The sequence below is a fragment of the Neovison vison genome, chromosome 7 (genome assembly GCF_020171115.1).
Source record: "Neovison vison isolate M4711 chromosome 7, ASM_NN_V1, whole genome shotgun sequence".
Classification (NCBI taxonomy): Eukaryota; Metazoa; Chordata; class Mammalia; order Carnivora; family Mustelidae; genus Neogale; species Neogale vison.
The window spans coordinates 182,242,518-182,386,696 of NC_058097.1; positions in this window are offsets into that span (position 1 = coordinate 182,242,518).

The following is a 144,179-nucleotide window of genomic DNA, read 5'->3' on the forward strand; positions in this document are numbered from 1 at the left end:
CTTGTATTCACTCTATCCCTAGTCTTTCCAGTTATATAAACCAAATCAGTCACTTTCTTGCTTAAGCCATATTGGATCTGTTTTTCTGACATTTGTACCAATGAATACAAATACTGAATGTAATTAACATGGATAAAAACTCTCAAGATGTTTGAGCAAAAGGAAGTGGTAGAATGTATTCATAGCATTTGGACCTATTCGGACGGACTTGAACTTTTACATAGTATTAATTACCATCATTATTATCATTACTATTATTAACATGACTATCAATAGAACTGTGGTTATAACAAACGCCCTGAGAAGTAATACACCCTGAGAAGTAATGTTCCTCTGTAACTACAGATTTCCTGTCTGTCAAATAGGCATTAACAGAGAATTAATCCCCAAGGGTTCTTAGGAATATTATTTGAGATTGTATAAATACATATATATGGTTTAATATATAGTCATAAAAACAAGTAATCAATAAATAATGTCTTATATTCTATCTTCTTTTGATAGAAAAGCTAAAGTATTTTACTTTTTTTTCTGCCATTGATACACTCTCTTGTAGTTTTTATGCTCCAAAATGCCTCTATCTGAGAGTTATTTAACTCTCATGGAGGCACATTTAAAGGGACTGTACCAAATAATCATTTATATTACAAGTTTCTGCTGTCCTAAAGCAGCCATGTATGTATAGATATATTAGAGTGGTACTGTCCAATTTGGTCAATGTGAATTTTTATTATTAGGTTAAAATTAAACAATATAAAATTCCAATTCCTTGGTCACATGGGCTACATTTCAAATGCTTAATACCACCTGATACTAGTAGCCATCACATTGGATAACACATTGGTAACATTCTATTGCTATCAGCATAGGAAAGTTCTGTTGGAAAATGCTATGCTTCAGTTAAAAAAAAAATAATAAGTGAAGGAGAAACAGACACATTCCAAAGTCCAAAGCTCAAAATTTAATTGCATTTTAAGAAATGGTTATGTAATGATTGCCAGTATAATAAATCTTCTGTAAGAAATTCCTTGAGGCTAACTTCTTGAGAATTCCCCATTATGTCCAGAGCAGAAATTTATTTCTCTGCAAAGAACACATCTAATCATTAGATTTCATGTGCAATGATGCCACGTTGTGATAATATCTTAGCTCTTAATGTCATACTCTTTGTCCACTAAAGGTCAATATTTCTACCTTAGCCACCTGCAAAGTAATATGCATCAGATACTAATTCAATTTTTGTAGGTGTCCAATATGGACAATTATTTTTTTGGGGGTTTCCCCTTTTCCACAACACTGGAAGAGTTATCTTTCTAAAAGCAGTTTTGATGACATCATTCCCCTGCTTAAAAAGCGTCAGTAATTCTTACTTCCTAGGCAATCTATATACCTTAGCAGCTTTACAAAGCCCTTCTCAATATTTGCTTAACCTATTTGTATAGCTTCATTTGCCATTTCCTTCCTGTCTTCCTCTGTCAACATATTCTTCAATATGTGTTTCCTTTTTTTTTTTTTTTTTTAGCTCCCTAATCTTTTCCTAGAATGTTTTTCCATCTCCTCTCTGCTTAGGGTCTCCTCTGATCTTTTCAGACACAGCTGAGACACCTCATTTGCCATTATATTCCAGGCATCTATTAACCACTTCACTCTAATGGTCCCTAGGATTTACTACACATTTCCATAAGAATACTGTTCCCTTCTACTCAAAGTATTTCTGTGTGCTCCTGTCTCCCCCACGAGACTTTGAACCCTTACCAGACAGACACCATGTTTTATGCCAGAGATCTCACCTGCTATACATCCACCACATACAGGTATTTGGTAACTATTTATTGGCTAAATATCCTTTTGTACTTATACGATCAATTTGTCTAAATTTTATTCAGTTTGGAAGTGGCATATGCAGTCTCACCTGATTATTTTACAGATGAGGAAGCTGACACTGACAGACCATCGTTTTCCTCAAGGTCACATTGCTAACAGAGATGTGCAAGGGGAATTAGATGAGTTTAACGTTGATTAAGCATTTAATATAGATGATACCTCACTAGCTCCAGATAAGGAAATAAAACAGAAGAAGGGAATGATCTCGGGGTTCCTGGGTCGTGTACTCCATTAAGCATCTGACTCTTGGTTTCGGCTCACGTCCTAATCTCAGAGTCACGAGATTGAACCCCACCTCGGTCTCTGCATTTAGTATGGAATCTGCTTGGGATTCTCTCTCCTACTCCCTAAACCCTTTCCACTTAGGTGCTCTCTCTCTCTCTCTCTCTCTCTCTCTCTCTCTCTCTCTCTCTCTGGCTTTCTGCTCCTAGGGAGTCTGCTTCTCCTTCTGCCATCTCCCACTGGTGCTCATGCTCTCTCTCTCTTTCAAATGAATAAATAAAATCTTAAAAAAATAAAATAAGGGAATTTGGGTAAATTGGAAGGGGAGGTGAACCATGAGAGACTATGGACTCTGAAAAACAATCTGAGGGGTTTGAAGTGGCGGGGGGGTGGGAGTTTGGGGTACCAGGTGGTGGGTATTATAGAGGGCACAGCTTACATGGAGCACTGGGTGTGGTGAAAAAATAATGAATAATGTTTTTCTGAAAATAAATAAATTGGGAAAAAAAAAAGCTTAATGTAAAAAAGGAAACAGTCAAAAAAACAAAGAGGCAACCCATGGAATGGGAGAAGATATTTGCAAATGACAGTACAGACAAAAGGTTGATATCCAGGATCTATAATGAACTCCTCAAACTCAACCCACACGAAACAGACAAACACATCAAAAAATGGGCAGAAGATATGAACAGACACTTCTCCAATCAAGACATACAAATGGCTATCAGACACATGAAAAAATGCTCATCATCATTAGCCCTCAGGGAGATTCAAATTAAAACCACATTGAGATATCACCTTACACCAGTTAGAATGGCCAAAATTAACAAAACAGGAAACAGCATGTGTTGGAGAGGATGTGGAGAAAGGGGAACCCTCTTACGCTGTTGGTGGGCATCAGTCCACTGTTCTGCACCAAATACTATGGGGAAAAATATAAAACAAGAAAGTCTTCATTATGATTTATAGAAGAATGTTGAAAATTTATGCATCGTAGAAATAATCACATAAAGTAATTTGCTGTCAGAAAAAATTTAGATAGTATCTTGGAGTGTCCGCCTGTAAGTGCCATTATAATGTACACTGCCCATTAAGAATCCCTGCTACAGACTGTTTCTCCTTCAGTACAAATAAGAGAGATATACAACAGAATGACACATAATATATTTCAATTCACAGGTTAGTATTGTGGTTTTTAATCATTAGGGAAAAGTGTTAATTGATACTTAATTGAGTGAATGTTTGATTTGGCTGACTATAGTAAGGTAATTTGAACTGATTTCTTTTTTTTTTTTTTTTTAAGATTTTATTTTTATTTATTTGACAGAGATCACAAGTAGGCAGAGAGGCAGGCAGAGAGAGAGAGAGGGGGGAAGCAGGCTCTGTGCAGAGCAGAGAGCCCGATGCGGGGCTCGATCCCAGGACCCTGAGATCATGACCTGAGCCGAAGGCAGAGGCTTAACCCACTGAGCCAGCCAGGCGCCCCTTGAACTGATTTCTAATCATGGTTTTGATTCTTGCTTTTTTAAGAATACATTAATCTATTCAATATATACCTGTTGAGTGCAATCTGTATAGGTAGTAAAAAGTAGGAGAAGGTCCATGAAATTTGTAATCTAATAGATCTGAATTTTATAGCTTGTTCTGCAATTTATTAGCTCTGTAACCTTTATAAAGTCATATAAAATTTTCTTTGCTGCAGTTGTTTTGTTTGAAAGAATTTTTTCACAAGATTGTGGTGAGATTTAAATAATATGTTGAGTATAAAGATGTTCAATAATGGTAATTACTCTTATTTGTCACTGAATTTTAAATATGAGCAGGAAGACATTCTAAAAGCTTAGTTGCCAGTGTTGAGAATAAAATAACATAAATCAGAATTCAGTATCAATTCAGTACAGGCATAAGAAGGGAGCCAGCTTCTAAATTACCATTGTGAAAGTTGAAAACTTCTTTCCTTGGGGATTTTCCAGTTTGGGATCTGATCTTCTATCTAGTTACAAACCCCAAAACTGAATCTGCAGCTGGTATGCATTTTAAGACCAAACGGGTTTTATTTGTATTTGTATCTCTGGAGTACACAGATAAATAAAACAAAATTATTACTTAAGACATTGCTTATTTCAAAATTCAGAAGGGATAGACAAATATGTTTAGAAGTATTACTCCCTGGACAAGAAGATAAAGCTAAAAAAAATTATTATGTCTATATTTTACTATAAGAATCCTTGGCTATTTTTTAGTTCTAGGCCAGTGAAATGTTAATTTAAAGTGATATGATATTTTTTTTTTTATGAGTCATGTAGTTTATTTCCACAGCTGGACTCTAACAATGCATTGTGGATAAATATAGCCTAAATAAAAAGGTCCCGTTTTTGGCCATGATGCTTGAGTCAGCACTTGTAAATCCTCAGAAACCTTTGTTCTACATATTAAGGAAAAAACACAATGATTGAGAAATGTTTTATCTGCATTTTAACACAAATATAAACCTCAGACTGCTGATGGGATTAGGGTCCATTTTTATGAACAATAAAGCAACATTTGAAGGAAAATATATACTTGGGTTACCCTGAATAACAAATGACTATAAGTCAAATAGAACACTTCTTTATAAATTTGAACCACACTCAGTTTTCATGTATGTGGGTTTTCCAGGGAAGAATTCAGGCCAAAGACAGAAACAACATCTGATCTCTTTGGAATCTGTAACTCATGTGTGATATTACAAAACACCAAAGTGTGGCTTTTAGTTGAAATGACCAGAAATATGTTTAACATACCAACATATTTTCCTTTAATTTTAAAAGATTTTGTTTATTTGTTTATTTGAGAGGAGGGGGAAGGGCAGAGGGAGAGAGAGAATCTCAAGCAGATTCCATGCTGGGTGTGGAAGCTGCCTGGGTTCTATCTTACAACCCTGAGATTATGACCTGGACAAAAGTCAAGTATCAGATACTTACCCGACTGAGCCAACTAGGGACCCCCATCTTTTTCTTCTTAAACCTTATTAGATGAGGAAACATACATTGCATACGTAGACTGTTGTACACATGATCTATTTCTCTTTATAACTGCAGTATAAGATAGTACTATTTTGTACTCCTTATTTTAAAATAAGGTCAAATAACTTCCCTAAAATCATACAGCTAGTAGATGTCAGATCTGGGATTTGAACTCGGGCAGAGTGGCTGAAGTATCTGTGTTCTGCTCTTAGCCACTATATTTGACCAGTTATAATTGGGGGTAAATCACTTAACTTCTCTACATGTCATTTGCCTCATCAATAAAAATGGGAAATTAATAGTACCTTCTTCATAGGCTTCTGTCTGGAACATAGTAACTATTCAGTCTAGCTGTTAGTTATTACTGTGTTCTGTGTAATAGGAAAGCAAGACCTTTAGCAACTCAGTTATGTGTTTTTAATGCACCTGATTCTACTCTAAATGCATGCGTGTTGGGGGGAAATCTGGCAATAGCCCTCAGTGTCTAGTACTGCCATATCCTATAGGAAATTTCTATGTGTAAGACACAAAGAGAGTATACAGCTGATTCTCCTACCATTAATTATTCGATTAGCCACTCTAAATCAATATAAGGGTAGTCAAAGAGGCTAATAATGAGAACTTTTTGAAGAATTTTCTGTGAACTATGCCTGTATCCCCTGGAATTTGAGACATGCAGGTACTGGTGTCTGACATTTACTGGATATGATGGTTAATTTATTGCATTGTTTTGATTGGCCACTTGGTGTCCAGATTAAACATTGTTTCTGGGGGTGCCTGTGAGGGTGCTTCCAGATACAATGAACATTTGAATTAGCAGACTCAGTAAAGTAGACTCTCCAGTGTGGGTGGGCATCTATCAATCCCTTAAGGGCCTGAATACAACAAAAGTTGGGAAAGGAGGAGGAATTTACACCTTTTCCAGATTGATCTGGAACACCTCATCTCTTACTCTCTCGCTCCTCGACTGGATTTATGCCCTTACCTCCCCTCATTCTGGTATCTTTGGACTTAGACTGAATTACATCACTAGGCTTTCTGGGTCTCTGGTTTATAGCTTCTTGGTCTCCATAGTCCAGTGAGCCAGTTCCTCATGATTCTAGAGGAAAGAATGTTAAGGATGAGTTGTCTGAATTGGTTTTGGGGTTCTTGAAATTGGCTCAATAGCCTGATTAGATTTAAAGACTCCAATAACTCCATTTGTAGTATTAAAGAGAGCACTGATAGTCCATATTGTAATCTGTTCAGAGATACACAAATGTTCTGCCCTGGATATTTCTCATTGATTTCTTATAAGAAGCCAGGAGCTAGGTGACTATTCCTACATGATACTTTCAAACATTTTTGGAAAATTAATGAATATAATGACATTGGTTGGTTGTTCCTATTGTCCTTGGGCAAAGCAATGAAAAAGAAAAAAGGATAAGCTCAAGGATTAGAATTCCCAGCTCTAGGGCAGCCTAATGACCCATGAGCTTCTAAACTTTCCTGAAGAAGAGTGTTACCTCCTTAGCTTCTGGACTGAAAGTGCTGAAAATCAATGCAGAACCTCATCCTGTGGCTAAATGACAATGCAAGTTGAACTCTCAGCCTCACAGGGTGTCTACTGTTCAAGTGGGGACACTGACTGGGAAAGAATGAGATCCTGTATGGGATGAGGAGATGTGGGAAGACAGGGGCTGGGGAATTAGACCTCTAAAGTCTAATGAGTCTTCCTTCTCAGTGGAAGAGGTTTCCCCAACCCTGACAGAAGCATATACTGGAGGAAATAAAAAAAGAGAGAGAGGGAGAGAGAGAGAGAGTGTGTGTGTGTGTGTGTGTGTGTATGTGTGTGTGTGTGTGTGTGTGTAAAAGAGTGACTCTACCTGGCAGAGCCAAAAGAGAAGGAAAAGCGGAGGAAGGAGGCAGGGTGAAGAGAGAGAGAGAGAGAGAAAGAAATAGATTGGGAAAAAAGTCTATATTTTCACAGAAAGTGAAACAAGAGTTTGATTTTTGTCCACAGACCTGGATTTTACAAAAGGAGATCAGCCTGGAGTCATTTTAAAAAGAAATCCATTCCAAAAGATCACTTGTAATGATGTGTTGATAAATCGATTCTTTGAAAAATAAAAAAGGAATATCGATTTGTAGCATTTTCCAATCTCTGTGGTATAAATAGGTGTAAATAGTCCCACCATAGCCAACTTCAAGCTACCCGTATGGCATGGCGGGTGTGGCCTCGAGAAGAGATGCATGAAATCAGCTCTGGAACCAGTATGATTTAGATCCACCATAGCACTGAAGAGTGAGGGGAGATTTGAAAAGCAGCATACCAGTGAAGACTTTGTCTTCATCAGAGGAATTGCCATTAGAGACCTACTCCTGGGAACCTCAGAGGAACTAAGAAAAGGCCAGTTATTTCACATCTGCCCTATCTAGATAGCACCACAACCGTCGTCTGGTCAAGGAACTTCCTTTCTTCCCGACCCCACTTCCTGTTCAACTTGAATTGGATGGATATCACACTGACTGGGGAGTAGGTAGGCAAGTTCCAGAGAGGAATTGAATACTGACCATTACCTCTGTGCACCCCTCCCACTTTGGTTTCTTATCTTGAAGAAAGAACAAAATGTTGGAGATAGAAAACTCCAAGTTGGATAGAGAACCAAGTTTCATTTTCTACTGGGGGTGGACTTTCTAATTACTAAACAACTGAGAAGTGACAAGGAAAGCTATGTGAACTGCCTGGGGTTTCGTCTAAGGAAGTTATAAGAAAAAATAAAGTTTTCTTTTGATTGCACCTGCCAAATCAGTTATATCTCCACGGAATCTTCTGTGTCTGATCAATGCCACATGAGATTATGTTAAGAGTTCTGTGTTGTTTCTGCTCTCATTTGTAGATAATATGACTCCTTTTAATAATGAAGAATCACAGAGAGGTAGGCAAATCAAATTTAAGATAATGATTTATGTAAATGTGTCAAAATGAAGAGAGCTTATTTGTGGGAAAGTTGGGATATCTATATGAACATCTGCAATTATATTTGATCCCAAATTACTCTGTAAAGTTCCTGTCCTGTTTGTATACCTCAATCCCAGTTTTCATGAGAAATTAGAGGTACCTGTTTATAGAATAAAACATTTTCTAAAATATTTCTAAAATATTTTCTAAAAAAGATTGCATATTGGAACATGTGGGTGGCTCAGTGAGTGAAAAGGCTGCCTTCGGCTTGGGTCATGATCCCAGGGTCCTGGGATTGAGCCCTGCATCGGGCTCCCTGCTCAGCAGAGACCCTGTTTCTCCCTCTCCCTCTGCCTGCTGCTCTGCCTACTTAAGCTCACTCTCTTTCTGTCAAATAAATAAATAAAATCTTTTAAAAAAAGATTGCATATGTTATATTTGATGCCACTATATTCAGAAAATGAGAAAAGGATTTGATTGGATGACAGGGGTATCTTGTGAAACACCCTGTATTCATACATAAAATCACATACGCATGAAGATTCTCAGCAGCCCCAGTACTCCTGTAATACTCTCCCTTCAGGGTATAAAAATCCAGGCTTTCTTCCCAGCTGTGCTACATCTGCTGTGTGATTTAGGCAGCTCTTTTGACCACTCTGAGCTTTCTACATAAAATGTTCCCAACTTCAGAGAATTCCAATTTGTATACGAGTATTCCAAAGCCTTCTTTTCAAACGTTGCTATAAACCATTACAGGATTTCTAGTCTGGTCACTAGAACCCATACCAAATGGTCATAAGTTTAATTCTTCAATCAACTGGCTGCCCACCTTCAAACATAATTAGAATACTTGTATTCTTAGGTCTCTGATAATTGACTTGCAGCATTTAATACTTATAATCTTATATAACTGGAAAAGGAATATAATGTGCATGAAAACAATTATTTTTGAGTCTTAAAAATGTAACAATAACTTAGAACATATAAAGGCAATGAGGTGTTTGTTCAATATCACCCAACCAGTTTGATTTTTTTCTTTCTTTATTTCTTTTTTTTGGTCACTGAAATGATTGTTTTCCAAAATTGATCATCAGAATTGACCTGTTGTTTTGATGTTATAAAAGTACAATCTATGTTACTCTGAGGGGGACTGTTTCCTATTAAGGGCCATTGATCCACAGAAAATAAATCAACTGAAAGCTGCACAAGTATACACATAGCTTATAAACAATCCATTTCTCTTTTAAATTAAAAAAAGGCAAATGAAATGGTTATTTATAAACAAACCATATATCATCTCTAAAATATGTTATTTTAATAGCATGTCAGTTAAAAGAAAGAAGGGTAAGAAAAAATACTAGAGACAGAAGAAGAAAAAGAAATTAACACACATGCCGAAGAACCCTACACAAAGGTCAGAGGAGAGAATCAGGTTCCTATCCATAAATGTAAAGGGGAAAAGAGAATTGCAGATACTAACAAGGGCATGCAGTTCAGTGTTTATGTGTGGGGCTGGAGGTGTGTACCCACATACGTATGAGAGAGTCTAAAAAAGGAGAAATAGATTTCTATATAGCAACATTATTTCCTAGAATCATAGCTCCTTACTATGGTTCTTGTTAAAGGTATGTTTTATGCCCATTCTTATAGGAATGGTAATAATAATTTAAAAAATAAGATGATTTCTTAACCCATGTACTATGGACTTTATAAATTAAATTGCAGGCTAACGTCTTCCAGGCACCATCCATACTTGACAAGTAAGCCGAATTTCAGTTCTTTCATCAACTTGAATCCTCATGCCTTTCAATGCCATTCCTGGAACAACCATATAACAATTAATAACATTTCTAAGCATGAACACTTTCACACATATTTTCTTTTAGATAATTGGCTTGTCCCAAAGACCATATTTTAAAAACTCTATGGGCCCATGATCATTACATAGTGACGTTTCCCGTGGACAGGCATTCGAAGTTGCATGTTCACAAGTCAAATTTATTGAGACAGGAAAGAAGTTGGAGTTTGGGTTTAGGTACCCATAGCTTAAAATTCAGGGTCTGTTACTTATTAAACATTTAATTTTACGTAGACCTCTTATGTATTCTGAATCATTTCCCTGTCTTTAAAATGAAGAGAATGGTATCATTTCAAGTGGATCATTGTGAGGATTAGAGCTGATAGATGTGTAATGCCTTCAGTGGAAAGGTGCTCTGTAAAAGGTAGTGGCAACTCTTACCATTGTTATAGTTTGCATAAAATGGAGCACAGGAGCTTTTTTTTTTTCATTTTCTTATTTTGAAAACTATCAATATGAGAGCTTTAGTGTTTAAAACGAGTTTACATTTAATTGTATGTGAATACATCTACATATATACACACACATATACATTCTAATTACAAGTAACTGGAATATGTAATATACTCAGTATATTACTTAGCAACTCCTGATAAGAAATATTTTTAAGTGGGGCGCCTGGGTGATTCAGTGGGTTAAGCCTCTGCCTTCAGCTCAGGTCATGATCTCAGGGTCCTGGGATTGAGCCCCACGTCAGGCTCTCTGCTCAGCAGGGAGCCTGCTTCTCCCTCTCTCTCTGCCTGACTCTGCCTACTTGTGATCTTTCTCTTTCTTTCAAATAAATAAATAAGATCTTAAAAAAAGATTTTTTAAGATATTTTAAGTTTTATGGGGCGCCTGGGTGGCTCAGTGCGTTAAGCCTCTGCCTTCGGCTCAGGTCATGATCCCAGGGTTCTGGGATCGAGCCCCGCATCGGGCTCTCTGCTCCGCGGGGAGCCTGCTTCCTCCTCTCTCTGCCTGCCTCTCTGCCTACTTGTGATCTCTCTCTCTCTCTCTCTCTGTCAAATAAATAAATAAAATATTTAAAAAAAAAGATATTTTAAGTTTTAGTTTACTATTACTTTCTAAGGGTTATATGCAATTAAATAGGGTATTGGATGATTCTTCATGAATTTATGATTGGTCTTTGACTGGAATGTCTCATCAGAACCTTGAGCAAGACAAAGCCACTTATATATATTTTAGTTTTGTTTTTTAAAGATGTGTATGTATTTACTTGAGAGCGAAAGAGAATGTACACAAGAAATCAGAGGGGCAGAGGGAGAAACAGACTCCCTGCTGAGCACTGAGCCGGGTGTGGGACTCGATCCCAGGACCCTGAGATCATGACCTGAGCTGAAGGCAGATCCTTAACTGACAGCCATCCAGGAGCCTCTAGTTTTTTAAAAAATTCTCTTACTCATTTTTTTTATTACTATTTCTTCTTAAGTCTCCAAAGTATATGTTACATATTTTCCTTTATGTAAGTTAAGCAAAATTATAATTTCATGCTTCATTCAATAATATTTATTTTTATTTTGTTTTATATAAATATTTTATGTTTTATTTTTTTAGACAAAATATTTTCGTGTGAAATTTGAATATCGAAATATCTTATCTGGTTTGTCATTGCTTTTCTTTCACCTTATAAGAGAAGACTTGGTTACAACTAAATGCTATCTACACTCTTTTTCAGCTTTACCTTTCTCCTGTTTCAAGTAAAGAAACATCGCGTTATTAGAATGTGACTTAAGGAGAGTATTGTCACTGTGGTATTTGCACTACACGGCAGGACATCTAAGTCCATCATGTGTGTCCAAACTAAGTATGAATATTCAGGCAGATTTGTGCACATACACACATTTATAAATGGTCCACTCTTCAGTTATGGTACCAAGAGTAACTGGGCAGAAGCAAGGGCTTATGAAATCTGAATGTAATTATTCAATTTTACCATCTATTCAATTATCTTTATATTTTAGTTGGGCAAGCTTCCCTGAAATTTTGACTTCGGTTAGAGTTAAAATGTACTTATTCTCCCCAGAGACATACCTGCTAATGGAAGAATTAATTTTCCATTTGTAATTGGGAATCTACTGTGATGATGCATGGCTAATTCTATACATACAGAAATATCCTCGGGAAGAAAAAAATGCCTCTTCTCCTTTTATCTTAAATATTTGGGCAATTTGGCACCATTTATTTTATACTAATGGGGATTTGCAAATTTCATTACAATAACATTGTGAAACTATTATAATATCCATTTTCCCAGCCTCTGGTACCAAATTTTGATTCAATCTGTTTGTTCAAATAAAACAAGCCATAGATCTTTTGAAACAGATGGTGCAAATTCTTATTCTGAAACAAGAAAGCAAAATTGCTGCATTTCAGAAATATTACAGTGTTTTTATGCTAGAAAAAACAAAGATACAAATGTTTCTTAATGGGATGTACTGTTCAGTAAAAAGCTAATCCAGATACCAAGTATTATACTTTGTGTTGTACAGGAAAACTTACAATCAGCTTCAGAAATATCAAAATGGGGACACCTGGATGGCTCAATCAGTTAAGCATCTGCCTTCACCTCAGGTCATGATCCCAGGATCTTGGGATCAAGTCCTGCATCGGGGTTCCCCTTGCCCAGTAAAGAGCCTCTGCCTGCCTTTTCTTCTGTTGTGTTCTCTGTCTGTCTCTGACAAATAAATAAGTAAAATCTTAAAAAAAAAAAAATATATATATATATATATATATATATATAGAGAGAGAGAGAGAGAGAGAGAGATATCAAATAGTTGGTTCTCAATTTGGGATATTAAATTCCTGAACTATTTTTTTGTTCACTAATTAAAACAGTATAGTATTTATTATTTCCATATTACATGTCAGGAATTATGCTACTTGTAAATATACCATCTCCGTTTGCTCAGGTTACCATAACAAAATAGCTTAAGCAACAGAAATGTACTTTCTCACAGTTCTGGAGACTGAAAATTTCAAGAGCAAGGTCCAGCAGGGTTTGGTTTCCAGTAAAGGCACTTTTCTTGGCTTGTAGACAACTGCCTTCTGCTGTGTACTCACTGCACTTCTCATTGTGTTGGAACAGAGAGAGGGGAGGAGGAATAGGGGAGCTAGAGTTTGCTAGGTCTCTGTTGTCTCTTTTTATAAGGTTATCAATCCTCTCTGATTACAGCCTCACCCTTATGACCTCATTTAACCTCAGTTACTTCCTAAAGGCTCTGTCTACCTGTACAGTAAGATTAAAGATTAAAGGTGAAGGCTTCAATATCATTATTTTAGGAGGACATGAACGTTCACTCTAACCATGTGATTTAGAACCATGTAGTATGGCTAAAAGCAAAAGCTTTCAAATCAGAAAGTTCAAATCCTGGCTCTTCTCCCTGTCTATGACTCTGGCCAAAGTATTATCCCTATCTTTTAAGCCATTATCTTCTCTGAATCACTGAATTGTTCTAAATGATTAACAAAACCCAAGCAAACAGAACTCTACCAGGCTACCATTTTCTGATTTCCCCTGTAAGGAGCTTGTACATTTCCACTCTGTCTCAACCTGAAAGAAGATGCAGAGTGTGAAGAATCAACATCTCATCTTAAATTGGTAACAGCAGGAAGGACACGAGGCAAACCACTTCCCGCAAGATTGGAGAGAAAGGCAAACACAGGGAGTCATGGCTTATAGGACCAGAGACTCAAAAGCAAAAAACATTGTGAGAACCAGTGACAGAGTAGGAAAGCCTGATATGTAATAATTCCTGGAGGCTTATTTGGATAACTCTAAGGGTGAAAAACTCCAGAGGGACCCAGTTCAGGGGAGTTTTATCTCCAGGAGTTTGACAAGGTTCTGTCAGTAAATAGTGGAGAAAAATCCCATCCTGCTTCTATTGTGGGACAGGGAAAAGGAATCATTTGAAACACACCAAAGGACTCTATTCTTTTCCATAAGACCGGCCCTCACATGAAACTGCTTAATCAGACTTAACCTGGTGGGATGTAATGAGAGCCTGACTGACTTGGGGGAAAGGCAATGCCAAATTCCAGCCAATTTTAGCCTTCCACAGAGGAGAAGGGAAGAGCCCAACTCCAGCCCACTCTGCCATCCTGTCCCAGAAGAGAACTGAGAAATCCCTGTGAAGTTCATAGCCCAGAGACATAGGCTCCCTAAGAGTGAGATTTAATCATGGAACAGTTAAACCATGGATAGGACCATGGAATGCTTCTACTCCTTCAGCACTTCACCACCATATTACTAAAGGTCCATCTATAGCAGCTTTTTTTATTAAGTGCATCATGTCTGGTTATCAAGAAAAACAAAACGAAACAAAAAACACAAGGCATATCAAAAGGCAGAAAACACAGTTTGAAGCAAAAGAATAAGTATCAGACCCAGACATGGCAAGGATGTTGCAATGATCAGACTGATAATACTAATATCTGAAAATTCTAAAGGATAAGGTTGACAGCATACAAAAACAGGTGGGCAGTTTAAGCAGAGAAGTGGAAATCCAAAAATAGAACAACAAAAATGGTAGAGAGCAAAAACTCTGTAAGAGAAGTGAATGACTTTGAGGGCTTTACAAGCTGAAGACACAGCTGAAGAAAGAATTTCTGAGCTAAAAGATGTTTCAATACAAACCCCCAAAACTGAAAAGCAGAGAGAACACTGAAAAAGGAATACAGAACAGAATATCCAAGGGTTATGAGACAACTCACAGGCAGAAGAAAGGAACAGAAGAAATATTTGAAACCATAATGACTAAGAACTTCCCCAAATTAATGTCACACACCAAATTACAGATCCAGGAAGCTCAAAAAACACCAGCTAGGTAAATGCCAAAAAACCTACATCTATACCACATAATTTTCAAAGTTAAAAACAAAATCAAATATAAAAAAGAAATCTTGAAAGGAGCTAGAGGGAAATACACATTACGCATAGAAGACCTACTAGAATAATTGCATCAGCTTCTCCTCAGGAAACATGCAAGCAAGAAGAAAGTGGAATATTTAAAGTGTTAAGGGAGGGGCACCTGGGTGACTCAGTGGGTTAAAGCCTCTGCCTTCTGCTCAGGTCATGGTCTCAGGGTCCTGGGATCGAGCCCTGCATCAGGCTCTCTGCTTGGCAGGGAGCCTGCTTCTGCCTCTCTCTCTCTGCCTGCCTCTCTGCCTACTGGTGATCTCTGTCTGTCAAATGAATAAATAAAATCTTAAAAATAAATAAATAAAAAATAAAGTGTTAAGAGAAAAAAATACATAAACTCAGAATTCTGTACCTTATGAAACTTTCCTTCAGAAATAAAGGAGAAATAAAGACTTTCCCTGTCAAATAAAAACTGAGGGAATTTGTTGCCAGTAGACCTGCCTTGCAAGAAATGTTAAAAGAAGTTCTTTAGTAAGAAGCAAAAAAGGTATATGTCAGAAATTCAGATCTACATAAGTAAAAGAAGAGCATCAAAGAAGAAATAAGTGAAGGTAAAATAAAAACTTGTGTTTTTCTTATTCTTAACCTAACAGATAACAGTTTGTCCAAATTAATACCAACAATGTATTCAATTATGTATCTGTATTATATGTGCTTGTATGAGCATGTGTATATGTATGTATACATATGTATATGTGTATATGTACAAACACACACACATATACATGTATATATATACACATATATACACATATATATGTATATATGCTTGGTATTCTTACATGTAACTGAAATGAATGATAACAATGATACAAAAGGCAGTAGGGAAGAGTTAGGATAGTTTTGTTATTACAACATACTCACACCAACTGCAAGGTGTTATAGTGTTATTTGCAAGTGAACCTGGATTAGCTGTAAATGTATATTGCAAACTCTGGAGCAATAACTAAAAAAAAAAATTAATAAAAAGAAGTGTAACTAATATGCTAAGAGAAGAGAAAATGGAATCATATAAAATGCTCAATCAAAATCACAAAAGGCAGAAAAAGAGTGGAAGACAAAGATAACAAAGATAAGACATTTTTTGAAAAGTAATGAATATGGAACATAATAATGCAACCAAAATAATGACCATGATTATTATAATGATTTGTTAATGTTATCATCATTAGATTTGCAGATGTTTTAAAAGATAAGTCAATCGACTCTCTCATATCTAGATGGAAGTTAAATGATGAGCTTTTATAATAAGCAGAAAAAAAAAGTATATAGAAAAAAACCCTAAAATATATTAAGTAACAAGTATATGCTTAGAGTACTACTTTATATTTTAAGCATTGCACTTATAGTAAGTGAACTGTAGTTCTCACCTATAAGAAATAGACTTCATTACATTCATTTAATACTTAACCATTGAATTACTCTGCTCAGTCCTCCACTCATTTTATTGATAGGAAATAAAAACCCAATAATGTCTACATATCTCTTCTGCCCCAGATATTCATATAAGATCCCAAGCTTACATGGGGTTGAAGATGCTCTGCTTCCCCCCGGACACAGTGCTCCAGTTCACCTCCTATTGTGGCCATGGGTGTGGTGGACATTATCTGCCATTACAGACTTAGGCTGATAGTATCCCCCATGATACACATGCTGCGTCTCTATTGTGTCTCTATCCAGTTCTCCACCCAGAACCTAGGATTTTCTCCCAGATCTCAGAAGTCCATTTACAATGAGTTATTCAACAGAGAAAGCAGTAAGTTAGTATTACTTAAATACAGATGGTTTCACCATTCATACACACAGACACAGGCACACAGACACATATGCTCTCATGCTTACATGCGTATCTACAAACACATGAAGTCAATTCTTATTTGGGGGCATTGTTATTGTTGTGGATTGAATGTATACCCCAAAATTCATATGTTGAAATCCAAACCCCCAGTGTATTAGGATTTCCTGCCAATGTCTGACTTCCAGCCTCCAGCACTGTGAGAAATAAACCTTAGGTGAGAATGTGTCCACTGTGCCTTTCAATTTGTGTTTTTGGATATGTACATGCACATGTCCACAAATGAACTCAAATGCACCACACGTACTAATTTGGGGATTAAAAATAAATTCTAGCAGGTGAATTTGAAAATGTGGAATTTCCAAAGAGCAATTACTTATATAGTCAAATTGTGATGTATTTTAACCTACAAATATATTAAGTGTGTTTCTCTAAATATCTATAGATACTTACCCATCCCCTAAACATACATGGTCCAGATCAGCTGAAAGAAAAACAAAAATCACTCTCTTTATGTCATAGAAACAAACTGGAAATAGCTTTCTTTGTTCCTTGGGGAATGAAGGATTACATGAAACAGGGAAATTATTTTTCAGCTGCCATGTATTATATATCCAAACAGAGGCTTATTAGAACCCTAGAGGGGCTTTATAGTGATTCACAATAAATGTCATTGCCTTTTATAAAAACTAAATATGGATAGATTTTGTTGCTATACTAGTATCTCCTTTAACACAATCTGATTTAAGATATATGACCTTTTTATTTTTTTATTTTTTTAAGATATATGACCTTTTTAATTTATACTTAATTTAATCACTATTTGAAATCAAAGTTTGTATAACAAGATCTTACTGTTTTTGCTAAAACATCTTCAAAGAATTTTCACATCAGTGTATCTCTTTCTTCCTTTTCACCACTACATTCCTTTGACAATCTACTGTCCACTGAGATTAAAGTCTCTAGACAAGTTTACTTAGAAAAGCAAAAGATGAATAGAAATAGTAACTTCATATGGAGATCATTTGCAGGCTCACTAACTCCATTTCTTCTGCTTTTTTTCTGATGCAGGAATATATTTGAATTGTTAGAATATGAAGACCCTGATTTTTTTAAACTTTAATATGGAAATGAATTTCTGACTCAAGAAAATGCTGTCAATTTTTAGATGTATTTGGCTTCTTCCGTATACATCCGTGTGAATCCTTCATATTCCTGCTCAGTCCCTTGTGGAAATATATTATTTATATTGAACAAGAAGCTGACACTCTACTGCACCTCTTTCTCCAAATCACTTAATTTTAAAAGATAGGGTAAAGGAAAAAGATATGTTTACTTGAAAGACCAGTTTTTTGAGCTAAGCATTTATTTTTTGCCTGTGTATATTTTCTTTGCATTCACCCCTGAAGCAAAGTGAGAAAGGGGAAAAAAAAAAAAAAGTGCTACAGAAAAAACTTATTACTCTATCTGGAATTTTTGCTGTTATTTAGACAAATCATAAAAACTTAAAATTATAAAGCTCAAAATGTCTAAGACCCTATCTGAAGAGGCTCCATGAACCATTTGGTGTAGTGAGGTTAGAGGAAAGGAAGGATTGCTTCATTTTGCATTATGTATTAGAGCATCTCATTGTCCTGTAGAGCAAAATTGCTCCATAGACTGAGATTTTCTTTTGATGTTTATTATCAATATCTCCCTGGGAAGAAATCTGATCAACTATAAAATAAAGGCGGATGATTGGTAAGGTTGGATGGTGTCAGAATAGCCAAGACTCTACCCATTATCTCATTTCCCCAAATCTGCCTGCAAATAATGCCCTATTCATCACACAGTACAGAAAATAATTTCTGAAATCCTTCCATACTTTTGTGTGGTGTAGTAGAAAGGCTGATTTACTAAGAATTGTATTTTATAGCAATATGTTGCACTATTAAATTTTGCACCAAGAACTTAGTAGCTGATGGACTTTGGTCAAGTTGTTTTCCCTCTCTGGCCCCAGTTTCTTAATTGATTTAATGGATGCAGTAATACTTTCTGTTTTACAGCATAGAATTTTGGTATTAAATGAATCATCTTCTGTAAGTTTCAAGCTGCTCAATGGGTATTGTTCTTTGGAATATTTAGGTAATATAATTAGAGTGATTCACACCTGAGAAATTAAAAAAAAATGTGTAACCAAATATCAAATATCAAATTTAATTTTGAACAAATTTCTAAAATAGAAAAAAAAATCCCCCCTCAAAATCACCATATGTAAAATTTACAGAGGAAGTCAGTCAGAAATGGTGTCATGACTTTTGAACCCTTGGACAAAACAAGGCAATAAAAATGGTTTGGAGCTGAAGATAGCCTTCTAGAAAGAGTGACAGACTAAGTCCTCCTCTCGCTTCATGTGGGAAGGAAAGGAGGAGGCTGCCTCTTGCTTCTATGCAAGATAGTTGACCAACATATCTGCCTACCATTTTTCCCACCCCAAGGTTAGATTTATGAACACTGAGAATTTGGTTACCCTTCAGAGCTGAAATTATTGTTTATTACAATATTACTTATTATTTCTGATCGTATATTGTGTCCATGTGATTTTGGCTGAGTGCTGCCAAGCTTTGAAGCTTCACTCACAGCTTGCTGGCAGAGAGCCCATGAATATAGTTCTTCCATTTGGAGCACAAAGAACAATTTTCCCTGGGTCACTGGATTATAGTATTGAATTCAGAATATGAATTCTGGTCACTGTCTGCCTTGTCAAATACTTGTTGTATTCCTATAGATAAATGTCAGATTTTATGGATTTGGGTCAAAACTGACCTTTATGGCAGTCATTATAAACTTTCACAAGCTGGCTGTGTCCTTTGCCTCATCTCTCCTTCTGTGATTCTAAGGCATAGTCTAACCATAATTCAGAATCATTTTATTTGGATCCTAGGTCATGAAGTTCCTCCAGATTCTCAAGTTTTTCTATTATTGGTTCCTATGCCAGAGGTTCCAAAGTTTGCTTTCTTCATAGGTCCATTAACATTGTGCTTGTACCCCTGGCAGTAGTATTTACAATAACAGAACCCAGCCTTGGCCTTGAATTCACTTTAAGAAACCTGGGATCACATCTCAATAGTTACACAAAGAGACTTTAATTTGTTAATGAAGAGGCAGCGAAAATTATTTTTCAGTCTACTTCTTTTCAATGTATTTTCCCTAAATTTGGCAAGCTTTTGCATCTCTGAATAAATTATCTGTATGGAATGTAGAGTTTCAAATAACACATAGCTCATGATTTGCAAATTTGAATTCTTCGTTCTTTCCAAAATACTACTAAGATGTTGCACTATTCCAGCAATCGTAGGGCCTCATAATTGAAGATCCATTTCCATATCCCCTAGTTCCATAATTTGACTTAGGATAGTGTAGAGGAGAGTGTTAACCTGGTGTGCACTTATTACTTGTCTCAGAGAAGCCTCCTGGACTCCTCAAATTCCTTAATTTTTTTTTTTTTTTTTGGCTTACTCAAATTCTGAACCTGTTGAAGCTAGCCCAATATAAATTGATCTCTAAATGTTACTTGATCTCCCCAAAACCTTTTCTTTTTTGCAGATTTTTTTTGACACACACACACACACATGCACACACACACACACACACACAGAAAACAAGAGAACAGGGGGAGGAAAGAGAGAGAGGGAGAGAGAATCTTAAGCAGGCTCCAGACCCAGTGCAAAGCATGTCCTGGGGCTCCTTCTCGTGACCCTGAGATCATGACCTGAGCCGAAACCAAGAATTGGACACTTGACTGACTGAGCCACCCAGGTGCCCCACAAAACACTTTTCAAAAACAAGAAACTATTCTAAAAAGACTTCTATCATTTGTGTTTATGCTTTAAACAACATCACAGGGAGGATCCTATAAGTAAATCTGCAAATACTTTTTCTTTTCTCAGTTTCTTCAAGCCTTTTATTTTCTAGAGATTGTCATTTGTTCGCCTCTACTACCCCTTTCCTGCATCTCTTTTACATTTCCTGGGCAGTGTAGTGCCTTCTCTGGGTTCCTCCTTTGCTAATTATCCAAGCCCTTTGCTATGTAGATTGATTTAGTACCTCTTACTAAATTGTTCTAGTTCTCTTCCTCCTCTCAGATTATTCTTCGATTCTGCACCACAAAAGGCAGGAATGAAAACAGTTACTTTTTATAGTCTTTTCTTCCAAGAGCACTGAAAATATTTTTGCTTTTAGTGTTTTCTTGTCACAAAAACTATACCAATCAAGAGATAGAGATTATGTGAGGGTGTGACATGGCATTTTCATAGGATTGATTAAAATATATATGAAAATGGTCATTTCACCAGCTCTCTTTTGGGGAGTCCAAATATTTATGGAATTAAAGTGATTCTAGTTAGCTTGATAACTAGATTTATCAAGTTAAATCTAAACAGCAGTGTCATAGTGAGAGTGCCTTTCCAATACTTTTCCATTCTGATAACATTTCCAAAATGAAATACTTCTGTTTAGTTCATGGGTTACTCTATTAGTATACAAAGTTAGTTACATTGGTATTTAGGGAAATATTATATCTGTAAGTTCTCTTTTGGTCCACTGGAGGATATTCCCAAGCACCTCTCTGCAAATGTATCTAGAATTGTCCAGGAGGGTTTATATATTTTTATATTTTCAGTCCTGGTTAATTTTTTTTTTTCCCTATAGGTGGAGAAAGAATACAGATGTGTACTGTAAGCCTTAACTTTTCAACTCCTGGTCTCAAAGATAGTTGGACCAAAGACGTAAAATAGCCATGTCTTTCTTAGTCTGTATCACAGTTCCCACCACTGCCTTTTTAGATGTGAGAGCTGTAAATTGTTTGTGTTGTATTATTTGAGAACATTTGCATTTGTTTGGAGAACAAGAAAATCAAATAAATAGAACAATAGGAAAAAAACTTTTGTGTTCAGTAAGGATAGTAATTAAATAAATATTTTGTGAGAAACAAAATTCATAATGTATAAAGTACACATAGTAACTTAGTAAAGCTGGGGGAATATGATTATAAACAAAGTCATCTCCCAACCTAGAAATCATCTCCACGAAGTCGTGGAGAAAGAAAACAACTGTGTTATTAAATAAGCATTAAGCCAGAATGTGATGCATATCTCAGGTGATCCACTAAGAGATTACACAGACGGAAACCAATCACATTCTTTTTTATGCTTAAGCATAAAATCCAGTAGACACATATATACATGTTTTCAAGATAAACAAAAACTAGTTCTGAAGACAGAGGACCTGAGAGCACCATCCTAAATGCACTCGGTGATTGGGGTGACCACTGTGTTAGCTAATTGGCTTTATTCAGAGAAGAAACAATTACACTAACTAAAAAAGTGATATACATACAACATTTCCATCCTTCATTTTCTATATAGAGTAAAATCAACATTTTCCTTTTAGTATGCAAACTCCTGGATACAGGGGTTACATCTTCTGAACTTATAATGAGGGATGATTAACAAATGTCATATTCCTGGCCAGAGCTGAATACCCTCTTTAGTTCAGTTTCAATGCATCATATAATTCTTCCACACATGAATTTTATATCTGCCCTTTACAAATACATACACTTACTCAAATGATGATGGTGATTGTCTTGATATTAAGGAGAGAATATTTTTAAAAATGACTCAGCAAAGTATGTAGGCTGTTCTATAGTACACTTTATTTCCGGAATGCTTGCCATGAAGTAGATTGCCATAAGATTTGTTAATTTTCTTTCTTTTTCTTTTTTTTTTTTTGAAGATTTTATTTATTTGATAGACAGAGATCACAAGTGGGCAGAGGCAGGTAGAGAGAGAGGAAGGGAAGTAGGCTCCCTGCTGAGCAGAGAGCCCAGTGCAAGGCTCGATCCCAGGACCCTGGGATCATAACCTGAGCCAAAGACAGAGGCTTTAATCCACTGAGCCACCCAGACACCCCTATTTTCACAAATACATTGCGGGTTTGTGTCTCTGATCAAGATGAAGAAATAATTAAACCAAAGATATAACTAACCATAATATATATATATGAACCATTATATATATATGAAACCATCATATATATGAAAAAATATATATGATTTTAATAATGTTTAATAATATCACAGTATATATCTTACATAGGTTTGAGTATATACATAAATATAATACAAATGTATGTTATATTCATATTATACATATATTATAATTTTGTCCTCATTGAAATAGTCAGTTACTCCAGATTTGGATTTGTTCTCCCTTCCCATTATTCTTACCAATGACTATTTAATTACGCATTGTCTTTGATAATTTTGACAGTAAGTCCCTTTTCTCGTATGCCAGGTTTGAGAGTAAGTTCAGGAAGCTTTTGTACTGTTTTCCTCCCCACCCCTAGCTTTATTAAAATATGATTTACAAGTAAAAATTCTATACACTTAAAGTGTAAAATGTGCTGATGTGATTTGTATTATAAAATGATTATCGCAGTCAAGCTAATTAACATATTCATCACCTGTGTGTGTGTATGTGTGTGTGTGTGTGTGTGTGTGTGTAGAACATTTAAGATCTACTCTCTTAGCAAATTACAAATATACAATACATTGCTATTGACTATAGTCATCATGCTGTATATTAGGTCTTCAGAGTGTTCATCTTTAACTGGAAAGTTATACCCTTTGACCAAAATCTCCCCTTTTTCCCACCCTTGACCCCTGGTAACCACTTTTCTACTCTGTTTCTATGAGCTTTGACTCCTTAAGATTCCATTTTTAAGTGAGATCATGAAGTACTTGTCTTTCTCTGACTTATTTCACTTACTGTAATGACCTTCAGTTTCATCTGTTGTAACAAATGGCAGGATATTCTTTTTTCAGGCTGAATCCATTCATCCATCAATGGGCACTTAGGTTATTTCCATACTGAACTTTTGTGAACAACGCTTTAATGGACAAGGAGATGCAGATATCTCTTTAAGATAGTGATTTTGTTTTCTTTGGATATAAACCCAGAAATGAGATTACTAGATCCTATGATAGTTCTATTTTTAGTTTTTTGAGAAACCTTTGCATTGTTTTCTGTAACGGCTGTACCATTTCCTGCCAACAGTGTGTAAAGATTCCCTTTTCTCCACATCTCACCAATAATTCTTATCTTTTGACATTTTAATAGTAGCTATTCTAACAATTGTTAGGATATATTGTTGTGGTCTTGATTTTCATTTCCCTGATGATTAGTGATGTTGAGCACTTTTCATATACCTATTAGCCATTGGTATGACTTCTTTTGAAGAAATATCTATTCATGTCTTTTGCCCATTTTAATCAGGTTATTTATTTCTCTGTTTGTTTGTTTTGCAATTTAGTTATATACGTTCCTTATGTAGTTTGAGTATTGACCCATCATCTGATATATGGTTTGCAGATATTTTCTGTCATTCTGTGTTTTGCCTTTTCATTTTCTTGATGTTTTATTTTTGTTTGTTTTTGCTATAGAGAAGGACTTTAAACTGATGTAGTCCCACTTGTTCTGCTCTTGTTGACTGAGCTTTGGGGGTCATATGCATAAAACCATGGCCGAAACCAATGCTAGGGAGTTTTTTTTTACCTGTGTTTTCTTGTAGGAGTTTTATGGTTTCAGATCTTACATGAGAATATGACTCTTTTACATTGATTCAATGTTCACTATACCAGGAGGATTTCTGATTACACTCATTATCTTAGGTGTTAACAGACTAACAAAGCTTAGCTCCAGGGAACTCAAGATGAATTAACTTTAGCCAAGGATTACTACTGTTGATCATCTTCTAATGCCTAGCTCTGCTGAATATGATGATAAATGTTTGGATTTTGCCACAGTCCTTCCAAACCCTCTAAAGTTAGGAAAGCCATTTCAAGCATCAAAGTCTCTCACTAATAATATCCATGATTTGTAGCGAAAAACTACTCTAGCACTTTTTAAAGTATATGTTGTTCCACTCATCAGCAAATTTTTTAAGACCTTTATGAAAAGAGTGTGTCTTCTAGCAAATTACAAAGGAAAGACAACATCTGCATTCATAGCCTCCAAAACTTGTACATTCTCACCTGTACCTCTTATTAAAGAATTTCTGGCATTTGAAATCTTTATTCCATGGCCTACTGGTGAGTTGAGGTCTCAGAAACATGTAGGCAGAAATTGGAAAGGTTAAAACTGAAATACCGAATCCAAACTGTCTGGTGATTACATCTATATTAATAAATATCATATGACCTGAAAATGATAGTTTTCATTTGGGTTGGACTATCTCAGAATCCATTTCCATAAATATTCTTCAGATTTACAGCATCAAGAAATGTCCAACCTCCTCTTCTTGTTGTTCAGGTCCTGTCATATATTCAGTATAAAATACTCCAAGCTATACTTGTGATTGTCAAATGCCTTAATTTTTATATTAGAGATCTGGTGATATTAAATTCAACTTTTGTTGTAATCTGGCAACTCCAGAATTAAGTGGCACATCTTCTTTCTGTGTCCTTCAACTCTGTGCCTTTAAGTGATAAAAATGTTTTTACTATGTTCATGGAATCTCCTTGGGCTTCAGTGTATGATTTGACCTGAATATTTAAGGAATCAAGATGACAGTACTCTTTTCTTAAGCCATCCAGTGCTATTAGAAGTAGTTATTGCATATACTAATTACTGAATTCCTCATGTCCTTCGTACTGTTTTGTAAGCAGCTCTGTAATATGATTAGGGATGTAATTTTCACTGTCTTCTAAATTCTTCCTAACTGTTGTGGACTCTGTTACTACTCCCAGTACACGGTGTCATAAGAGTTCTTGGTTTCAGACAACAGACATTCACTCTGATTAATTCAAGAAGACTATGTCTTTGTCAAAATAATAGAGATGCCCACAAAATTAATCGGACATTTGATAAATGTTGATTAGAAAATAAGGATGTTAGGGAACTAGACTAAAGTCTAGAACAAAACCACATTGCCCTATAGAATCAGTCTTGTTACAATGTGTTTTCTGAAATAACTGTTACCAAAGAAGTATCCACCACCATGTCCACAGAATGCATGCTCTGCTACAATCAATTCAACATTCAGAATTAATGCTAGTACTACTATAGGTAAGGTGAATTTCAAATGTTGTTGTTCCTCTTAGTCACTTTTTCAAGATATAACATTCCTTGTAGTTACACCTCTTTGGCTGAGATTAGATTAAATGTGTTATGTAGATGTATATGTAGAAATATCCAAGTATGTGTGCATAAATACAGAGATCCAGATAGAGCTGAGAGATGATGGAGAGATAGATAAATAAGAAAGTGTGTGTGTATATGTGTATAATATATTATATATAACATTTTTATAAATACCAGAAAGTGTAGGCATAAAAATTGGGTTCAAAAACATTAACTATTATTTATTCAAAAGGGACAAATAAAAATAAACACTTACTGTGTTCTTTCCTTAGATGCATTTATAATTTACTTCTTAACTGTTACTTATTCTCTACTATAGAGATGTGTTACTTATTCTCTTCTTCCCAGCTAAGGGAACTGGATACAAAGAAAAGAAAGGAAATAATTCTTACCATAAATATGGTCTACTTAGGTCATATCATTGTTATATATTACATCTATGAAAGTTGTTAAATAAGCATATAAAAGTATAAATAGAAAAATGTATTTGAATGCAATAGACATGCATTATTTATATTTTCATTGACATATAATATTTAGGTGGCCTTGAAATAAATTTTAGGTCAATGATATGTAGTGATATGCAATGATATGCTTTGAATTAATCACAAAGAATGTGTTTTGGGGCTTATAACAGAAATAAATAGGATTCTAGGAATCCTAGAATCTTAGAGGTAAAATTAAGCTGCTTTCTGGTACTTAATTTTTTTCTTGTTCTGTTTCTTTTTGATATGATACTATGACATAAATACAACTTAATACAATGAAATACTAGAAGAGTAAATTCCATGTGTTATTGCTCATTGTTATGTATTTTTACTTTCCAATCATTCAAAATAATGACAATTCAAATGTGAAAATATCTATACTATAAAGAATTTAGCAATCATATTATAGAACAGTGTTTTAAATGAATGTTTGAGAAAACAAGCCATACCACTCTGAGTGCTCTTGGTTAAGGATAATATCCAACATGAATGGCGGTAACACTACATACTACATCCCCTCTCTGACTCAATATTATTACAATCCTATCTTAGCTTACTTGTTAAATAGCTATCATCATGGGAGATGCCCTGTATAGTGGTTTATTAATGACTGTCAGATGAATAATGCAGAAACGCCTATTTCAAAAATGCAATTTATTAGCTAATTAATATTCTTGTCTTCAGAAGATGTCTTTCCTTTTGTGTCTGTAGAGTTTAACTTTCAAATTCAGTGAGCTGTTATTATAGGTGTCAGAGTTTTAGAATTATTCCATGCCTTTATATTTTTAGACACTGAACTGGTTAGATTATTTTAATGGAATTAATCACATAAATCAATCAGTATGATAACTCAGCCCAATCTTTTCATCTGACCTAATTCCACTGTCAAGACAGACAAAGTGGCCCCAAACTATTGACAAAGAGACTGAGAATAACTAACTTATGCTTTGGGATTTGACATATCTTTGACCTATCTTCAGGCAATTCAGGTTACTCTACCAAAAACAAAAAAACAAAACAAAACAAACAACAACAACAACAACAACAAAAACCCAAAACAAAACAAAACAAAAACAACCAAAAAACCACACACAATAAAGCTTGCTTCTATCTGAAAGTTAAAAAAAATAAATAAAACCCGGTGTGGGGGGTGGAAAACTAAATTGGAAGGGGAGGTGAATCATGAGAGACTATGGACTCTGAAAAACAATCTGAGGGGTTTGAAGTGGTGGGGGAGGTGGGAGGTTGGGGTACCAGGTGGTGGGTATTATAGAGGGCACGGTTTGCATGGAGCACTGGGTGTGGTGAAAAAATAATGAATACTGTTATGCTGAAAAGAAATAAATTTAATTTAAAAAAAAAAAGGAAAATTTAGCAACCTGAGTTTCTTGGCTCTGAACATTGCCATAAATTCATTTTTGGTAGAGGCCACAGAAAGCAATACTTGATTTCTCCCTTGAGTTTCATAAAATCAGTGAAAATGAGACAGATGTCTGTGAAATTCTCTTGGAGGTTAGGTGGTATAGAAAGCAAAGATTCCAGGTGATGAAGACAGGAGCTGAAATGTGGTTGTTGCTGAAGAATTATTTGTTACATTTAAAGATTTGGACCCTAGGAGATTTATCAGTCTGGTGTTAGAGCCAGTGTCTTTCCCTGAATAAAAATAATAATAAATGCAGTGAAATGAGTTATTCTGGAGGCAAAAATAAATTATACATGGAGTGTTGGAATAATGTTTAAACACTAACACTGAATGAGGAAGAAAAACCTCCCAAATGAACAAGGTCTATTTTACAATGTTTTCTATAAATTGGTAGGAAGCACTCCGTCTAATATGAGTTTGGGTACTTTTCATTTTCTTGGTACAGCTTCCACCTCCTTGGAATTTCAGTGTATTAATGAGAAAAATCAATAAGCAATGCTGTAATTCACAGCTATAAAGCACGAAGGAAACAATCCTATTGGAAAGTGAACCAGGTGGGGAAAATATTAACATAGATTTGAAAAATGGTAATGAATTTTCTTTTTAAGGAAGAAAAACACCAAAAAAGGAAACATTACCTGTGAATTTTGTACTCTACAGAGAAACGTGCCCCTTCTTAAAAAACACAGACGATAGAAAACATAATATTTTCAAAGAAATTTCACATTATGTTAATGAGTGTAAGATATCTGAAAACTTTTAGTTTGGCAATTTAATAATTATAGTCATTATACAGTGTCTTCTTTTGACAAAAATCCCTTTATTTGTTTAATGTACTCCTGAGCTATCTTTGCTTCTCTTAGAGAACTTTTCTGAAGGACCTTCTTCTTAATTACAAAGCTTTCTTTGGGGAAGAACTTTTGTTTTCTTTTATTCTTTTTTTTTTTTAAGATTTTATTCATTTATTTGGCAGACAGAGATCACAAGTAGGCAGAAAGGCAGGCAGAGAGAGGAAGAAGCGGGCCCCGCACTGAGCAGAGAGCAAGATGCGGGGGCTCGATCCCAGGATCCTGAGCTCATGACCTGAACCAAAGGTAGAGGCTTTAACCCACTGAGCCACCCAGGCGCCCGGAACTTTATTTTTCTTATTTGGCTTCTACCATTGAATGCTGCCACAATGTTTGGAATGAAAATGAAAGTTTCTGACAAGCAGAAAATAAATGTCTATCAGAAGACATGATGCTGAACATTCCACATCACCTACATACTGTTGTGTGTCCATATAATTATTGTTATATATTGGAAATGTAGGAATGTAAAAAAGTATTGTAGTTACGAAAACCCTTTTTGATGCTGAAAGAGTCTACCAGTGGAAATAGATCTGAATTTCATGCAGCATAAAGGTAAATGTCGATAACTCAAAAAATTATTTAAATAGTAACTAAGGCAATAATACCAAGATACCTTTGAAAATACTGGGAATGAATATTACCACACATGTTCTACCATGTAATTATAGAGTATGAGGATAGCAACAGCTTTTCAGAGATTAGAAGATGCATCTACTTGTTACCATCTTTGAAGGAAAGTTGACAACTTACTTGTCCCTACCATATATGGATAGATGTTTGGTAGATAAATAGGTAGATAGGTAGGTAGAGAGAAGATAGATAGATAGATGATAGATAGATAAAGGTATACAGATAAAGAGACCTACCTATGACAAGAAAACCAATAAAATGGAACTTCCTGGATAAGCCGATGAAAATGGTTCAGTTTTCTGATTTGCATACTCACCTTACTAAAAATTCTACACATCTCATTGTATTTGGGAAACTAATAGCATGCCTTTATCAATTAAAATACATTCTTATATAGTAAGTTTAGATGTACCCATTTTTTAAAAAGATGTTATTTATTTATTTGACAGGGAGAGAGAGGTCACAAGTAGGCAAAAAGGCAGGTAGAGAGAGAGGAAGGGAAGCAGGCTCCCCACTCAGCAGAGAGCCCGATACAGGGCTCGATCCCAGGACCCTGAGATCATGGCCTGAGCTAAAGGCAGAGGCTTGAACCCACTGACCCACCCAGGTGACCAGATGTACCCATTTTCACCTGGCATTGTTCCAGTCTGTTATCATGGGATTCAGAATAAGGAACAGGAGCTGGTGCTGTGAGTTTTATTACATGGTTCTGGAGTCATCCTGAGAGCATGGAAGGGTTCTGTTCTGAGTTCTTTGCTATATTTTTTATGTGACTTAGACAAATGTTTTAACTGCTTTGAGCCTAAAAAAACCCCAAAAGCCCCAAAACTTCTCATCAACTTAGTGATTCATTGCTAATAATAAACTACTTCATTTAAAATGGAAATACCTCGGCTAAGGTTAAGATTTTTATATCTTATTTTCAATTAGTTTGATTAGGTTACTTTATGCTTTGCTCTAAACTCAACCTCCAAAACTGACTGTATTATGGAACCTAGAATTTAACAGGGATGGCAGGAAGGCAATGGATGTGATTTCAATGTACAGAACTAGAAAAAAGTTCCATCTAGCTTAAAAGAATTGAACTGAGAATTTTCAAGGTTACCCCTGAAAATAAATTTTTAAATGGAAAGTAGTAGTCTATCTGTTTACTTATGGTTCTGTTCTGATTGGGTTTTCACGTGCTGAAGTTTGTTTCCTCTTACAACATGCTTATATAATAGGAGAAAAAGGGAGGGAGTGCGGAGGTCATTCCCCTTCAAACAGTAGAAGAATCTTTTTCATTTCTGAGAGCAAAACTGAGAGAGGCAGGGCGTCAAAAACATTCCATTAATAAGGTACAATGGGAGACTTTAAGAGCAATATGTGTAAAGTAGAGAATTGAGTATTTTAAACATTGAGTTTGTAATCTACTGTACTGAGACTGCCCTATCTTCCTTCTTCTCTGAAGCTCTCAGGATGTAGTTCTTGTCCCATAGAATCCCATTTCCCAATTTCTCCAATACAGGGACATCCTAGAGGAAATTTAAGTTCCAAATCTGCTCTAGTGGCATATACATTGTCCCCTTGCTGGATGCACTTGTCCCTCACAATAATCCCATGGAATGAGCACTAATTTTTTCATCATAACTATTTTACAAATAAGGAAACCGAGATCAGGCCTCCTGTTAGCAAGTTGTAGAGCCGGGATTAGAATGTAGGCAGTTTATTTTCAGTACCAGTGTTTTAAAATTCCTTTTTCCTCTACTCGTTAAGTAGAATAAAAGTAACAACAAAAATGGTAACCACATAAGTTACAAAAGAACAGACTAGCAAAGTAACATAACTAACAAACCTAAGGGTATTTTAAAAATATATCAAGGGAACCACAGCTAAAAGCGGTTACTATGAAATATTGTTGGTAACGCCCTAATAACAGAAGCTCTCCTTTAACATCATGTGATTTCCAAGCATCTGTACTGGCCATGTGCCATCCAGTCTTTACAGTCTTGCTTTGCTTTGGGTGGGCAGTTAAAATTTGTGGTGGAACCTAACTGGTAGGTTTTAGAAAATTTTTAACAATAGACTAACTTTGTATTTCCAATTTTTTAAGGTATGTATAAGACAGAATAATGCATCATCGATAATATGCCTGAGTAATGCATCAAAGTGAAAATGTCTGGAGTGTACAAGCTTTACACACAGACACACAGACGCGCGCGCACACACACACACACACACACACACTCACTCTGTCAGATTTTTGGATCAGTTCTTAGCCTATCAGGAGGATGCCAGCAGCCTGCTAGTTGCCAAGAGCTCCAAATACCTATCCAGAGCAGACAAGGTCATGCCGGGTTACTTTTTCGAATTCTTGCAGCTCAGTCCTTCCATCTACATGGAAATCTGTCTTGCCAGTTAGGCAGGATTTCAGTTAGAAAAGTGCCAAGGGGTAGAAGAAGATCCCCTTGTCCAGATCTCTTGGCAGCAGATTACAAGACTGTTTCTGCCACTGCCCTTCAGCCTCCCCACCAACAATACCCCCTCAGCGTGTTGGCATTACATTAATTTGCAGAATTTAATCTGTGGAGCAGAAGAGCCTGGGGCTTTTCTAAAGCTTCCCCATTTTCCCATTTGAGAACTATTGGAGAAGAAGTTGCCCATTTTCATGCTTTATTTCTCTTCTTATAATAGATTTGGAAATAACTGGGGCACTCAGCAACCACCCTAGGAAAATCTGCAGTTTCTTTCATAGAGTTCTGATATCGCCTTGGCTATACATCAAGCAACATCTGAACGAAACCAGAGCCAACAGGCTGACAAAGTCAGAGGGAGGAACCTTAGCGCCTTTAAATCATGCATTCTTTTTTATTCCTCTCTACTGAATGCAAACTAGAAGGACTGGTATTCTTTCTGAATATTAAATCCAAAGTTGACCAGGTTCACAGAATGCTAGCTCTAAAAAGAATTTTAGAGTCTCAGCTGCTACTAAACTACTTCATGTAATGGAAGAGGCAATTGAGTCTTGGCCTAAAAAGGAATGGGACATTCCCAAGGTCACACAGATACTAGCCAATCTGGAATACGGCCCTTTATTCCTGAGTCCTAATACTATATTCATGCTTCTGAATTATTACTTCACTAGAATTAAAGAGTTAGACTTTATCCTAGAACTAATGCCTGTGCATCCACTTTCCATATTAATTTTTTGGGAATGTTGCCTAAACACACACCATTAGTCAATTGAATACTAATCCTATTTTACAATCCCGTTGTTTATGATAACATTATTAATCATCAGTACCATGATTATTCTTCCAACAGTAGTAATTATCAGTGTACCCGATACTTTCTTAAGCATTCACATGTATCATTTCATTTAATCCTTTTTACAGAAATACTAAGAATATTTGAATTTAAAGAGGAGGTCCTGTACTCAGGCCCTGGGAAAAAGGAAAACAAACAAAATGAAGTCTCTGAAGTCACATGTCTAGAAAACAAAGTCCCTCCAGCCACTCATCTAGAATCAGCATAGGAATTCTATCACAACTCTTTTTTGTATGTGTGACCCTGTTGTTTATTTTAGTTCAGTTTTTGATTCCGTTTAGTTAACATACAGTGTTCTACTACTTTCAGGTGTGCAATATAATAATTCAACAATTGTATATACTACTCAGTGCTCATCATGTTAAGTGTAATCTTATCCCCTTCACCTATTTCACCCATCCCCCAAACCTCCCCCCACCTCTGGCAACCATGAGTTTGTTCTCTATAGTTAAGAGGCAGTTTTTTGGGTTTTTTTTTCTTCATTTTCCTTTGTTTCTTTGCTTCTTCTCTGATTTATTTCACTTAACACTATACTCTAGCTTGAACTGAAATGGCAAGATTTCATTCTTCTTTTATGGCTGAATATTCCACTGTGTGTGTGTGTGTGTATCACATCTTCTTTATCTACTCATATGTCAATGGACACTGGGGCTGCTTCCATAATTTGGCTGTTTGTAAATAAGTTGCAATAAGCACAGGAGTGCATATATCCTTTTGTATGAATATTATTATATTCTTTGGGTAAATACTCAGTGATGGAATGAATTACTGAGTCATATGGTAGGTCTACTTTTAACTTTTTGAGAATCCTCCATACTGTTTTCCACCGTGACTGCGTCAGTTTGCATTGCCACCAACAGTGCAGGAGGGTTCCTTTTTCTCCATGTTTTTGCCAACGCATGTTTCTTGTGTTTTTGATTGTAGCCATTCTGATAGGTTTGAGGTGATATCTCATTGTGGTTTTGACTTGCATTTCCCTGATGGTTGGGGATGTTGAGCATCTTTTCATGTGTCTGTTGTCCATCTGGATGTCTTCTTTGGAGAAATGTCTGTTCATGTCTTTTGCCCATTTTTAATTGGATTATTTGTTTTGTTTTTCTGATATCGAGTTGTGTAAGTTCTTTCTATATTTTGAATACTAAACCTTTATTGGATATTTCATTTATAAATACCTTCTCCCATTCCACAGGTTGCCTTTTAGTTTAGTTATTTCCTTTGCTGTGCAGAAGCCTTTTATTTTTATCTAATCCCAGTCATTTATTTTTATCTAATCCCAGTCGTTTATTTTTGCTTTTATTTCCCTTGCCTCAGGAGACATATTTAGAAAAATGTTGCAACAGCCAATGCCTGTTGCTCATTTTTTGAATAAGCCATATCTTTCCATTTTCAGTACCTCCTTTTTTTATGTGGAGCTCTTCCCTTGTGTTATGATAGTATTTTTTCCTAAGCAACACAACTTCTTTTGACTGAAGTTTGCCCCTTTGCCTTTTTATCTGCTCTGTTTCAAATTCACAATCATCTAGATTATCTGCTGAGTATGCTTTTGTTAAAAAATAAGAAATTTAAAGTTTGGGTCTTAAGAGGCATAACACAGTTCCACTTTCTCTCTTGTACCATTGCAAATGTCATGAGAATATTCCTGTCTTACACGGTCCTGGCTGGGTTGCTCAGTAGATAGAGCATGGAGCCTACTAGGGGAAAAAAAAAAAAAAAAGAATATGCCTGGTCTAAACTGTTGGAATGAAAGACTAATAATGCATAGAACTACCTCATCTCAGAGCCCGTGGAGTTCTTAGACCTGAAAGAGTCCAGCCAAGATTAATGCAACTATACCCAGATGTTTAAACAATGAATGTTTATTGCATGTGCCATTGAGATTTTGTGGTTGTTTGTTACAAAGAATTGTCATGGTGATAAATAACTTACATTAACTAATACAATCTAAAAAATAGGAATAGTTGCCTTTTCTTCCCTTATAGAGTTTTGTGTGGAATAGAGAAGACAATTATATACACAACATTTTTAGTAGCAATTGAAAGTAGATAAGTAGAAGGTAGATAGGTAGTTCAATAAATGCTATTTAGAATATTAAAAAAAAACACTTCAAAAACTATTATTATTAATTGGTGGCCTATACTTCTATTGGAACAATACTAATGAAGTAGTGATAACAGACAGGGACAACAAAAGCAAACTTCACAGGGGTTGAGAATAAACAGAAGAAGAAAAAATAAAAGCAGAATGCTAATAATGATCATGGGTAATATCTACTTGGGACGTACTAGATTCCAGGCATTGTACCAAGTATTTTATATATTGTTCCTTACCAAGATTATGATTATGATTTGTAGGTACCACTTCCTCTAACTAACTTTCAAACAAAATACCTCTTTGACTGAAGAGGTTTCTCAAGAGGTATAGATATGAGGCCATCTGAGGGATTTTGTGATATTGTCTGTAAAGTTTCCTTAAGAAGCATGTGTATGGCATTGTATTTTTACAACATTGATCTCTAAATTCCTAAAAACATTGGAACATTTATATGCTTCACATCAGAGTTGCAAGGAGAATGACAAATGGAAAAAAATTAATAAAATTAATTCATCCCTTCACAAGAAGAAACTAAGGCATATAATAAATTGCCCAAGTTTATGCACACGTAACGCAATGACAGACTCAAATTTCAAACCAAGGATTGTCAGATTGCACAATTATGATCCGATACATTTTGACTTTTCTTCCCATTAAAAACTCTCTCTTCCCTTGTAGTCTAGATCACATTTTTCCTGACTCTACTCCCAATTTACTAATGACTAGTCATGTCTCTTTTGTTAATTCTTTCATCTCTACCTGGTTCTTCTTAATTGAACAGATAGAGATAATCTTACTACTGTGCTTAGCCTTCCCTCTTTATTATGTCATTGGCTGGAGAATAAAGTATCTTATTTTCACTAGTCTTCAACTAAAATACACCTTTTCCTTTAGTTCTAAATGTAGGCTACAAAATACATTAGCATTAGCAATATCCTAGACTTTGTCAGGATAATTTTATATCACAGTTAATTGTTTGAAGCATCTGGAAATACTATGTATGTTCATCCAAACTTGAAATCATGACAATTACTGAACTTCAGATAAATCTTGATAGTTAAATGTTTTAGTGAAGAAATATATATTTATTTCTGAAATGTTTTTGATAGTATATATTTCAGTACAATGGACTTACTGTATAATTCACTGTGTTTTATTTATTGTCTTTAAAGGATTCATATGATAAGGGTCCTTGGATATTATAAAACTGGCAAAATCCATACAGTTTAAAGAATAAATTTAGCTCAGAAATTAGCCTACACATATATGTTCAATTAATTTATGACAAAGAAGAAAAGAATATACAATGGGACAATGACAGTTCTCTTCAATATATAATGTTAGGGATATTAGGCAGTCACATGCAAATGAATGAAACTAGACCACTATGTTATACCATACATAAAAATTAACTCAAAGGTTTGATCATAAGACCTGAAACCATAAAACTCCTAGAAGAAAACATAGGAAGAACTGTGTAACTTTGAAGAAGTTACTTCTTTATCTGTGCTTTAGTTCCTCAACAGCACAATGGGGATGCTAATAGTTCCTCTTGTAAGAAATCATTTTGGGGCTTGCTCTAAATATAATGTAATATAATATAATACAAATGTTATATGATATATAGAACACCATATTAAACAACATATACTATAATACATGTATGACATTGTATTATAGCATGTGTGTATATACATATACACACACAATGTGTGTACATGTGTGTATATATGTATATATATATTAATATATTATTTTAAGCACTCAGTGCCTGACTTGTGGTATGATAGTCACTATGTATCATTAAATTAAATTTAAGACATCACTTTAATAAATCATAGCACTTTTTAATGGACAGATAAGAAATAAAATACTGAGGTGCCTGGGTGGTTCAGTTGGTTAAGCATCTGACTCTTGGTTTTGGCTCAGGTCATGATCTCAGGGTGCTGAGATCCAGCCCTATGTGGGGTTCTGCACTCAACACAGAGTCTGCTTGTTCATCTCCCTCTGCTCGTCCCCCACTATCTCTCTATCTTTCATAAATAAATAAAATCCTTAAAAAAAAGAAATAAAAGATATGGCAAATTAACTATGACATTCCATTGATTACAAGAAATATCCCGATTTTAATATGAAGAAAATGTGCATTTTAGACTTAAAGAAATGTTAATATCTCTTTTTTAAAAAAAAGATTTATTTACATATTTATTTATTTGAGTGAGAGAGAGAGAGAGGGAGAGCAGAGGGAGGGAGAGAGGGAGAACAATCCTTAAGCAGACTCCCTGCTGAGCCAGGAGCAGAGGTGAGGCTCAATCCTAGGTCATGACCAGAGCAGAAATCAAGAGTTAATTGTTCAACTGACTGAGCCACCCAGGTGCCCTTAAGAAATGTTAATATCTCTTAAATAAATAGATAAGCTTGGTTTTCTTGGGAGGAAAACAAACATAATCACATTCATGATTCACAAAACAATATTAATAAAAATATTTCAATTAGCAGGATGTATAATAATGTCACTCATTCATTGACATGTTAATTTATTCATTTTGTTAATAAATAATTACTGAATACCTGATAGTAATTTTTTTTATAATTTAAATGAATAAACTTGATAATTAGCTGATACCTCACCTACTCTATTCGTATTTAGGAAGAACATCTAATTTGTATCTAGAGAGACCTTTCTATTTTTTCTGTATTTTGTGTCATGAAAATTATCAAAGTCAGTCATCTGGATAAAGACAAATAAATACATTTCCTCCATATAAGCCTTTATTGCTACTTCTGTTTCATTATCACCAATCTCAGAGCTTCTGTGGGATTTGGCCATTTGTAATTTTCACCATATGGTTTTGTCCATCTCAACATATGGTTGGCACCCTATATATCTTTTTACTTGTCACAATAATTTCTTCTTGACTCTGAATTTTAAGTTTTTTATTCATGAGCAAATGTGGTCTCTAAATATTTCTAGGAATATCTATAGTGACACAAGATAATTTTTTTTTTATAATTCCCCCACTTTCCCAATTCAACTGTTTTCTTTTCTTTGAAATTAAAAAAAATCAATCTCTTGAATGACTTTGAGTGGTTTATTACTTGTCATCAACGATGATCTCACGAAATTGTGAAGAATACGGAAATATAAAAATTGCCCTTAAGTCGTTTAAATCGAATTGGGGGAGATACGAGTTACATGTACATGGAACAGCAAACTATGTAGGGTGGTAATTCTAAGATTATCAGAGAGAGAAGGAGAGGAAGAAGGAGAAAGAACTACAGGTGACAGGGAAAGAGGGAAAGTATTTCACAGTGGAGGAAATACTCAAATGGGCTTTTAGAGAAGTGGCTGGGCGTGCTATAGCCAGAATAAGCAGGCTGACCTTGGTGAGAAGAAAATGTATCAAAACCAAGATCAAAGCAAAGCTACGGCATCTTGCTGGTGAACTGAGATGGTTGGTCTGCTTAGTATCAATTTTCATGTATTGATAGGCAACATTGTTTCAGAGATTTAACTGCACTGGTTTTCAAAGTGAACAGAAAAAAGAAAATATGTAGAAAAGCAATAGAAAATTCATGATATTTATGCTTCTATTTAAGCTCTAAGTCCATAGTCAAATCCATATGAATCATAGTACCCTTTCTCACCAAGCACATACAGGGCCTCAAAATTCTTTGCACATGACATCCCAAGTATTACTGCCAATCAGTCAGACTTGGCAGTTGAAACAAAACCTAGAAATGCACTGGACATGGATCAGAAAAGCTAAACTTAAGTCTGACCTTTGCCACTACTTTTATTACCTTTGGCAAGTTACAGTCTCCACAAATTGCATTGTTCTTATTGGTAACATGGGAATAGTGATTTGTGAGGCTACCTCAAACACTTAGAATCAAATAAGCTGATAAATAAATCTCAAATAAGGTAATGCATGTGGGACTATTTTGTAAATATACAAATTTGCTGTGTAAATTTAAGAAAAAATTCTTTTATATCTTTAAAATACAGAGATATTACATTTTATATCCTAATTTCCATGTCTAGTTAAGTTTAGAAAGCACGTATTTTTTCTACTTTGAACTATGTATGTACATTTGCCAAGGAAAGCAGCACTCAGACACCAGTTTAAAAATACTTGTTCTTAATGTTTTCCAGTTCTTAAGAAGGAGTTGTTTATATACTGGCGACCTGTCTTAGTACATTTGTATTCACACGTGTAGCTGACTTTTTTCCTCTCACACAAACCTATTTATATGTGGTCTTTTGCTAATTTACCAGAATAAAAATACCTTACTTGGATAAAAATTCTTTATTTTATGCCTGTAGGCAATGAACTGATATTTGTTAAGATATGAAGGTGTTGATAATTACGGCAGTGTGAGATACTTTACTGCTTTAACTCTCATAATTTACACAAGTTAAAAACACAATAAGAAAAATAAGAGGTCACTTCATGCACAGGTAGATATTCTATATTCGAATGGACTCTATTCAGTTATTTTCTTCCTCAAAATCATCCTGAAACAAAGTGAACTGTTATTTTCTGGTCAGCGCTTGGATGTGCAATATAATTTTCAATCATCTTCTTTATTCCATTCACCAATCAAGTATTTTATTTTAGGGATAATGCTCTGTAACTAAGTATTACTGCATAAGACATAAAATTTCCATGTGCGTGGATAGGCCTTTATAGAACAAAGGCAAACCAAGTCGCTGATTAGAATTATGCAATTTCGATGCAGACAAAAATAACAAAGGTGAAAAGAGACTTGTGGCTGCAATCTAGTCGTAATTCATAACTAGTTCTCCAAATTATGGAGGGGATGATTGCCTGTCTCAGGATAGAAACTTCTGATAAACAGGAGTTGCCAGCTCCAATTTGTATCCCTTTAAAGAGCATCAGGGTATTATAGAGAGAAGCCATGGAATACCAAGAGTGCCAGAGGAGCCACAGTCAGTAAAAGGAAAATTAAAACATTAGAAAAGGAAATTATGGCTCATATGAAGGGGGTATACATGCTGGGTGGAACAGAGAAATGGAACCAAATCAGCCAAACACTACGAATAAAACTTTCTTGAGATATTTTGATGATTAGAAATTCTTTTTTTTTTTTTTTAAGATTTTATTTATTCATTTGAGAGAGAGAGAGAGAGAGAGAGAGAGAGAACAAACACAAGCACGGGGAGCAGAAAAGGGAATAGGAGAAGCAGGTTCCTAGCCAAGCAGGGAGTCTGACATGGGGTTCTGGTGCAGGACCCTGGGATCATGACCTGAGCTAAAGGCAGATGCTTAAACTACTGAACCACCTAGATGTCCAAGATGATTGGAAATTTTTCTATTGCTTCTTGTATTATTTTCTTTTTAACTACTGTCCTGCATTCATTCAATCATGTCAACTTCCCCATTCAGGTACATAAAGACTTTTTCCCTGCTGCAGTGAGTGGGAGTCTGGTTGAAAATGAGCCCAGATGCCTGTTCCCATGTCCACTGAAAATCAGTGCTGGTCCTGTCTTCACTGAGGATGAGGGAAGAAACATCAAAGTGACAGGGTTGTCAGATTGGTTGAGCAAAATGAGTTATCATTTCAGTGGGATAAAGTCAATTAATTCCACACTGTATTTGCTATTTATCAAGCACTTAATCTGCAACCCTGTTTACTCCATTCTCTAGAGAACTATGTCTGATTTACTAAATTCACATGCACAAAAAAATGAAACACAGTGAGAGCACTCTGACATATGTTTGAAGACTCTCTGGAGAGGTACCTTTGACAGCTTCTTTAAACCAAATGTTGATTCCATTTGTCCTTAGTTTATTCTCAAATTAAAACCTGGCTTGGCAGGCTTGAATATCCTAGAGCTATGCATCTTCAGCCTGATCAAATGATAGCTGCAAATCAAGATTTTTATCTAGAGATTTTAAGATGTCTAAACATAATAATAGTTTCTAGCTTCTGAAAGGAATATTTAATTCACATTTAGAAAATTTGATATTTTTTTGGGACACCATTCTATATTCCTGCCTCCCTCCTTTCTTTTTTCTTTCCTTTCCTTTTTCCTCCCTTCTTTCCTTCCTTCCTTCCCTGTCTTTCTTCTTTTCTTTCCTTCTTCTCTCTCTTTCTCTTTCTTTCTTTCAAAAATACCAACCATATTTGCTGACCCAGTAGAATGCAATGAATAGGAACAAAGTTTCTAGAATTGAACTGTTTGTGTTTCATTTACAGCTCTACACATTGTACATATGTGACTTTAGATGAGTGAGTTAATTTCTCTGTACCTTAGTTTTTATCCATAAAGTGGTGATATTAACAGTAATTATCCTCAGTTATTATAACTCAGTAAACAGGGTTCAGGTTAATAGTGTTTGATAAAAAAAATACAGTTTGTAGTTTAGATATGGTTCACTTCAGTTGCCAGGCATAGGGCCTGGCACATGTGGAAGGAACTTGTTTACAGCAAGAGCAGGAGCCGTCATGGTGGTAATAGTGACAGTGTGATGGCGGCATTGTCACTGTGTAAGGCTGTGTATTATAAATGCAGAGATTCCTTTCTCTTTCCTTAATGAATAATATACCTATGATGATGCTATATTATTATCTGTAATGTTTCTCTGTGGATCCACACTCCTGTGTGTGTGCATCTGTGTGTGTGTGTGTGTATAATTCCTCCTGTTACTGCTTTGTATTCCTGGGAGTAGCATGAAATTAAATTTACCTAGCCATGGCATCACTTTTTACTTATCTCAGAGGTGGTAGTGAGAACCTGGCTAAATGAAAGATTCTGGAAAATAGAAACCTCATCTTTGAATAATGATTCCACATGCTTAATTTATGAGATTTGGAAGTGATTTTCAGAATGATTTTTATTTTCTAATTCCTATGTATTAGAGTAGTTAGAGCAACACTTCTGTATTTAAGTTCAGGATTTTGAACTCATAAACTAAAATTAAACATGTGTTCTAGTTTCAGGAAATATCCTGTCTCATTTATGTCATGGTATTTAACCATAACAGTGCAGACCCCAAGTTGGCCTAATGCTTTTTTGTTGGAAATTGGTGGAGGCTCTGAACACCTCCCATTCTTCCTTTGTCAAATTCTAGACAATTACTGACCATAAAGAAAAAGGAAAAAGGAAAGATCAGCCAGAAAATGCCTGTGTTTCTCTCAAATCTCAGGAAAATTGACCTGCTTTCGTCTTGCAGTCTCCACAAAGATCTTTTCTCATTTTGAGGGGGAGCCTATCAGGTCTATCTGACCAGAATGGGTTGGTGCTCTGTCACAGTGGGGACAGGATTAAAGACGGGTCTGCCGATGGCTGAGTTTCATACATACAAGGGTAAACAACACTTCTATTTGCCAGTAGGAGATGAACCTAATTATGCTCACAGCTGTGTCACTTACGGGGCCACTCCTCCAACAGTCTGGCTCGCTGCCTCCTTTCCTAGTGTTCTGTGCCATGCAGATGGAACATGCTAGTCTCTAGTGTTTGAGCTCATGCTGACTTGACTCATTAACTGATTCCAGCTGTTCTTCCATAGCAACAGACAGTTTCACATCTGCAGGGCCATTTGGATCTCAGATATGAGTGGCAAAGATCACTGCTTGACTATGTTTTGAAATTTCAGGTTGTGGTTAGAATTGGAGTCAATTTAAAATGAACAGTTTTGATTACCTTATATTCTGACTACATGTTGACTTTCAACAAGCATATCTTTTTGTGCGTTGAAAACTAAACTCTACAATTTGAAGCCCACATTAAAATAAGTGGAGACACACGCACACAGACACACACACTAAAAATCAGGGCTTAAAACTAAAAATAAACTAAGATCTATGATTAACTGTGAATGAAAGAAAAAAATGTTGAATTCCCTCTAATGAACTGTTTGGCCCTAGCAAGTCAATGTGCATCTTGTTTGTTTTTTTACCCATATATAAAACAAGATATGTTTAGATGATCTCTGATGATATTTTGGCTTTTATTTTGATGATATTATAATTTATATTAAATAGAGACTAGAAATACCAAAATATCATAATTATATGAGAAATAGGGTTTTCCTTGAAAACACAGGGTCTATCATAAGTAGAAAAGACAGATCTGCAGATTGTCGAAAACGTGTGTTTTGTACAGAAAGTGAAAAACAACAGTGAATGATCCATAAATGGGAAGGGAAGCCTTAGAGTAATGGCAACGAAATATGATATTTGCAATCTATTATTTTAGAAAACAAAAGTGAATGGAAGAAGTAGTGAGTTCAGGAGGAAGAAAATGGATGGGTTTAGCAGACCAAAGTTTGGCTCTGTTCTATTGGTCTCCAAATGAGTGATAACAGTGTTACTTTTTAAAGAGGAAACCAGAAGAACAGCATGCATATATCTCCCTTACTGATGAATGTTTTCTCTCAAGCTAACAGCCTTCTCTTTGGACCATTTCCTTCATCAGCATATTATCTACTTGAAAGAAAACTTTCAAGATCTTCTATTGTAAAGGACTGTTTTAAAGATAATGGGTATTCTTGAGGGGGTAAAATACTGTGCTGTTTCTATAGACATGACTAAATTGGATACTTTTCATTCCAGTTTGGGTTTTTCCTTTCTCCCTTACTTTCTTCCCTCCTTAATGTAGTTTCACAGTATCTGAATTTATGAAGGACTTGATGTAGCTTCAAAACTGAATTATCACAATAGTCTCCCAAATGGTTGTCAGTTTGCAATAATGTATCCATTGAAATTATTCTTTTCATAATTGCACAGTTGAGACCACTTAATTTTTCTTCCAAAATTCTTTGATGGTTTTACATGTTCTCATATTCTTTGCAAACTTACTGAAATATCTCAACCTGAAATTCAAAGATTTACCCATATTGGCCTTGATCTATATCAAACACACACACACACACACACACACACACACGTGCGCACACACACACACACAGTTTTTACTATAAAATAGTGTGAGCATTAATTGCATTCTCTTCTATAGCCAAATAGTCTAATCACTCTTATTTCAAATATCTGAACATTTCTGACTAATGCACCTTACCTCACATCAATACCTGAATCCCTCGGCTTATTTTTCTTCAATTATGCCAATTCTTTCCTAGGAAAGGCTTATTGAAATCACATAAAATTCCAAGGAAGGCTTGATTACCAGGCATATAGGAGAAACTCTATATCATGGAACCTACTTTACATATTTCTACCATTTGTTAAATATCCAGAGGTGTACTAATACATTTTAACCTCCCAAGAGCTGGTACGTATAAGGGAGAGATTGGTTGTCAAAGCCAACAGAGTCTTATGGTGTAAATACTCTGACTATGGCTGATTTCAACTACAAGTGCAAATTGCTGAATAAGGAGTTAAAAAATAGATGTGAATAACTGACTCTCTTTCACCGTACCAAGTGACTACAGCCAGGAGGACTTGTTTCTTCAAACTGATCATTATAAGAACCTTGAGTGTAGGGGATATTTAAAAATCTTTGAGCTTTGGGATCCTGGGTGGCTCAGTGGGTTAAAGTGGGTTAGGCCTCTCTCTGCCTTCGGCTCAGGTCATGATCTCAGGGTCCTGGGATCAAGCCCCACTTAGGGCTCCCTGCTCAGCGGGGAGCCTGCTTCCTCCTCTCTCTGTCCACCTATCTGTGATCTCTGTCTGTCAAATAAATAAATAAAATCTTAAAAAAAAATAATAATTAAAAATAAAATCTTTGAACTTACCAATCTCTCCTTAGCAATGCTCGAAGTATATTTGATATCTATAGGTTATATGAATTATTGGGAATTTCTGCAATGAGTTTTTCTAAATCCCTGGTATGTATGAAGATAAATATTATCAAGCACCCCCCAAGATCTGATAATTTGATCCTCCACAAATAATCGTCTTTTCCAGAGCAGTTTACATTCACATTATCTTTTATATTTAGTTATCCTCTTGGCACTCTGCTTTTACAGATAAGGAAACTGGGGGTCAGTTGAAATAAGAAGTTGCTTCTAATAAAAGAAATAGCAAGTGACAGAGTCAGGACTTGATTCCAGATGTTTTGACTTCAGGGTGAGGGAAACACAACAGAATTCCTCTCCAGCATTTAGCAGAAGTTTAGCAGAAAATTCTTGCCAAGCAATATGTTATCTTGAGGCATTTAAATAATGGGATAATGTGAATCCATTTCTATTCCTTGATACCAGAATTTTATATTGACTTCTCATTTCAAAAGTCCCCTATTTCGGGACACCTGGGTGGCTCAGTTGGTTAAGCAGCTGCCTTTGGCTCAGGTCATGATCTCAGCGTCCTGGGATCGAGTCCCACATCGGGCTCCTTGCTCGGCAGGGAGCCTGCTTCTCCCTCTGCCTCTGCCTGCCTCTCTGTCTGCCTGTGCTCGCTCTCTCTCCCTCTCTCTCTGACAAATAAATAAATAAAATCTTTAAAACAAGACAAACAAAAAAACCTCCTTATTCATTAAAAAAAAAAAAAGACCCAATTTCTTCTCAATCCAAAAACCACCACATAAGGAAAAAAGATCAGTAAAACTTTTTGTTCTTGTAGTATGACATCTCATAACCATGTCTACTAGATTTAGATGAAATATATTTATCTGAGTTTTTTTTTGTTGTTTGTTTATTTTAGAGATGACAGCTTTTTTTCCAAACTTAAAATAGATGGACTAAGGCCACACTACATTAAGTTCACTTGGCAAAACTGATGCTAATACTAGCTAAACATTTGAAATTCTGTAGGGTCTGTCTTTGACTCAATTTCCCAAATCTTTTTTTCTTCAGCTACTCCAAAACACTTTCTCCCTGGGTTTCTCCATCCGTCTCTGCTCACACCTCTACATCCATTCTAGTCATGAATTGCCTAATTTTGTCCAACCCCTCCCTTTCACAGTCTCACCTGGTTAAGGGTCACAGATGGAAATTTCTTGAAGCTGCAGTGTCGACCAAAGTCATTTGCATTTTTATAAAGGTCTAATGAAGACAGAGGGACATAAAGGAGAAAAGACTAAAAAGTCAGTGATTATATTTTCAGATAATGTGGATAAGATGGCTTAATTTATTTACTCGTAAGATCTGTCCAATTAATACCAATAATTCAAATATCATGTTATAGAGAAATCCTTAATATAATGAAGGAACTGGTCTTTAAGACACACTGCACATCCTCACCCCATTTCATCATTTTTTAAAAAATAGGCAAGCGTCTGTTTGCATGAAACCTCAAAGTCTCTCAAGTTAAAAGAGTTTTACCTGAATTTAGATACAGATATTGCCCAAGATCTCTAAGTACTTAAATAAGTGTGCCAGTAAGACGATAAGACAATTGAATCACCTGTCACATTTCACTTCCACCCTTTTCTATGTAGAAGAGGGAAAAAATAACCAATTTGACCACAATTTAGGGCAGAAGATACATTCAGTTAGATAAGACAATGATTCAATATTCAAGGGTCCTTTCGGATAGTGCTATTCAGCACATTTTAGGAGAGAGAGAGGTAGACACATTTCACTACAGAAAGCTACCCTAAACTTTTAAGGAAACCCAAAACTTTTTAACATTTCTCTAGTAACCACTATGGATACATGAATTTAGGGAAAAAAATGTGTTTTACTGCTATATATTCTATTTGTATGTCATTTGGTATAAACAGCTACACACTGAGTGGTATGTGTGTGTATATAGTTATCTATACCTAATAGGTAATACCGCATTTAGAGGTACATATTAATCATTCTGCTAAGCACCATATTTCAAGCATTAATATGTAATATCTTTTGATACTAGTGGGTAGCTAAATATATGCAGATTTTTCTATCATGTTTGACCTCATAAACCTTGCCCTAGTTATATAATTGTTAACTTCCCAATGGAAACCAAGTTTCTGTTGCGTGGAAACCATTTATTGCCCTTGGTTTTACATTATCCATCTGTGGATATTGTCTGTGTTTGTTTGTTTTGGATGTATAGTAACCAACCACGCTATAATAATCAGTGTGTGGATACAAGGATTTGCTTTTCCTATTTCAGTAGGGATTTTCATAACAAGCATGATTATTCTACAAATTCTGAATTATCATGGGAAAATGGGTTTTTTTATTCCCTTTCTATAAATAGCAATTTTGTCACTTGTGTTTAATAACTTTTTCCTCCATTTCATTAAGTTGCAGAATGCACATTTTATTAGAAAGGATTATAGACATTGAAGGATTGTAATATTTCCTTTGAGGGATTGGTAAAGCAAGAGTGGACAGCCTACTTCCCTCCATTTTCATGTCTGCTTCTTCTGAGCAAACCACCTCCCAACACCAGAGGACTTTTCAGAACAAGAGGCCAGCTATGTCTTTTTTTTTTTTTAATTCCTCAGATGATAAATACTGAGCAATCAGGACTAAATAGATTTGATTTCATTAAACAGGCTTAAACATAAAGCCCACTATGTCCTAAAAGAAGCAGAAGAAGCAGAAATGAGAAAACTTCCTACAAACCTGTAATTTTCTCTTATTTAATTTTCTCCTAAGAATACTAGATATATTTAAAAGAAAAAAAGAGCTGAAATTGCCATATATGTCAACAAATGAAGGAGAAAGGTATGAGATATCAAATATATTTAGGATTATTTTTTGAAACCCCTTGAGGATATTGAAAGAACACAAGTAGTATATATTTGTCATTAGAAACACAACAGAAAATAGAAGATCTAATTGGATTGAAGCATCTCTTAATTTTTCATGCTCCATTTAATAAAAATAATCTGCCACTACAAGGAAGGAAAACTCTATTCAGAAAAAATGTACACTAGAAATAAGTGGTAATAACATATGTCAATGAAATGGATACACACACATACACATAGTGGATAGATAGTATGATAAAAGTATTAGTGAGTTATATATAGCTAATACTTAAGGAAGAGTATTTCTATATTCCTATTTACTTTTCTTTTTAAAATGAAGTATCTCATCAATTGTAGGTCAAAAAGAATGCTTTACGTAAAAATCGCCTGTTGCATCTTCTCTGGAAACAAAATATTAATTAAAACCATGATCCATGGAAAGCTTCTTAATACAGTCAAGATTTTGTTGTGAACAGTGACAGTAGGGAAGATAATGTATTTGAATAATTTAATCTGTTAGTGTACGGAACAGCAACACTTCAGCAGCCTTGAATTCTTGCATGGGAAAGAAAAAAAAATCGTTTTTGTCATTTTGGTAACTTTCAATTAGAATCAAAGTCCTGATGAATGTATTCTCTCCTAAATAATGATTTCTTGATTTCAGACATCTTTTAACTAATTTTGTTTAATATAGCTCAGAGGCTTACAATATGGATATACTATTCACAATTTGTAGTTATCACTAACAGTTATAATACATTCTCTTATAATTTACTCACTTTCAATGTGACCACTAACATCTGCACAGTCCTTTACATGCTACCAAGTCATAAATATATGTTATCTTATTTACTTCTCATAACATTTTGAGATGGTAATTTTTTCTTGTATTTGTTCAGAGATGAGGAAACAGACAATCCAAAAGAGTCAGTAACTTTCTTGTGATCTTATGGCTAGTATGTCAAAATCAGAACTTTAGCATTTTTTTTTTTCACTACAACATGCTGTTATCTATTTGGTATAGGAGCTTAAGTTCAGGTTGTAAATTGAGATGATTAATTCATTGACTGGTTTATTCTTTGATTCATTCATTCCTCCAGCAAATGTTTGTTCTGCACTTACCATGCCCCAGGCATTGTGCTAGGAGCAAGGATACATTGACAAAGATTATATAGATCATTGCATCACTGATAAAATAAATCAACAATTGTGTAATTTCAAGACAACACAGTAAATACTTTAAGGCGGAGTGTCTATAAGATACATTGTTATATAGTGACAGAAAACAAACCTTTATCTTTCCACTGATGTCAAGGCTAACAGGAGGGTAACTTTTGAAATTAACTTGAAATAGAGGAAACTTAATACACAAAGTGCTGGCAATGAGGTTCTTAAGACATAGGAAAGAACATATTCCAAGGCAGATTGATGTCTAGTTGGTTTTAGTAATGCTTTTTAAACTCTATTCAGAAAGTACACTCTTACCATCTACACTTAAGATGATTTGTTTCATCTTAAACCCCACTTCACCCCACTACATCTGACCCTCTATCCATAAGAGGTGGATTTTACTTAACACTTACCACATGTCAAAAACTGTTATAAATGTTTGTGTAAGTGATATTTTTATTAAAAATTCTCTATCGTGCAATTGCTATTTTATTTCCCATTTTGCAGATGAAGAAATTGAGGAACAAAACATCTAGGTAATTTATCCAAGATAATCTAACAAATAAAGCCAAAAAAAAAAAAAAAAAAAAAAAAAAAAAAGGCTGGACTCCAGGGAGTTCGAGTCCAGAATCCTTGCTTTTCATCTCGACACCACACTGCATTCTTTTTCCACATATTGCCTTATTTTGAGTGTCATCCATCTATTTTTATTTTGAAAACCTAATCAACTTCTGACAGAAAAAATATTTTATTTAAAATTACATTTATATCAACTTCATTTTAGTATTGTATAAATTTATTCCTTCAAGGCTTTTATGCAAGCAGGGGTATGACTAGTTAAAAAGATAGGCCAAACAAAATGGTGTGATTTGGTTCAATTACTTACCCTCTGATTCTGTTTTCTTATATTAAAGAATGCTAGTTTTAATACCGGTGCTAGTCCACATCTGTTATTTCTGGCTGATAAAATCTTTTTCCACATTCTAACAATTTCAGTGTTTCTTGGCTCTGTGAATCTTACCACCCTGAAGTAAAGTGAAACAAAATAATAAGTAAATGTTAAAAAATTGTAAATGTTGTTTTAGCTTTCCTTTTAGCAAGGGTAATTAAAATTAACTCTGCCAACAGATAAATTCATGAAAGGCATTGATTTGGAATTGAACTGCTCATAGAACATGCATCCGCTGTGCCAGCAATGGTGGATTATAATGGTGGAGGCAGACTAATTCCGGGGTTAGTTATGGAAGTCCACTTAAGTGGGTCCCACAGACCTTGTGAATTTTCTGGGCAAGCTCAGCCTTCCTGGTATTGTAGATAGAATAGATTCTGTATTTTTCAACCCAATGATCAGCACACCTAGCTTTTAGGACTATTATGAGGATTCAAAGCATGGCACGATATAAAGCACTTAATCTAATTGCTGCACATGATGAGGGCTCAGAAAATTATAGCTATTAATATTCAAGTTTAAATGCCTGCTACTGTGATATGATAAACATCTGGCAATTCTGTTATTTGATCACTCGGGCTATGAATTGTTCCAGTTGTACTTGAAGTATTCCTTTAATTTATGTTTTCCGCAGGTATCATACTGAGTTCATTTTAGATAGATCTAGAGCTCAATATTCATTTTAAAAAATTGGCAAATTTTAGAATATTTAAGTAATAGAATTTTTCCTAGTGATTAATGATCTCACCCTCATTTTCTCCTACATTTTGTTGAATGTTGTGTCATTCTTAATGTTATAATCCACAAATCTGTGTAAAGAACCTATTTTCTCCTTTAAGTTCATAAATTATATTTAGTACTTTAAAAAACAATAGTGCGTATATGAGCTGATTTTGATTTATTATGACATTCATTTTCATTGGGGTTCCTTGGTTCAACTGATAATAAGCTTTCAAAAAATATTGATGATTTAGGCATGTAAGGAAATTCTAAATTGATCCAAGTGATTTTCAAATATAGATGCCCCAAATATATGCCCACATATTTAGTTCTTTTTCAGAAACTGTTCCAAGTGAAAAGCTATTTAGAGTATCTACCTACTGGGGCACCTGGGTGGCTCAGTCATTAAGCATCTGTCTTGGCCTCAGGTACTGATCCCAGGGTCCTGGGATAGACCTCCCTGTGCAGCAGGAAGCCTGCTTCTCCCTCTCCCACTCCCCCTGCTTGTGTTCTCACTGTGTGTCTCTCTGTCAAATAAATAAAATCTAAAAAAAAAGAAAGAAAGAAAGAAAAAGAAAAAGAATATCTACCTCCAGAAAAAATTCCTCTAGAAAGTACAGACTTTTTATTTTCTCCCAAACATATACTACCAGTTAATGGAAAAACAAACAAACAAAAAAACATTCACATAAGGAATCAGAAGGTGGTCAATTTACATTCAGACATCTTAGAGAAGAAAAGTTACATTAATAGAAAAGTCTTTTCAACCTTCAGGTGTTAGCCATTAGAATATGTAGGAAGACAGAAAGTAGGAGACCAAAAATCCAGAAAGCCTCTAATGCTCTCGACAGGGAATCTTTGTATAATCCAACCTCTGCAGATAAGGTAAGGTTGGTTCAAGGAAGAAAAAAAAAAAAACCCTCTATTTTTTTTCCTTTTGTTGCTCTTTTCCTCCCTCCCTTCATTCTCTCCTTCGTTCCTTCCTTCCTTAGGTTTAGGCTTATAATTCTATGAACACTTATGAATAGTTCTTTGGCCAATTGATATATATCTTAGGCTATGCACATTAGAGACGAGGGAGAAAATGTTTAAATAATTACATGGAATTTTTCCTTAAGTTCTTCTTCAGATTTAACCATCATTTTCATTGACTTTAGGTAGGGAGAAAAATAGTGTTTTGAAGTACCATTGTTTAACAGTAAAATAAGGAGCTATGCTTGGAAGGCTTAATAGCAAAGCAGATATTAAACAAGTATTTCTTCAGTGTAAACCATGTGCTAAGCAATGTGTTAGGAAGTGAGATTTGAGAAGAGGAGAAGGTTTTATGAAAGAGATTGCCCATTTTGTTACCTACAGGAAGCTCACTGGAGTTGCTCAAGAACCTCAAAATTCCTCCCTCTATTCCCACCAAGATTGAGAAAACTGTCAACTCTAATCAGTTTAATACTTTTATTGGAAGTATGATATTTCTATTAGAGTTTTCAGTTAGTGTCTGCCATTACTTCTCTGGGATGTTGCACTTTCCATGTTCCATGGTGCCTTCAAGGAGCACGTTTTTCTCCACATGAACCCATTCTACTAGATACAATTCAATCTACCCAGAGTGGACACCTTATACAAGGGTAGACGAGTTATTTTTATATGGTCTTCCTGAAAAGAGTCAGACTGGCTAATGATATTTTCACTCTCGTGACTATGAATTGGGAAACAAATCAGTGAGTGGAAATTGAAGCTGTAACTTCATGAAAAGAAAGTCAGGAGCATTAAGGACACAATGATAATGCAGAGGTGAAGTTGTGAGAAAGAAATGATGAAACTGATTAGAAGAGAGAAGAAGCGCCAAACATTGATGGAGAAATAAAAATGTCGTTAGACAAGATCATGCATATAAGAATAAAGGGAAAGAGTTCCTCTTATTGACATCCTACTTCATTTCCGTTGACCCTTCAGGTCCTGACAATATGAACCCTTGTAATAATTATTCCTCTTCCATTTCCTAAAGTAGCTTGGAAGAGATCCCTGTCTCTTTTAACATGAAGAGCATCATTAAGTTCTGTAAATTTTTTTAGATAATTTGTCACATATAGAATCTCATCGTATTTCTATTTATCAGGAAACAAGAGGCAAGTGAAGACTATCTGAGGCTAAACATTATGTTTAGCAATACTACCTGTATTTAAAAAAAAAAAAAGTCTCCCGATTTCTTGTCAAGTCTTCTATAAGGGATGGGTATTTCGTTGAAATATGGCAGTGGTCATTAAATGCTTAAGATGAGCTAACTTTCTTAAGATATATTCTCAAAGATAATACATGACTATATTATAAATGAATAATGACACAACACTAGCAATGTGTGTACTATCTTAGAACTAAAGAATAACCACATTATGCTTATGTTAGTATGCAATCTTTCTCTGAGGGCTACCATTATTGGACACAAATGTAAACATAACAAATAGCATGGAGGACAAGGGGAGTTAGAGAGGGGAAGGGAGTTGGGGGAAATTGAAAGGGGAGGTGAACTATGAGAGACTATGGACTCTGAAAAACAATCTGAGGGGTTTGAAGTGGCAGGGGGGTGGGAGGATGGGGTACCAGGTGGTGGGTATTACAGAGGGCACGGATTGCATGGAGCACTGGGTGTGGTGAAAAAATAATGAATACTGTTATGCTGAAAATTAAAAAAAAAAAAGTTATGTAAATTGAAAACAAAAAAAAATTTTTTTCAAACAAAGATAAAAGGTATACCTCCCGATTCATCTAAGACAAACCATAAGATACTCTTAATTTCACAAACAAACTTAGGGTTTCTGGGGGGTGGGGAGGTAGGGAGAGGGTGTTGGGGTTATGGACATAGGGGAGGGTATGTGTTAAGGTGAGTGCTGTGGAATGCGTAAGCCTGATGATTCACAGACCTGTACCCCTGGACAAATAATACATTATATGTCAATAAAAATAATTTTTAAAAAAGTATACCTTCTTTTTATGCAGTAACAAATCACCTATGTAACTTTGCTGTATTAATTGACTCAAGTCCAATTTGCCTGAGCATAGTGTGGTGTTCAGCAATAGTCTTTGGAAAGCTAAAACTTCGTTTTGAGTCCTTAGTGCTTATTTACCAAATTCATGCATGCATTAAATTTGTTTGCTGGTGTCTTCAGACCAATTCAGTGTGGCATTTTGTGGTGGTAATATCAAATAGTCTAATTGTTCTCTGAAGATGAGCTTTTCAATATGCGAAGGCACTGCTAGTAACTTTCAGATCTGAACCAGCAACCTTTGTGACTCTGGCTTTGCTTGATTCATACATGCAATGAAGCAGCTGAACCTGACATCATAACAAATCATGTACCTGTTGCCTATATTCCTAGGATTCCTTCTATTTTTTAGAAAGTGTATAGGACTTTTTTTTTTTTTTGCATTTTCATTGATATCTTTAAATTCCACTTTAATGTATGGATTTATTTTTAATTTATGTTCTTAGAATTTAGTAGTCCCATTCAATAGTGAATCTTCAGTTTAGGTAAGTAAGGTCTTTTTGCCTTTCATCATCTGTTGTATATTTGATAATGTATTTCTAATTAATTTATATTCTTTGGCTTTATAATTTATATCATACAAATGGGTAAATGGACACTTGGATTTATTCTAAATAACATCCATATCATGGGAAAGAAACAAAATTATCTTAAAATTATCTTCTAAATCATTCCTTTGGCATTAAATTCTGGACATTGTATATTTGTATGTTTTGTATTGAACTATATTTTGCATTCTGAATTTTCTTATTTTTGATTTTTTTTTATTCTTTGATATTGTTTTTTGCTATATAGTCTTATTTATCCATGAAATAATCTCTTGAATGTCTTAGGGGGATAAATTATTAAAAATTTTCAAAAAGTTTTTTGTTTCCTAATTCTGTTTTTCTATTCGCTGTGGTGAATTATTAGATATTTTTATCTTGGCACTTAATTTCATGATTTAAGCTTTCCATAGATCTCTTTCAACCCATCCTTCATACCTGTGACTATAGGATGACATGTTATTAGTTTAGGGATACTAGAATGGGAATGATCTACAGTTATGCAACCTAAAATGGCTTTATGTTGTCTTACTGTTAATGGAAAGTTACATACTTTTGTTTCTTTATAACTTTCCACACCAAACATAGTCCACCTCAATACTCTTAGAAACTCTCTTCTTTACTGAAATATCTCTAGCTCTAAGTCTCTGATTAAATGTAATTTACTGGTAGAGATATCTGGAGCTTCATTTAAGATAAGTTCACCTGTTTTTTTTTTTATTAAATTTTTTTATTTTTTATAAACAAAAAAATTTAATAAAAAAAAAAAGATAAGTTCACCTGTATGAATCCTGGGGCACCCTTCATATTTCTCTTGACTCCTCCTGTTTTAATTGTTTATTTGATTTTCTGTAGTGGGCCAAGAAGACGTACTGTGCCAACCTTGTTCACTTCCACATATGTTTCTCTCTAATACTGGGCTTACCATAAACCTAAGCTGAGTAACTGAAGAATTCAATGAATTATAAGGTCTTTATTCGTAATATAACACATCAGATATTATTGGAAATGCAGAAGGTTATTGCTGTTATATCCTAGTGTCAAACTTCATCTCTAAGACTTACATATATGCAGTACTTTATATTTTTTTAGAACAGAGTTCCATGGAACCAGAGATTTTTGTTTATCATATTTACCCTTATAGACCCAACACTTAGAAGAATGCCCTCTATATTGTAAGCACTCAGTACCATTATGAGAGCAGTTGACTTATCTAAAAATATTTTTATTTTGTTTTCTAACATGAATTTTTTATTTTTTGTACTAATTTATTTTTTTTTATTTTTTTTTTAAAGATTTTATTTATTTATTTGAGAGAGAGAGACAGTGAGAGAGAGCATGAGCGAGGAGAAGGTCAGAGAGCAAAGCAGACTCCCCATGGAGCTGGGAGCCCGATGTGGAACTCGATCCCGGGACTCCAGGATCACGCCCTGAGCCGAAGGCAGTCGTCCAACCAACTGCGCCACCCAGGCGTCCCAATTTTTTGTACTAATTTATAATGTGGTCCAAACACAGATGGGTATATGTGGGCTGATGCCTCTCATTATCTATCACATAAATGTCATTTTCAAAAACAAAACACAACAGAAAGCTCTCTCTGTGGTTGCTAAGGAAGTATTTCCTAGGCTGATTACTAGTGTCAAAGATGATAGAATTGTTCAACAATTATTCAATTATTTATGGTAGCAAAATGCCCTACATTTAAATAATTTCAGGAAAATATCATTGCCTTAGCCTATTTCACAAATAAAAATTGGGGAGGCAGAGGAAGAAAGAGAAACAAATATATTTATATTTTTAATCCTTAAGCTTTCATTCAGAGTTCTAGTTTTTACAATCTTATCTGAAGCTATTAGTCTCAAAATGTTTTCCTAACAATATAATTTTTGTTGTAATATTATTAAGAAAAAATAAGAAGAAAAATAAGATGGAGGGCTATTATAAAATTAAAATTTAGAATATAATGTAAAGAGCTTAATCTTCCCTTATTTAAATTAAAATTGATGATCACATGAGCCAGTTGAGCAATGTGAGCATCTCAAATAAAACTTGAGGACTTAATGTTTATTCATTTATGTAGTCTCAGTTTCCCTTAAAACCAGAAAATGACAAAAGTTGTTAAAATTTCTTCCACTGCAAGTAACTAGAATCTACTCAGAATTCATTCATTTTTCCAAGAGACTTTTTTTTTCCCCCTAATCATCCAGCATTTCTAATACAAATTCTGGGCATCTTACTATTAGATAGAGAGATAGATATAGAGATATACAGATATTATATATCTATATATTTAATGAACATTCAATATAGTGTTAGATAAATAAGCTATTAAGGTAGATAAGCTATTAAGGGTAGAAACCCATCTTCTCATGCAGAAAAATTTTCTATATTTTTCATGTTCCAGTTACTTCAGGAAAGCAAAAAAAAAAGATTTTAAATTTAATCTGAAGCACGTGCCAAAGTTCATTCTGTTCTGTGTTGTGCTCTGTAAATTTACAGTTATCTATTTGACTTGGATTTAAAGTTTCAACAGAACAGAATTTGGAGAGAATTCCCTGATGATAAAGTTATTGCAACTTGCACTTCACCTAGAAGGCCTTTCTGTATTGAGTTTCCACTGCTTAATTTTGCTACCACCACTCTTTCTACTCAGAGGGGCTGAAAAGCAAGTGCAGGAAAGAAAAAGACTGAATGGCTCCATCTGTCTTATGCTTCCAGTCCCTAGTTGCTGTACAGTGATAAACGGACACCACGAAATCTGTTATGGGCAAACAGCACTGGCATGTGGGTGTATTTTCTGTTCTTTGGATAATCAAGGGAGGAAGGTAGAAACAATAATACTGACAACAAAACAAAGCAGACACACACACACACACACACACACACATACACACACCCCCCCAAGACTCTGACCCAACCAGGAAATGATAGGCACAAATCTGTCTTCCCATAATGTGTATAGATCATCTTCACCCATCAGTGTTGTTGACAAATAGTATTTCTTTGTTGTTGAAAAACAGTGTTCAAGATTAATCTTCCAGAAGGTGTTTTATAAACCTGAGGTCTAAAACAAATCTTGTATCTGAGGAACCATCAACCTATATGTATATACATACTTATCACTGAGTATTCTTTTAAATGCCCCTACGTAGCCTACATGCTATCGAATGAGAAGACACTAAGTGGTAAAACCATAATTTACATGAGCAGATCCTGCTACAGTAATTTGAAGACATAATCAAAGAAGGGTTATGTCACTGTAAAATTTAATTTAGTTTCAATCAAGAAGGTTCTGTTCATGCCAAAGAAATTGGATGTATCATGTCCCCTGTTGTAGCAGTGTGTTTGAAAATGTTCATGGCAGCAAAAATGGATGCAGAACCTAGAACTCAAATTTCTGGAGAATTAGATCCAAGAAAACAGACCAAAAAGGCCTTCATAAATTATTTTCTACATTGTTACAGAATGAAGTGGAGGTGAGCAAAGAGTTAGGTAGAAACTAATCATCTAACATCTCGATACTTAAGGAGAATTTGGAGCATTTGAAAATGTTGAGTATTTATATCAGAAATCCATTTTGTATAGTGAGTAATTGTAAAAGGTTTATATTCCCATAGAGGGTGGACGTGTTTGTGGACAACATATGGATCCGGGACGTGTCTGCACTTCTCACAGCTCTAGAGTTTAGAATATCCCTCACTCTGCTAGACTGAATGAAGAGCAAAGATTGTGATGTCTGCAGACACATCTGACTATTAGCAATAAGAATAGACCTGAAGTCTTGGTTTTGTGTCTCACAAATGTCATAATACCATGTTAAAGGATTTGGCTTGGATGAGTCAAGATAGCCTCGTGTTTCATGATCCAGAAATGTCTGTAATACCTATATCTTCATTGATTTTAGTTAACACAAGCTGTCCACTTACTCCAGAAAATATTTCTGCATCAATGCTTATCTACTTCACTATTACTTTGCATATTTTCTACTCTCACTTGTTCCCTGATCTCTCCTGCTTTCATAAATGCTGTGCTGTTAGGTACTCTCAGAATCACATAAGCAAATTCCCCTATTAAATCAGTGATCTGAACATCCTTTTTCATCTTTATGTATATAAATAATAATTTATATTTATATATAAAATAAAATTATATAAATTATTATATATAAAGTATATATCATATGAAATAATATTAAAATTATATATGTTATATATAAGTACTATATAAAAATAATACTCTATTTGTTTTAAGAATATAGGCTTTCTTGGAATGCCATGAAGTGGAATGAAAGCATTTTTCTTCTCACAGGTCATGTAATTAGAATTTTAAGGTCTGTTATTAATTCTCTTTCTTACTCCTCATTTCCCATTTCTGACTTTGTACATAAAACACTCCATATGAATATTTCCCCATATTAATTGCCTTGATACATTATACAGATTAACTAGATAGGAAAACGCATACACACAAATGTGCAAATACACACTCACACAACATTTATAATAAAACTAGATGATAGGATATCCTCACAGAACCCTATATACAAACAGGTGGGAATAAACCATCAAGAGCCCAAATACCTATATTTTATGACCATCTTTGTGGGGAGAAGCAGAGGGGAAAATACTGTATCTGACCTATCTGGTAAGCTAATATGAGAATAGCAGTTGAACTTGGGAAGGTTTTTGTCCAATTCAGTATCAGGTAAATTGAAAATGTCAACTTTCAAATTGACCATATGGGTCTTCCTTCTAGGACAGCATCCCACATTAGTGAGAAATTGAAGGGAGTACAATCAAACTGAGAGGAAAAGACAGAGGTGGATTTGATGTAAATAAGAGAAAGAAAGAGAACCAGATCATTCCAGAAAGCAAGACGTTGAATTTTTTAACACTACATGAACACTAAAAAATTGAAAAGCTTTATAAAGATCTATTCTAACTTCTGAACTATGCCTCCTAATTGAGCAACTCATTTTAAATTTCAGAAAAACAAACTCACGTTAACCTGAGTTAAGACGAAAAATTAAGGTCAAGTCCCACACTAAATTATCATAAGAAAAGGGAATAATAAAGCATAGAAAATATTCTTCCAAAGAAAATATCTCCACAGACAATGAAAGCATGCCATAAAGAACAAATTAAAAAATAAAAAAGCTATTTCAAAGCATGACAAAAAATAACACTTGGGAGGATGATAAAATATAAGAGAAAAAAATAATTATTCAGAATAAAAATAAGAAAACTCCAAAATGAGGTGATGGAACTCAGCAAAGAATTAGACATAAAAAGAAAAAAAATATGTTATATACAACTATGTGTCAATAATTTCAACAGGACATTGGATAAGTATGGATATTATTTATCTATCTTTCTATCTATCTACCAAGCCAGAGAGATTGTAGAGATTGTATGGGTTAATTTGGCACAGCAACTCGGCCAGGTTGTGGTGCCCAGTTGCTTGATCAAAAGTGGTCTACATATGAAGGTATTTTTTTAGATGCAATTAGCATTTTAATCAGTAGACTTTGAGTAAAACAGATTATTCTCCACAGTTGGGTGGGTCTCATCCAATCAGTTGATGATCTCAAGAGGAAAAGATGCCAGTTCCTCAAAGGGAAAGGATTTTGCCTCTAGACTGCCCTTAGACATACTCAAGAGTGCAACTTCAGTGTTCATGGAAATTTCCAGCCTGCTGGCCTGCTCGCATGTTTGACTTGCAAGACTCAGAATATTTGGTGAAGTCTAATACAAAGATAAAGGAAGATACTTGTAAAGTGAAATAAGAACAAGATATCATTATGAAGCAATCAAATAGGAATATTATGTATGGAAAATATGAGTTGATATAAAGAACACAGAAGATGGAATACAGAGTGGAAAGGTGTGACTAAAGGATGAATTAGCAGATTAGAAGACTGTTTTTAGAAGTTCGTATATAAGGTATCCATCCAAAATAAAATAAAATCCATCTAAAATAAAAAAAATAGAAAATGTGAAAGAAAATTTAATAGGGAGGACAGATACAGGATTGCCAATATTTGAATAATAGTCATCCTAGCACACATCAAAAAGAAATATGGATAGGAGGAAAAATTAGTTAGTGGAGATACATTTTGCAGACTAGAAAAAGGTGAAAAATTTCAGACTCAAAGAGCCCAAAAGCTGTAACACAGAAAATTTGTGGATTTGACATTGGATTGCTTTAGAATATAGAAAACTGTAACTAGAGCTATTAAGTCTGAGACACTACTTAGAAACAAGTTAGCATGGTAACATTTTCCTGAAGGCTGGAGATAGATAGAGACGGCTGGGTCAGAAACGAAAATAACATTGACATTAGCATATTTGTGTCACTTCTTGGCCATCAGTCTAATGGGAGTGCTGCAGGTTGACCCAGATGAATGCTTGAATGTGGGGAGCTGTAACATAGAGGAGAAACCCTAGTAGAAGGGAACTTGGATCTTTTATTATATGAGGTAAGCATGCCCACCTTTAGCCCCATAGGAAGCACTCTATCCATTTTTCAAGGCTGTTCACTCTATCACCCTTAAAATGATAACCTGAAACAAAGAACATCTATGCATGTAGAATTGTGAGACAACTGTAGAGAATTATCTACTGACATACAAAACATCCAGAGTAAGAACATCACCTAAAAACAGTCAAGAACTGAATTAACTTTAGACTTCTTCACAGAAACATTACATAGTAATGTAGTAAAATAGATACTAAAATATTGAAGGAAAAGGTTTCTGAGCTCAGAATGGTGTATTGTTTTTAGATGACCTTTATTGATGTGTAACTGACATAAAATTGTACATATTGTAAGTAAATAATTAAATGAGTTTTGACATACATAAATGCCCTGAAAAACCTCCACCGTTCAGATAATGACAACAATCCATCATTTACAAAAATTTTCAATTTGAACTTATTTGCTAGGTTGTGGAGTTGTGCTCTGAATATATTACTTCCCTTCTTCTGCTTTCTTTGGGTTTAATTTTCTTTTTTCCCTAGTTCATGCAAGTAGAAAGTGAGGTCATTAACTTGAGGCTTTACTTTTTTTTTTTTTTTTTTTTTACTGCAGATCCTAAGTGCTATAAATTTTCCTTTTAGGACTGCATTAACTAAACTGTCTGCATTTTCCTATGCTGTCTAATTATTTTCCTTCAGCTCAAAATAAATTCTCATTTCCATTTTGATTTTCTTCTTTTTTTTTTTTTTAAGATTTTATTTATTCATTTGACAGAGAGAGATCACAAGTAGGCAGAGAGGCAGGCAGAGAGAGAGAGAGGAGGAAGCAGGCTCCCTGTTGAGCAGAGAGCCCGATGCGGGACTCGATCCCAGGACCCTGAGATCATGACCTGAGCCGAAGGCAGCGGCTTAACCCACTGAGTAATCCATGGGTTATGTAATAGCGTATTATTTAGCGTCCTTGTATTTTTGAGCTTTTCCAGATATTTTATTTTTAAAGATTTCACTTATTTGACAGAGAGAGATCACAAGTAGGCAGAGAGGGAGAGAGAGAGAGACTTGGGGTTTGATCCCAGGACCCTGAGATCATGACACAAGCCAAAGGCAGAGGCTCAACCCACTGAGCCACCCAGGCAGCCCCAGATATTTTATTATTTTATTATTAAGTTAATACCATTGTTTTCAGAGAACATACTTTACATATTTTGAATCATTTTATAGTTATAAAGACTTGTTTGATGGCCCACACAAGGTCAATCTTGGGGAATATTTTGTGTGCCACTGAAAAGAATGTATTTTCAGTTATTGTTGGGTAGAATTTTCTCTAAATGACAATTGGGTCAGTATAGGTGATGGTGTTCAAATCTTCTATACCCTTAATGACTTTCTGTTTACTCACTTTGTAAATTATCTCAAGGAATATAAATCATCTCAACAGGAATACAAATAGTATTTGTGTTTTTCTCCTTAAACTAGCAATTTTTGCTACATGTATCTTGATGTGCTCTTAAGGTGCATGAGGGTTTAAAGTTACAATGTTCTTTTGATGAATTAAACTACTATATTATAAAGCAATCCTACCCACCCCTGCTAATATTTTTGCTCAGAAATTGACTTTGATGTTACTACAGCTGTCTTAGCTTTCCTTGATTAGTCTGAAAAGGTATATATTTTCAATTCTTTTAAATTTACATGATTTGTGCCCATTTTTAAAATAGGTCTCTTTAGACTTCACATAGTTGGTTCTTTTTTTTTTAATATATGCCAATAACCTCTGCTTTTTATTTTGGGTATTGAGAGTATTTATATTTAATGTGATTATTCATAGTTTTGTGTTTAAATTTCCCATATTCCTGTTCATTTTTTTATTTGTTCAGTTTTCTGCCCTTTTTTGGATTGAATGTACTTTATGATTTAATTTAACTCACTTTGATTATCAGCTCTAACTCTTTACATTATTTTCTAATGATTACTTAAGGTGTTCTAGTGTAAACCTTTAACTTTTTTGAGTCTATCTTCAAGTAATATTATGCCACTTTGTATATAATAGAAGCATACTTATAAGTATGCTTCTATCCCTTCCTTCCTGATATTTATTCTTTTGTTGTTTTACATTTACTTGCATATGTAAACTCTATATTATTTGTTATTATCTTGGTATTAAATAGTCAATTACATTTTTTGTAGATTTTGTTTTTCAAAATAGTTTTAAATTTATAGCATAATCAATGATAGTATAGAGAATTTCCATATACTTTCCAATTCCACTCATATAACTTCCCCTATTATTATCTTGCATTAGTATAGTAGGTTTGTTATGACTAATTAACCGAAATTGTTATGTTATTATTAACTAAATTCCATACTTTTCTGGGGTAGAATTCCTTAATTTTTACCTAATATACTTTTGTTGTTCCAGGATGCCATCCAGGATAACCCATTATATTTATTTGCAATGTGTCCTCTTCGCTGTAACAGTCTCTTAGACTTTTCTCATTTTGATGATTTTGATGATTTTGACAGCTTTGAAGGGTACTGGTCAGCCATATTGTAGGATTTATCTTTATTGGAACTTGTCTGATATTTTTCTCATGATTAGACTGGGATTATAGGTTATAAGGAAGAAAACAATAAAATGCTATTTTCCTGAGTTATGCAAGGGACATCAACAAGGTTTATGAATATTTGTTGACCTTGATCACTTAGATAAAGTAGTATTTGTCAGATTTCTCAACTGTAATTTTCTCTCCATCTTTCCATTCTCCTACACTCAGTAAGAAAGTCACTATGTGCAGCACACATTAAAAGTGAAATTATCTTTTTAAGAAATTTAGAAAGGAAGCAAAATAGTCATATGTTTACCCAGTGTTTACCAGTGTTCTTCATTCTCTTTTGTAAATTCATATTTTTCTCTTACATCATTTCAAGAAATACACAAATTAAGCAAAATAGCTCACATAATCCCCCACATATTTACCAGCATTCTTCATTCCCTTGTGTAAATTCATATTTTCATCTTTTATCATTTTCTTATGGACTGAAGACTTCTGTTTTGGGGTTTTTGTTGTTGTTGTTTTTAGTTTAGTTTAGTTTTGTTTTGAAGTCTTCTGTTAATGTTTTCATAGTGTAGGTCTATTATAACATTATTTCAGTATTTATATTTGGTTTTATTTCAACTTAGTTTTTGGAAGATGTTGTTCCACTGTCTTCTAACTTGCATTGCTTCTTCTTCTTCTTCTTTTTTTTTTTTTTTAAGTATTTTGTTAATTTGAGAGAGAAAGAGAGTGAGCAGGGAGGAGCAAAGGGGGAGAGAGGAAGAATCTGAAGCAGACTCCACACTAAGCATAGAACCTGATGTGGGGCTCAATCCCACATCCCCAAGATCAGGTACATCCCCAAGATTATGACCTGAGCTGCAACCAAGAGTTGGATGCTTAACTGGCACCCCTGGCTTGTGTTTTGTCTGACGATAACTCTGCTCTCAAAATTATCTTTGTTCATTGTGTGTAATGTGTTTTCTCCTGTTTTTTAAAAAATATTTTATTTTTTATGTTAGCTTGATGCCCAACATGAGGCTCAAACTCATGACTCCAAGATCAAGAGTCACATATTCTACAAACTGAACCAGTCAGTCACCCATCTCTTCTATTTTTTTTTTTTAAGATTTTATTTATTTATTTGCCAGAGAGAGAGCAAGAGTACAAGCAAGGGGAAAGGCAGGCAGAGAAAGAAGTTCAGCTGAGCAAGGAGCCCAACGCCCAGAGCTTGATTCCAGGATGCTGAGATCATGAACTGAGCTGAAGGCAGACACTTAACTAATTGAACCACCCAGGCATCCCTTCTCTCTTCTATTTTTAAAAGGTTCTCTTTTGTTATGCTCCACAAAGAAGTGAAACCATATGATAATTAACTCTCTCTGCTTGACTTATTTCACTCAGCATAATCTCTTCCAGTCCCGTCCATGTTGCTACAAAAGTTGGGTATTCATCCTTTCTGATAGAGGCATAATACTCCATAGTGTATATGGACCATATCTTCCTTATCCATTCATCCGTTGAAGGGCATCTTGGTTCTTTCCATAGTTTGGCGACTGTGGCCATTGCTGCTATAAACATTGGGGTACAGATGGCCCTTCTTTTCACGACATCTGTATCTTTGGGGTAAATACCCAGGAGTGCAATTGCAGGATCATAGGGAAGCTCTATTTTTAATTTCTTGAGGAATCTCCACACTGTTCTCCAAAGAGGCTGCACCAACTTGCATTCCCACCAACAGTGTAAGAGGGTTCCCCTTTCTCCACATCCTCTCCAACACATGCTGTTTCCTGTTTTATTAATTTTGGCCATTCTAACTGGTGTAAGGTGATATCTCAATGTGGTTTTAATTTGAATCTCCCTGAGGGCTAATGATGATGAGCATTTTTTCATGTGTCTGATAGCCATTTGTATGTCTTGATTGGAGAAGTGTCTGTTCATATCTTCTGCCCATTTTTTGATGTGTTTGCCTGTTTCGTGTGTGTTAAGTTTGAGGAGCTCATTATAGATCCTGGATATCAACCTTTTGTCTGTACTGTCATTTGCAAATATCTTCTCCCATTCCGTGGGTTGCCTCTTTGTTTTTTTGACTGTTTCCTTTGCTGTGCAGAAGCTTTTGATTTTGATGAAGTCCCAGAAGTTTATTTTCGCTTTTGTTTCCTTTGCCTTTGGAGACATATCTTGAAAGAAGTTGCTGTGGCTGATATCAAAGAGATTACTGCCTATGTTCTCCTCTAGGATTCTGATGGATTCCTGTCTCACGTTGAGGTCTTTTATCCATTTTGAGTTTATCTTTGTGTACGGTGTAGGGAATTTGGGTAAATTGGAAGGGGAGGTGAACCATGAGAGACTATGGACTCTGTAAAACAATCTGAGGGGTTTGAAGTGGCGGGGGGTTGGGAGGTTGGGGTACCAGGTGGTGGGTACTATAGAGGGCATGGCTTGCATGGAGCACTGGGTGTGGTGAAAAAATAATGAATACTGTTTTTCTGAAAATAAATAAATTGGGAAAAAAAATTAAAAAAAAATAAAAAAATAAAATAAAATAAAATAAAAGGTTCTCTTTTATCAGTAGTTTTAATTCATTGATTGGAATGTGCTTTGATGTTATTTTTCAGGTATATTATATTTAGTGTTTTTCTGTGCTACTTGAATCTATGGTTTTATGGTTTTTACAAACATTTGGATGCTTTGGGCCATTATTTCTTCCTTTCCAAAGGACACTTCAATTACATGTAGATCAGGCTACCTGGAATTTCCCCCAGCACATTCCTACTTCTCTTCAAAAACGTTTAAGTCATTTTTATTTCAAGGTTTAATTTTGACACATTATTATTGCTTTGTCTTTATTAATATTTTCTACTTCATTATCTAATACAGTGTTAATACCATCTATTGTATTTTTTATCCATTGTATTTTTAAATTTTATTTATTTATTTGAGAGACAATGAGAGAGACAGCAAGCATGTGCACACATGTTCATGCCTGAGCAGGAGGGGAGGCAGAGGGAGAGGGAGAAGAAGGAAGTCTAATCCCCACTGAGCACAGAGCTCAGGGGATGGGGACCTCTATCTCAGGACCCCAAGATCATGACCTGAGCTGAAATCGAGAGTCAGCACTTAACCACCTGAGCCACCCAGGCGCCCTATCCATTGTGTTTTTAATGATCGTTATAGAAATGTTTTATTTCTAGATATTTGACTTATGTCTTCTTTATATTTTCCATTTCACTATTTAACACATTCACATCTACCTTCATGTACATATAAAATATACTTATAATACTTCTGTCAGAGTCCTTGTCTACTAATTCTTTCATCTGTGTCAATTTGAGATCTGTTTCTATTGACTAGAATTTCTCCTGTGTGTGAATCCTTATTTCCTTCCTTTCTGTATGCATGCTAAGTTTTGATTGAATTTAAGACATTGTAATTTTATCCTGTTAGGTGTTGGGCTTTTTTATATTTTTATAAATATTCTGTAGCTGTGTCCTGAGACACAGCTGTGTGGAAATAGTTTGAGTCTCTCAAGTCTTGCTTTTATACTTTTTAGACAAGATCTGAATGACTTTTAGTCTAGGACTAATTTTTCCCTACTGAAGTGACAACTATCTGATGTTCTTTTTGGTGCCCCAGGAATTACAAGGTTTTCTTGGCTAGTGGAAACAGGGCCTGTTTCTGCGCCTGCGTGAATTTTAGAGATCATTTTCTCTTCTGTCTGATGATCAGTACTCATCTGAGAAAGCAAGATCTCTCAGCAAATGCCCAGTGCTCTCTCTCTCTTTGTACCATATCCTGCAAACTGTAGCTAGAATATATTTTGATTACCCGAACTCCCAACTCCAACTCTCTGACATGTGGAGATCCCCAGGCTCTGTCTGTAACCTTCCATCATATACTGTGGCCTAGAAAATACCTGGGCAATTACCAGGGTGGTTATAAGACTCACCTACTTTTGTGTTCTCTTCCTGGGCTTCACTATATTATATTTTCCTCATATTCCAACTTGGACTTAAGTGGTAGCTTCCAGATAGAGAATTGTTTATTAGAGATAGAGAAGGATAGTTCATAAAATAATGGTTCAATTAAAAATCAAAGTCAATAAAAATTGTAAAAACTCAAAGTAAACAGTTTAAACATGCATGTATCTCTACTCTTTTTCCATTTGCCTCAATTATGATACCAAACTACAAGTTTTATTTTTTAGTTACATCTCAATTCCTTAAAAAATGAAAATATTTTAAGGAAACTAACTTTTAAATTTTGCAGCAAGCATTTGATATTTTTCTCTAAAAAGCCCTAAAAATTGATTAATAATGAGCATAATCGAAGTTTCATGCATTTTATCCCCTTAAATTATCCACATTTAATAAATTTTCCAAATATTCAGATGGAAACCAATCATAAAAACCCTACCTACAAGCTAAAATCAAAATAGAAAAAAAAAGTTTCCCTCTCTAAATTCTACTTTCAAATATATTCTAGGTTTTTTTTTTTTTAAATTTTAAGTCCATTTACCAAAGAGACTAATTGAAACATGAGATGGAATGAACTTTACAAAACAAAAAAAGAAAAAGAAAAAAAAAACTGTAGGAAAAGTAGCATTTTAAAGGAGCCAAGAATTTCATAAGGATTTCATTCTGCAGTTATATAATTATAAAATATTTTATCCATTAGTATATGCAGAGAAATACACAATTACAGAATTTGCTGGATATATATATATAAAATACAAAAATCCAGAAAAAAGTAATGTTATATATTTGAGTTTATTATTATTAAATAATATAGAACATTTGGCAAGCTGATACATAAGTTAAGAAATCTGAATTTTCAATATTAAAATAGATTTTCCTCTAGATCCTTTCATAGTTCTATATGGATTGGTTTCTCCTTACGTTTTCTAGTTGTTTATTATTTATTTTTTTTCTTGAAAAGCAAATTTATAAATAAATAAAATCTTAAAAAAAAAAAAAAAAAGGGACGCCTGGGTGGCTCAGTTGGTTAAGCAGCTGCCTTCGGGTCAGGTCATGGTCCCAGGGTCCTGGGATCGAGTCCCACATCGGGCTCCTTGCTCAGCAGGGAGCCTGCTTCCCCCTCTGCCTCTGCCTGCCATTCTGTCTGCCTGTGCTCGCTCGCTCTCCCTCTCTCTCTCTGATAAATAAATAAAATCTTAAAAAAAAATAAATAAAAAAGCAAATTTAACCTTGCTTCCAGCTCAAAAGTGCTATTTTGGAAACAAATATATAATTATAGTGTGCAAATCCTTTGTGTGTGTATTATATGTAAGTAATATCAACACACAAAAGTCTTCAAATATTTATTGTTAGAATTTTATTATTATTATTATTATTTTTGAGCAAATGAGTAATGAACACTTTGGTTGAGGACTCTTGATAACACTGGTGAAAATAAGACAATTCATAGTAAGAGTTGAAAGGTGAAAAAAAAAATAAAAAGAAAGGTGATGGTCTATCATAGTAATAATCAGTAACTATGACTCCCACTTTGAAACAATTACTATGAATTGTCAAAAAGTCACCCATGAGGTACTACTATCATCATTTTACTAATGAGGAAGCCTAGGCACTAAGCTTCTAAGTAACTTACTCTAAAGTGGTAGGGTAGGGTGAGAAACAAGCTTTTGGTTGGTCTTAGTAGGCTTGTTTTTTCTCTAAATAGCTTCATTGATATATAATTCACAAACCAGGAAATGGAATTTTAAGACAAATATTTGAGACTTCAAAAAGATTTGGGATTTACAGTGGATGCTTCGAGCTACCCAGCTCTGAGCCTGGGAAAATAATGTATTTACTCTTTCATTGAAACCTTGGAAGAAGCATTAATTTAATTCAAGCTTTCAGTTCTCTTATTTTGTAGATAAGGAAATTGAGCCCCAAAGAAGTGAGGAGACCTGCCTAAAGACATACAGCATATTAGTAGCAAAGTAGATCTGTAGACTTCAAGTTCAATGCATCTAAACATACCATGCTCTAGCATCTCTCTCTTTCTGGTCTTCGTCCCCATTCACGTAGAGGTTTTATGTTATGATAATTATAACGTAGACACAACTCAGGAGAATACAAAATGTTTAAGACAGTTTTTCTTCTTTCATGTTTCCATTTTTATTCTTTGTTATTCTTTCTGTTCTTTCTTTATACTTAATACATTTGCCTGCCTGTGGAGTATTTTTATAAAAAGCCCAAGAAACTCAGCAGTCCCTTTTACTAGTGTGTGTTGAAATCTCTGACCACATATTTAAATGTAAGATGTGTTTTTTTTTCTTTTAAGCAGATTTTGTTTTTTAAAGCAGTGTTAGTTTCACAGCAAAATTGAGCCGAAATTACAGAGAGTTCTCATGTACCCCCTGTTCCAAAACAGGCACAGCCTTTCCCATTGAAAACATCCAGCATCACAGTGGTCCATTGTTACAGTCAGGGAACCTACACTGACACATCATTATCACCCAAAGTCCATAGTTTACATTAGAACTCACTCTTAATATTGTAAATTCTATGATTTTGACATATATATATATATATACAATGCCATGTATCCACCTTTGTACTAGTACACAAAATTTTATATAGAAATTATCTTTTACCTCAAAATAGTATTGCATACAAATCCTCAGTGCTCCTCCTTTTTATCCCTCCCTCCCTTCTACCAGGGACATAGAAATGTCTCTAACATATTGTATTAAGATATTATGTGTACAATTTCGATGTTACATTTATTAAATGACTGCAAAGTCAAGCAATATAAACATAAAACAGCCCCCTTTGCATATTTCGCAGGGAGATGGACTGATTCTATGATCATTTTGATAAGAAATCATTTAAGAAATAAAGAGCAAGATGCTTCTTGATTTTCTTTTCCTTTCCTTTATCAAACCAAATTTCACATTTCATTGGCATGGGGGGATGTCTAGATGTGACATGTTCCTTTTGGAAATGGAATATGCCTTTGGGAATGGACAAGTCCTGCTATGTGCTTTCACACACAAGAGTCGTCTCATTCTTGAGAGAGACTTCTGCAACCTTTTATGTCATCACTTCTCTTTAAAGTCTGTTGGAAATAGACACCAGGCTGGATGAAACATGAAAATTGCTATTATCTTATCTCCAAATGTTGCTTTTTTGAGGTCACTGGTTTTCTAGCTCTCTCGTATTTGTTAATGCTTATTATTTCAGTAGAGCACAGAAACTTTAAAAGCATTCCCTTTTCATGATATTTTATATTGGAAATGCAATGTCACATTTTAGGAAGTTCTTTATAATTCAGGCAAGAAAGTTTTCAAATTATGACAATTTTTCTTAATTATTAGTGTTATATCTTAATTGGCTTACATTGCCAATAAATGAAAATTCCTCATCTACATTTTTAAAGCTGACACTGGGAAGTAAAATTTCAGTTAGAGAAATTTCAAGTGGCTTTCTTAGTGGAGATAATAACAGGCTTCCCACTCAGTAATTTCTTTCTTGAATGCTTAATATAAAAGGTTTTTGAACAGTAATTTTGTCAATGTGCCTTTTTCAGTAAGTGGTGCAGGGCAAACATATGCTGAAAGTTATGTGAGAAGAATCAGAATTACTTTCTATTTCATCAGTCTTAAAATTTTAGTTGACAATGTAAAGGCTTTGGAGAATAATAAAGAATATCATTGGATGTTATTGAAAAAGACTTGTGGTAAGTGTATAAGTATTAAAAAATGAGGAACTAGAGCTAGTAGATACCATTAAAAGTGGTGATGCAACATGGGGGCTTAAGTGGGTAGGAGAAGAATAAATGATACAAGATGGGATTGGGAGGGAAACAAACCATAAGTGACTCTTTTTTTCTTAAAGATTTTATTTATTTATTTGACAGACAGAGATCACAAGGAGGCAGAGAGACAGGCAGAGAGGAGGAAGCAGGCTCCCCGCTGAGCAGAGAGCCCGATGCGGGGCTCGATCCCAGCACCCTGGGATCATGACCTCAGCCAAAGGCAGAGGTTTTAACACACTGAACCACCCAGGCGCCCCACCATAAGTGACTCCTAATCTCACAAAACAAACTGAGGGTTGCTGGGGGGAGGGGTGTTGGGAGAAGGGGGGTGGGGTTATGGACATTGGGGAGGGTATGTGCTTTGGTGAGTGCTGTGAAGTGTGTAAACCTGGCGATTCACAGACCTGTACCCCTGGGGATAAAAATATATGTTTATAAAAAATAAAAAATTAAAAAAAAAAAAAGATTTTATTTATTTATTTATTTGACAGAGAGAAAGACAGCAAGCGCAGGAACACAAGCAGGAGAAGTGGGAGAGGGAGAAGCAGGCTTCCCACCCAGCCGGGAGCCTGGGGCTCCATCTCAGGACCCTGGGATCATGACCTGAGCCAAAGGTAGATACTTAAGGACTGAGCCACCTTGGAGCCTCTAGATACAATTTTATTGAGAATGCTATATGCTAAACATTTTACAATTATTAATTTATTTTAATGTAATGGAAACTTTATAAGAAAATGCCTCTTTTCTTTCCATTTTACAGTGAAGGAAACTGAGGCTTATTAAATTCACACATTGTGCAGGCATTAAATGTGACCTGGCAGAGAAATATTTCAAGGCACCGATAATAAATATGTTTAAAGAACTAAAATAAACCATGTTTAAAAATTAAAGGAAAATAGGATAGCACATAGAAATGATCAATAAAGAGATAGACACTTTATTTTTTAAAGTTTTATTTATTTAAGTAATCTCCCCACCCAGCATGGGGCTCAAACTCATAACCACAGGATCAAGAGTTGCATGCTCTTCTGATTAAGCCACGCAGCCACCCAAAGAGACAGACATTTTAAAGAAAGAAAAGTAGAAATTCTGAAGTTGAAAAATACAATTACTGAAATGAAAAAATCAACAGATAGGTTCAGCAGAGTTAAGTTAGTATATCCATCCATGCTCTCTTGAAGAATTTTTCTCCATACTGTTAATTTTTACCTATTTGTGTCTTTGAACCTAAAGTGTATTCCTTATATTCAGCATGTAGCTGGATCTTGTTTTTCATTCAGTCTGACAATATCTACATTTTGATTAGAGTATCTAGTTACATCAGACTTGAAGCAATTATTAATATAATTGATTTTATATTTGCCACTTAGTTATTTCTGTTTTTCTTCATATTTTAATTAATTTTTAAAAAATTATTTCTTACTGGTGCATCTGGGTGGCTCAGTGGGCTAAAGCCTTTGCCTTCGGCTCAGGTCATGATCCCAGGGTCCTGGGATCGAGCCCCCATCGGGCTCTCTGCTCAGCAGGGAGCCTGCTTCCTCCTCTCTCTCTGCCTGCCTTTCTGCCTACTTGTGATCTCTCAAATAAATAGATAAAATCTTAAAAAAATTATTTCTTACTGGCTGTTCTAGTAAATAAAACATATATCTTAATTTATCATACTTTATTTCATATTACTACTATCTTAAATTCTGTAAAGAATAGGAACTTTGCTTCAGTATAAATCTATTTTACCCACCCTTTATGTCAAGATTGTCATATATATTACAACTGTCTTAAAAACTACACCTGTCTATAACTATACTATTATATTCTTTTTTTCTTTTCTTTCCTTTCCTTTTTTTTTTTTTTAGGAGACAGAGTCAGCTTGAGTGCAGAGGGAGAAGGAGAGAGAGAATTTTAAGCAGGCTCCATGCTGGGCATGTGGGGTACCATCTCATAGCCCTGAGATCATGACCTGAGCCAAAATCAAGAGGTAGATGCTTAACTTACTGAGCCAACCAGGCACCCATGTACTGTTATATTCTTATTGTTTTATACATACATATATATTTAAATATATATATACATATATGTATTTAATATATTTTTTTAAATTGAGAGAGAGAGAAAGAACTTTAGCAGGGGGAAAGGCAAAGGGAGAGGTAGAAGCAGACTGCCCGCTGAGCAGGACACCCAACGTGAGGCTCAATCCCAGGACCCTGAGATCATGACCAGAGCTGAAAGCAGATGCTTAACCAACTGAGCCACCTGCGTGCCCCTACACACTTATATTTTTAAAAGAAATTAAGAGAAGAAGAGAGAAAATACATATTAGCACAGTCTTTAATGACCACATATTTATAATTTTTTCCATACTTTTTCCTCTAGGCTTAAGTTACTCTCTGGTATCAATTTCTTTTTACCTGAAGAACTTCCTTTGGTATTCATATAGAGTGTGTACATGAACAGTGAATTCTCTCAGTTTTTTTTTTTTTTTCTGGAATAATTTCTTTTGGTCTTTAATTGTAAAGTGTAGTTTTGTTAGCTATAGAATATCTGATTGACAAGTTTTCTCTTTCAGTGGTTTGAATATACCATTCTACTGCCTTCTAGCCACCCTGGTTTTCATCACTTTATTTTCCCGTATTGATTTGTTTATCTTTCATTACTTTCAGGATTTTTTTTTTCTTCTGTCCTTGGCTTTCAGTACTTTGGTTTGTGATGCATCTAGGTGGATATCTCTTAATGTTTATCTTTTGGGGCATTTATTGAGCTTTTTTTTTTTTTAAATCTTTGATGAATAGTTTTCATCAAATTTGAGAAGCCTTATTTTTCTTCCCTTTTTTTTTTGGTCACTAACCTGATCTGCATCCTCTGGTGGCAGTGGTTCTAGCTTTCACCGGAAAACCTACCAAGTAGAGCTACTCTTCTTGACAAATGAGTGAGGGTGTGAGGGTTGGGAGCATCCCTGGGAAGACTGTAGACTCCCATCATTTTTACTCAAATTTCTAGAAGTTCTTCATTAGGAAGTGCTTCTCCATTTGTAATTTTCTTTTGGTTTTCCAGAATCCTAAAATTATTCTCTTGGAGAATTCTCTTTCTTTTAGTACTTGTTTGGGGGAAAAGGATATATTACGTCTTCTTGCTGCCCTTTATAGAATGCAGAGATGTTTCTTCCTCTTTCCTTTTTTAAATTCAGTCACTCTCAGAATACTATATAATTAGTTTCCCACAAAGCACAACTTTTCTTTATGTTATCATAAGAATAAAAACCAGATATTCTCAACAATTAATTTATTTGCTGTAGATTATTTCCACATATCTATGTTCTGCCTAAAAATATTCAGAAAAAATATGTGCTCTTCCTCTTATGCTTCAGTGACTTATTTTAAGAAAAATAAAAAAAGTTTTGATGTATTCTTTTACATGGTGAAATTTATATAGACTAAGTTCTGCCAATAACACGATATGTGAATTATCCTCATTACTATACTTTTTTTTTTTTTTCCTAACATGCTGGAACCACTCCCATGATCTATTCTCTGAAAACCCCTGACTCCTAACCCAAGATGACCTCGTTGTCTGACATTCTTTCTTCTCTATGTGGAGGCTGAATAACCCTTATCCACACACTTGCACAAACTACCTGTATCAACCTGATCCTTGCTGAGAATGTAAAGATGGAAACAGGAAGTTGTTGGGCAATAATATTCTCAAAGTTAGAAGACCTTTGAGAAAAGCCATAATGGACAGCCCAACATAACAAGATTGAAAGACAAAGGAATTATCAGTAATTAGGGAAAGGGATACAAAAACAAAATGAACCATCAATGAAATTTTTGTTGGGGGTGTACTGCCCCCAACCAAAGCTGGGAGGAAAGAAGTAAAGCTAATCATTATCTTTACACCTGACATTCTGAACTGAACCCCTGCCCCTTCTTTGTTAGTACTTCTTACAAGTGACTGGTTCTGTGGTGAAGCAAAAGGTCTAAGATAGGTAGCAAAGGGCAAAGTCAATGTATGGAGGTATTTTAAACTGTGCCACTATAGTTGGAAGCCCCATATCATTTGATATTCATCATTGTAAATCAAGCTCTTACTAAAACAAAACAAAACAAAACAAGCAAACAAACAAAAACTCTAAACCAAACAGATATATACAAGACCTCGTTATTCTATGGGTTTGTCAAAATGTATGCTGCCTATATTTTGTTAAAGGAAAACATATGTAAAATGTGTTGTACCCTTATAAAATAGTTTGTTTCAAACTAAGGACAAAAAATTACTATGCGATTCAGATACTCAGCTAGAAGTAAATATGCAGCCCTTGCAATCGCAAATGGGCCTACCTAAATAGTTAAGGTATTGGTTCAAAATACAAGTCTGATTTCTTGGGACAAAATGTGACTTTAACATCCTTTACCTTTATATTCAAGCAGACTTCTAGTGGGCAGCTATAAAAATGCTAATAGTCTCCTGCATCTTGGTTGAACGTGTCCTAGACTGAAGTCACTGTTCAGATTTGATGTCCTTCAAGTGAAACTGAAAATTTTCAGAGAAAAGGCTCCAGTGAGAGTTGATTCTGCTGTGTGGCCAAACCTCTCTTGTACGCTCTGTAGCACAGTCTTTCCCTTCCATCTGCCTCTCCACCCTACAGATCACTTTCTTGGGATCTGAGGAAATTGTGCAGAAAAGTATGGAAATAAAATCTAAATGTGGTCTCCCTGATCCGTCATGCTCTGTAAAGCATTAGAAACACACATAAGTTAATTTCCTCTCATCTGTTTGCATTTTATTTTCTATTTGAGTGACTAGTTATTACACAGATATGTGGAATGCATTAGAAACCCCAGAAGAGCACCAATGTTTCTTCCTATCTGATTATAAAAAGACCTTATTCCCATTTTGAGGCATCTAGGAAAAGGTGCATGTTAATGAAGTAGATTTTGCCTGTTTGTTTGAGATAGAGACAAAATAATATTTGTTAATTTGTTTCCTTTCAAGAGATAATTCATACAAACTGGAATTTACTGGATGCAAGATATTTTTCATTACCGGTTAACGAGGATGGCGAATTTATCATGCTCATTAAATCAGAACTTTGTCCACTGTCTTCTAATACTTTCAGGGGGATTTGAAGAAAAAATTAGCCTCCAAAACAGTCTAAATAACATGTGTCTATAGTCATTCTAATTGACGTGGTCCAAATAACAATAAAACATTGGATAAGAATTTAATCTCTGTGTCAAAGGGATAAATAATTTCCTGCTGTAACGAATGAAATAGATTTTATAGAGAAGGTCCTTGAAGAATAGAGCAGGATGTTTCTGTTAAAGGAAGAGAGAGTAGATTTGAGAGTAGTTAGCACATCTGAAGATCAATAAATGTTTTTTGATGGAGAGTAGAAGATTTAATATACGAGGTTAAATATTGGGAGAATAATCTGGAAAGTTCAGTGTCAAGCCCAGTTGCAGAAAGAGAAGATAATGGAGCATTGAACTGTTGACAAGACACAGATATGCAGAAGTGGATTTTCCATTAGGTAAATGAAGTTTTAGATGGCGGGCCCCTAACTACCCTGACACCTCCCAAGGCCTCGAAGAGCTTCAAGCAATACGTTCACAAACTCATGTGGGGTTTTTCGTTAATTTACAAAGGTACGATCGTTAATAATAATTAGCTCATGTTGTGGACTCTTTCCATTCTGATTTTCCCCTACTACATTCCGCATATGTTGTGTAGTGGTGGAATTTGCTGGGGAATGTTTTGTTTTGTTCTGTTCTTTGTTTAAAGTTTTAGCCAAATGTTTAATTCCACCAGATGGGCACACTTATCTAAAGCGGGAGACAGAATATGATGTACGACAGTCACTGGAGTCTTAGGATCCATTAGGGATGTAAAGGATAAAGGGTAGATGCTTTGTGATTGGGTGTATGAACACCTGGTCAACAGTATTTACATAAAGTGCTGATAAGTAATTTAATGTTATAAAAGTGGGTGGTAAAGAAAGAAGTATAGCTAGCCTCTAGGCAGGTGGTACAGGTCCAGTGGCGTCTAAACTGCTACAGGTGCCTTGTGGCCTCGGTGACACACACGCTCCAGCTGGATGGAGTCGGGGAACTTAGTTTACCTACTGAAGTCAGGGTTTTCATGAGGTTCCAGTTTCAGCCACCCCTGATGATCTGAATAAAGGGAAATGGAGTGGGGAATGTATTGACTTTAAAATCTGCGTTGCATAGGCATGTGTGTGTATAACTTAAATATGCTGTCATGGGTGTGTGTGTCACATCCCATTACCAATCTACTTCCTTTGTTGGGCATGTTAAGATTTATTTCTCTAGCTATAGCGACCTCTGGTCCTGTCACATGAGTGTTGCCTTCCCTCTGCAAAATTCTTCTAAAAATCTACACTAGAAGAAAGGATGAAATCTCTTCTAAATCTCCCTGTGGAAAATGGTATAAGGAAATCTTTGTGAAATGAAAAGGCAAACAAAGAGTACTAGTCCATGAATGTAGGAAAACAAGTGCTCTGGTGGTGTCTCACTTTATAAATAAATATATACATATTTATATTTTGCGACGTTTTCCATTTTTCAAGTTTGTTTGAATCTGTAATGGATTGTGATTTCAGATTTCTTTTCGAAAACATAATTCCCATTCATTTCTGATTTTGCATTTGAGCATGTTATATTCTTTTCCTTGAAGAGGACTCTCCATATGGTACAAGCTTCAGGTCTCCTAAAAATATGTGTATTTACTTGCTTATTCAGATTTTGCTGCTAGTTGTTGGTGGGTTGGTTGTTGTTGTTTTTAAACAGGATAGAACATGATCAGAATTCTTCTTTGCTATGGTGTAAAGTGAATGGAATTGCCAGGATAACTACAAGTTAACAGAAAAATTAGAAAATCATTGGCCTTCCAGGCAATCAGTGTTGATGACATAAGCTATACAGGGGTCATGGCAGTACAATAAAGTCATCAAGTATAATAATAAATATATCTTACTGACAAGGACAAATCTTAGTGGTGCTATATAGTGTGATACCTTAGAAAGATCCTCCAAAATCACTTTTCCTACTAAAATAGTTTATTAAGATAATAGAACACAAAAACCTGTAAGATTTTTAAGTTTATTTTCAATAACCATATTGTTTTCCTTATTGTTATAAATTAATTGTTAACATGAGCATGATAAGAACATTCTATCTCACCAAGACCAAAATTTAAATAATGTATTCAATAAATCAATATTTTCTCATCTTTATCCATAAAACGACCTTCTGAACAAAATTGTGGTTATTTTAATATACTAATTTCAAAATTAAAAATAGAAGATAACTAAACCATGTTAGATTATCAATTTAGTGTGTTAAAGATCCTTACAAGTATCCGAAATTAATTTTAAAACAACATCTAGAATTTTTTGGATTTTGTGGTTTTGAATTAGATATTCTAGCATGAATGAATTCCATATGAGAAAAAAAAGTATTAGTTTTAACGTGGCTTTTTTTTTTTTAGACTTGAAATTATCTTCTGAATAGTCAATTTTTTTCTCTATTATTTAGAAAATAAGAATATATCTCTAATTGAGAAGGACAGCTGTACAGTGATTATGAAATACTAAGAAGTGCTAAAGGGCAGTGCCTAATAGAATAATTTGCAGTCATCTGAAATTTCTATAGGAAAACAGGAAAGGGGCCTGGTGAATTCTCAGGAACCATTTGATGACATGTTTATTTGAAAGTTGTGAATGCAAATTTAAGTTAATGATGTTTGAAATTGATCAGATCTGTTTGTTGAATGCTGTATTTTTTTTTTTTAAGATTTATCTATTTGTATATTTGACAGACAGAAATCACAAGTAGGCAGAGAGGCAGGCAGAGAGTGAGGAGGAAGCAGGCTCCCCGCCGAGCAGAGAGCCTGATGCAGTGCTCAATCCCAGGACCCTGGAATCATGATCCCAGCCAAAGGGAAAGGCTTTAACCAACTGAGCTACCCAGGCGCCCCCTGTATTAGTTATTTTAAGAGAAACTTAGGACAATAAACTTAGCACTAAATCTAGCATAGAACATTAAGTGTTCTGATGGAAATGAGTGTTCTGATGGAAATACATCCTGTGACATCATGTCCCTAAAAAGTGAAGAAGAAAAAAAGTCCTTTGGCCAAGCATATTCTCTCTAGCACTAATCATTGGCATGTACACATGTGTACCACTTGTGAACACACACACCCATCACATTTTAAAAAATAGAATGGGTTGTTCTTTTTGAAAACTGCATGAACTGATAATATTGTGTGTACAAATCTGCAGCTAACCTAACATTAAAGTTGGTGAGCCTTAGTAAAATGGAGGGTCCAAATGAGTTTCATCAATGTAGAAGGTTCAGCATACCTAATAGTTAAATTTTATTAAATAAACAAATTTGCTATTTTTAAGCACATAGTAGCAAGTATGTGAACTAAGCATAAAATGGCACAAATGAATGTTAAAAAAAAAAAGAAAGAAAGAAGAAGCCTGTGTAATAGTAACCCGAGTTTAGTAAATGTTTTTCTTTAAATTTGGAAGACAGGAGATTAAGCAGCAAGAAAAATTAGGCAATTGCCTCATCCAATATCCTTATTTTACAGATGAAGAAACAGAGGTAAATCCATTTATCCATGGGCACACATCTAGTTAATTCATTACTCGGACTCCCAGGGTCTATTTCCTTTCTCTTACCAGAGGTGACAAATAAATAACACCCATGCCTTTTACTGCCCCTCCCACATCTGAAGTGGAAATTCACAGCATTCTTTTCTCCTGGGTTCTATATGTCGGTCTTCAGCTTCAGGATACTCATCAGAGTTGCCTTAGCAGTTACTTCCAGCAGATCATATTTAGCAATCAAGATGAAATCTTTAAAAATGTAGCATAAAAATCCGTCTCTATCTAGCAAGATTTTGGTCTAACCTCTTTCCAGTGACTCAACAAACTTTCATTGGACAATGAGTTAAAAGATTAATCAGTGATTCTATTATTTTCAAATAAGACCCATAAGCATTTCATCTGAACCTAAACAGATCTGTACAGACCCCCAATATCTGATTCCAATATTAAATTCAGTAGATGTTAATGAATCTGTTTATTTTTGTCAACAGACATTTAAAATAGTGGCGAAAACAATATTGTTTGGGAACTTAAGTATTTTGGGTAAATAATAAAATAAGTGCACTTCTTCAGCTCTGGCTGCATAATTTTTTTAAGAAAAATAACTGATTTTCAGAGCTAAGGCGAGAAGTCAAATTTGCCTTTGAAATAACAGTACTTCTGGCATTCTACAGAGTAATTTTGAAAGATGTTGTGCTTTACCCTTCCAGAGAGCAGAAGGGAAATCAGACTATAGCTAGGTCAGGCTTATGGAATACATTGCAGTGCTGAAATGAAATATTTGTCTGAGAAATCAAAGAAGCAACAAAAGGCAGGAGGGCATGATTGGCTGCTCACAGGGAAAATGTCTTCTAGTCTTCGGTGTTCTGCTTCAGTTCACCTGCGGAATCAGAACAAGACCTTAAGTAGAATTCTCCATACGAGTTTATGTGTGAACCGCTAAACTGAAAGAAATCTGAATTGAACGAGGAACTCATCTGAGAGCTTTTACAATATCCCGGGAAAAATCATTTCCTTTGGGCTCCAGGAAAAAGAAAATAAATAACATAAAATCTCTCATTTAGAATCTGAGTTGTTTTGTTTGTTTGTTTGTTTGTTTTGTCATTTTGGAAAAATAAGGCAGAATGTGCTGAAGTGTCATGGGACGAGAGCTCATTGAAAGCTTTTAAATACAAACGAGTGAGGAATATAGGACTTGAGGGTCTATGGTATAAGCACACAATTGGCCAGAAAGGAGGTGCTGAAGTTATAAAAATGTAAAGAAAAAAAGAATGTCTTCTGTTCTTATGGTACATCACATTCCTACTACTCTCAAATTTCATAACAAGTATAGCAAACCCTCAATGATAGGCTTCTCCTTCATAATGGAAAGATTCAATAATGCTGAGTTAAGGATCATGAACACCATCAGAGTAATCATTTACTGTCTTAAGTTCCAGTTCATCCACAAAAATCTTAGTACATTTTCTGAGTACCTCCTTCAACATTCATAGGCTTTTTTTTGTTTTGTTTTGTTTTAAGATTTTACTTATTTATTTGACAGAGAGAGAGAGACAGCAAAAGATGGAACGCAAGCAGGGGGAGTGGGAGAGAGAGAAGGAGGCTCCCCATAAGCAGGGAGCCCAATGCAGGATTCCAGGATTCCAGGATCCCAGGATTCCTGGAATCCTGGAATCCTGACCTGAGCCGAAGGCAGACCCTTAAAGACTGAGCCACCCAGGCACCCCTGTCATTCAACATGCAACATAGACAAGCTAGTCTTCCAACTTGATTGTTGACCCATGTAATCATGAAATAATTTGCTTTTAGGGTGGATAATTTGTTTATAAGGTCCAATGTTTTTAGATTTTAAAAGAGTAACATTGAAAGTATTAACATTGTATTCTGTAGGTCAGAATAGAGATGGTTAACTGGTAGAATATTTTCTTTAACTTTTCAAAAAGAAATTTTTAAAAAAAAATTTGGTATTTTTATTTGTACTCAGAAACAATGCATTGTCTTGTGGACTCAGAAGAATGAATTGCTATATTTAAAATATAGACTTGGAAATCTTAGCTAGTACAAGAAAAATAAGTGAGCTCTAAATAGAAAAAAGAGGCAGTATTATTATTATTTAAACATTCTAAACTTTTCTGCCTAAAAAACAAAGAAATAAAATTATGGATCATTTAGAATTAAAAGATCAATTATTTAGAGTAATCATTCAGAAATTAATCCAGTTTCCTATATGATAGCAATAAGCAATCAGGAAAAATAATACAAAGACCTCAGTAGACGTAAATATAAAAACTATAAAAATAGCAAACATATCACATAGGATGGCTTTGCCTGTGTATCATAAACCTGGCTCAAACTTCCTTATTTGTAAAGGAAAAATTATTGTTTAAGATAATTGAAAACACTAGAGTTAAAATAAACTTGAGATGAAACTTAATCCCGGTAGTTTGGTGACATTACCTATTATTCATGCTTCTCTGTCCTTTGAAATGCCATTATATCGTCTTGATCCTAAGACTGATTCTTCTTTTGCCACCAAGATGGATGTTAGCAAATTCTCAGACTGTATGTTTCCCCTTTTCTATTCAGAAGTTAAGATTAATGTCTTTTTCTCAGCATTCCTAGCAAAGGTCTAATTGTACTAATTTAGACCTATTATCTATTGTAGTAGGCATAATGATGACTTCCCAAAGATGTCCACCTCCTCCTTCCTGAAACCTGTGAATATGTAACATGGCAAGGTGAAGAGGAATTAAGGTAGTAGCTGGATTGGAAGAGCACAGCAGCTGACCTTGAAACAGGGTAAGTGTCTTGACTATCTGGGTGGGCCCAGTGTAATCACCAGGGTCCTTCAATGCACAAGACCAAGTCCGGAGAGTCAGTGTGGGGATAACACAGTGTGTAAAGACTCCATCGCTTTCTCTGAAGATAAAAGAGGGCCAGGAGTCAAGGGATGTGGGCGTTCTTTAGAGGCTCAACAGGCAAGAGTACAGTTTCTCCTCAAGCCTTTAGAAAGTAATGCATCCAGCTCTGAGGAACTTGGGTCTTAACCAAGTGAAACCCATTTATGATCTTGAGAACTTATAATAATAAATCAGTCTTATTTTATTTATTTATTTATTTATTTATTTTTGAGATTTTATTTATTTATTTGACAGAGATCACAAGTAGGCAGAGAGGCAGGCAGAGAGAGGGGGAGGTAAGCTCCCTGTTGAGCAGAGAGTCTGATGTGGAGGCTTGATCCCAGGACCCTTGGATCATGACCTGAGCTGAAGGCAGAGGCTTAACCCACTGAACCACCCAGGCGCCCCATTCGGTTTTATTCTAAACCACCCAGTCGTGATAATTATTAAAGCAGTAATAGGAAACTAGTACATCCTTGTAGTCATCATTGTGGCTGGGGAAGTGAAATGCTCCAGGTGGTTAGCCGGGGTTACGTGGTCCATCTCTGTCTGGATCTAGGATTGGTGCTCACTTCTGAACGAGAGTAGTCCTGAAAAAAGTAATCAAGACTGAAACTTATTTTATCATAGGTAATTTAAATTCTTTTGATGTAGGCACTCTAATAGATATTTCTGTTAGCTTTGTCTTTATGCTATAAAGAGTTAGCTAAATATGAAATCCCCTAACGAAGAACACACACACTTCGGAGCAGTTAGCATTTATAAAGACTCTAATGGACGCTCATTCATCAGTTCCTGGTGCTTCAGTTAAATTAGTGGATTTAAAAAAAAATGGCAATACATGTGTGAAATGAGTGATACTGTAGCTAGGTGGATTGGTGAGTTTACTGTACATGCACAATACTCCCCTAGTTGATGCACATAAAAATATCACCCTATAAGTAGGATTCTAATCAGCTCTGAGTTCAGGGACTTACGAATCATTTCTCCTCACCTGAAGCTAACCTCTGATTTTAGAGTATCATTGTTTCTGTTTGAAGCAGACTCTTAATTCAAAATATATAGGACAGGAATCTTATTATCAAGTTTTAGATTAGAAGATGTGGTTATTTTGACAACTAGCTGCAAATAAGTATTTGGATATATAATCTGGTTTACCTTTAACATGAGGTTCTGGGAGAAAAACTGTAGTTTCCACTTAGTTCTGATTTTTTTTTTAAGAGTGTATTTATTTATTTGACGGAGAGAGAGAGAGAGAGAGAGAGCACAAGAAGGGGGAGCAGCAGGCAGAGGGAGAGAAAGAAGCAGGCTACCTGCTGAGCAGGGAGTCCAATTCAGGACTCGATCCAAGGACTTTCAGATCATGACCTGAGCCAAAGGTGGATGCTTAAATGATTGAGCCACCCAGGCACCCCTAGTTCTGACTTCTAGAAGTCACCAGTATCTATGGAAAAAGCAAAGAAAATAAAACCCTTGTGATTGTAGATGATAAAAAGAGTGTGGATTAGTGCGTTAGTTTCCCAGGGTCGTTGCCCTAAATTACCACAGACTGGGTGGCTTTAAACAGTAGAAATATATTCTCTTGCAGTCTCGAGGCTGGAAGACTGAAATCAAGGTGTTGTCAGCGTTGGTTCGTACTGAGGGAGATTTGTTCTATAATTTCTCTCCTAGCTTCTGAAGGTTACAGACACTTCTTGGCATTCCTTGGTTTATAGCTGCATCAATTCAATCTCTGCTTCCATCCGTACTTGGCCTCCTTCTTTTGTATCTCTATGTCTGTACCTTCACATGACCTTCTCCTCCCTGTGTACAAATCCCTTTGTCCTTTAAGGACACTAATCATATCAGATCAGGGCCCAACCTACTCCAGTATGCTCTTACCTCAACTAATTACATCTACAATTCTCTGTTTCCAGATAAAGTCACATTCTGAGGTTCTAGGAAGGACATGAATTTTGGATGGCTACTGTCCAACACAGTACAATTTGCCAGGAGATAAACCTCCCATCATATGTCGTTATACTGTCTTAGTTGGTTTGGGCTGCTATAACCAATTACCACAGCCTGGGGAGCTTATAAACAACATAAATTTATTTCTTATTGTTCTGAAGGCTGGGAAAACCAAGATCAAGGTGCCAACATGTCACATTCTGGGGAAGTCTCCCTTCCTGGTTTATAGTCTGTACCTTCTCACCGTGTCCTCACATGATGGAACTAGGGAGTCTGTTTTGTAAGAGCACTATTTCTGTTCATGAAGACTCCATTCTTAAGACCAGTTTACTCCCCAAAGTCCTCAGCTACTAACACCAATCACAATGGATGTTAGGATTCGAAAATACGAATTTTTTTGTGTGGGGGGGGAAGAGACCATATAGCATATACCAAGAAATAGTAATATGTCATGTAAATGAAGGAAATGATTAGACTTTAATGAAGAACCTACATAAAGATATTGAAAGATCATGGCTTTATCCGGGTTAAGAGTATGCATTATAAAGTTATTACTTCTTTATAATTCAAGTTACATAGAGAACACAATACAACTGATTCTTATTATTCTTGGAGGGAAGGTGAGCATATTGGAAGGAAACTTGAAAAAAATGAATTATAATGCTTATTGGAAAGAATGCACTGAAATAGTCAAGAAATGTTGGGGAAAATGTACTAGTGAAGAGGAACTGATTTTGTTATTCATCAAAAATACCTCAAAGCTACGGGAATTAAAGTGTAAAACTGCTATAGGAATAGATAATAGTTTAATGCAATTTAGCATCCAAAAATAGGCACAGGTATTTTTCAATACTCTGAACAATATTGTTAAAGTTATCTGTTGCTATATAACAAATAATGCCCAAACTGAGTGGCCTGAAAATAACTTATTTTTATCTCTCAGAGTTACATTTGAATAGACTCAGTTGGGCAGTTCTCACTTGGAATAGACTCAGTTGGGCAGTTCTCACTTGGAATCTCTTACGCAGTTGTAGTCAGGTAAAGGACAGGGCTGGAATCCTCTGAAGGCTCAGGTAGGCTGGATATCCAAGTTGGCTTCTTCACACATATATCTGGTATCTCAGTCGAGATAGCGGAAGAGACTTGGGTGACTAGGTATCTGCCCATGTATACTCATCTTGTGGCTAGGTTGAGCATCCTCATAGCATGGCAGTCTTAGGATAGTTGAACATCTGCCAGCATATTTCAGGAAACAAAGGTGGACCCTTCAAGGCTTCTTCTGACCTATATTCAGATGTCACATGGTGTTACCTTTGCTGAATACTATTAATTGCACATGACTAGCCTAAATTCAATTTAGGAGGAAACCACACAAGGACACCAATTCCAGAAGATGTGAATCATTGGAAAACCATCTTTGGAGACTAGGCTAGGTTCAGTCAAGGAAGCAGAACATTATGAAATACTCATAGAATAATTTATGAATACAACTAAGCTTATACAACTATAGACAGATTTGGGGGGAAAAGTTATGAAAATAGCAAATAAAGAATGAGGGAAAATTCCCTAACCAACTCTCATGAGGTATTGGCATAGATAAATAATCCAAAAATTAGGAGGAAATCTTAAATCTAATTATTTTCAACAGCTGGAGTGAGACCTTAATATATAGGGTTGATGATAAATTATTAACCCTATAGTAGGGTTGGTGATAACTTATGTACACTCGGCAGGTACTGAAAAAGTTAAGTTAGGGTATATGTACAGACATATTCAGAAGTGCAAAAATTTCTAACTAAAATGTAGACTATAATGCCCTATTTTGTAAAATACAAACTACATATGAGTAATGTGTTGTGTAAGTGTGTCTTTGAGAGGATGAGTACATTTCTAATAGAAAAAGGACTAGAAGGATGAATGGAAAATGGTCTCTTCTTCTCATTTCTCCCTGCCTCCCTTTTCCCACATTCCTTCTCCCTAACCTTCTTTCTTTTATTTGTTCAAAAAATATTTCATGAACACTTACTATGTGCTAGTATTTTTTATAGACATTAGAAGGAAGGACAATTGAGTAGAAATGAAGCAGGGTATTTTTTTCTGCCTTAGATACCCATTTAGTTTAAGTCTTTTTCAAATGTATAGTTATTTATTTACAGTCAGTCAATACATTGAAAGATAGATATTTTTTAGCTTAATGTATGATTTAGTTTTGTGATTTTATGCAGTTGCTGAGCAACTGTCATATTCCTGAATATTTTCATCCCACAATGACATTTCTCATTTCTATTATAGTTCATCTCTGTGCCCATCCCTAACCTCAGGCAACTATAAATCTACTTTCTATTTCCATAGATTTTCCTTTTCTATACACTTTATTTTTATTAGCATAATGAGGTCAGGCTATTCCATCCATACTACATTTAGGATATATGGAGAAAATATATATTGTTATAGCTTCAGTTTTTTTTTTTGCCAAAACCCACCTACTTTGGAGAGAAAGTAATACACATTCAATTTGTTTTAAACATCATCTCAACATACAACTGAAATAGTCCATAAAAAATAGAATTTTAGAATTTCTCATTTATGTAAAACTGTACATTATCTCAGTTTTCACTTCTTTCTTTTTTATAGTTATAAGTGGCATATATATGTGTGCATAGGACAGGAGTATTATGCAAGTTTTTTTGTTTGGCTGGTGTTGGGAAAGAAAGGAAATGTTCCTCGCGTGCTGCCTCTTCTCCTCCCCTTGGCATGTATCGTTATATCGTTATACACCTCGCCCAACCAGGGGCGCCTTGCTGTGTCTCCAGGTGGAACAAATTTAACAATTCTGTGGAATTACTGGGGGAGGTGGAGGAGATTTTCATATTGTTTGTTGGAGTGAAATAATTGGCATCTCCTGGAAAAGAAGTTAACATAGTGTGTTTATATAACATTCACTCCTGTTACTAGAATGGATTAACCTTGAGTATAATAAGCAAGTTATTTTCAATATGATTAATGACCCTATTAGATTCATTTGAGCAGGCCGAGACTCTTCATTTCCAGAGAACTGTGCAGAAATTAAAGAGGGTCAGAAAGGAGGTATGAAATCATTATAGAGCTGGAAGTAGAATCTATAAGAAAGGGGAAAACAGTTTATATTGTTTCATGTGGACGTGAGACGCTTCCATGTATATGAAAAGTTATTTCAAGGAAGGTCAACAGCTGCCTTCAATTTCAGTGGAATTTCTAACAAGAAAACAAAGTTCTATATTATAGTGAGTGATATTTACCTTGGAAGTCAGAAGAGTTTCTGGGTAACTGAGGAAAGTTAATGAAATATTTCAAAACTAAGAGAGACAATATATGACCAGGGATTTAGAAGGTGGTCTGTTTAGGAAGTGAGGAAAGAAGCAGGTGAACTTTGCCAACCACATTTCAGAAAAAATTAGAAACAACAACAGCAAAATCTGTATTTCTATACTTGAGTGTGACTCTCCTCTTCTATTTTTTTTCATCAGCTAGAATTAAAAAAAAACCATAAAATTTCTCAAATCCTGCTAAATCACTTAGACTCTTCAGATTTTAAGAACAGATTATTTTATTTATTCATTCACTTCTCATAGGAGTTATTGATTAGGAAAGGGTACTGTGGGATAGAGATTATCTAATCAATACCATTGAATAAGAACACAATTTGGATACCATAGTGGTATCATTATTACTATTTGGAAGAGCATTTATATAACAAAGAAATATTCCCTGAGTAAGAACTTTTTTTCCCCCCAGTGGTCACTGTTTATCTACTTATATGATGTCTGCATAGTTGGAGCTACTAGATTGCCTTTAGGAAAAAAAAAAATTAAATTGTGTTTTCCTTGAATTTGCAATCTAGCTAAAATTAAATATTAAGTACAAAAAGGAATACATTGAATGAAAAAGAATGAAATTATTCTAAATTGTCCAAAGGAATTTGTTCCACTAATTTCTCCAAAGATTAATTATTTTAGGAGGCCCTTTTAGTCATAAAACTAAAAATTTAGGCTTTTGGAAAAGTTCTGCTCATTATGCATTTTCTTTGATTTTATAGTTCAATCAAATTATGGATTATATATTCATGTATATTTCCATAAATAAATTAGAGTCATTGAACATTAACTTCAATTTTATTACATGCTGCCAATTCCACAAAACAGGTTAAAAAAATAGGGACAATATTGAAAAGGTATTCAAGGCCAGATATCATTATCTTGACCTGGATGTAAACTTGGTAGCTCTTCAAAAGTTGTACAAGTCAGGTGGGAGTACCTCAGTGGCAGGATTTTTCATAGGATGCTTGATACCAGGTGATCTATGTAAAAGAGCCTAAAGAATCAAATGTAATGGGAAAAAGGAACATAGTGTTCAAATATGAAGATTTTAAAGCAGGAAGAAAAGGACAGACTTAGATTTAATTTGTCTAGACATGGTTGTCTAGATGGGAAGGATAGGATGAGGAAGCAAAGTATATTTGATCATATGAGCATATATACATAAAACTTAACCATCAGTGGCCCCTCTTCCTTTCTTCTTTGCTCTCCATTGTCTTTTAATTCTAGTGTTAATCTCTTCAGTTATTCTTGGTCATATTGCAAATAATCTCAACCATTTCTTCCCTTTTTTTTTTTTGTTTGTCTTTGGAAATAGTTAAGGATATTTAAAATAATGAGTAAAATGTTTAGAGAGGGTATTGGAGAGAAAAAGAATGATGTATGATACCATATTCTCTTGCTGGCCAACACTACATGCGTTAACTCATTATGATAGAGTAAGATAAACACAAAAACCATAGCCATTTTGTAATCATAGTTAAACTCAGAATCAGGAACATTGTGAAAACCCCACAAATTATAAAATTCCCCTCACCCAGCTAAGATGTATAACTACTGCTTCTTTACTATTTATCTTCTTTACAATTAAGATAGCAATAGAAATGCCTTCCTTTCTGATAGTATCCAATGCAGAGAAAACCCATGCTTCCTTGAATCTCCCTAAAATAACCTAATACAAGCCCAAAACCTGTTGTAACAAGTCTTACAAGTTCCGCCTAATACCCTCCTTCTGAGCCATCCTCTGGTTCCCAATGGTGTGTGGTCTCCTTTGTTGCAACAGTACCAACATGCCCAACCTTGTGCTGTTATCTGCATCTTCCCAGTACTCTGTCACTGGTGGAAATCCAATATATAAGTAGATACAAACATAGAACTATATATACACAGAGATAATTGTGTAGGTGTAAAATATATTTATAGATATGAAAAAATTATCATCATTGTCACCATTGCAATATTTGGAGTTAACATTAAAGAGCACCTAATATATTCCAGAAAGTTTGTCAGGTAAATTATAGAGATTGTTTTCCATTTAATTTTTATTATAACTCTATGGAGTTAGAACTAACCCACTTTTAAAATACAGAAGGGGAAATCTGGAGGACTTAAGTAATTTTTCCTAGTACATGAAACATGTTAAATGTAAAGTCAATTTCCTAGGTTACGTGCCATGTAAATTGGAAGGTTGGTGTGAAGACATTTACCAAGACCTGGAGGGACTTGGCCTCTTTTATTTTTAGGAAATATAAAACAATGGCATCCAACATCCACCTTTATCATTCTCTGGGCATACTTTTCACATGTCCAGCAACTCCAAAGGAGTGACAAATGTTTCTGCCTTTTCACTTCCAGCTCAGCATTGCAGTCACTAACAGAGCTAATCAGAATGTCTGCCTGGATACTGCATCTGTATCTTAAACTACTCACATTTTAACATTGGCCCAACTCCTGCTTTGCACAGTTTCTACCCAGTACAGACACTGAAGAAAAGGCTGCAGAGTCATTATACATTATTGAGGGAATGAAGAAATGTGGCTAATTCTGTGAGCTCATGACATGGAAGTTGGTTAAAAGAGATTCTATTATAGAAGCAATGATAACGCAGCCATGATATGCAATGCAGCTGTTGAGAAAAAATTCCAAATAAGAAAAGGGATTATTAAGTGGAAAAAAAAAAAGTTCAAACCAAAACCACCTAGATGTCAAATTCTAAATAACTTCAATAAATCATGGGACCATGAACTGGGAAAACAGCCAAAGATATTCTTCTCAGGGGAATATTTAGATTTTCTGGTATAAAAGCACAATTCTAAATATATTTATTAAAAAAGAACTATGATTTGAAATCTAACCTGTAGATATCTATGCACATGATGGTTTACAGAAATCAAAACTCAGGTAAAATATAAGAATGAGTTGTATGTAATTCTACTTGATTTCTTAGATATGTAGTTGCCAAAGTATGGTCCCCAGGCCATACTGACACTTATTAGAAATGAAAATTCTTGAGCTTCACCTCAGCCCTCCTGAATCAAAAGGTTTGTGGTTGCAGTCCATCAATGTGTTGTTTTTTTTTCAATTTATTTATTTTCAGAAAAACAGTATTCATTATTTTTTCACCACACCCAGTGCTCCATGCAAGCCGTGCCCTCTATAATACCCACCACCTGGTACCCCAACCTCCCACCCCCCTGCCACTTCAAACCCCTCAGATTGTTTTTCAGAGTCCATAGTCTCTCATGGTTCACCTCCCCTTCCAATTTACCCAAATTCCCTACTCCTCTCTAACGCCCCTTGTCCTCCATGCTATTTGTTATGCTCCACAAATAAGTGAAACCATATGATAATTGACTCTCTCTGCTTGACTTATTTCACTCAGCATAATCTCTTCCAGTCCCGTCCATGTTGCTACAAAAGTTGGGTATTGTGTTTATAGCAGCAATGGCCACGGTCGCCAAACTATGGAAAGAACCAAGATGCCCTTCAGTGGATGAATGGATAAGGAAGATGTGGTCCATATACACTATGGAGTATTATGCCTCCATCAGAAAGGATGAATACCATCAATGTGTTTTAATGAATCTTGCAGTTTATTATGCCGTAGGCTAAAGTTTAAGTGCTACTTTCCTCCATGATGATGGGTTAAAGTATTCTCATTTTGCATTTCCACAAGGCCTTATTTTGCACCATGACAATAGCTGGGACTTCTTTAAGTTCCCCGACAATGTGAGAGTAGTACAAGACGTAGATTTGCCTTATGCATTATCAAATCAAAACTCTTTAAATTATTGATTTCATTAATTTTACAAATGAAATGCAGCTGGATAAGATAAACAATTCATGGGTTTAGTAAATTATCACCATTGGGTTAAGTCTTGTCTCTCTCTGACTTATCACAATTGTATATATATCTGTTAATAGACTGAATCATTGATTGACTTTATTATGGAGGAAATATTTGTTGAATATCTACTATGAGTTTGACATTTTTTAGGCAATGCAGATATCATCATTGTAAAGTATGTCAGACGCCTCTCTCTTTTGCCATGCCTCACATCCTCACAGCCCATTTATCTGCTCCAGGCGTTGCCTTGACCCTCAACTGCAAGCTGGTGTTACCTGATATAATGTCCTCATTAGGATGTTAATGTCTTCATACTTCCCTCTCTTCCTTCTTCAGTGTTTGCTGGCTTGTGCACATCTCTTCCATCTCTTGAGTAGACCTGGAAGTATGAGGGAGTTAATATCCTCTGGGATAGCCCTTGTCCAATAGGGGTAAGGACCAGTGTGTAAATAGTGCCCTTTTCTGTCTTTTAGATGTTTGATTGTGAGGGTCTCCTGGCGTGATTCTTCAGGGTTCCCAAAAGGACTGAGTGTCAATTGTCCACAGCAAGAAGCAGCTCAATCATATATCATTTAATTGGCTCTCCCTGCGTCTGTGTTGCCCTCTTGTTCCCTGGGATCACATCTCAAAATAAACCACTTGCATGTTGTGCCAACTGGAAAGGCAAAGACCCTGCTTTAATGAACTAATGAATTTAATCTCAGTCTAGATCTAGAGAGTGGATCTAGACAGTAGACAACTAAACAAAGAACAAACACACAATGCATGACATCATTTTGACAATTATATAAGCTTTGTAAAAAAAAATGTGGTGATTTGATACAGCATGGCTGGTAAGAAGTGGATTTTGTTAGTATAGGGTGCCTTAGGTGTCTCACTGGTTTTAACATACAACAGAATCACCTAGAAGGCTTGTAAACACCAGAATTCTGAGCAGTAGCCCAGATTTTCTAAATCAGTGGGTCTTAGGTGGGACTGAGAATCTACATATTTAATAAGTTCCCAGGTGATGCTGGTGCTCTGAGGACTACAGAGTGGAAACCAGGGCATTAGGGAAAGAGTCTCTAAAATGCCGTTCAGATCTGAAGCATGGAAAGGAGCCCACAGTACAGAGAATCCCAGGTTAAAAAAACGATAAACAGTGCAAATATTCTAGAAAGAGAAGAAGAATTCACTGGCTCAGACTTGAGTGTAGTAAGGTGGTTGTTGGGCAGGAAGTTGAGAAGGGAAAATGGAGAGAGGATGGCATAATACAGGACGAATTTAATGGGGTAAGTAGAGACCAGATTTGGTAGAATGATATAGGTCATGTTACAGCATTGTTAGATTTTATTTCAGATGGAATGCTAAGATATCAAGGGCTTAAATGTTCTTTTCTGACTTGAATTTTTTAAAGAAAAGTTGTGTAAGATTAGTTGTACTGTAAGGGCCTATTTAGCCAGAGCAATTCCATCCAGGTTAAACAATGACTTTGTTGTTTATACAGTAAAACTTAAACTGTCCCTGCCCTCAGTTCCCCCAGGGGACTTACTTAAAAACAAGTCCCAGAAACCAGTCCCAGGTAACAAAGCCCAAATACAAGGGTGGGTCAGGCCAGGTGGAGGTATCTAATCGGTGGGGGTGCATACTGTCTCCCTAGCTACCAAGCAGTATGGGCCCCGCCCTTTGGGTGCCTTCTGACCAAGGTGATAGGCTAGTTCAAATATCTACTATAGAGTAAATTGTAATTCAGTTGATTCAGTTGGTCACTTATGTGTGACCTAGTGTGACTGTGTAGCTTTCTCTGTGTGTTACAATCTCATTGGCCACCTGTGTGTGGCCAGGCCCAACCACATGGCCTTTGCCCTTAAAAGCTAGTCTGTAAGGCAGAGAGAGGTTGCCTCTTTGCAAGAGATGGCCCCGACTGGTCAGTTTGATTCTCGATGCTTGGCTTGAAATTAAACTTTGCTTGACCTTTGCTTTGTATCAGTCTCACTCCTTTGATTATGGACCCAACAGTACTAGAGTGAGAATCAACACAGAAGTTTATTTCATCTACAAAATGGAATTGCTATGCCTGATATAGAAACTGCATTGATTAGGAAAAAAGTATAAAATGTGCTGGAAAAGCACAGATTAGGTTATAATTTTTAGATTAACCATAGGGGCAGCTGGGTGGCTCAGTCCAACTCTTGATTTTGGCTCAGGTCATGATCTCAGGGTGATGGGATCAAGCCCTGTGTGGGGTTCCATTCAGCAGGGAGTCTGCTTCTCTCCCTCTCCCTCTGCCCCTCCCCCCACTTGTTCACGCATGTGCAAGCTCTCTAAAGAATCTTTTTAAAAACTGATTAACCATAAAACTTGGAAAAAAAACTAAAAAGTACATGTAAGAAATACATAATGTTGTTAAGAAATACATAAATGTTATCAGTTGAGTTTAGAAACCTATAATCTGTGTGGACTGAACAAAAATGGAGTCTGTTTAGAGATTAAGTGCTCAGATCTGGAGTCTGACTGCCTGGGTATGGCTTTGGACCCAGCTACTATCTAGATGTGTGACTCTAGACAGGTCACTAACCATCTCTGAGCTTTCATTTTCTCATTTGTGAAATGGGGCTAATAATAATAAAGAGCTTAAAAGCATTCTCCTGGAGATGGATTCAGTGAGTTACTTTATGTAAGTGCTAAGATCAGTGCCTAGAACCTGTTAAGTCTTAACAACAACAACTATACTTGCTCTTTTTGTTTTTGTTGTAATTGTCATTGTTAGTTAGGAAGAGCTAATAAAATTGGGTAGTAACAAAATGCCAACTTCAGAAATGATATAAGAACATACTGAAATTTTGTGTTGTGGGGGGAAGGGGAGCAGAATGAATGAAAGGTGATAGAAGACTAGTAGTTCTGGGTTTGACATTATAGGCACTATGTTACTGATTTGAATTTTAAACTTTGGAGCAGAACAAATAAAAAAAACCTTATTGTATGCCCTTGGTAATTTTAGATTTAATATTTAAAATATGGAAATTCACAAATATTTTTGAATGCCTGTCTTAGCAGTCTCAGGAATCAACTTGCAGTGGTCTTATGATATTTGTAGTAGCCATATGATATTTGGATACCATAAATTGATAAGTAGATTAGTAGATAGATTGAGATGTGGGAGGAAGGATATGGTGGTGTGGTTGCCAAATTTTATTTTGCTAGGTGCAGAATTTTTAAAACACTGAAGACCTGAGTAAACAGAAAAAAAAAACAACAAAAAACTAGATGCCAAATACTTCACAAGATATTAGAAAAATTATTTATGTAACTTGAAATATCTTATATAATAGGAAAAGTCAAGTACCATGGTTTTTCCATTATATACCATTCCATTATATATATATAATATATATTAATATATATCAGTATTATTTAAATAAAGATGGTGGCCAATACGAGATTTTTGCTTTCAATAACATTTAAATTTACAAGCCTCAAGAAATTTTGCCTACTTTAAATTTAGAAACATATTAGAAAGTAATAAGCAGGACACCTGGGTGGCTCACTGGTTAAGCCTCTGCCTTCCACTCAGGTCATAATCTCAGGGTCCTGGGATCAAGTCCCTCATCGGGCTCTCTGCTCAGCAGGGAGCCTGCTTCCCCTTCTCTCTCTACCTGCCTCTCTGCCTACTTGTGATCTCTCTCTCTCTCTGTCAAATAAATAAAATCTTTTAAAAAAAGAAAGAAAGAAAGAAAGTAATAAGCACTGTGTTGAACAACAATGATGAGAGTAGGCATCGTTGTTGTGTTCCTGATCTCAAAGGGAAAGCTGTCAACTTTTCCCCATTGAGAATGATATTTGCTGTGGGTTTTTCATAAATAGACTTTATGAAGTTGAGAAATGTTCCCTTTATCCCCATACTTTGAAGAGTTTTAACCAGAAACAGATGCTATATCTTGTCAAATGCTTTTTCTGCATCAATTGAGAGGACCATGTGGGTCTTCTCTTTTCCCTTATCAATTTGTTCTATCACATTGATTGGTTTGCGAATGTTGAAACATCCTTGCATTCAAAGGATAAATCCCACCTGGCCATGGTGGATAACCTTTTTAATGTACTGTTGGATCCTAGTAGCTAGGATCTTGCTGAGAATCTTGGCATCCATATTCACCAGGGATATTGGTCTGAAATTCTCCTTTTTGGTGGGGTCTTGGCCCGGTTTGGGGATCAGGGTAGTACTGGCTTCATAGGAAGGTCTGGAAGTTTTCCTTCTGTTTCTTTTTTTGAAACAGCTTCAGGAGAATAGTTATTATTTCTTCTTTGAATGTTTGGTAGAATTCCCTAGGGAATCCATCAGGTCCTGGGCTCTTGTTTTTTGGGAGGTTTTTGATCACTGCTTCAATCTTGTTAGTAGATATTGGTCTGTTCAGGTTGTCAATTTCTTCCTGTTTCAGTCTTGGAAGTTTATAGTTTTCCAGGAATGCATCCATTTCTTCTAGGTTGCATAACTTATTGGCATGTAACTATTCCCTTTCATTCATAATTTTATTAATTTGGGTCCTCTCTTTTCTTTTGGATTAGTTTGGCCAGTGATTTATCAATCTCATTGATTGTTTCAAAAAGCCAACTTCTAGTTTTGTTGATGTGTTCTACTGTATCTCCAGTTTCTAACTCATTGATCTTTGCTCTAATCTTGACTATTTCCCTTCTTTTGAATGAAGTTGGCTTAATTTTTTATTGATTTTCCAGTTCTTTAAGGTGTAAAGAGAGCTGTTGTATTCTAGATTTTTCAATTTTTTTGAGTGAGGCTTCGATGGCTATTTATTTCCCCCTTAGGACTGTCTTTGCCATATCCCATAGGTTTATGACCAATGTGTCTTCATTCTCATTAGTTTCCATGAATTGTTTAAGTTCTTCTTTGATTTCCTGGCTGATCCAAATATTCTTTTTTTTTTAAGACTTTATTTATGTATTTGAAAGAGAGAGAGAGAATGAGAGGGGAGAGGTCAGAGGGAGAAGCAGACTCCCCAGTGAGCAGGGAGCCCAATGCGGGACTCAGTCTGGGGACTCCAGGATTATGACCTGAGCCGAAGGCAGTTGCTTAACCAACTGAGCCACCCAGGCACCCCTGATCCAAACATTCTTAAGCAGTTGGTCTTTAGCTTCCAAGTGTTTCAATTCCTTCCAAACTTTTTCCTGTGGCTGAGTTTCAGTTTCAAAGCATTGTGGTCCAAGAATACGCAGGGAATAATCTCAGTCTTACAGTATCAGTTAAGCCCTGATCTGTGACCCAGTATGTGATCTGTTCTGGAGAACGTTCCATGTGTGCTCGAGAAGAATGAGTATTCTGTTGTTTTAGGGTGGAATGTTCTGGTCCAATGTGTCATTCAAAGCTCTTGTTTCTTTATTGATTTTCTTTGTTTCCCTCCTTCCTTCTCCTAACTACAGCCCCCCTACATACATAGCATTCCAGCACAAAATACTAGTGATTTTTTCATTTTTTCTACTTTGTTTTTAGCCTGTATCCATGTATTTCATATGCAAAAATCTCCTTGATAGAAAGAACATTAGGGTCACACAAATCAAGTTTGGAAACCTGAGAGGAGAAGGCACACCTCACTTTCCCCCACCCATTCCAATATAGAAAACCCCAAGGAAAGGCTATAAGTTAGTTTAGATCATGAGCCAATCTCCAGGCTATTCACTTGGGCCAGGATCCTTGGGAGCTATTAATAACCCATTATGGGGTCAGATGATCACTTCTCTGGCTCAAGGGTTGAGGATTGAACGTCTGTTAACAGTAGGAGGAAATGGATTGATTGGTATTAATGAATGGTAGCCACAGTACTGATCCTGTAAACCCCTGGACACTGACAGCTCAGTTCAGTTTCATGAATATCTAATGAGTACTTCTTATTTGTCAGTTTCTCTGCTAAATAATTAAGCAGAATTAAAGAAGATTGAGAAGTATTTCTGTTGTTATATTAATAAAGCTATTATTAATCAAATAAAATATTATAGATGTTTTACAAATATTATGCTTATCATTAACAAATATGCTTTTGAAAAAGTATACTTATTAGTATTCTCAATTTTGTACCTGGAATTTCTGAGCAACAGCAATATTAAACATGTCCTTCATCACAAAGGTGGTATCAGAACTAAAATTTATCTAGTAATTCAGACTCTAATGTCATATATTTCCATTAATGCTCATTTATTTCTCTGTAGTTCAGAAAGCAAATAAAAAAATTAAAATGGGATACATTTAAGTTTTGTAATGGAAGTAAGAATCGAGTAATGATGTATTCTGGTTGTGGAAGCTGCCTTAAGGGTTTTTTATTGATGATGTTGTTGTTTTTCTGTTTTTTTTTTAATTAGAGAGGGAGATAATGAATGAAATAATGAATAATGATAATAATGAATGATAATATAATATTATGGATAAAATAATAATATTTCACAATAATGAAATAAAGATAATAATGAAATCACAATTCCAAACATGTGAATCTCTTGTCATAATTACAAAAAAACCCCACAAAAAACAAAGAAACAAACCTTTAAGATGTAAAAGTTTTAGATAGCAGAATAGCAAACTATATATACAAATATATAGCTTGAATAAGAATTTTACCTGAATGCAGGAGTATAATAACTCTCCTCCCACATAGTTACCATGACCAAGATTTTTTTTTCAGTTTCTATTTCTAACTTTAGAATTCAAAAAGTGTTCAAGGTTATTATAAAATAATGCAAACATATTGTGTGTGTGTGTATGTGTGTGTGGTGTGTATGTGTGTATTTAATATCTATTTTTTAAAATTTTAGTTAACATACAGTGCATTATTGGTTTCTGGAGTAGAATTTAGTGATTCATGACTTGCATACAAAACCCAGTGCTGGGGCACCTGGGTGGCTCAGTGGGTTAAAGCCTCTGCCTTCGGCTCAGGTCATGACCCAAGGTCCTGGGATCGAGTCCCACATCGGGCTCTCTGCTCAGCGGGGAGCCTGCTTCCTCCTCTCTCTCTGTCTACCTGTGATCTCTGTCAAATAAATAGATAAAAATCTTTAAAAAAAAAAAAAAACCAGTGCTCATCCCACTGCCCTCCTTAATACCTATCACCCACCTAGCCCATCCCTGACCATCCTCCCTCCATCAATCCTCAGTTTCTTCTCTGTAACTAAGGGTCTCTAAAAGGGGTTTTTTGCTCTCTCCTTTTTCCCCCTTCCCATGTGTTCATCTGTTTTGTTTCTTAAATTCCACATATGAGTTATATTATATGGTAGTTGTCTCTCTCTGACTGAGTTATTTCACTTAGCATTGTGAAATGACTCTAGCTCTGTCTATGGCATTGCTAGTGGCAAGATTCCATTCTTTTTGACAGCTGAGTGATATTTCATTACACACACACACACACACACACACACACACCACACCTTCTTTATTTATTCCTCAGTCAATAGACATCTGGGCTCTCTCCATAGTTTGGCTATTTTTGATAGTGCTGCTATAAACAGTAGGGTGCCTGTCCCCCTTGAAATCTGTATTTTCACATCCTTTGGGTAAATACCTACTAGTGCAATTGCTGAATCCCAGTATAGTTCTATATTTACTTTTCAAGGAAATTCTGAACCTTTCTTCTGAGTGGCTGCATGGGTTTGTATTCCCACCAATGATGTAAGAGGTTTCTCCTTTCTCCACATCTTCACCAACACCTTGTTTCTTGTGTTGTTAAATTTAGCCCTTCTAGAAGGTGTGAGGTGGTGTCTCATTATGGTTTTGACTTATATATCCCTGATGATGAGTGATGTTGAGCACATTTTCATGTGTCTGTTAGCCATGTGGATGTCTAACAGACAACAGATACTTGGAGATACTTGGAGAAGTATCTGTTCATGTCTTTTGCCCATTTTTTAACTGGATCATTTTTTTAATAAGTTTGATAAGTTCTTTGTAGATTTTTGATACTAACTTTATCAGATATGTCATTTGCAAATATCTTCTCCCATTCCACAAGCTCCATTTTTGTTTTGTTGATTGTTTCCTTTGCTGTGAAGAAGCTTTTTATCTTGATGAAGTACCAGTATTTCATTTTTTGCTTTTGTTTCCCTTGCCTCTGGTGACATGTCTAGTAAGAAGCTGCTATAGCCAAGGTCAAAGAGGTTTATGCCTGTGTTCTCTCTAGGATTTTGATGGTTTCCTGTCTTTAGCTCTTTCATCTGTTTTGAATTTATTTTTGTATATGGTGTAAGAAAGTGGACCAGTTTCATTCTTGTTCATGTTGCTGTCCAGTTTTTTCACCACCATTTGTTGAAGAGCTTGTCTTTTTGTCCATTGGATATTCTATCCTGCTTTGTCCAAGATTAGTTGACCATATAGTTGTGGGTCCATTTCTAGGTTTTCTATTCTGTTCTACTGATCTATGTGTCTGTTTTTGTGCCAGTACCCTACTGTTTTGATGATGACAGCTTTGTAAGAGAGCTTGAAATCCAGTATTGTAATGCCTCCAGTTTTGTTTTTCTTTTTCAGAATTGCTTTGGATATTTGGGGTCTTTTGTGGCTCCATACACATTTTAGGATTGTTTGTTCTAGCTCTGCAGAAGATGCTAGTGGTATTTTGATAGGAATTGCATTAAATGTGTAGACTGATTTGGGTAGTAGGCATTTTAACAATGTTTGTTCTTCCAATCCATGAGCATAGATTGGTTTTCCATTTCTTTGTGTTTTCTATTTCTTTTATAAGTGTTCTATAGCTTAGATCTTTTACCTCTGCACTTAGGTTTATTCCTAGATCTCTTACTGGTTTTGGTACAGTTGAAAATGGGACCAATTCCTTGATTTCTTTTTTTGCTGATTCATTATTGTTGTATAGAAATGCAGAAGGTTTCTGCACATTGATTTAGCATCCTGTCACTTTGCTGAATTCATGTATTCTAGCAATTTTTTGGTGGAATCTTTTGGGTTTTCTATATAGAATATCATGTTGTCTGCAAAGATTGAAAATTTAACTTCTTCCTTGTCAGTTTGGATGTCTTCTATTTCTTTTTGTTATCTGATTTCTGAGACAAAGACTTCTAGTACTATGTTGAATAATAATGGTGAGAGTAGACATCCTTTTCTTATTCCTTAATGCAGGGAAAGGCCTTCAGTTTTCCCCCATGGAGGATGATACTAGGATGATACTAGGATACTAGATACTAGGATGATACGTATTTTCTATATGGCCTTTATGTCGTTGAGGTATGTTCCTTCTAACCCTACTTTGCTGAAGGTTTTTATTAGGAATGGAGGCTGTATTTTGTCAAATGCTTTTTCTGCATCTGTTGAAGGATCATATGGTTCTTATACTTTATTAATGTGGTGTATCATGTTGATTGATTTGCAGTCCTGAAGTCCAGGAATAAACCTCATTTGATTAGGTGCATAATTCCTTTAATGTGTTGTTGAATTTAATTTGCTAGTATTTTATTGAAAATTTTTGCACTCCTGTTTATCAAGGATATTGGCCTATTATTCAACTTTTTAGTGACATCTTTCTCTGGTTTTGGGATCAAGATATGTTTTCATAGAAGGAGTTTAGAAGTTTTCCTTCTATTTCCATTTTTTTGGAATAGTTTGAGAAGAATAGGTATTAACTCTTCTTTAAATGCCAGGTAGAATTCCCCTGGGAAGCCATCTGACCCAGGAGTTTGTTGGGAGATTGTTGATTACCGATTCAGTTTCTTTGCTGGTTATGGGTTCATTCAAGTTTTCTATTTCTTCCTGTTTCAGTTTTGGTAATTTGTAAGATTCTAGGAATTTGTCCATTTCTTCCAGAGAGCCCAGTTTGTTGGCATATAATTTTCATAGTATTCTCTTATAGGTGTTTGTATTTCTGTGGTGTCAGTTGTGATCTCTCCTCTTTCATTCAAAATTTTATCTATTTGCATCCTTTTTTCTTTTATTTTTGATAAGCCTGGCTAGGGGTTATCAATTTTATTAATTCTTTTGAACAACCAGTTCTTAGTTTTTTGGTTTTTTTTTAATCAGTTCTACTGTGTTTGTTTGTTTGTTTGTTTCTATATCATTTATTTCTCCCATTGTTTCCTTGTTAATTTTTCTACTTAGGTGATCTGTCTATTGCTGTTTAACTGGGGTGATAAAGTCCCCTCTACTATTGTATTATTATCATGTTTATTAATTGATTTTATATATTTGGGTGTTCCCAAGTTGGGGGCATAATTATTTCCAATCTTCTTGATAGATAGACTCCTTAATTATGATATAATGCTTTCTTCATCTCTTGTTATAGCCATTGTTTTAAAATCTAGTTTGTCCGATATAAGTATAACTACACCAGCTTTCTTTTGATGGCTATTAGCATGATAGACGGTTCTTCATCATCTTGCTTTCAATCTGCAGGTGACTTTAGGTCTAAAATGAGTCTCTTATAGGCAGCATATAGATGGATTTTTTTTTTAATCCATTCCTATGTCTTTGGATCAGAGCATTTAATCCATTCACATTCAGAGTGATTATCAAAAGATATCAATGTAGCATCATTGTGTTACCTGTAGAGTTGGTGTTTCCGATGATGTTCTCTTGTCTTTCTCATCTTTGTTGCTTTTATTCTCCCCCTTCCCACTCAAAAAGTCCCCCTTAATATTTCTTGCTGGCCTGGTTTAGTGGTTATGAACCTCTTTAGTTTTTGTTTATCTTGGAAACCCTTTATCTCTCCTATTCTGTATGAGACTCTTGCTGGATAAAGTATTCTTGGCTGCATATTTTTCCCCTTTAGCACATTGAATATATCTTTTCATTCTCTTCTGGCCTGCCAATTTTCTGTAGACCAGATGTGCTACGAATCTGATCTGCCTTCCCTTGTAGGTTAAAGACTTGTTTTCCCTTGCTGTTTTCTAGATTCTTTCCTTGTCTTTGTTTTGTGAATTTGACTATGATATGCCTTGGGATGATCAGCTTTTGTTGAATTTAATGGGAGTTCTCTGTGTTTCTTGGATTTTGATGCCTGTATCCTCCTTATCCAGATTAGGGAAGTTTTCAGCTATAATTTGTTTGTATAAACTTTCTACCCCTTCTTCTCTCTCTTCACCTTCTGGGACTCCTCATATATGAAAGCTATTCTGTTTTAATAAGTCGCTGAGTTCCCTAAGTCTCTTTTGTCATCCATTACCTTTGTTACTTTTTCTTTCCAGCTTCATTATTTTCCATAATTTTATCTTGTGTATCACTAATTCATTTCTCTGCTTCATCCATCCTTGTTTTTATGCATCCATTGGCATCTTGGTTATAGCATTTTTTAATTTTGGCCTGAATAGATTTGGTTCTTTTCTCTCTGTAGTAGGGGATTCTATAGTGTCTTCTATGCATTTTTCAAGTCCAGCGAGTATTTTTATAATTCTTGTTTCAAATTCTAGTTCAGACCTCTTACTTATATCTGTCTTGATTAAACCTCTGGCCACCATTTCTTCCTATTCTTTCTTCTGGGGTGAATTCTTCTGTGTTGTCATTTTGGAGGGGGAAAAAAAGGTAAAATAAAACTAAAAATTAAAAAAAATAAAAAAAAATACAAGGGAAGCTAGATCCTAGGTGTTTTTATTTTTTTTGTCTGCTTATTATAAAAAGCTTAATAGAACAAACATAGAAAGAAAAGAGAAAAAGAAAAATAGGTATATAAGGCAAAATTGTTCCTCCTTTATCAAAAGAGAGAGAGAGAGAGAGAGAAACAAAAATCCCAAAAGTCACTAGATCCTGTTTCCCATAGAACTGACACTTCACAGTACTCTATGATCAGTAGACTTGGTGTGGGCAAAGGGTTTGTGCTGTCTTCTGGGGGACAATCCTTCTGCTCTGATTCTCAAGTAGACTTGCCCTAGTGGATATGTGCCCATAGGGTGCAGGAATGCAGGGGCTGGTGTAATGCTCCATATTCTACTGGTGGCATTGTTTAGCTCACTGGGGTGGATCAGGCTGGAAATGGCTTTGTTATTCTCTCATCTCTGGAGTGGGAAATACGTGCCACTCCTCTTCAGTAAGCCTTCACAGACATGCAAACAGTAGCTCCTTCTAAGTCCTTGCTTTCTGTGAGATCCCTGCTTTCACCTGTGTCCAAGTCTGCCTGCCAAATAGTGCAGCACTCCTGTGTTTTATCTCAGGTGCAGCTATGTTTCAAAGCCCCATGCTTTGGAGACCTCTGAGGTGAAGACCCATATGCTCCTCTGGGGAAGGATCTCCCTGCACTATGGGTGGTGCAGGCTTATCCCAGAAGATAGCCTCATGACTGCACCATTGATTGAAGTTTATGATAAATCATAACACATAGCTTTGACAAGGGTTTCCTGCCCTCAGTAGGTGTCTTTGTTCCTACTCAATAGTGCCTAAAGTGTCCTTTGCCTATGAGAGGCCATATCAACTCTCCCAAATGTACTCCAAACTATGGCCGATGTCTGCTTACCCCAGAAAGCAGTTGTAGGACTACAAGCAGCTCAGAGTTTATGGTAAATTTTAACATACAACTGGTGCCAGGAATTGCTGTCCTTATCTAGCCTCTTTCTTCCTATATGGTGAGCTGCAGAATTCAGTGGTATCTGCAGGGCCCTTTGCCTGCAGAAACGCTGTGTAACTATTGCCAAATGTACTCTAAGCAGGAGAGCTGCTTCTCCTCATATGACCTTGGGGATCCTCAGGCTGTCCACTGCTGGGGCTCTTCCCTGCTCTCCCACCAGAGCACCGAGCTCCTCAGGCCCAAATCTGGCCATGCTGTACACCTCCAAAACTTCAGACTCTGTATGCTTGGCTATTTATAAAAAACTGGAGGTATTATAATCCTCTCCTTTTTCCCTGTCAGTGGTAGTGGGGAATAGTCTTCTTGCATAGTTCCTTGATTTTGTTTTCACTGCCCCACCCCCTACGCTTTCTCTCTTTGTTCTCCTTCTCTTTTGTGTGATCAGTACTCCCTCTCCCTAAGCAACACCCATGGCTCTTTTCTCCCACAAATCAACTCTCCACAATTTCTATCTTCTACTGGTGGTAGACATGCAGCTTTGTTCTCTAAGACTTATGGTCAATTCTTGGGTGTTCAGAATGATTTGATATTTATCTAGATGTTTTCAAGTGAAGAGGCAAGCTTAGGGTCACCCTACTCCTCTGACATCTTACCTCTCTCCCATTTTACTTTTGACATTACATTTATTTCCACATTTTGAATTTTCAGAAAAGTAGGTAAACAGAGGCATATGATGTTGATTATGAGTTTATGTAAAATGAAAGTATAAATCCCAAAATAATTTGAAAAAATATATTTTAAAAATATCTTATTTCCATGATAGAAGTACATTTTCTTCTTACAGTTTAACATTTATCTGTTTGTTGTATAAGTCAAAAGGGAAATAACCTAGTGGCAAAGTAAATTACTACTGAGATATATATTTTACTTGCTATAAGTTATTAATGAGGCCTGAAAATAAATTGAAATATTACAGCATTTTATTGAATGTTTATAAGTCCATATGTTTTAAACCTTATTTTTGACATTAAAATGGCTTTTTAAAATAGCCACAGTTGTTTAAATTGAATTGTTTTAACTTTGAAGAAAGTATGAAACTAGTTTTTCACCATAACATCTGCTTAGCTTAATCAAGATTAGGACAAATTCAGAAAAGCAAAGAATTTCATTATATATTCTCTCTCTATCTCTCCCCTTTCCCCAAATTTGGGCTAAAATTTGGACCTCTTGGACCTCTTCTGTGTTCTCAAAATTTAGAACTTCTCCCGTCACCTCTCAATTACAAGATTACTTAAGAATGGCTAAACATGAAGATCATTGTTACTGTCAACTACATAAATTTTCAAAGTTGTTTCTGTGCCTGTGTAACTCATTTGGTCAAGTTTGCCTTATATTTTGATGAACTGTCTATATATTATAATTTGAAAACCATTAAGGAAAAAGCCTCCTTAAAATTGTCTTTCACAAAAGCCTGAAATTTTCATTCTCCTTTAAATCCAAATATCCAGGGAGTTTGGAGTATTTTAAACTCTTGGTAACTTAGTATGTCTGAGATTACAGAAATTGAATAAAAGGGATGGGGATTCTTGGTAGATTCTTGGTAGTAGAAATAAAGGGAAAAGTGGTAAAGGAAAATTCTAGAGAGCAGATGCACAGCTTAGACTATCTGCCTTTTCTTGGTGAAAGCCTGTCTGTGCTGTATACACATTGATCTTCTGTAGAATGTGTTCTTCTGTTTCATAAAGATACGGCTGGTACTAAATAAAATTCCATCCATTAATGAGGCTGAGATGAGAAATTTCGGAATACATTAAGGAGTTAAGCATGAGAAGTGACATGTGTATGTTTATTTCACAAGGCGAATGAAAAAGAAGATCCAGCCTACTGCCTGAATATTTACTGGCATCTACTGCTTTCTGACTCCCTTTTGTTGACTCCTCTACACCTTTTTCAATAGATTGGCATAAGAATTACAAGGGGTGATTTTGTGACTTTTTCTCTGATTCTTCTAGACCATATGTAATAGATTTATTATACCTACCAGTTCTATTTAGATGTAAAATTAGATAAAGGTTTTATGAAAATAAAACCTCAGCCTCATGATAATAGCAACATAATGGAAGTATATGTAGCATGATAGATTAAAGACTTTCACAACTGCTGACAGAAAGAGGAAAATTGAATAAGGAAAAAAAGACAGCAGTGATAACCCATGAGCAATGGGTGTCACAGGGGTCAGAAAATAGAGAATATATGTGTCAGTTTCAAATCTGTAACCTTCAGTTCTTACCATCCATGTACCACTGGTTCTAATCTCTTTTTTGCTTTGGTGATATTTATGTGAACATCACTGAACTCAAGATGATAGTCTTCCTTGACTAAAGCACAGGGTCCAAAGGAAAGTTAATCGGGTCCTGCATATTCTTTAGCTTTCTAATTGGAAAAAGCTGCTGGGTATCAATGTTTAATGATTATTGACATAGAATAAAATCAGACAGTAAAAAAGTAGGAATTAGCAGTAAGAAACTACGAAGGGCAGATGTTGTTTTTTCTTTTTTTCTTTTTTTTTCCCCAAGATTTTATTTATTTGAGAGGGAGGGAGGGGGAGTGAGCAAAAGAGAGAGAAAGAGAGAGAGAGAGAGAATGAGCACAAGACCAGAGAGAGGGAGAAGCAGACTCCCTGCTGAGCAGGGAGGCTGACTCAGGGCTTGATCCCAGGACACTGGGATCATGGCCTGAACCAAAGGCAGATGATTAACCTACTGAGTGACCTAGGCACCCCAGATGTTGGGTTTTCTTTCATCCCCCAGACATTTATTGTGTTGTTTTCTCTAATAATTCTATCTAGGTATACAGTTGGAGTGGCAATAATGTTATCTACTTGAATAGTGAAGAATTAACTTACCCAGATCTGGCTTTTATCCATGTTCTTGGGAGCTAACCTTGAAACCCTTGGAATTTCCCATGGAATAGGATTGTCTTTGTTTTTCATGGTGGACACTTTGGATCACAACTGCTAGTTTAATGCTAACAGAGATTACTCAAGCTGGGAGCTGGCCATGGTGGAAAGACCAGCCATGTGATTAGAGAGTTGAGGTTTTGGGCTCTGAGAAATCAGCTTGACCTCCAGAAATGGGGTGGGAGATTGAGTCCAAGCATGTGGGCAATAAATGAATTAATTGCGCCTAAATAATGAAGTCTTAACAAAAGCTACACACTGAAGCTCAGGCGAGCTTTTGGGTTGACAGAATTCTGCATATTGCCACATATTGAGGTCTGGAGGATAATAATGCATTCTGGAGGTTTTAGTAGCTGCAGGTTGAGAAACCTTGCAGTTCAGATTCTGCCCTTTGCCTCTTTTCTTTGGTTGGTTCTGATCTGTATCCTTTTGCTCTAATAAAATTATAATCATAAACATCACACTTCCCTAAGTTCCTCAAATCTTCCTAGCAAATTTTTAAACCCAAGGAACCTGCAAATTTGTAGCCAAATGGTTGAAAGTGAGGCTGGCTTTAAGGACCTCTGAACTTGGGATTGATGTTTGGGTTTTTGGGCAAACTTGACTATCTGAAGGACTGTGTTCTTTACTTCAAGTTTGGCTAACTGAGTGTTAATATTTATTAAATGTCTACTATATCCCAGATGATGATTAAATAATTAAAAGCTATTATCACTGTGTGAGTCAGCCACTAAGATGACTGCCAGGAATCCTTATCTCCTGTATTTGTTCATTTATGTAATCATTTCATATTAGAACTTACTTCCTCATTAGGACTGAACTTCATAACCAATTGAGGATGGCTGAAGTGAAGATGTGTGGCTTCTAAGGCTTCTACTTCCCTTTTGGTATCTTCAGTCACTTGTTCTGGGGACAGCCATCTGTCATGATATGGGGACACTAAAACAGCCCCATGGAGGGACTCACATGAGAAGAAATTGTGATTTGGGCCAGTAGCCAACTCCAACTTGCTTAAAATGTGACTGAGCTACTTTGAAATGGAATCCCCCAGCCTCACCAGGCGTTTTGATGACTATAGCCTCAGCAAAATCTGAGTGTTAACCATATAAGAGACCCCAAATAAGAATTGTGCAGCTGAGCCTTTCCTGAATTTCTGATCCACAGATTCCAAGAGCATAATAGATGATTGTGTTATGCCACTAATTTCAAGGCTAATTTGTTATGCAGCATTAGATAAACAAAGTAATCATTTTCTATATTTCAGCTCATTTAATCTAAATGTGAGTCTCTCAGATTGTTATTGTTGCCCACAATTTACCGATATCACCAAGAAATACCCTTGACATTTAGCCAGTTTCCTGTACTTATTTTATTTACATTCTCAGTGTTTTGAACAGTTGTCCATTCTCTGCCTCTGCAGTTCTCAGTAACACTGCATTTCTCTCGTTTTGTTTGTTTGGCTGGGTTTGGTGTTGTTGTAGTTCAGTTTCAGCTTTTTGTAGTTCAGTTCAGGCTTTTGTCTCTTGGTTTCCTTTGAGTATTTTTCTTCTCTTTCTACTGCAAATGTTTATATATGCCAGTGCTCAAACCTTGGCCTTCTCTTCTCTTCTTTCTTTTCCTAGTGATTTCACCCAGTTCCATGACTTTTAATATGATGATGATTCCTATTTATTCATTCTATCATTTTATTAGTTTTCCCTATAATCATAAATCTTCCTGCCTCCTCACAGCTCCATTTCAATAAATGATGGGTTTTTCAGAAGTAATCTGATAAAAAAAAATAACTATCTACAAATATCACCTCCCCTCCACTTCAACAGAAATCTCTTCTTCACCCAGTTCCCCTCAGTCTACTTAATACCCTATTAACCACACTGTTCTGATCAAAAGAATCCTCTTTATTGCTTCTTTTCCTTATAACCTATGGTTAAACTGTCAATTTGCCAATTCTTTGTTGGCTCTGCCCCAAAATATATTTCAAATCCTATCATCACCATGTTCACTACTAACTTCCTGGAACCAAGATACCATTACCTCTTGCTGAAACTAGTCCAGTAGACTCCTAATTTCTTTCCTTGCTGTTTTACTTCCTGAGCATAGTCCATTCTTCATATAGTTGTAGTCAGAGAGGTGCTAAAGTAAAGAAATAAACTGTATCAAATAATAGCCATCAGAAAATACTAAACATTTTTGTAACACTAATAGGAAATTCCAAATGTTGTTGTACTATGACTTCTAAGGCCTTAAAGTGATTGTTCCCCGAATATCATTTCTGTTTTAATCTCACTTTTCACTCTGGCGAGATTAATTTTTGTAACTTTTCTATAATGTGCCAATGCCCAAAAGGGGAAAAAAAAAGTGCCAAGGCTATTCTCACCTTTAATCTTTGGTTTTTCTTATTACTTGTATATAACCCATTTCCTAAGAGTATCACCTGGCTGTCTCCTTCTCATTATTTTGATCTTAGCCAAGTATTACTGCTTTTGGAAGGCATTTCCTGATTACTCCATTTAATGACTTTGTTCTTCTCTTACTTGCTAGTTACCTATTTACATAATATTTAATAGTAATGATTTTATAGCACTTGACAGAATTTGTAATTATGACTATAATTAATTTGCTTCTTGTAACTCCCCACCCCCTGTGCAACAACTAGTGTGTTAGCTCCCTGATGCCAGGAGACCTGTGCATACCATAAAATACCATAGTATTTTTTGTGCTCATGGGGTAGTTAAATATTTTCAGAATAAATGCATAAGTTCAAAGAGCTAAGTAACTTGTCCAAAATTACATATGTATAAAGCATGATTCCAAGCTTTTCTGCGTGACTGCAAAAATGCCCCAGATTTTTAAATATCACCATATTAGGGGCGCCTGGGTGGCTCAGTGGGTTAAGCCGCTGCCTTCGGCTCGGGTCGTGATCTCGGGGTCCTGGGATCGAGCCCCGCGTCGGGCTCTCTGCTCAGCAGGGAGCCTGTTTCCTCCTCTCTCTCTGCCTGCCTTTCTGCCTGCTTGTGCTCTCTCTCTGTCAAATAAATAAATAAAATCTTTAAAAAAAAAAATCACCATATTAAACAACAAAGGCATTTCCATTGTTAATGGTGGCTCCATTGTTAATGGCAGAAGGGTAATTTATTAGATTTGTTCATTGGCATCACTAACTGTTCCCCTTCTTTTTCTTTTCTTTTCTTTCTCTCTCTCTCTTTTAAGATTTATTACAGAGAGAGAGGAGGGGCAGAGGAAGAGAAAGAATCCTGAAGCAGACTCCCCACTGAGCACAGAGCCTGACTCCTTTAGAACAAGACCCTGAGATCATGACCCAAGCAGACATCAAGAGCCTGCTGCTAAACCAACTGAGCCACCCAGACATCCTTGTTCCCCTCCTTTTTATGTTCTCTCCTAAGTATGGAAGTTGAGAGCAGAATTTGCAGTGAAGTAGACATAGGTTCAAAGGATAGCTGTTCTCTTAAAAGCTGTATAAACATGGGGTGCCTGGGTGGCTCAGTGGGTTAAGCCTCTGCCTTTGGCTCAGGTCATGATCTCCGGGTCCTGGGATGGGGCCCCACATCAGGTTGTCTGCTCAGTGGGGAGCCTGTTTCCCCTCTCTCTGTGCCTCTCTGCCAACTTGTGATCTCTCTCTCTGTCAAATAAATAAATAAAATCTTAAAAAAATAAAAAGCTACATAAACTTAGGGAAATTGTTCACCTGCAAAACTTATTTTTCTCAATAATAAATTTGGTTTCAATAGTATTTCTTGCATAAGGTAGGGAGAATCAAAAGTAAAAATGTTACTTGCCTTATGCAATGCCAGCCACACAATAAACATTTAAATGCTCATGCCTTCCTCATCATGGTTGATATAAATCTTTTTTTTTTTTAAAGATTTTATTTATTTATTTGACAGAGATAGATCACAAGTAGGCAGAGAGGCAGGCAGAGAGAGAGAGGAGGAAGCAGGCTCCCTGCTGAGCAGAGAGCCCGATGCGGGACTCGATCCCAGGACCCTGAGATCATGACCTGAGCCGAAGGCAGCGGCTTAACCCACTGAGCCACCCAGGCGCCCGATATAAATCTTTTTACTTAAATACTTTTTTTTGCACTATTTCTTGTCTTAATTGTGATATCAATATCTATCTATATGTATGTATGTGTGTGTATACATATTGTAAATTATGCAGAAACTAAGACTTAGCTCTATTTGTCACTATGTGGATAAAATGTCTCTAGGACAGAGCTATGATTCCAACATTCTCTCATGGTGTTTGATGTACTAATAGTTGATGAATGAACCGATGGATTAGTTGGTAACCTATAACTTCCTAATATTTAGTTAAACATGATTTGCTAATTAGAGGTCTTTAGTCAAGGAATTACAGCCATCAACCTCCTCTCATCCCCCGCTCCACCCTCAACAAACGCTTCCTTCTGGAACAAGCTTCAATACCATTACATAACTCTCCATTTTTCTACAAAGCCATTTGATTTTTTTTTTTTTTTAACTCCAGCCAAATCCCACAAATGTCAATGTTAAAGTCAAAGTGCATTTTACTTACAATTTGTCTGTTTGGTTTTTACAGCCTGTAAATTGTTGCTTGGTCATCAAGGTGACTAACGGTTCATCTTGCACAGAAGTGTAATATCCAGGTCTTTTTTTTTTTTAAACTGACAATATATTACTTTTTGGCATCAGCAAGTCCCAATTGATTTTAGGCACAAATTAAATGCCCTGATGGTTGTAATATAGTGATTTATCACCAGAGTCAGCAGTGATTTTGCTTTGCAATGGATTTAAGTAGAGGGTTGAGAGAAAACTCCACCTCCAATGGTGGAGGGTTGAAAGTCTCAAGGGTGCAGGCACTTAAGTGTGAACATTTCATAAAGGTTCCAGAGAAGAGTACTATCAAGTTTTACTGTCAAGAGAGTTTTGGAGAAATTGAGTTATTGAAAGCAGAGGATGACAACTATGTATGATTAAGCCAAGATCTATACTGTCAAAGTTGCATGTATGCTTTGTTGCTTTGGATTTTTTTCCTGTGATCACTGAGAGAGAAAAACACTATTTTGTCAATGCTCAGGAAGGGTCTGCTCTTGCTTGGATGATGAAATAAGTTGCAACTTGCTTTACAGGGTCCTAAATAAAGGAAATCTAGGCAGTTGGGGGAACAAAATAATTTCAGTAGTACTGTATTCAGAAACAGCATGTGTCAGTCAGATCATTTTAGTTGTCATTAATTGATAGGGAATCCGGTTTCAAAATGGCTTACATAAACCAAATAATTGGCTTCTATTCAGAAGAACACACCCATACATTCAACACTTTTGAAGAAGAAGGGATTACGACTTTTTTCAGGTCATTTCATCATTCTTAAAATGATGAGTATTTTATTTCTCTATGTAGTAATGGAGGCTTGCTTAATGCATTAATGTTTGTTTTTTTAGTTCCTCACATTAAAAGTATGGTAGGCTTAATTTGAGGGTATGATATCTTCTGCGTTACTGGAGGTTAGGACTTCAGTGTATGAATTTTGGGGAAGATACAATTCAGCCCCATAATACCCTCACAGCTCCAGCAACAAGAGAAGAATATGATCTTACTAAGAGATCATTATCTCTGAGGTACTGGGGGCTTCTGGCCTCAGGCACAGCTTGATTTAGGACCCAGATCATACCGGCATCTTTCAGCTTTATTTCTTTTGAATTGGCCCTGTTCTCCTGTTCAGCAAGAACTTTAGGCCTTTGGTGAAGCTGATCGTCTTTTTGATAGCCATATATCATGGATGACTGTTCTTTCTGTGGCATCGTGTTGGCCAGAGTGGGAGGGGAGGTTAGAATGTATAAACCTAACCAACACAATTCCCAGAACTGGTTTGGATTATCCTAACTGGTGGAATGTGTTAATCTTTGAAAACCTGTCCGTATGGCAGGGGGTGTGTATGGAGTTCTGCTACTCGTCATTGGCTAGCCTAGGTCCTTTCTGGCTGTACTTCTGTGTCTTGGCAGCAAAATTAGTTTTATCAGCAGAACATGTGTAATGTGCAAAAATGGTTTTTTTCTCAGAGTAAATTCAGAAAGTATTATAAAAGCAGGATTAATGGTTATATCAAAGTTTAAAAAAAAAGAAAAATAAACTAAACTGGGGATGATAATCACTAGTAGCCATGGAAGGACAAGACACATCCATTTTATCTAATTTATTTAAAGCATTTGGATGTTTTTGACAGTCCAAATCTAGTGACAAGTGGTAGGGGAAAAAGACATTAGGAAATTTGGTAAATTTTTATCTCAAATGTGTGTTCCCTTTGAAGTATCTACTCTTAGATTTTAAAGGCTTAGTTAAATGTGATTACATTTTAGTACTTTTAAAAGCCTTTTCTCTAACAGTGTTTCAGTATAATTTTATTTCCTTTTTGAGGAGCTTTTATTTTCCTAGCGTATGACATGAGAATCAGGTATAGATAAATATAAGTAACTATGGAAATGCTTAAAAATACATACCCATAGTCACAACAGACTGGAAAATAAAATGGAATAATGAAGTTAATTATTATCATTATGATTATGAATATCAGTCTATATATTGGTGATGGGAGGTAAAGTGACATGTGAACTTTTATTATCGCATTTATCTCTGATTCTTCAGAATAAAATAATATTTTAAGAGTCAGAAAACTCAAAAATGACAGATTTTGAACTATGTCTCCTATCCATTGCCTTCTCCTCAGATAAGAGTACTTGTCTTAGAGGCTGCAACCATAGGAATCCAGGTGGTAAAAGAAAATGCTCAGGTTAGAGACAAGATCTATTCAATACTCATTAAAAAATAAATAAAAATGTAAAATGAGGGATTCCAATACTACTTTCATGGCATTTGTACAGAAAGACCGCACTTAGTTTCAATAATGCTAAACAATATTCAGTTCAGTAATAGGTATTGATTAAGTCAATCGGGATCATATTCCACGGATTTCATGATTTAAATTACGCTGTATCTGCATTAACATGAACTGCCTTGTGAATCTGTTGCTATTATTTTTATTTTTATTCAAATTATGTCCCCTGTGGTAGCTTCATCCAAGTTTGCCTGAGACATCGTGATTTGATCCTTATCTTTGAAAGAATTCTTCTGATCTGGTCGTTTGAGGTATTCCAGACTCCTCTTTTATATGCCTATCCCTCAGCCCCCCAAATGAGCTATTTCTTCAAAGAACCCTTCAACTCTTAATAGAAAATGCTATGGAGAGACCAGAATCTATATTCAAGGAGTATACTTTATTTTTATGAGCTAGACATATTTTACTATAACTATTAGCTCATGTGAAGGATACTCTTTTGCTTAGTGGAGATCTTATACTAATAGGTGATATGTTTCTAGAATGCCAATAATCAGAAGTCTTATTTATTAAAGTAAAACATGTTAATAAGGAGACAGTTTATTTTTGAGCTTTGCTAGAGAGTCAGACTTGAAGTTTCTCAGGGTTCATTTATTTAGGGAGTCTGAACTGGGACAGAAGTAGATCTTGTAATTTTGGTATATTTCTAGGGCTAAGTAGCTTTTCCTCCCTGCAAAACAGTGATCAGGAACCAAGAACCATTCTATTCACTTCTTCTTCTTTTTTTTTTTTTTAAGAAAAAAATGCATTTGCATCATAAACATGATTTATTTCATTGTTCATCTTCCTTATTCAGTACAAAGGTACCTTAATGTGTGTATAGTTTTTTTTTGTTTTTTTGTTTTGTTTTGTTTTTTTTCCCCAATTTATTTATTTTCAGAAAAACAGTATTCATTATTTTTTCACCACACCCAGTGCTCCATGCAAGCCGTGCCCTCTATAATACCCACCACCTGGTACCCCAACCTCCCACCCCCCCGCCACTTCAAACCCCTCAGACTGTTTTTCAGAGTCCATAGTCTCTCATGGTTCACCTCCCCTTCCAATTTACCCAAATTCCCTACTCCTCTCTAACGCCCCTTGTCCTCCATGCTATTGGTTATGCTCCACAAATGAGTGAAACCATATGATAATTGACTCTCTCTGCTTGACTGATTTCACTCAGCATAATCTCTTCCAGTCCCGTCCATATTCTATTCACTTCTATCAGACTTCATCTGCAGTGCCTATAATAAAAGAAGATACTCCTTCTTTGAGATGCCCATGTTTGTCAAAGTTCCAAGCTGCCATAAAGTGACGTTCATCACTGCCTGCAATCTGGGATTTCATAAACCACAGACCAAACTTTATCATTGTTAGTGGCAGGGTCAGGTGTCAGCTGGCCTTTTCCTGTGGCCAAGAGTCTGTTTCTTAAGCATAGATTTGACCGAATGCATTCGTTTAGAGTTGTTCTGATATAGAACTAGTAATTTAATCGGATTTTTAGGGTTACTCTACAACTTCAAAGGCATTTTATATTTGAAGCTACATTACCATGTCTGTTCCTATAACATCTATATCTATAACATCTATATCTATTCCTATATGGAATCGATTTGTTGACAGATATTGTGCAAAAGTCCTGTCTTTGGAACTTTGTACAGAGACATGATTGTGACCCTATGTAATCTAAAATATACACACGTTCTTATTAATAAGATTTTTTATATATTTTAACCAAAGAAGGTTGGGCTTGTTTAATGATGAGATACTTTTTTCACATTGTGAGGTAAACAGGGGAGCTTTCTTAATATTGAGCTAATTACTAACCTGGAAAGTGCCTGTTACTTGATTATGTCAAGCATTCCTCTTTTTATATGATGAAGGAGCAAATATTTATTGTGACCTGGTGGCCTTCTCACAAAGCTATTAAGTATAAAAGATATTTTAACAGTTTTATAGTTATGAATCTAGATCCTGAATATTAAATAACTTAATCAAAATTTTATCACCATATGTAAGATCTGGAGATCAGATAAAAGTGACTAGGGATAAGAATGGTTATATGCACTGTTTAAAAAGGCATGATAACACATTTTTAGGGATTCTATCTTTGTTTATTAAATGTTTATTAAAACATGATTTCAAAGGCCCACAGACACATGCAAAGATCCTGTACATCACTAGTCATCAGGGAATTGAAAATCAAAATCACAATGAGATACCGGTCAGAATGACTTATCAAAAAGACAAAATATAATGAGTGTTGGTGAGGATGTGGAGAAAAGGAAACCCTCATACACTAGTGGTAGGAATGTAAATTGATGTAGACACTATGAAAAGAAGTATGGAGGTTCCTCAAAAAAAAAAAAAGTTAGAAATAGAACTACTATTTGATCTAGCAATTCCACTTCTGAGTATTAACCCAAAAAAATGAAAACATTAATTCAAAAAGATATACATTATCTCTATGTTAGTTGTAACATTATTTATTATCAAGATATGGAAGCAACATAAGTGTCCATCATTAGATGAATAATGATGTAAGAACACACAACACAAACACATATGGACAAACACACCATGGAATATTGCTCAGCCATAAAAAAAGACTGAAATCTTGCCATTTGAAACAATGGCATGGACCTAGAGAGTATTATACTAAGTGCAATAAGTCAGAAAAAGAAAATACCATATGATTTCTTAAATGCAGAGTTTTTAAAAAATGGACAAACAAAACAGAAACAGACTCAGAACAAATTGGTTGTTGCTGAAGGGGAGACGACAACAGGTTGGGGGGAGGTGTGGGGATAGGCAAAAAAGGTGAAGGGGATAAAGAGATACAAACTTCAGTTTGTAACTGAAATCCATTTTAAAATAAATGGATCATGGGGATGTAATGTACAGCATGGGGAATATAGTGGATAATATCATAATAACATTGTATCATGACAGAGGGTAACTAAACCTATGGAGGTGGTCATTTCATAATGTATAAACATATCAAATCACTTTGTACACTTGACATTAACATATAGTATCATATGCCAATTATAACTCAATAAAAACAAAATAATTCAAATAAAAATACATTGTAATTATTTGAAGGTAACAAAGTGTAAATATATTTAAAAAGCAAACATGATTTTAAGACCATAGCAAAAATATAAACCCAAACAAGAAATTCAGTAATGTAAGAAACCTATAATATTTAAGCAAAGTATACATCTTTATTTTTCATAAATACTGTCTATGCACTAACAGACCAGTGTTTCTTTTTGGTATATAAAAAGTTTCCAAATTGTTGTTTTACTCTTTTTCTACACTATGTTTAAAACAAGAATTTGAGTACAGGTGGTTAATTTGAGAGAAGGTCTTAGGAAATAAGAGCAAGGTCCTGGGAAGCATCAGAGAGGGAAGTGGAGAAGGCAAATGAGAGATACATTATCAAGGTCAGTGCTATGGGCAATATGGGCTTAATATCTCTAGACCAAACAGATGAAAATGCCTTCCAGGATGCTCTGTTCAAAGGATAAGGGGTAGGTGCGTATACTAGTTCTGTTCCATTGCTCTAAGGTTTTCCTCAGGGGCACCAACTTTTCAGTGCTCGAAGTTACCTGTGCCCAGGTACAACAAGCTCTCATAGTCTCTGCTTCTCTTGAAAATGTAACGTGGAATTTCTGAAAGTATCTGTTAATGTCTTACCTTTATAATTATTTGAAATAGAGGAATCATCAAACTTTGTCTCCCTAGTGAATAAACCTATAATATTGTCCTAGACTTACTGAAAGCATTCAGCACATTTTGTTCTTTCCAACTATTTTTTAAAGTTACTTATACAAGAAAGTAAAAAAAAAAAAAATCCCTTCTTTTCAGACATCTACTTGTACTGGATATTCTAAAATTTGTTTCATTATATTTGTTTACATTCTGATACTAGATAATGTTGCTTTATAAGATTACTCTTTTTCCTCTCATAATCAACAGCAACATATACATTCATTTATTAGTCATCTGGAACCATTATATACAACCTCTTCCACTTTTTCAAAAAGAAGCATCCATAATAATTCAATTCAAATGTATGAAAATATAGGTACTTTTTTTTCAATCTATTAACTGATGACCATACTGTAATATATAGATCACCATTTTTCATGCTCTAGTATTTTGCAATTTTGTCTTCATTAAACATTACCAGATATCAAATTCTGATTTATTAACTGCACATTAATCCAAGCTCTTACAGCAAACGAAAGATACTAGAATTATAATATAAGCTGATACAATACACAGAGACTCAAAGTGATTTTAAAAACTCAGTTTAAAAAAAAAAACAAAACTGAAGACCATTTAAGGAAAAAAAAAAAAAAAAGAAAAAAAAACCTTGTGAATTTGGCCTAAGTTGCTAAGAACCGACCTTTTGTGAAACACATCAATTTAATTAAATTTAATTTTATTTAACATATAATTTTACTTTAAATATTTTATAGCTAAATTGATAAAAACAATATAAAATTTAGAATGTCCAAATTAATTGTTTATTTAAAAAAGAGCTTTACAGAACTCTAATAAAGTAAGTGGTATGTAATATATTAACTATATGAGAAATGATTTCGATAAGCATGTGACTCACTGAGACACAAAATTATGCCTACTGCTGTCCTGGGTTCTTTAGAAGTTAGCGGTTTGGTCTTTGTCCCTGACCCCTTTCCTTCTAACTCAGTGCTAAAATAGCTCTACTTCTAGCAACCCATCTGTGTAACATGGGGGCAGCAGACCATGGCTCCTTCCTTCCATGTGGGTTGTCTATGTGACTCACACAGGCTACAGACAGATCTTCCTGTAAAATATCTGCTTGAACTTTGAGTACAGACTAGACATTTTTTTTTTTTGAAGTTGATAAACTGATAAAATATAGATCTAGATTTTTCTGAGGTCTTTTAAAAGGCTGGTCTGGATAAGCTAATAGTGATAAAGAGAATTCCAACAGCATCACGGGAGGACCTGGATATAATTATGCCTTAAGTCTAGCTGTGTTCCAGGACATTCTGCTCATGTAGGTCAAGAAATCTCTTTCTTTTGGCTTACTTGATCCTGATGTCAAATTCTAGACTTTTTGCTTTTTTTTTTTTTTTTTAAGATTTTATTTATTTATTTATTTGACAGAGAGAAATCACAAGTAGACAGAGAGGCAGGCAGAGAGAGAGAGGGAAGCAGGCTCCCTGCTGAGCAGAGAGCCCGATGCGGGACTCGATCCCAGGACCCTGAGATCATGACCTGGGCCGAAGGCAGCGGCTTAACCCACTGAGCCACCCAGGCGCCCTGTAGACTTTTTGCTTTCTTAAGTAAACTTCATTGTGAGAAATTTTATACAAAATGCCATTCTCATTCTTTAAGAAGAGAGTAAATAATATACTCATATTTTTACATATACAGGCAAGTTTAAAATTTCATACTAAAGATATGCAAAACAAGACAATTGAGGAATAAGGGATCTGTGAGTGGGTTGGGGGGGAATGTATAAAATATCTCCATAGAAGAGTATAACCATCTATTACTCTCATAAATCCAGCACCAAACAATATATTGTGCTTCAATGAATAATAGATATCTGAGCAAGCCAAGTAGATAGCCATATATATGTGAATGTGTGTGTGTCTGTATGTGTGTTAATATATGTAAATGTATGCTTATGTGTGCATATGCAAATTTATGTATATGTAGTTGATAACAGTTTACCTCTGTTGTCATATTTACTTGTCTCTTTCTCACTAGTTTCTCATTTATCTGTCTTGGTGGTTCTATTAGCAGTAATGTGTGTGTGTACACTTTTTTCTGTAATATGTTTTACTTTAAAATAGAGAATACATAGAATGAAATTTTTAATTAATGAGAGAACAGATACAGCCATATGACATATAAAAGCTTGCAATTTTTATTTTATTTTATTATATTTTGTATATTTTATAATTTATTTTATTTTATTTTGTAATATTTTTGTAACTCAAATTTGTACATATATCCCATATCGTATTGCAGAATTATTAGTGAAATTAGTGATGCAGGAGACCCCATATAGAAAGAAGGCTTGAATTACCTGATTAACAGAGGCTGCTGAGGTTGAATTCTGATCCCTCATCAGGACTAGAATAAAATGAAAATGACTGAGGAAGCTGATATGCTCTACTGAATAAAGAACAGCATCACAGGTTCAAAGTATGCTGAATAATTCATGGGAGAGCGGGCTACCCCTGCTGAGGACTAGGTCTGCATAGAGTGCGAATTAGTTGTATTTCCTACAAATGCCCTCAACTGACCTAGAACTATTATATTGTGATATATTATTATATCACATATTATATCACAATATATTATATTATTAACATATAATATATTATTATATTGTGATACATTATAAATATATATTGTGACACATTAGCACATATGAAGCATAATATGTGTGTTTTACTACATGGAAAACTAAAGCAGGGAAGCATGGGATATTAGAGCTACAACAGACCTTAGAAATCATTTCTTTTTTAACCTGCATTTCTTGGATGGCTTAAAGTCCAAAAGGTTGTCAATAGCAATTAGAAGTTATTTTGAATGTTTCAGGAAGCCTAATGGAAATCATAAATTATCACAATCATAAAGCCTAACTGGATAAATGTAACCATAAGAGTCTTAAGAGATGTGATCACTGGTCATTCTATAGAACATTGAAGAATATAAGAAAGACTCTGAAGAAAAGAATTTCAGAGCACCTGCACAACCAGGACACATCATTTGGCTGCCCCCAGGAACATGCACACACTCGTGCTCCCTAGAGATTTCTGGGTCTCTTTTCTCCCTAGGGCGTTACGTTGGCTGCACCCAGGCAAAGAGGAAGTATTTTATTTTCTTCAATCTAAGACCGGTCTACCAAGTTTCAAGTTTTTTGCCTTGTAACTCACCCCATTGACTGCTTACTGACCTTCTTTGAAGGAAACATCTAGTCTTACCCTACCAGGTATAATCTAGCTCTGTGGCTCCGAGGAAGACTGTGCAGTAATCCATTCAGCACATGGCCAAAGTACCTGACACTAGATAATAATAGGTATGATGTCCCACCAACACCATAGCTCAAGCTGAAATTTTTCATCCTTATTCCATTTCCTTGTTTTCACTTATACAGTGATGTGAGATGAATAAGGTCACAGTCTTACTACAAATGTAATCACCTTTTCTCATGATCTTTGAAAGTTCTTTGTGGCACTAGTTAATTTAGCATCAGTAAATATTGAAGTAGTATAGCCTGTGCTAGAATTTCTTAGAGTACCTACCTTGAGAATAATTTTAATGTTTACTATTAATCTTTGCTAGAATAAAAAATGTCATATCAACAGACAGATACTTTCTATGGTGACTTCCTCTATATCCAGTGAGAGATCTTAAGTCACTATTTAGCATTTTTACTCTTCATACTATTTTTCCATCATGATTCCTATGCACTTCCATTTTTCCTGACAGCTATGGTTTTGTCACTTAGAAGAAAATGGATTATCTTTTGTTGTAACTCAGACATCAATTGTAATTACTTCAACAGCGATAGTATGTTTTTCCTCAAGAAGAGCTTACAAGATGGGGAAGGCAAAAACGAACGGTCATCACTCATTCTTTTGGGCTCATTACTCAAGTAGCCATTTATTTCTCAGATGAAAATAACATTTTCTGAGTATAATTTACATATCCAACAACTGTCAGCCTTGCATTTTGCAGAAAGAAAAAAGAATGGAAAAAAAACCTTCCTGTTTATCATTGTTGAACACACCAGAAACTGCAGTGACATTTTATTGATTATAAATCACAGACTCCTGACATTTAGCTCCTTTAACCTTGATGCCTCCCTAAGAGGGTGTTAAATACACTTAAGGATAGCAAACTGCTAGTTCTACACCAAAACCCTTGATCCAAGAGACTGACAGAATAGACCCTGAGAACAAGCATGCCTCTTCCATCCTTGGTCCTCAAAGCTTTAGAATCTCACCATTAGGAAGAACAAATCTGTTTTCCTGATGAGATACATCCATGTCTGTGATGATGGAAGGGCTTCTGTGGCTATGGGCAATGTTCTCTTCTTCTAACTTTCCTCAGGGAGGAAGATCTTGCCTTTGACATGGTGAGAGGACACATGAAAAAGAGGGGAGTCCTTATCTGTATTGCCCAGAGACAAGAGTCCATTGAATCCTCCACTTCTCTGGGTGTCATGACAAAAAGAAATACTCAGAGAATAGAGTGACAATATAAAATCCTAAGGACATGCCCAACCAGCTTATGCAAAAAAAATCCCCCCCAAAACAACTGTTTAATTGTGTGTATTATCCATATTCATATATATTATATCAATTGGTGCTGCCTATGGGTTTAAAAAAAAAAAAAAAAGGCATGTGTATAAGATGAATGAAGGACAAGAGGGCCAGAATATAGAAGACCTGTCTTTTATGATTCACTTTAATATGTTTATTTTTTCCCTTTTTTTTTCTTTCTTTTTTCCCCCAAGAGCTTGCATGTTCTATGAGTGATGGGGGTAAAGGGGCAAGGGGAGAGGGAGAAAGAGAATTTTAAGCAGTCTCCACACTTGGCACAGGGCTCAATCTCACAACCCTGAGATCATGACCTGAGCAGAAATCAAGAGACACTTACCTGAACCACCCAGGCACCCCTAAATTTATTTTATCACTGCCAAGATAATATAAAACCCTTAATTCTTCTAACATTTGTTAAGTGTGAGGTGCTATGTCCTTGTGATATGCATTAGTGAATAAGTGGGAGATGACATCTCCTGCCCTAAATGGAACTTACCTTCTAGTAAAAAGAGATGAATGATAAGCAAATAAATCCTTATATATACAGAGTATATCAGATTTATGCTCTCTGGACTTCACAAATATTCCATACTTCTAGTCTAGTCTTAAATACATTTTTTTGAATGGATGCAAGCCCAAAGCCTTGGTGTCTGCTAATATATCGGTATAACATAGGTACATTGGCAAATAACTACTCTCAAGTTGATTGCGTGATTCAGCAATTTTGGTAATCAATTACTTAAGTCATTATCTATACATATTTCATTATTATTTATTTTTTCACTGTCCCTATTATTCCACGGTGATGTGGAATATATTCAATTATAGTAGTCTGTACAATGTGAAAAGAAAGTGCAGTAACAGGGACATGTAAGTTTAATGAGAAATTATAACCAAGTGGAAGAGAATCACAGATCAATACATAATCACCTTAAGGAAGCCATACAATTAATCATTTGCTCAATTGCAACAAGAAGTTGAAGTAAGTAGTTTCATTTTGTTTACCAGAAAACTCTAAAAATACAACCTAAAAAAGGATGAGTCTAAAATAATAAAAAGGGATTATGGGTTATTTTTTAAAAATATTTTTCTTTCAAATGTATTTATTAATATTAATGACTATGCCAAAAATTATGATTGTCAAAATGCTTACATAGACTTTTAAATTTCCTGAATTATTTAACTTGAATACATTTCATTTAAAAGTAATGTGTTGGGGCACCCCCAGGTGGCTTAGTGGGTTAAATCCTCTGCCTTCGGCTTAGGTCATGATCCCAGGGTCCTGGCATCGAGCCCCGCACCAGGCTCTCTGCTTAGCAGGGCGCCTACTTCCTCCTCTCTCTCGGCCTGCCTCTCCGCCTACTTGTGATCTCTATCAAATAAATAAATAAAACCTTAAAAAAAAAAAAAAAAGTAATGTGTTACAGGGCACCAGGGTGCTAAATTGTTAAGCATCTAACTCTTGATCTCTGTCCAGGTCTTGGTCTTGGGGTAATGAGTTCCAGCCCTGCAATGGGCTCCATTCTGGGTGAGGAGCCTACATTAAAAAAGAAGAAGGAAAAAAAAAACAGTAATGTGTTAAACCTGGGCAAATAAAAATGAAAAGCGCTATCCTGGGTAGTAGAAATTTGAAAGCTAGAAATAGCATGTAAAGATTAACAGATGTCTAGATAAAAAGTGCTAAGTGACATATCATGGCACAAAATGCTACAGAAATAGAGTGGGAAGGATCATTTCTGGTTGCCAGTTGAAGATGGTAGGCATTTTCTATGACAACTATTTTAGTTTTATGTTGCTTTATAGCAAATTATCTCTTACATAGTGACTTAAAACAACACATTGTTTTGATCTCATCATTTCTTTGGATTAAGAGTCTGGGCAAGACCTACCTGGGCACTTGGCTCAGGGTCTCACCTACGTTATAACCAAAATGTTGGCTGGCTGCATTCTTATCTGGAGGCCCCATGAGGAAAGGATTCAGCTTTAAGCTCATTTACCTTGTTTGCAGAATCCATTACTTTAGGTCAAATGCCTGAGGGTCCATGTTTTTGCTGGCTATTGCCTGGAGACTGCTTTCAGATCTTAGTCATCCTGAAGTTTCTAGAGATCATCTGAAGTCCCTTGCCAAGTGAAGTTCTCCATCATGGTTGCTTACACTAAATCTCTTGCCTTTGTTTACTAAGGCACATTATATAACATAATACATGGGTTAGCAAGGATAGCCTCTCATCTCTTGTGCCATATTCAGTCATTAGAAGCAAGTCACTAGGGCCAGCCTGCACCAAAGCCAGGGCATTACGCAGGAACATAGACATGAGAAAGTGGGAAATCACTATGGGTCACAGGATCTATCTGCCACAGTAACAAGCCAAAAAAATCCTACTAAGATTTAATGTTTCTTACAAGAAACATTTATGTATTGCTTATGGTACATGTTTGTGTCTACCACAGCTGTTATGTGATACCATTGCAAGAGTCTTACCATCTCAGGATTCAGATCAGTGAGGAGCCCATCTTGGGAAGATACCCTTCATATGATAGAAGGAGAAGAGATCTGATAGAAACTTCTGACTCCTTTTTAAAATGACTGCTCAAATTTAATGTATAAGCCCATTTACACACCATTGGTCAGAGAACATCATAACATAGTAGGATGGGACAGTAAAGGGAGGAACAACTATTTAGGAACCATAGGCCAATTTACCAAACTTTTAAATGTATTTATTTGTTTTTTTTAAGATTTTTTTTTCTTAATTTGAGAGACAGAGATCACAAGTAGGCAGAGAGGCAGGCAGAGAGAGAGAGGAGAAAGCAGGCTCCCCACAGAGCGGAGAGCCTGATGTGGGGCTCGATTCCAGGACCCCGGGATCACGCCCTGAGCTGAAGGCAGAGGCTTTAACCCACTGAGCCACCCAGGCACCCCCAATTTACCAAAATTTGAAGGGATGGTATTAGGGGAGGTTTCAGGGCAGTCATAAAATTGGTAACCACTGAGGCATATATAAAAGATCCGAAGGTTTCCATTTGGAAGAAATCTATAGGGTGTAAATTTAAAACTGCAGTCATTTTGCATCTTTGCATTTTCAATATTTTTACATTCTTAACATAACTGATTCTCCCAAACCACCCTTCAAACACTGAATTTAAAAACATATACCTGCTGATGAAGACTTCCAATTTATTTGGATGGAAGTACTGCCTACTGGACCAGTAACACATCTTAAATGTTATTACCTCCTTTGTTTAATAACATTTGCCTATGCTGTTATTCTGATATTTGTAGCTTTCTCAGGTTTTATATAAAATTAATTCAAAAAGATAAATATAATTTTTGTAGGCTTTGCACAATCAAAACAAAAATGGATATAACTGGATGTGCTGGATAAGATTAACCTTGGATTGATGTTGGCTGTGTGGGCATTCAATTGTGAAGGACAGAAACAAAAATTTAAAATGCAAAGAGTAGGTTTAAAAGCAAGGTTTGATCAATGATTTCATTTGAATATTTAAGGTCTTTAGGACCTTCTCACATTTTGCAACTTAAAATGTTTGATTAATTTTTATAGCCATCCATTTATTCATTTATTCAGCAAGTTTATTGAGCAACTAACGTGTAGCAAGTGTTATTCTAGTCCTCAGGGATAGGGCAGTGAGCAAAATGTTTAAAAATCTTTAACTTCTTAGAGCTTAAAGCTTAGTGGTATACATTGGTAAGTTTCCCATATAAAATATGTCAGAAAATGTTAATTTATTAGAGAAACGTAAAATATGAAGGGGTAATATGGAAGGTTGAAAGTAGTTGGACTTTTACATAATGGTAGAGCAGGGCTTACTGAAATATATGGTATTTTAGTAAGACCTAAATGAGGTGATAGAGGGAGCCATTCAGCTCTCTAGGGGAAGAGGATGCAATGCAGAGGATTCAGTGAATGCAAAATTAAATACGCTATACAGTGAAATGCTAGTAGAAAATCAGCAGGTACTCATAAACCTAAATGGTAGAAAATGTATTGAAGCTTTTTGGGATGTAATAAATAAGAGCTGTCCATTTGGAAAATGCACCTGGCAGTAGCATATGGAATGTCATCAAAGTAGAAAAGGCTAGAATTAAAAACAAAAATGAACAAAGAAATCCGAAACCAACACTATTAGGACTTTATAACAATCTAGGAAATAAGTAATGAATTGTAGCAAACACTATTAGTTGAATGCTGAAGAGCTTTACTCCTTTTTTCTCTTGATATAATCTACTGTTTTTGAGTGTCTCCCTCTCTCCATCCCTTAATTGAAGAAAAGTTGCCTTAGCCCTAATTTAAAGGTTAAATTCTGATTGGTTAAGCCTTCTACCAATAGTATAGTAGTGGAAATGTCGCCTAGTCTGGCAAATGGGATTAAGAAATATTTTCTGAAGATTTCTAGTTCATGAAGATATTCTAGTTTCCTGGGAGCATAGACCAGGCTAGACCTGGATCACTCCCCATGACATGCCCACTCAACTCCCAAAGGAGAGTGGCAGTTATGCCTGTCACTAAGCCAGGAGCCCCTTCCCTTTCCTGGTCTCGGTCCTTAGCTGGTTCCCGGATGCTCTAGGCATTGTGTCCCTGCTACTGGTAACTGTTCTTGGCAGCTGATCACTCAGGGCTCTGCTTCAGACCCAGGGGGCCCTGCAGGTGCACAGAGAGCAAGCAACCTGTCCAGAAAGGACCCATCAGAAAATATGCTTATGTGAAAAGCCTCACTTCTACCTTGACGTGGGTCCTTTGTGCGTCAGGGAGGCTCTCACACCAGATCACTTTTCATCTTCTACCAAACTATGCCAAGCTTGGGTTACCTCCCTACCACTGCACAGTTTCTGGGACTGTTTTGTAATATCAGGCCACAGGCCACGTCTTCCAGATCATTCCATCTGATTTGGAACAGGTTAGGCAAAGCAGACAGCACAATCCCAACAGAAATAAAATAACAATGGGCAAAGGTGAAGGAAAAAAATACAGAAAAAAAGGTCAAATATACAAAAAGAAATAGTGTTGTCTCTAGTCTTCTAATCATTTTCCATTTTCCAGATCATTTTCCATTTGTGATCAGCCACAGGGACAAAATTTTAATACCTGCTGAACCATGAAAATAAAAACAAGAAACTGCACATTTATTGATGTTATTGAGTTGTATTATTCAGGGACCTCAGGGTTGCCATAATTTGGGTCTTCCTTTAAATACCATTATGGTGCTCATTCAAACCATTGGATTGGAGTTCTTTGTCTTTCACTTTCAAGTCTTCTAACTGAAACATAAGGGAGGAGAGAAGAACATAAAGTAGAGTAGGAGTAGGGATAAACATTATTGGCAGGGAAACTACCTGAATTTATTGGGAAGTTTCCATCTACCAGATGTTATTTTGACCATTTGACAAGTATTAATCTTCACAACTGCCCTGAGAAATAGGGTAAGTTTCCTCTCAAAATGCACCTTTTCTTTTTCTTGGCATTAAATTATTGCTAGAAAATGGCTGACCTTAGAGAAACTATATTTCTCAGGCTTTCTTGCAGGCAGGGCTTGTGACGTGATTGCATAGTTAAAGCAATGTGAATGGAATTGATGCAAGACCTTTCCAGGCTTGACCTATAAAAATCTTCCACATGAGGCTGGCCTATGACCTTTCCAACGGCCAAGTGGCTGACCTTGAAAACAAATTTGGGAAATAGCAGTGCCACCAATATCCTGTATTTGGGAATGGCTGCATGGAGGAAAGCATGGTGGTAACCTTCTAACATACCCTTAGTATTTGCTAAGTACTTTCATGGGAGCAAGAAAAAAATGAACTCTTACTGAGCAAGAGATGATATTCTATTGTGTCTGGGTCCTAATGTATTTTTTTGTTCTATACAATATAATCATTTTTTAATTGGGAATTGGAAGCTGAGTGTGTGTGTGTGCGTGTGTGTGTGTGGTATGAATGTATGAGAGAAAGCACAATCCCGGTGGATTTGGGTACTGAAGTGGTATTATAATAACTAGAAGCATTTCTACTTTTTCTTTGCTCTGAAACACTCAAGTAACTTTGAGATTATTTCTTTAATATTATGTAGAAATCTCCCATGAAATATCTTGTTGATAACTGTATTTTTGTTTTTAACAACTGTTTCTGTTTAAATTTTACATCTCTTTGGAGATCATTCTTTCGCTTTATTTTTTCATGGTGATTAGTCATTGCACTGAGAATTGACTGTTGGATCTGAGTCTAAGAGTCTCATGCAAGTTCTTCCTTTCTGTCTATGGCTGGTTTACCTATGATCTATACAGGCGTGTGTGTATTTTTGTTTCTCCTATTTCTTTGTGTCAGGTTATCTAATGATTTAGCTGTTTTATTTTCCCTTTTGCAGAACAAGTATTTAAGTTTATTCTATTTTTCTTACTCTATCAATTCTTACTTTTTTAATTAAATTTATTTATTTTCAGCATAAGAGTATTCATTATTTTTTCACCACACCCAGTGCTCCATGCAATCCGTGCCCTCTATAATACCCACCACCTGGTACCCCAATCTCCCACCCCCCCCACCACTTCAAACCCCTTAGATTGTGTTTCAATTTTCACTTTTAGGTTTATTAAATCAGATCATTCTACTTCTGTAAGGTTTATTTTTATTCTAACATTAAGTTTGAATATTCATTATTTTAATAAGATGAAAATATACAGCTTCTTTTACAGCTTTTTATATAATTTATTTTGACATCTTTTTCATTATCTTGATTTCAGCTTACTTTAGATTTCTTTTTTGATATGAGAGTTAAGGTTTTATTCAAGGTTTTTACAACCATTTGTTTGTTTACTTCCTGATGACAGTACTTTGTTGTATTATTATTATTTTGTATTAACCTCTAGTTTTACCACATTGTTCTCTATAGTGTTTCATCAGAAGCTCATCCTTGAACTTCTCGTTAAAGCTGAAAGCAAAATGAGTTTGAGGATTATTCTTTAGACACTTGAAAAGAAGATTGCTGTCTGTTTTCAAAACAGAATTTGATGTATAATAATCATTTTACCTCAATGTAAAACTTGGTATTAAGAACTTTAATTACATGGTTCTTATATGATCTGAACAATAGTTCTATGAGATAGATATTATTATCCTTTAATTCTATTTATTATTTATTTATTTATTTCCAATTTATTTATTTTCAGAAAAACAGTATTCATTATTTTTTCACCATACCCAGTGCTCCATGCAAGCCGTGCCCTCTACAATACCCACCACCTGGTACCCCAGGACCCTGGGATCAAGACCTGAGCTGAAGGCAGAGGCTTAACTGACTCAGCCACCCAGGTGCCCCTAGCCTCTCACTTTAAAGAGAGAGAAATTAAAGCTCAGAATTAAGTGAGTTGCTCAAGTAAGTGTTAAATGTCTTATGAGAAACTTCATGTTCTTTATTCTGTAGCACCTTCCACAAATCTATATTCTAGTCCCCTGTTTCTCTTTAATGGGATTTACAGTCACTGTTAGTCTGTGAAATATTTTACTCATTATGATTGCTTGTGTTTCCTAATCATCATGCTCAAATTCCAATCCAATTTGATTAGCCTAGATTTTGGGTTATAATCAGCTGTTCGGATCATAGGTTATTCTTTACCCAAAATTAGGGAGGGGCTGGCCTATTACTTAAATTATCATGAGAACTGATGTTTGTAATGCCAATTACATTTCATTTAAGTTAGATAGAACTCTATCTGGTCTAGACTGGACTAAATTTATGACAAGTAATGTCTTCTATTCATTACAGGAATTGGTTATTCAAAAACATTAAGTTTGTTTTATCTATTGGGACCGACTGCAAAATTGTTCATTTTACTGTGGTTCCCAGCTATTGGTTCATTTTTTGGCTCACTCTTACAAATGCGAAAGGGTACTACAGTGGTTTGAACATTTCCTTGGGAATGTTAACCTGTTCTGATATAACATTTTTATTTTCTCCTTAAATTTAGCCTCTCTAATTCTATGCCATTACTCAAACTAGGTTTGATGTGGTATTGAAAAGAGGAAGAGTTAGTGTTATGCCCGAGTTTTTGCCTCCGAGAGACCACCAAGAAGCCAACACCGATGCAATCCCACAGGAGTTTATTTAACAAGCTTAAGCTTGGGCCCAAGTATACCCGATACAGTGGAGTAGGGACTTGGACCCCGAGCTTAGTTAAGGCAGGGGTATTTATGGGTTCCTGTTACTAAAGCACGGTGGGGGTCTCTGGAACTAAAGCAGGGTGGGGCTTCCTGTTACTAAAGCAGCTTGGGGATTCCTGTTACTAAAGCAGGGTAGGGGTTCTTAGAACTAAAGTAAAGTAGGGGAAAGTTCAGCCCTTGGGCACAGGGCCCTGAGATGACTGCCGGAGCTAAGATGGCTGTACTTATGCTATGGCTAAACCTGAGGTGGGATGGCCTTAATTTTTCTTGGCCTCCACATTGGATAGAATTGAAAAATCTATCATATAGGTAGGTAAAATACTCACTTCTCTGAAATGTGGTTTCCCCATCTACATATCATGGTAATATCACTTTGTGGGTTTCGGAGCTACGTTGTATGCGTTAGGCACTCAATAAAATTCAGACACTGTTTCCCTTACAAGTCAAGCCATTTCTACCACGAAGCCCATTCAAAATGAATAAGCCAACCTTTTGTCTACTCTATCCCAATCCTGATTTCAGCCTGAGGTATAAAACATCCTTTTTATTTAAGCTGCAGTGGTAGGCAGGGTGTACCAATTTTCCAGAGGCTGAAAACATTTCCTCTCATCCAGCAGTGAAGTTCTTTTTTTTTTTTTTTTTTTTTTTTTTTTTGGCAAGCAGCAATAGCTAGATGATCCATGTCTTAACATACCTTGATTGAGATCCCAAAATGCAAATCACCTCTGAAATAAATGATTCAGCACCCCAAAGTATCTGTATGGAAGATTACAAAGTTAGTTATGTCCAGTCTGACCACAGGCTTGCTGGGAAAGTAGGAAATTTTGCCAGCATCTGCAAGATTAAGCATGCATTAAACAGCCAGAAGTGTTATGAAAAATACCAATGCCCTGGTTATTCTAACATGTTCCCAAGTTTAAGAACCACTGATATATGGTATATCATTTATTCTCAGCAAGATTCAATGAGGTCATTATTATTACACCCACTTTTTCAGACGAACAAAGGTCAGAAGACAGAGTTTTGCTCAAGGTCACATAAATTCATTGGCTTGTGAAAACTGAGAACCTAACTTCAGTTTTCTGACTCTAGGACCTCTCAAGTGGACAGTGTCTTCTATACTTAGAACTATATTGAGAAAAACCCTGTCCTTGAAGTAACTTAGAAAATCTATCACCATCTACAAATAGAAAGCTACTTTCAAAGGAAAGCAAAAAGCAAAAAAAAAAAAAAAAAAAGGACTCTAAAGCCAGCAAGAATTGAGCTAATATAATAAAACATTAATGAGGACATTTTTCCAGTCAAAAGATGGCTATAGAGTGAATGTGTGACTCTTCAAAATTCATATCCCAAATCCTAAAACCCAAGGTTTTAGAATTTGGAGGTAGGGCTTTTGGGAGGATCAAACCTTTGTAAAAGAGACTAGTGCCCTAGCCCCCTTGTTCCTTCTGCCATGTAAAGAAACACACAAAAGTGGCCATCTATGAACTAGAAAGTGAACCTTCACCACATACCAATTCTGCTGGTGACTAGACTTAGAGTTCTCGGTCTCCAGAACTGTGGGAAAGAAATTAATGTTGTTTATAACCCACCCTGTCTGTGGTATTCTTTTTTCGCAGTCCAGACAGATTAAGATAGAAACATAAGGAAGAAACAATCACAAAGACAAACTTGGTGCCTATTTAAAAATACTCGGGGGGGAAAACACACTCAGGAAGGAAGTCCACTAACCTTCCAAATCCAAGTAAAGGGCATATTCATAGGGAATTCAGGAAAGATATTCGCTTATGTCAGCCTTTTCCGTGATATAACTAACACCAGAAAACTATAATATTCTGATTGTAACTTTTTCTTCATATGTAAAATGTAGTTAATTCAAATGGTTTGAATCTGATGAGTCACTTACGGTGGTTTATTTGTTCCCTTTGTTTATCATCAATGTATAAATTGTCCTTCTGGTTTATCGATCAGGATTTCTTACTTTGGCTAGTCCAAATTTGTCATGTCTGTCATCGAGTCCTTTGTGACTAGTCCAATCTCATTTTAATTCTGTTAAAACTATTTGAAATCTCCTTGTTTAGCTCATGAAATTATTAGTAGTACAGCCTAGTGGCATCACTTGACCTTTCTGCCATGCTGCATTACTGCAGTCTAAATAAACTGAATAATCGTTCAGTCTTCATTAACCTAATGTAAGTCTTACTTTTTCTTTTTTAACCTACCAAAATGACAATGATTAAAGCAAAGATTCATTGCTGATGAGGCTACAGTGAAGCAGACATTCATAAGCTTTTGATGGCAGTGTAAATTCATGATTTCAGGGCCCTGAGATCAAACCCCACATCAGGCTCCCTGTTCAGTAGGGAGTCTGCTTCTCCTTCTCCCTCTGCACCCCTTGCCCCTGCTCATTCTCTCGCTCTCTCTCTCAAATATATACACATATATAAAGATTTTGTTATATATATATATATATATATTCAATATATATATATATTCATTCAACGTAATGTTAGACTCATGAATCTCAGCATTGCTATCTCCACGTCACCTCTTTGGGTGCCCAAGGGAATTCATTTGAGCAAAATTGGTCTAGAAACCAAGTGAAACAATTAAGGAATGTATCTAAAGTAATATATATATCACACTGTGCTGTGATTATCCCACACAAACAACCAGTTCAAAGAGAAGCAATTAGCAAAAAGTTCAACTAAAACTGGAGGCTAGTTTTCTGCTTGTAAGGAACTAAGAGTTACCAGAGAATATGTTATTTAGTCAATCAGAAAGTCGTAAGCTAGGGATTCCTGGGTAGCTCAGGTTGAGTGTCCAACTCTTTGATTTCTGCTCAGGTTATAATCTCAGGGTCCTGGGATGGAGCCCTATATTGGGATTAACACTCAAAATGGAGTCTGCTTGTCTACTTCCCTCTGCTTCTCCTTCCCCCACTGGCTCAAATGCTCTCTCTCTCTCTCTCTCCATCTCTAAAATAAATAAAATCTTACCAAAAAGAGAGAGGGAGAGAGAGAGACATAAGCTATATTGAATGTACTCTCTCCTAATTTTTTTTCTGGCTCTTCCCTGAGATTTGCAGATAAAGAAATGATTATCAACAACTAATATAGTCTCATAAAATTATTTACACAACTTCTATAGCTGATGAGTTGAGGAACCATGACTGGAATGCAGGTCTCTTGATTCATTATCTAGTGGGATTTTTTTTTTTTTGAAGTTCAAACATTTTGTTTCCTTATATATATGCCTTAATAAAACTATTTTTAATACTTTGTACATTGCAAAACAAATTACATTTCTTGTTCTTAAACAGAATTATGTTTAACGGGGACACTTATGTACAATGATATAGTAATCTGGCATTATCATGTTATAGTTTTCATGTGTCTAGCAAAAGATTTCAAGGCTGAAAAGCTAATCATTTTGTGTAATTATTCAATTCCCTCTGTGGGAGTTATATAAAGTAACTGATTAATTACAAGGATACTGGAAGACCAGAACTGAATAAAAATACCAGGGGATGAGTCAAACTTTGCTGATAGTGGCATAAGTATTTAATACCAGCACCAATGGGACTTTTGTCAAAGAATCTGTGGGGGAAGATTTGATACCAAACTTATAAACTGGTGACTAAAAGAAATGACAAATAATTTCAAATGTGCTTTCTAGAATAGAAGAATAGCCTTCAGTAGTGTCACACACACACTTTCCATTCCAACTTTTACCCACCTTGTGAATGATATTCAAGGTTAATTATCAGAACATCCACCACATATGTAAAGGTTGCTAAATTGCTCTGACTGGAGCAATTTAATCTTTCATATGAGAAGGAACCCTTCATACACACAAAGATGGTTAGGAGGATGGAGAAACATTAATATTTCAGCTTCTATTTCATGGGTGTTTTTATTTTCTGATAATGTCTTATAGTAGTAAAGCTTAAAATTTGAGGTTCAACTATTTCAGAAGCTTGTCATTGTTTTCTTTTTGAGGGTAGCATCATGAAAATTGAAAATAATTTTATGTACCTGATTCTAATGTCCTTGTTAATTTCTACTATATTTTCCATAAAATCAGTTCTTTTTAATTACTCTTGAGCTTTAGGTAAGCAAAGACTACAGGGAACACTAATACTTATGGGTATTATTTTTATTGTGTGTTCTTTTCCCACATTCAAAAATAGCCATGATTTGAAAAATATTTTGAGTATATTGCATTTATTATATATAATTCATAGTGAAACATTAGCATTATTGCATAAAAAATGATCCATCAGAATGATATTGGTGTTTTTTTTCTTTTCCCTTTTTTTTTTCTCTATGGTCTTACCAGTTGCATTCATTAATAAATGTATACATTCCAAATTGAGAATAAAAAGCTCTTTGCAATTTAATTTATCTCAACCCACTTGTTTGAAAATAAAGAGACATTGGCTCATGTCAACATAATTTATAGTAGAACTATAAGTAAGAATTTAAGACCACATTGTCTCCCAACCTCATGTGTCTCACAGGTACACTTTTATAGGGAGCCAACAGTAACTCATCTGCAATATTTTCAGAGGGCGGAAAAAGTGAAAATGTGCCCACTTTTGTAAAAATGAAATTGGAGGGGATAGTCTAGAGTCTTCTAAATATCAACAACCCTAATTTTGAGAATCTCAAGAGACCAAAGATTAAGTTATTCTTTATAAGAAGACACTGATAATTAATATATCATCAAATCCATTACACTTTTTGAGGGACTTATATCCCGGTAAACTCATCATAAGTAGAAAATATTGTAAGTTGCAAATGAATGTTATCCATATACCTGACCTACCAAACATCCTAACTAGTCCAGCCATGTAGAAGAATAAAACCGACAATTCTCTTACACCATACACAAAGATAAACTCGAAATGCATAAAAGACCTCAACATGAGGCAAGAATCTATCAAAATCCTAGAGGAGAACATAGTAATCTCTTCAACATCGAGCACAGCAACTTCTTTCAAGACATGCTCATGAAACAAAATGATGCATTTTTTTAAACAAAAAAATGCAAAGGAAACAAAATTGTGAATGAACTTTGGGAGTTCATCAAGATTAAATTTCTGCCCAGCAAAGGAAACAGTCAACAAAACAAAGATGCAACCCATGGAATGGGAGAAGATATTCACAAATGACACTGCAGACAAAGGGCTGATATCCAAGATCTATAAGAACCCCTCAAACTCAACACACACAAAACAGATAATTACGTCAAAAAATGGGCAGAAGACTGAAACAGACAGTTCTCCAAAGAAGACAGACAAATGGCTAACAGATGCATGAAAAAATGTTCATCATCATTAGCCATCAGGGAGATTTAAATCAAAACCAGTCTACCTTAAATGTGCTCAGAACATGTATAGTAGCCCACATTTGGGCAAAATCCTCTACACAGAGCCTATTTTATAATAGGGTGTTGAATACTGTATGTAATTTCTTGAATACCATACTGAAAGTAAAAAAATGGATGGTTGTTTGGGTACAGAATGGTTTTAAGTGTTTCATTCTTTACCCTTGTTATTGTGGCTTCATGGTTTACTGGGAGCTGTAACTCTTGTCACCACCCAGCATCACAAGAGAGGATTATACAGAATATTGGTAGCTTAGGAGAAGGTCCAAATTGACAGTATGGTTCTTTTTGAATGCCTGTCGCTCTCACATCATTGTAAAGTCAAAAAAATCTTAAGTCAATGACCATCTATATAAGGTGTTCTTAATAAACATTAAGAGAATTTTAGAAATGGGGCTTCTAGAGATAGCTAAAAGTTTGTCATGTGTACTGTAACAAATTCATAAAGTAAGGATATTAAAAGTAAGGAGCAGAAGTTGCCTTCCCTTGTTACTGTAGACATAGCTAAGTATATTTGGCAAAGTTTCACTTATATGGTAAAACAAGGGTTTATAAAATCCCATATGTCAAGAGCAGTTAGATTATAGCAATGAACTGGGAAAACGACCATGGTAAGGAAGATATTCTTATTGGCCTTTACTGTCTCTGGAAGAGTTCTAGTGTAGTTAAGAAATAAGTTCATTTAAAATGGCAATGAGTGGGCCCCTGGGTGGCTCAGTGGGTTAAGCTGCTGCCTTCGGCTCAGGTCATGATCTCAAGGTCCTGGGATGGAGTCCCACATCAGGCTCTCTGCTCAGCAGGGAGCCTGCTTCCCTCTCACTCTCTCTGTCTGCCTCTCTGCCTACTTATGATCTCTGTCAAATAAATAAATCTTTTAAAAAAATAAAAATAAAATTAATAAAATGGCAATGAGTGATTAAAACAAAACAAAACAAAAAAACAAACTTCAAATATTCCTGATAGTACTCCATCACTGATATTTATTTACGGATTCTCAGGTGAAGATGACCTGCCTTTCGTAGTCCTTTGAGGGAAGAAACATTAGAATCATTGCATTAAAAAACAAAACAACAACAACAAATATGAAGGTAGTTCCTGGTCTTTAGAAATTTCCATTAGTTGGCTAGAGTCCATGCATTAAAATGTATTAACTTCACTTACTATTAAATACGAATGTTCAAGCAAGTAAAGGTACTGGAGATAAAATAAGCAAATGTTCATTAGAAACGGATCAAAGGTTGAGTAAGAATAGGTTAGTTTGGGTAAGACTAAGGACAAGATTAATGGCAAATTTAACTCCCAAGTTGATTTGCTTCTTTCTCTGTTTTTTGAGCTGATCTCTTCTATAATGAAACGCTAAATTGCTTAATACATTTAGAGTATATGTAAACTTGTCCCAACCGACTTTTCACCAGTCATTTGCACAACTCAAGGATTGCTCCCTTACATGCTGCTAAAATCTAATATTTTGCACTTCCCTGACAAGAAGTTGATTCTTACAATTACATGGCTTCAGTCCTGCCATTGGTATTTGCTGGAAAATCCTAAAGGACCTGAGACAAGAGAAAAGAACAAGGAGACTGTGGGTTCCAATTCTGATGAAAGATGATTGTGATCTCAACTAAGTGAGTAATGGAAGGAATGGGCAGATGTGGGTGGATTTGAGAAAGGGAACATTGGGAAATCAAAAGAGTCTTGCAGTTTAACTGCATATGACAGATGATAAAGACATGGGCATCTGGGTTGGTAATTGTGCTGTCAACAGAGATTGACATAAGAAATATGACACATTTTGGAAGTGATAATGAGATGAGTTTGGTCCAATCTATTGAAATAGTTATGGTAAATTCAAATGAGAAATTTATGTTACATTTATGGCAAATATTTATGGTAAATTCAGTAGACAGTTGGACATAGGCATATGATATAAAGGAAAGAGACTCACGATAAATATAGATCTGTGAGACACTTAAATGGAAATAGTAACCATGATCTCTTGAGTGAATTAAGTCACTTGCCACTCTTTAGTATGCTTACAAATTTATATTTGTGCCTACTTCTTTGATTTAGGAGAAAAAAATCTTGGGGTGCCTGGATGGCTTAGTTAGTTAAGTGGCTGCTTTCAGCTCAAGTCATGATCCCAGGGTCCTGGGATTGAGCTCCAAGTTTGGCTCCTTGCTTGACATGGATCCTGTTTATCCCTCTCCCCCTGATTGTGCTCTCTCTCTCTCATTATTTCTCTCTCTATGTCAAATAAATGAATAAACTCTTAAAAAAAAAAAAGGAAAAACCTCAAGGATGGGAAAATTTGCATTGATATTTGGTTTTTTTTTTTCATATTTGCATGATGCCTGGCTTATGGCAGACTCTTAAGAAATATTTCCTGAATGTATTTTTAATACATTTAAAATAACTTGAGATTCAAAGATAACCATGGATTCTAATAAATGTGTGGACTCCTTATAAAAAGATAAAAGTACACATGTCTGTACATATTATTCAGAATCTCAAGAAAGAAAAAAATGGATATCTTTATAATATACTCATTTATTAAGCAATCATTTTGAGTAATTATTTGCAAGGTACTGTGTCAGGACAAAATTTTTTATTCAAATTCCCAAAGTGTGTGGAAAGTACCAGGACTGATAATAGTTCAGAAGGTTGCAAAAAAGACTTAGAAGATGTATTTTCCAGCAACAGATTTTTGTTACTTATAATATAAAAACAAAATTTTAATTACTTTATCTCCTGTCTCTCATCCTTCATCTCCACTACATGATTTTCATTGCATAGTTGCTGAAAAATGGATGAATGAATGAATAATGAATGAGTGAACTCTTAAAAAAAAATGTGGTGGTCTGGAAATTAGGAGATCTTCCATAACAAGTTGACAAGTTTTACAAAATTATTTTCGCCTTGATTCCTTAACATTTTTTCTCTATAAAATGAATGTAGATAAGCAAATATTTATTGCTTTCAGATACAAAATAGTAGATTCTACTTTTTGCATAAAATTTGGACCTCTCATTTGCAAAGCTAAAAATACAAAGGACATAATTGCTATATAAGTTTTGATTTCCTCGGTTTTCTTTTTCCACCTGCCTGTGAATCTTTATAGACATTGGTGGTATTCTATCCATATTCATTTAGAAGCACCTAGCATAATGCCTCTTATATGGTAGTAGAGATTATGTTTGACAAATCATTTCTGTAAAGAGAAAAGTAAATTAATCCAGAGCACAGAATGTATATTGTGGTTAGAACTTCATTGTTGCGATGGATGGCGTTTGTGTATTTCTTTCACACTGTATAGCAGGTGCTGTATTTTACACTGAAGGAAGAATGGACTGATGATCAGTGCAAAGTCAAATCCTTGCTTCCATTGATTTTACATTGTATTGGAGGGGAGATAAAAATCAGTCAAAAATAAATAAAAGTTTGAGATAAAGATAAATACTGGAAGTAACTTAACACAGTAACAGACGACCCTGTTAAACCTACCCATTTTCCATCACGTGGAGTCACACACATTCCTTCTGTGTCTTGGGGCATTTGATTTTTAGGTAAATTGGTTAGAAAAGATACCTTTTCCTTCTGAGAAGTAGAAAGTTAAAAATAAGACACATTAATTTATGTAAAAATTGCATTAATATTATGAGAGCTCAATTTGAGTTTTAGTAATGTAAAGTGATGCATACTTCTCCCAAAATATCATCCAAATGCCCATAAAGAAAACGGGACCCAAGAATCAATTAGGAAATGGTGTGCATTTGCTAGGTGGAAGCCACAGGGGAAAATGCACATTTTCCTTATTGCATTATCATTATCGATATAAACACTCCTTTTCCTGGACCAATTTCCTGGAAGATGTTTCTGCTTGAAGTCCTAGTAATACTTAAATTTTCCTCATATTTATAAAGTTAAATCAACATCATTCATGTTTTTCCTATTGGCACGTTAATCTGTTTCATGCCCCTTACCCACTAAGAGACTCTTTTGCTTTATTTAAGGCTTATTAGTCAAGAATAGAGCAAAGGGTGCAAATTAGGTCTTGTAGGTTCCAGCTGTCAGAAAAATCAGTCAGCTGTGATTGATTAATAGAAAAATGCATCTGATTTTGCAAGTGCAAAACCCAGTTGCAATTGTTAATATGATTCTGTCAGCAAAACCTTCTCAGCTGACAATCTTTATGGAACAGCCATCTGTTTTTGAGGATTACAAATACTTTATCAAAATATTTATGACATGTTTCCTCTGAAAGATGATATCGTATCCCTTTCAATAGATAAATGCCTTAAGGGTAACTGCAAAGCTAAGTAGAGAGAAAACTTAACTTTAAAATTTATCTCCGTCAAAAGCAAATCCATGCCCATTTTTTCCCCTACTGTCACTAGGCTATTAAACTAATATCAACTGGAGTTGGTTTCACTTTTATGCCCAGATTTAAAGTCAGACTGAATGAAGGAATAGCTTACATTTAAATGGCTAATTTAAGGTTCAATTACATCTCTCTTTTATCAATCGTGTGTGCCTATATAAAATATGTAGAATTAATGAACAATTCTAAGTGAGAATTTGGAAATTAGAAGATACGTTTCTCAATTTGCTGGAGAATATATTAATAGACTTAGAAACAGAATGATTTTTCTCTTTCTGATGAAAATTTATATAAAGTACATTTGTCTTTTTTAAAAAGTTTGCAGTATGGTTAAGGCAAAAACTTTGTTTCAACCTAAAGTTTTAGCTCACCTAAGTTTGTTTTGGTCATGAAAAAATTTTTTTTGAGATAAATACAGTTAAAGAAATTTTGAAAGAAAGAATTATAACTAAGAAATGTAAGTATTATACTCTGGATCTTCTTCTAAACTTAGGGAAATGAACTTCTAAATATATCAGTGTAATTAAATGAACTTTGTCTCATAATAACTTTTTTCAGCACTTGGATTGAGATTTGACTTTTTCTTTGTACATAGCACTGTTTAAAAACAAACCAAAACAAAAAACTCAGACAAACCTGGATTTGTTTCATTTTATTTTCCCTAATAAATATTGGTATTTTATCTGAGAAAAAGACTAAAGATTAAGAAACAGCATTCTTTATTGTGGATCAGATTTCTTTCTTAAGAAATTGGAGTTGGTTTTTGTTTAGATGTTTGTTGTATTGTTTTCTTTCATTATTTGTCTTGCAGGTTAGCTCTTAAAATAGAATGAATTTTTATTTATTTTTTTTTAAAGATTTAATTTATTTAAGAGAAAGTGAGTGAGAGACAGCATGAGTGGGGAGGGGCAGAGTGAGAAGCAGGATTCCCGCTGAGCTGGGAACCCAGTGAAGATGAGGCTGGGATGAAGAACTTGATCCTAGGACCCCGGGGATCATGACCTGAACCAGAAGCCAGATGCTTAACCCACCAAGGCACCCAGGCACCCTTAGAATGAATTTTTCTACTTCGATGAAATTACCCTAGAGAACAACATTGTTAGGTTTTTTAATTAATTAATTATTTTTTAAAAAATTGCAAAAGTGGAATATCATTTAAAGCTATGTATCATGAATATACATGTTAGTAGAGTTAATATGTAGCCTGATTTATTTTAAAAATATTTCAAATTTGCAGAGATTACAGTTTACAGAGACAATGTGGTGTTAGCAAGAAACAAGACAGTACTGGTGAGTTTAACTAGTTTACACTCTGATGAGAAAGTCTGGCATAAATAGAGAACCCATGAATTGAATTTTGGATCTAGACCAGAACTGGTTTAGATGTCAGCCCTGCTACATATTGGATTGTGATTTAGAACAACTTCCCTAACTTCCCTGAGATTTAATATTACCTGGAGATGATTAGCATTAGCCCCAAAGTGTTGCAGGGGGAATTCAAGGAGAAAATGGAGAGCACATGAGTGAGGTAACCAGCACAGTGATTGACTGCATAGAAACTAAGTCAATGTGACTTCCCTATTCTCATAGAGTAAGAAAAATGTGGTGTTATCAAGTTGCAAACAAAGAGATATAGAAGTACAGAGTGAGGAGAGGTTAATTAAATTATAGAAATCCAGAAAGTTATAATTTGAACTAAATAAATATTAAATGCACATGCAGTGCAGAAAATATGAGAGGAGATGGATTTATATGCAATTCCTGTCCAATTTTATTTGACCTCAATAAATATCTAATTCTTTCAGTTTTATTCAAAAGTGCAACTACCAAATGCTTAATAGAGTCCCAGTTTCAGACAAAAGAGAAGGGCCTACTGAGTAAATGAAATTTAAATCCAATGGGAATAAAAGTGCAATTGATTTGAAATGAAAATTGCACTGAGTATTATTCTACGTAATTGAAGTTGAATTCAATGGAATGCACTATAGGCTATTTTTTCCTTTGACAGTATAAGGGCTGGATAATTTACTAAAAAAGAAGACAAAACAAAAACAAAAACAAAAAAACTTGGTGCCATTTTTCTTTATGTAATGTAAGCAAGAACTTATTAAAAACGTGTTTTAAAATGAATATGTCCTAATATATGCTGGTAGGAAAAGAGAGTAAAAGGGTTTGCTAGCTGGCAGCTAAAACAAAGCAAAACCAGAAACTTTTCTTTCCTATAAACTCTAGATAACCAAACTACCAGATTCACTGTTACCATTATGAAGGCATATGTTTATTGGTTCTGTGCCTTACTTCGTCATCAAGGCTCCCCATGATTTTTCTTTAACTTGACTTCTTTCAGATACGTTGTTGAGGTTGGACAATAGGAACACCCAATACCTAGCCTCACATGCTGCTATGGGTAGCACCATGTATGTCCCATCTTACTCTTTTTTTTTTTTTATAGATTTCTATTTATTTATTTGATAGACAGAGAGAGATCACAAGTAGGCAGAGAGGCAGGCAGAGAGAGAGGGGGAAGCAGGCTCCCTGCTGAGCAGAGAGCCCGACGTGGGGCTCGATCCCAGGACCCTGAAATCATGACCTGAGCCGAAGGCAGAGGCTTAAAACACTGAGCCACCCAGGCGCCCCCCCATCTTACTCTTCATGTATCTCTACCCCATGTGTGGTTGACATTACTCTCTAATTCACTGACTTTCCTTGTGACCACATCTTTAATCCTTAGAAATTTTATCACCATAAAATCAGCAGACCTTTTCCATTCTTGGTTGTGCCATATATAGTCTTTTGGAAAACAATCATGTAAAAAATAGATTTTTTAAAATTAGTAAATAAGAAAAGAGGACAAATACCTCCACACAGAGCAAGATGATATTCTTGTGAATTCTGAGTGAGTACTTTTTGTCCGTGGTAAAGAATATGACAGGTGCATTGTAGTTACTGAGGGAAGATGAGTCCTATGTCTTTAGCTCTCAGGATAAAGTGATATGCATTGCCTTGTACTGACTCAACAAAATTTCTGAAAGTTACACATACAGGTTGAGATCTCATCCTATGAATATCAGAGTGGAGAGATTATCAACATTTCTGGAAAGTGATGTCATTTTATTAAATAATGTGCATTTTTCATAGCCATTAAATTAATACTGTAAGTTAAATGTAAATCAATACTGAAGTTAAATTATTACATTATTATAATTATTAATTAAATTAATACTATAATTTAAAATGCAAAAAAAGATTGAAGAGAAAGCTACCCATCAATTCATTATCTAGAGGAAGAAATGGTATATTAGACATGCTGTCTTTCAGTTCTTTCTATACATATAAACACATGCATATGCATCTAATCAACCATACATACAAACATCAATTTATTCCTGCATGCATACAAACATCATTTGTATCATATGGGACATTGCACATCTTACAGTTTTATATCTTCTTACTCCGTATACCGTGACTATTTTATGAAATATACTTGAAAATAATGCCAACTACTGTAAGAGGTTTTTTTTTTCAGTAACCATGATGTGCCAGAGACACATAATTTGTAGAAGAGTGAACTTCATCAGAGAAATAAAAGATGAACACATGACAACACCCACCAAAGAAGATAAAGATCCCTGCTCTCATAGAGCTTGTTCTTTAGGAGCAGAAGATAGGCAGTAAAAAAATAAAATAGTTTGATTGCATGGTCTAATGAAAAGATATATTGTGCTATGAAAACCATAAAGAAAAAATATCTATAGCTATATATCTAGCTCAGTGAAATAGACAGGGTTGTATTTTAAATAGTCTTGGCAGGGCATGCCTCATTGAGAAAGTGAGATGTGAGAAACTTGATGGGAGCGAAAAAAGGGGGGCCCAGGAAGGTAGAAGGTATTTCAGGCAGGGTGTATAATCAGTGCACAGGCCCTCAGCGCGTGGACTCAGTTCTTAGAGTGAGGATGCCTCCTGTGTTCTACAAGCAGCACAGAGGCTCCTATGCCTGCAGTGGAATGAGAGGAGGGTAGTGTCAGCAACTGTTGGGTAGGAGACCCTATACTGCCTTGTGAAGATTTTGCTCTTACTCAAAGTCTCAGTAATGCAGGGTTTGGGGTGAGCCTGATGATGGGTGTTAGGGAGGGCACATATTGCATGGAACACTGGGTGTGGTGCATAAACAATGAATTCTGGAACATGGAAAAGAAATTTAAAAAAATAAATAAAAATTTAAAATAAATAAATAAATAAATAAATAAGGGAGAAATATTCCCCACACACACAAAAAATGGAGGGTTTGGTGGTTACCTAGGTGGCTCAGTCGGTCAAGGGTCTTTGGCTCAGGTCATGATCCCAGGGTCCTGGTATAGAGCTCCACCTCAGGCTCCCCTCTCCCTCTTCCTCTGCTCCTCCTCCCTGCTTGTGCCTGTGCCCTCTCTCTCTCTCTCAAATAAATAAATAAAATCTTTAAAAAAAAAAAATGAATGCAGGGTTTGGCCTCATGGTTGTGTGACCAA